At 42.2% G+C, this 144,179-nt stretch overlaps 1 long non-coding RNA gene across 1 annotated transcript; it reads right to left on the reverse strand.

Annotated features, from left to right (window-relative positions):
* Positions 1-8,837: 8,837 nt before the first annotated feature.
* Positions 8,838-70,291, reverse strand: LOC112059323 (uncharacterized). The gene is made up of 4 exons (XR_010590239.1): positions 69,991-70,291; positions 69,057-69,145; positions 14,108-14,203; positions 8,838-14,027 (listed from the first exon to the last, which is right to left on the reverse strand). It is a non-coding gene; the product is annotated as an uncharacterized LOC112059323 (long non-coding RNA).
* Positions 70,292-144,179: the final 73,888 nt, after the last annotated feature.

Here is a 144,179-nt window from a genome sequence, read left to right on the forward strand (position 1 = left end):
TGTGCCTCTGAGTTTTAATTAACCGTACTGGATTGTGGCAGATGCATTGTTCGTCGTTTTGCCTTCTACCTATGTTACACATTTCTTCTCTTAACCAACAACCAAAGTTGAAATAGGCAATCTAGTTACACAACTCTAGAAAATACAGTGGCTTACGTTAGTATATAGGCTTGTTTTTCAGCCTGAGATAGAATTTTGGGTTTGACTTTTTGATACTCTTATATCTTATACTAATATGTGTGAAGAACAATGAACAAAGAGACTGTGTATTGCATTTCCCACAACCAGATGGGGCTTTTAGCACAATGAGAAAAGATAAGGGATAGAGCTAAAGTGTTACAGGGTATGGTGGGAGTGTAATATATGAGCATACACTGGAAGGCTGCCTGGTTCTTCTCACGTCAAGGTCAAGCAACCAGTTAGGAGGGGCAAGGAGGATTGGGGGATGGCGGGGGAAGGTGTAAGACACAGTAAAAGCCAAAGAAAAACCTGGCCTTGGCCCGAACACAATCTCCTGCCTCACCCCTCCCATGGGATACAAAAGAGGTCGGATGAAGACTCTAGACTCACGACCCTCCAAAATGGAACATGAACATAAGTTGTAAGGGGTGTGGACTAGAGGTGTGCACTGCAAGTATATTTGGGCCTGGTAAGGAGGAGGAGGAGGGAATGGGGAGGAGGCAATGGAGAATAGGGAACGAGGACACAGGCAAGGCTCTGTGGCATCAGATCTGGGAAGGGGAACACACAGGGCCGGTGCAACCATTTAGATGACCTAAGTGGTCGCCTAGGGCACTAGGATTTGGGGGGCACCATTTTCTTCGGGAGCGACCGTGGCGGCCGGATCTTCGGCTGCCCCGGTCGCCGCCGGCATTTAGACAGAGGGAGCTGGGGCAGTGGAGCGTGGGCAGGGCTGCCTGCAGCAAGTGGGGAGGCGGGACGGCACGCAGGGGAACTCCCCATCCCAGCTCACCCCTGCCCCACCTCCTCCCCAAGCACGCCGTGGCTGCTTCACTTCTCCCGCCTCCCAGGCTTGCGGCGCCTAAGCTGATTGGCGCCACAAGCCTGGGAGGCGGGAGGAGTGAAGCAGCCACGACGTGCTCTGGGAGGAGGTGGAGCAGGGGTGAGCTGCTTCACTTCTCCCACCTCCCAGGCTTGCGGCGCCAATCAGCTTCGGCACCGCAAGCCTGGGAGGCAGGAGAAGTGAAGCAGCAACGGCATGCTCAGGCAGAGCCACCCAGAGGGGGAGAGAAGTGGGGCAATTTGCCCCAGGCCCCGCAGGGGCCCCCACAACAGTTTTTCGGGGTCCCTGGACCGGGGTACTTCACTCGCTCCAGGGGCCCCAGAGCTTCTTCTGCTTTGGGTCTTCGGCGGCAGTTCGGCGGCGGGGGGTCCTTCTGCCCCAGGACCTGCTGCCAAAGTGCCCTGAAGATCTGCGGCGGGGGGTCCTTCCACCCTGGATCCTGCCGCCGAAGCGCCAGGTCTTCGGTGGCAATTCGGTGGCGGGGGCTCCCCCCCGCTGAAGACCCCAGGCCCCCTGAATCCTCTGGGCAGCCCTGTGTTCGGGTAGGAGGCGGAGCAGGGATGAGCTGGGGTTGGGGGGTGTCTCAGGGTGGGGAGCTGCCGCGGGGGGGCACCTCAGGGCGGAGGGGGGGAGCTGCTGCAGGCGGGGCGTCTCAGGGCGGGGGCTCGGGGATGGGCACAGGGTGGAAGTTTCGCCTAGGGCGCGAAACATCCTTCCACCGGCCCTGGGAACACGAGGTGAACTCTCTGAAGTATCAGAGCTTGGAATGGAACACTGGGAAACAGACTCTGCCGCCATGTACAGCTATGGATATGCTTGCTTGGAACTAATCCCAATACAGATTGCATTGCCTGCACTTTAGATCTCTGGTCTTCTGCTTTCTGTCTGCATAACAAGAACCAGGGGAGGGGTGAAGGGAAAGCCCTCTAACAGCTTAAAGTAAGTGAGAAATTATTCTGTAAATCTCAAGACTCTTTGTAAATCCAATAATTTAAATTGCATAGTCTTCAAGAAATCCCAAAACCACTAGGGACTCAATCTTGCAAACACACACGCGATTTACTTTACCCCCTCGACATTGACTCAAAGTAAAGCACATTAGTTACAGGCTCATTGACTTCAAGCGGTAAAGCTAAGCACCTGCTTAAGTGTTTTCAGGATTGGGACATGGTTCTCCCATCCTAAGTAGGATGAAGGAGGTAGTTTATTTCTCTATGGGAGCACCTTAAGCTTTGGTTGGTTCACAAGTGAAGTCATGGTTTACTACAGTACAGTTCCTGGATAATTAACAATTTGCCACTCCTGATATTTTCTATTGACTAGAAAATCTTATTTGCAATATAATTTGTAATGGAATAAAAGCAGAGAAGGGGAAATAAACTAAAGGATTTTTCCCTTATTTTATTTTTGTCTGCTCTTAGTCTAGACTGTATGTCAGTGAGTGTCTCTCTAAACCAGGGACCAATTTATAAGAGAACTGAAACACTATTAACCCTTGAGTGTAGAATAGTGTGTTCCAAGGTTCATCAAGACTGGATGCAATTGGGCCAGTATATACTTGTGTCAAGCCCATGAATGTTTTGCACTTTTTTATGATTTTCACAAAACTAAAAGGTTTCTACTGAATTTGCTTTTCATCTGGAGTCATTCAAATCAAAATGAAACTTCAGGCTGAAAACTCAAACACATCCATAGCAGAAGGGTACGTTGACATGATCTCCTGACTAAAACAAGCCCTCAGATATTGTACAGCTTCATTTAATACAGCCATGAAATGAATGGGATGGAGGTGGGGAGAAAATATTTAATTCTCCTTCAATTCTTTATTTTCCTTAACTATTACCATTATTTTTATATAGGCAATTTTACATAATTTAAAGATAGGCTGGCTGTATAGCCTACACAGCCCCTAAGACCAGTATGCAATGTCTCCCTTTTTGTGCAGGCAACTTTTTGACTCTGCTCTTCCAATGAAATAATCACAAACTGATGCAGCATTCCCCCCCCTTCCCCCAAATACCACTTTCTCTTTCTCTTTGGAGTTTTAAGGCCAAAGAACAAAATTAGTTATTTCAAAACCTTGCCAGTTTTGGAGGAGCTGAGCTCTTATTAGTATAGTACCTTTCCCTATGCCTTTGTGTGGTTTCCTGTCTCTCCAAGATCTTTCTGGGCTGCTCTCTAGTCAGATTAAAAGGTCCTGAAGAATCATGGGCTAATTCTTTCTTGTACATTGACTATCACGAAGGAAGCCATTCTAAGCATAGGGAACTGAGTAACTGTCTCAGACTTCCCAGTTCTTACATTGTTTATGCCAAGATGCAAGGAAATGGCATGTAAACCATACTGCTGACTTCGACAGAACATACGCCTGTGCTTAAGTACTTTGTCAAATATGGAGAGACTTAAGCATGTGCTTAAATGTATTCCTGAATTGGGCAATAGAGTATTTATGGCAAGAACTGCTATTGAAGTCAGGAGGTTTTGCACTCAGCAGTGGTTAGGGCCCTTATTCTGTAAATAAAATCAATATAGTGATCTCCAGAATCAACAATATATGTTGGATGTCCTATAATAGTTCAAAAATAAATATTCCAAGGAAAATCTTATCTGTGAAAGACAGAGGGCCAGAGTCTTATTTGCAAAGTCCCTAGACATGTGCCAATTTATATAAGCCCTAAATGTAAAGGAAATACAGTAGGTAAACAGTGGATGTTTAGATTTAACACTAATTTATTCACAAAATCCCTACTGTATGGTATAAAACAATAGAGGAAAAATATCATGTATTGGTATATTTAGTGGATACTTTATTCTCATGACAGATTTTCCATTCTATGGTGCACTATTGTTTATCAAAATCCTGTATATGTTGTTATTTCATAAGGTTGCATGAATGCTCATAACTATTACATTTCAGATCCTACTGCACCAAAGATATACAACTCCCCTAGCCAGACTATACAATAGTGACAGTAATTAGCAATAAACTTCAAAATCTTTCATAATAGTAAAAATAATAATAATGATGATAATTTGATTTTAGAAAGCAACTTCTGTGAAAAAGGCATCTCAGAGCACTGCATGGAGATCTCGATTATACCATGCAAGGGAGTTATTCACAGGAGGGAGTATTAGCATATCCATACTCCACTAAAAACACTCTTACTCTTGCCAAGTTTCTGTGCATAAAATGGTGCTCATACTGTGCTGAAGTTATTAGCCTCCATCTTCCAAGCTGCTGCAGTCCCCATTGTAAAAAAAAAAAACTTAAATAGAGATTTATATATGTCAGGGAATACTATCCTTAAACTCCTTGTGTGAAAATGTGAAACATTTAATGGAAAACAAAGCAAAATAACATCCAGTATGTCAAGATGGGGGGAAGTAAAGGGAGTAAATCACCTTGGGACATATTTCTTCACTATTTTCTAGTGAAAATTGAAGTGATTAGTCTAAGTATTAATTATTTTTAGATATTTAAGATGCACTAATTTTTTTGACTTTGTGAACTTTTATTTTAGGTTCTGAGTCTGTAAGATCCATGGATGGTAACCTAAAATTAGGAAGCATGTAATAAAAAGGGGTGCCTAAGGTTGTGCAATCAATATATATACAATTAATCTGACCCTTGATTTGAAAAAATGTCCTTGCCATTTAGCTTCTGTGCATAGCTGTGCATGATTTACAATAGGATCACTAAATATATATAAAGAAAAATCAACAGCAATATGAAATTGAAGACTGAGGTCCCTGTCAGTGTTTGTGTTAGTTGCCTCTGAGATTGCTTAAGCCTGATGAGTCATCCCTGAGCCAGACAGTGTGATGAGTAGTCAGAGGTAATTATCTGCAGTTTTTCTGATAGACCCCATGTCATTTAATCTGGATTCAGACAATCCACAGACAAAGACCCACCGAGATGATTCCCAAAGCAAGTATATAGGTTTCTATATACAAATCAGTGTTCAAAGTGTGTGCATGTATGCATATTTCAGAGTACTACCGTATATAGTCGTTCATAAGCCGAATTTTTTTAGTAAAAAAGGGAAACACCAGAGAAGGGGGTTGGCTTATGAAGGGGTATAGAGAGGGAGAGGTGGGACACAGCCCCTCCCCGCAACAGAGGGAGCAAGGAGAGGCAGCACAGCCAGCAGAGCCAGAAGGAAAGAGGCAGGGCCAGAGTCTCTCTGCTTCTGGCCACACTGCTCTCCCTCCAGCCTCCAAAGCAGCTGCAGCTCCGGGGCTGGCAGGCTGCAGCCGCGCTGCTCTGCCCCGACCCCCAGAGCAGGCTGTGGCCACTCCACCTGGCCCACCAGAGCACGCTATGGCCGTGCCGCTCAGCCCAGCCCGCTGGAACATTCTGCGGCCGCACCTCCTGGTCTGGCCCCCGAAGCAGGCTGCGGCCGCGCTGCCCGGTCTGGCTCCCTCAGCAGGCTATGACCGCGCTGCCCAGCCTGCCGGAGCAGCTTTAGCCAGGCCAGAGACATCCTCCCCTGGCCCTCCCCAGATAAGATGGGAAGGGATGGGATGGGGAGAGTGTGGGAGTCCTGGGCTGGGGTGGGGTCATGTGGGGGGTAGTCACAGCAGTTACTCCCCTGACTCCCAGCTTCTCCCCCCCCACAAAATTTACCCACCAGTTGCTGTCTCGGCCCATCAGGGTAAGCAGCTGGTGCGCTGGGACACTCTGTTTACTTAGGTTTATCTCCGTGCCTGCGGACGCTCAAGGTAAACAAACCATCTCGGCCCACCAGTGGCTTATCCTGATGGCCCGGGAGCCAAAGTTTGCTGACCCTTGAATTATAGGGTCAGCTTATGAACGGGTTATACAAATTTTCCATTTTTACTTATCCATCTTGGGGGGGGGGTCGGCTTATAAACGAACCAGCTTATGATCGAGTATATACGGTACATAATTAGGTATAGCTGATGCATTAACATATTGAATAGGTTTCAAATAAATGTATTTGGTTTCTTTCACTTTGATGTTATAGCAAGCCACCTGAATTGGTATCTACCTTTAGCCAACCATACTCTGAAGGTGAAAATTCTGCTTTCCAGTTTATGCCAATCACATGCAAGACATTTCACATTGAAAAACAGATCTTTATGCAAGTCTAATGGAGGACAAAGTGGCCTGACTGAAATGCAGAGGGGACTAGAGCTTTATTGGGAATGGAGGAATAGATTGGGACATCTTGTGCATATACATTCTGGTATTCTTTAAATACATGATTACATGTTATTTTTTCACAAGATCCCTGCCTCCTTCAGTGCACAGAATGTGTCCCCTTTAGGGATGAATCTGGGTTGTTTATGAAGGAGGCTGTTGTCTACAGGACCCGTGCCTCATTTGCTGAGGAAGTTGGAAGGTGTGTAGTGAATGAGGCAGGGGATTTCAGGAAGAAAAATGATTTCCTGAAGGGTTAAGACATTTGAAAGCTGCATGAGAGAACTGGGGCATGTCTACATGGTGCGGCAATGTGTGCTACAGAGGTATGACTTCTAAATCACCCTAATTGGTCCATATAGACCCTGCTGGTTCATGCTAAAAGTTCCCTAATGAACTTTAACATGGAACTTAAACAGTACTACCTTAAAGAGCACCAGAGAACTTTTAGTACACCCCAGCAGGGCCTACACAGACCAATTAGTGTGAAACACATTAGTGTGCTTTAGAAATCACACCCCCATAGTGCACTTTGTCACAGTGTGTAGATTCTCTCCCTGCCTCTGCTGCTGAGTTCCTATGTGATACTGAGCAAGCTGCTTAAATCAAACTTTTTATAGATGGTTACTAATTATGTGTTCTCATTTCTGGGTGTCCAATGTGAGATCTTGTGGTCTGATTTGCAGAAGTGTTGAGCATTCACATTCACAACTGAAGTCAATGTGAGCTGTGCTTTGAACATATAAAGTGCTATATAATGGTAAGTAATCAGAAAAATCAGGCCCTAGATATCTCAAGTTGGGCACCCAAAATTAGTGGACATTTCTTACCTTAATATCTCTGAGCCTGAGCACCTTACTCGTAAAAATGGGGATAATAATACCATCTCAGGGGAGTGTTGTGATGATAAATTCGTTAATGTTTGTGAAGCATCCGAATACCTTAGTTATGAGCGACGTATTAAAGTTCATGAGGAAGTTCTGGATTCAGAGTAGCTTTTGACTAGTGTTCAGTGAATAAGGCACGAGTCCACACGTTGGTTGAAGAGGATAAAAGGAATGTTGAATAGGTGCTCAGTCAGTGAGCACTGTCAGACCTCAGCACTGAATGAGGCAGAGGTCTTGTGGCAGTGTGTGATTATGTTATTAAAGACTGCATCAGAATGCATAAACACATGAGGGTCTAATTAAGACTGTATGTGCATTCTGGAATTTCCCAACTCTTTGATGTTTGACTTGGCAATATTTTTATTGTTTTAATGTAGGTTTTTGTCTATAATAGATACAGAGACTAATGAAAGATTAGTAGTCACATTCATTACACAGTGGTGCAGGTTTATAAAATAATGTTTTGGGGGGAAGATAAAGTATATCGGTTGCTAGAAATATAAACAAAGTAGATAGTATTCAAACATAAGTATTGCCACCTCAACAATTTGATAGAAAAATGCTTTTAACAGTGACTCAGTTTTAAAATTAAATATCATAACATTGTTTTCTATTTTTTTGTACTAAACATATTAAAATAGGTCATTTTTTACAAAGAAGCCATTTTAAGTAAATACCATATATTGGGGAATAATCTAATTTAGAATTCCTTTTGATTACTTTTTCCAGTAACATATGGTTAAGTAGCTTGATAAGGTTACCAGGGTTTTTTTAAGTACATTTTGTCTTCAGAGCCAATCATCATTTCTTAATTAACCACAGTGATTTTAATTGGATGAGAATAACATATCTAAATGAAATCAAATAGGAATCAAGTTAACAAGATGTGGAATGGTATGTCCCATTATGTTGTAAAGAGCTACTGCAGTAAAGGGATGCAGTAACATGGTCTCCTTCCCGTCAGATAAAGATCAAGCACAGGTTCTTCCTGTTGTTCTGCTAATATGGTTGTTCTGAATGATTACTGAACTGTACAAGCAAGAGTGTGATCAAGAGCTGTGAGGCCAAAGCAATTCTCTACACATCAATTCCCTCCAGCATAGATGTGTCATAGAGCATTTGGCATTAGAAAGGGAAAGTGTGGAATATTATTACTCTAACTCTCCTTTCTTCCCTCTACAGAATTGTCAGATGTTATTGGATGAGTGTCTAGCATCTTAGGAATGATATGAGGAAGCCTACAGCAACTGCAGAATATCACAGGTGCAGGTGGGGTATGCTACTTGATGCTGCAGATAAAAGTGGGTTGCTGAAAGGTTGAGGCTGCAGGCAGAAAATGTATCCAGCTAAACTTGTTAGTGAGGAGAAGGCTGCTTTGTCCCCATTGTTTTCATGTTATTTATGCATCCAGAAACATTAATGGCCAGGGTATGTAGTTGCACAGCAACATTTGACATGTTTCACATGCTTACAACAAATTTCATCTGACTAAACTTTGTTAGATTCTTCCCGAGAATGTCTTCAATGTATGATCCATTTGGATTACTAGATACAAAAGTTTCTCACAATATAACCTCACTCTTCCACTGTCCCAGTTTCTCTTTTATACAAATATCTTGTATCATGAATTTTGTACAGATTCCTGACAAGGTCCCTCATGTCACTAAGCCTGTTAGTCAGCGCTGCTCAAAGCTGTACATCTAAAATCAATTTCATTCACATTTGACCATTGTGCAGATGGAACATTATTCATACATTAGACTTTCTAAGTGGGGTAGAACAGGACCTTACATTTATTTCTTACAATTGTATCTGCATTTTTGTATTATACATGGTTCAGTAACCTTTAGTAGAGGACCAGAAGATGCCTCTGGAGGCAATACATTGTGCATCAGGACTGATTTATACTCTTAACATCTGTCAACTTTTCCCTAGGATCTAGTTGTACCAGGATACAACATGTCATCTTCTAATGACTTATCAAAGGAAAGATGGTGACTGTGGAAAGGGAAGTATCATGGGAGAGAATCTGATGTGGCTTTCTGCCATTTTCCTGAGGAATATAGTTCAAAACACATTTATTGGTATGCTGCACTAAATATACCTACTGTGTTTTAGCATGTATTAGAACTCTGGGGTGAGCTTTTGATGAATTTCTAGAAAGAAGGAAAAGAAATTTTGTTGTAATATGCATGACTATATTAGCAGCAAAGCATCATAAGATATTGGCTCTTCAAAAAGAGATCACTTCTTAAGCATATATAAAAGACTAAACCGTCACCTTTAAAGATTAAATGTTTACATGAAAACGTTTTATCACGCATTTTTGCATTTGTTCGATTTGCAGCCGAGGGGAAACCAGGTGGCTTTTTTCATAACAATAGTTTAATTAGGTTAAGTTTATTAGAACTAATATATTGTTAGGGCAAACATAAAATGAATCTACGCTTCCTTGAACATAATCAAGTTATTGTCCATTTAGTATGCAACAAATATGAATGATACATTTCTTCTGCAGAAAAAAATATCTTCCCAAATCTGAAGTTATCAATGGAGAAATTTAAAATAAGCAAAACATGAATAAATATATCAATGCTGCTCAGACTGATTGTTGAAGTGCCAAGTGCAGCTGCCTTACCCTGCTGCAGAACAACCTGGGGAAAGCTCCAGCTGTTGGAACTCTGCCATTTTCAAACTGGCTCTCACAAGCACTTGTCCCTAAAATTGACATTAGAACACCCACTGATGCCATTCTGTGAAGAAGCCAGCGTAAAGTAGTGTTGTATAGAGTTGTTTAGCACTGACCCACCAGACCCAAACTAAATCCTTTGTTTACTGCAACCACTGAATTCCAGTCTGAAACTATCGCCTCCCATCACTCTTGATCTGAGGATGTCTGATGATGTTTTGTTGTGTGAGAGTCTGATTCTATTTAGCTGAAACCACTGGTGAGATAAGTCTAGGTGATTTCCCCTCCCCCCCCTTCCCTCTTGAGTTGTCTGTTTAAATGTAATTCCTGTTAATGTTTGGTAAAATCTGGAAAAAAAAGGAACTCAAATTCTTTTAGAATCTTCTTCAACATACTTCTGTTACACATATCAGAAAGAGGTTGTCTATGTGGAAAGTTTTTTTCAGTAACTGGGAGTCTAAGTCAGTATCCCAGACTAGGGTATCCCAGACTAGGTTTGCTTTTATAAGATGTCTGTTTATTGGGTAAAGTATATATTTCACCACTTCATGGCAAATAATTTTAAAAAAACAAATTCAGTCCCTTTTGTTGGGACTGAGTAGCATCAGGACTGAAATCAGGAAGAGGGTAAGTAAAGGAGAATTTTTATTTCATTTGCAGGCAGTAAGTCAAAGTCATCTCTGGTTTAACACCATGAAAGCTTTGTTTCAACCTGTTTGCCTTGAGAAGTCTCACTCAATCAGTTCTATCTGTAAGTGCAGCTGCAAATGGTATTTTGCCTTTTTCTTTGTTTCCAGGGTGCCTATCAATAGAATTTTTCTATGAATATGGATGAGATCAAAGAATATATATCTAAATTCACATTAAATATGAATTCAGTAACATTATGAATGGAAAACTTACTACTCTTCAACATTTTTTCAACTCTCATGATTTAGTTGGTTTATTGATCATTTATCATTTCAGTTTGAAATTTATTAACATAGAATTGCAGAAATTATATCTATTTTCATTGGTTTTACTGCTTAAAGCCATCTTTCATATTCCCAAATACACCATATATACTATGTACTACACAGTATATATGTTGTTTAAGTTACTCCCACAAAGTACCATTTTAAAGACTGAACATTACTGTATAATGAAATATTGCAACTGGAGAAAGAGTAAGTTTACATACCTGGCCAATCAGGACTCATTAAAGATCAGCAAAGACTCTTAGCAAAATAAAAAACTTCGCTCTGCTATAGTGTCTGCGATGTGAGCATTTCAAAGTGTTTTTACAAACATTAAAGAAAGTAGCCTCTGAATAAGTCTGAGAGAAGTATAATTATCCCCATTCTCCTATTTTATAGAGGCTCTCATACCATGCTCATCACCATAGAATCTAAGTTTCTTCCAGTAGTACATTAAGCAACATGACTAACATCTGCCGTGTGATGTTTTTTCCTTCACACTCTCTCCTAGGAGAGAAATGAGTGCAGTGGCATGTCTTTGCTATGTGCTTATATTAGAAGAGGCAAGGTTAAAGAAATGCACTTGCAAGAGCAGAAGATGGTGAGGTTTGTGATGGCCTCAGTTCTTGAGGAAGTTCATTCCACAGTGTTGGGTCTGCCCTGAGAAGGCTCTGTCTCCCGCACAGATGAACTTTACCCTGGCTGTAGAAAGCTCCACTGTGCCAAAGGAGTGTAGTTGTCAACCACAGTCCTCATCCCAGAGCCTTAGGCAGTCTTTAAGCTATCTTGGGCCAAGGCCATTGAGTGCCTTGAAGGTAAGGACTGAGACCTTGAACTTGATTTGATTTTCTATGGGCATATAGCAAAGGGAGTGGATGGCATGTTTGATATGCTCACAGTAGCCCATGTTACTGAGGAGACACACTGCAGCATTCTGTACTAGTTGGAGTTTTCTGAGGGCCAAAGGTTTCATGCCCAGTATATTGCATTGCTATAGTCCAACTGAGTGGTGACAAAGGCATGTACAACTGAAGCCAGGTCATCATCTTACAGGCTGTGGTGCAGTCTCCTAGCCAAGCAGAGATAGTAGAAATTATTATTAATGAATGCAGCTATGTGAGAGTGTAACATCAGTGAGGAATCCAAGAGTGCCCCTAGACTATGGACTGAATTGAACAATTGTGGATTTGTGCCTTCACCCAAAGGAGATTGCACCATAGTTGCTAACACTTCAAAATGCCTTCCTGTGCCCACCAGTCTGACCTCTATCTTGCTTTGGTTGAGCTTCAGACAGCAGTTCTTGCTCCATGGGCTAATCTCATCCAAGCTGAGGGCCACTTTGGTGGTAGTAGTGTGGTTGTACAGGCGAGTCTCATCTTACGCTGGGGTTACGTTCCGCTGTCAGCACGTAAAGCGAAAATTGCTTATGGTCAAAATTACATTGAGTGTAATGGCGGGCGGAATTGCCCGCACTACAGATACAGTATTTAAACTGTTATTTTTCTGTTTTGTTTTTCCTGACTGCACAAAGCTGAATTTGCGCATGTTAAATGTGCGTAAGATGAGATGCGCCTGTATGTAGGGAAGGATAATTAGAGCTGTATCCATCTGCATATTGCTGGCACTTTTGTCTGTGTCATCTGATCAGCTCACCTGCTGACTGCATGTAGATAGGACTAGATGAGATGGTTGATGCTTGTGGGACTTCACAAGCAAGGTGTTCAGTGGTGGAGGTGCAGTTTCCCATGGTGTTCAGTGGTGGAGGTGCAGTTTCCCATCATTACTTATTTAGTAGATTCATTTTAGCACATAACCCTGGACACCTGCTACCTCTATCAGGAGAGACAGGAGGATGAGAATGGATGTCTGCTCTCTATCCATTGACAGGAGGAGATCATCCATCAGTGCCACTAAGGTGGTTTTAGTCACATACCCTGGCCTGAATCCAGATCATTCTGGGTCTAGGGCTTTAGATTCAATTACATGAACCTGTAGTTGGCCTTTGGCTGACTTCTCTGAGCTTGCTCATGAGCAGGAGGTTTGAGACTGTGTTAGTTGGCTAAAACTGATTTATCCAGTTTTAGCCAACTAAAACTGGATAAATCCAGTGGTTTTGTTCAGTGATTGGACTACTGGGTGTTTGAAGGAGGAAGAGAAGATTCCTTCCATGAATGAGGCGCTGGCTATTTTGGTCATGAGAGGTAACAGTTGCTCATGACTCTTTCACAAACCAGGAAGGACATGAGTCAAAGTCACAAATCATGGGTTGTGACTCCTTCCTGGTGTCCAGAACTTCTTGATGATTGAATTTACTGAACTCTGGGAATGCCGGTGGGCTATGAGTTGGTGGGTACAGGTGGGCTGGTCCAGGTTGTTGGAGAAACTTTCCCAGATGTGCATTATCTTGAAGTAGGATGATAACTCTTCAGGGTACTTGGTGATCGTTTCTGATATAGGCTGTACGCACTCCGGACTGATAAAGCATTTTAAAACCATACACATCTCTAAGGGGCAGGATTTGGCAACTTCAGCAAAGGCAGATAGGAAGGTTCTCTTGGTCATAATACAGCCTCATAATAGGATTGGGGTGGGATTAAGTGTTTCATCTTGACTGTATCAGATTTCATTTTACGCCATTGGTGCTTGAGTTTCTGCCCCGATCTTATAATCTGGAACAGGGTGTCAGAATACCAAGGGCATCTGGGTGGATGATTGGGAGGAAGGAGCTGTTTGGAAGGAGCTCTGTCGATGATCAAGGCTAGCATACAATTATGATTCCCCAAATTTTTGACTCCTTGTCTTGTGGGTGGATGGCTGCGATCTTTCAGCATGCTTTGCAATTTGGTGGAGTCCATGAGCAGGGTCGCCCAGAGGATTCAGGAGGCCTGGGGCAAAGCAATTTTGGGGGCCCCTTCCATAAAAAAAAGTTGCAAAATTATAGAATACTATATTCTCGTGGGGGCCCCTGTGGAGCCCGGGGCCTGGGGCAAATTGCCCCACTTGTCCCCCAGGCAGCCCTGTCCATGAGCTTTTGTGGTTGAATCAGGATCTTCGATCTTTCTTGTAGCCTGGGAGCTGGAAGAGCACTGACAGCTGCCTTGAGGAGATGCTGGTCAGTCCAAGGCTGGGCTGTGATGTCCTAGCTATTGACATCTAGGCTGAAGATTCAGTTTGTGATGTGACCGGCTGTATGGATTAGACCAAAGTTGACCTGGGAAAGTCCAAGGGACCAGGTGAGGAGATCATTTCTTGCGCTTTTGCATCTGTGGTCTTGTTGACATGCACGTAGAAATCTCCCAGTGGTGGTCTGTAAATGAGTATGAAATCTGTTATCTTTGGTTCAGGTTTCTATTGTTAGATGGATGAATTCAAATGAATTTGTCTTACCTGAGGCACTTCTTTTGGATTTGATGTTTGATGAGAAGTTGAATGTGGTACCATCTGCCGCCTTGTCCCGTCTGGGACTGTGATGTACCAGGCACCCTGGAGGGACACAATAGACTAGTACATAGATTGCACTGTCATCCGGTCAGATCTCAGTCCTTCATCACTGATGAAGTCATATATTGTTTGTTGGCAGCAGATCTTGTTTTAATCAGCATCAATTTTAGTTTGTGTTGCTATGTGCTCTGTTTCCAGCCTATGCTAGTGTCTTGTGCAGTTCTAGATGTCTCAAAACTGGTTTCTTATGTCTGCTTTGCTGTTTACTAGGGCAGTCCCTCCTAATTTGGACTGAGATAGGTGAAGTATTGGATTGTGGTATGGGATGATCTGAGTTATCAGAGTCACCAAATGCTATGGGGAATGCAGGTCTGTTAGGCACCTTTTTGAAGGTGTAACCTGGCTGAGCCTTGGGAATTGGTGGAGCTGGAGCAGTATGTTGCTGGCATGGCAGTGTGTGTGGGAAGCACAGTAGCATAACCAAAGGAATGATAATAGTGACAATAATAATAGGTAGCAATGAGCCCAACAAAAAAGGGAGGGGAAGTGAGAAAACCGAAGCATGTGGTTAACTTTAAGTGTATAGTTAACTAATGATATAGATGAGTTTGGTGTAGGTGCAGAATTTAATTCCACATTTAATGTGTAAAAAGGAAGCTTACAATACTTAAAATTAACCATGTGCTTAAGAGCTTTGTTGAATTGGAGATTAAAGGTAGAATTCTAACTGATTTAGGTACCCAAATCCTATTGAATTTCAGTGGGAATTGGCAGAGAAATTCTTAAGTACCTTTGAAAATAGCCTAAGGACTTGTCTACAGTTAATGGGGCTTTGATGCATGGCAATTGATGCATCGGTGGTTGATTTAGCGTGTCTAATGAAGACCCACTAAATTGACCACCACTCACTCTCCCATCAATTCCTGTACTCCACCTGAACAAGAAGCGCAAGGGGAGTCGACGGGAGAGTGTCTCCAGTCAACATCGCGTAGTGTCGACCCCGCGGTAAGTAGATCTATGTATGTCGACTTCAGCTATGTTATTCACATAGCTGAAGTTGCGTAACTTAGATTGATCTCCCTCATAGTGTAGACAAGGCCTGCCCAAAGGTCACCAAGAAAGAGAACACAGATTTCCAGATCCCTACTTGGTTTAATGAATAGAGGAAGAATACTTCTGGATGCTGTGGAGTCGTGGAGCATGCCTGGTTGGTGTGTAGTTTGAGTTGTAATTTCAGCCCAAAGTGCTTCCTCTTTACACATAAAGTATGGAATTAATGTTCTACCCCTACATCCAATTCATTTGTAGTAGGCCCCTAGAACAGAACACAGTCAGTGGTAAGAAACATTCAACTCTTTTAATTACTGAAAAAGAACTCTCTCAAAATAATGGGTATAGGGACTCTTGTGTCTCATTTGCTGCAGCACCAGACTAAATAGGATTGATGGCCTACTTTTGTGGTGTATTCTTTCTGGGCAGAGTACCCTGAAAGATGTTTATGTGCTAAGTAAATGGTAGATAAAATATACTGAATCAAGATTAATCACATTTCTTCTTGTGTATAAGAAATAATAATATATCAACAGTGGGGGACTATCAGATCTCTCACCTAATTAAAAAGAAACCTTTCAAATCTTAAAAAAAAGTATCCACATTTTAATCTTTCAATATTGCATCAACTTTAAAAGAATACATTATTTTAATCAGTCTCAAATAGTGTAGCAATAGTTAACTTTGAAGGAAATTAATTTGGTGCAGATTTGGTGCAGATCTGATCAATATGAAGCCAGTGTGGACAATGCCTGTGGAGTAATGCCTCTTTGTAGAGTTCTTTAAACCAGATATTGTTTAAAGATATATTTTTCAATACCATTTTTTCAGGCACTCTATTTTTCACCCTGCCTTCTAACTGCTATATGCAAAGAAATATAATTTAAAATATTAAGCACCACAATTTTCTCTCTTGAGATTTCCACAACTTGAATTAACAACTGTTGTCATATCACCCTCAAAAGGTCGAACTGTGAATCACTGGGATTGGAATATCACATGAAGATGGATTAGACAAGATGACTTAATATTCGACTGTCTTCTCCTGCTGTAATATGTTATAATTTTCAGACATCAACTGCAAGTGTAATTCCTTTTATATTTTTGGAAAAGAGTGAGGTTTTTTTCTGTGTAACTAATCCCAAAAAAACAATGTGGTTGTCAAGCGAGTGCTCTGTCTGGCATTTGTGAGCTAATGAAAGAACTGCTTAACTTTATAGGTGGATTTCAAAGTACAGTTTCTGGGAAAAGTGTACTGTAAATGTAATGTTACCCATGCCTCCCTTAATGAGAATTTAAATAAAGAATGACCCAGTGGAATATAAGCAGTGCAGCAATTTAAGAGAATGGAATCATGTCTCAAGGCCTAGAGCCAGTAGAAAGTAGGGAGTTGAAGTTTCCAGTCCCAGGGGAAAGACTAAGTGGTTTTGAGTTTCTCGGGCCAAGCACTGCTGGCTAGAATAGCCTGCCAGAAACGGTCATTATGCACAGAGGGAGACTAACAAGCATCAGAATATGTCTAATATATTAAATGTGTTTTTATCATCCTCTTGCATTTTATTTTCATCATCACCTTCACGGTAAGTGCTCAAGCACCAGAAAAACTCATTTTTAGGGGGAAGCAATCCACGTAAGATGAGCCAAGATAAAGTCAAAATCAAAGTCCCTGCATGCTTGGCCAGAATCTCATCCTCCACTCAGGCAGCCTCCCATTTTGTCTGCTTGGGTATGTCCCTCCATCCTAGATAAACTACATTATTCAGATATGTATAGGCAGTTTGAAAAGAAGAATGACTGGCACTATATAAATGTAAACTACTATTATTATTCATCATATAATGCAAAGAAAACCAATGCTTTAGGAATGAGGTATGTAGGTATGTAGCAAAAGAAAAAAAGTTTAGTCACTGACGACTAATACATGAACAACCAAAAAAATGCAATGGCTTCCATCACCATGAACTCTACTGGTGGAAAATCTACCAAGTGAAGAGATTTCATTGCTGCTAAACTGAGAGGAGGGCTAAGCTAGGGTAGATGGCAACAGCAACTTATTGGCTCAGAAAATTTCCTTGGACACAGGGTGCTCTTTTTGATACTGAAATATTTGATTTCAGCCTTCTTGGATCAGCTCTGTTTTCATCAGGCAGAATAGTTAGATTTTTGGGTCATGTTTCCCGTGCAATGAAATTTTTAGAAAAAGGCAATGATTTTGTGAAAATAGCAAGTTTATTTTGAATACAACATTTAAGGAAATGAGAGATTTGCAACTTCAAAGAGCTTTACAAACATTAGGTAATCTTGAAAATGCTCCTGGAAGATTGTTAGAAAGACCCTGATTTTACAAATGGCAAAACTGACACCGAAATGAAGTTATTTGTCCCAGGCCACAAAGCAATTTATGGAGAGAGTCAAAATTATAACTCACTAATGCCTGGTTCCTAGTTCTGTGCTCAGTCCATAACACTAGTCACAGGGACTCCTGTGCTTTTCAGTCACTCCTAGAACTACTGTTTCTTGGAGATATTTCTCCTGCAAACGATGATGATAGTTTATGGTGTTGGCCTGCGCTAAGGCAGGTTTTGTGAGCAAATTGCCTTTTCCCTTCCTACTTACCCCCAGTACTTCAAGACATAAATTACAACTCAGTGAACTAGTTCAGATCTTTTAAGTGAAAATGTCAGTTCTGTAACTTGTGTTATGAAATGATAACTCCAATTTTCAGAAGTATGGAGAGTTTTTCTAATGAGGGAGATAAATAAAGTATGGCCACTTTCTAGTGAAAGCTACTATTTTGTGCACTTGCTTGCCATGGCACTTTTTATCCAGCTGACTTGTCCAGCTCACAAAGTGAATCAGAGGCTCAATAGGGTCTGCTTCTGTTGAAGTCAATGGCAAACTCTCATTGACTTTACTGGGAATGGGTTCTGGTCCACAGAACCCAGGAGTGAAATTCTGGAACTGTTGAAGGCAGTGGGAGTTTTGCTATCAGCTTCAATAGTGTCAGAATTTCACCCCAGCTTTACTGACTCCGGGGCCTCTGGTCTAATCACTCATTCCCTGAGATGATGGAGAAATGCAAACAACATCTGGTCTTCAACTCTTCCTTCACAGTTTTGCACATGGGACTATTAAAAAGAGATCAAAGTGTTTGAAAACAGAGATACTCTAATGTCTCTTTTCTTTGGGCCATGCTAAGAACGTATCCACTTCTGCACTTTAATTATTACTATTTTTGATGAATATGTATATTAAAAAATCCAACCTGTGAAGATCTCTTCACACAGCTGACGGTTTCACTCACTAGAACTTGCCTCTGGCTGGGGAAGGTTTATGACTGCTGCTCAACATATTTGAGAGAGGATTATTGCTGCTGACACACTGCAATAAGGTAACATTTGTGTGCATCAGTGACTAAATTGCACTCCTATTATACCACATCCCATAAAATGACAAACATCATCAATAAAAGAGGGGTAATAAAAAGGGTAGTTTGGGATTTGTGTAGCTTTGGGGAACTGAAAGTACTTAATATCATTGAAAAGCTGTATCCAATGGCAGGTGAGAGGAAATATTGCTTGCTCATTGGGAATTATCAAAAACTGATGACTTTCTGGAAAGTTTCCATTGTCCTCTAATTTCCCCAATAAAGCAGAAAAATAAATTAGTCATGACTGTCAAGCTTTAAAAAAGAAAAGACTAAGGTGACTGTTTCTTTAACTTTACCAACATTTTTAAAGCAAATTTTACTACCTGAGCATGCAGCACTTCATTCTATTTTTAGGGAGGGTGCAAACAGTAAAACCTGGAAGCTAAGTAATATCCGAAGGAGGTGAGAGGGAGAAACATTAAAAAGGAAACAATCTTTTTAAAATAATTTTTATAGTTAGAGGCAATTTTGAGGAGGAGTAGATGGAGAAGATTACCAAAACTATGCAATGGGTTGACACAAATTCTGGGAGAATCAGATGGCCTCAAGTTGACTACTGGTCCTTGATTTGTCTAACCTGAAGATAAATTTTCATTTTTTATTTCCTTTATTATTAAACATAACATTGTCCTTTATTTTCATCTTGTTTAGTGCTCTCTGACATGAGCAGCACCAGAGGAGGAAGGAGAACCAGCTGCTCACAAGGAGCTGATTGGCTCCTGGCCACTTTAGGCAACAAACGGTGTTCCACCTCCTCACTCAGGTCCCCTGTCCATTGTGGTCAAGAACCAGTATGCTGTACTGGCAATAGGAAGTGAGGAACAAGACCCCAGTGACTGAGGAAGATGAGTCATCTGCCCCCAAGGCTGGGGGGCTCACAGCTGCCGTACCCAAGAGAAGGAAGTACAGGGGTGCTGGTGGTCAGGGACTCCCTTCTGAGGGGAATGGAGGCATCCGCCTGCTGACTTGACATGATGTCCCGGGTGGTGTGCTGCCTGGAACCCACATCTGAGACATTATGGAAGGGTTTCCGAGGTGTATCTGTTCCTCTGATCAATACCCCATGCTGCTCATCCACATGGGCAACAATGATATTGCTAGGCCTGGCCCTTAGCAGGTCTGAAATGACCACAGGGCTCTGGGAGTGAGGGTGAAGGAGTTGGGAATGCATGTTGTGTTCTCATCTGTCCTCTTGGTTAAGTGTAAGGGCCCAGGCAGGGACACATGAATCCTGGAGATGAATGTATGGCTGTGCTGATTGTGTTGACTGAAGGGCTTCAGCTTCCTTTACCAAGGGATGCTGTTCTGGGAAGGAGGAGTACTGGGAAGAGTTGGGGTTCACCTGACCAAGGAGAGGGAGAGTATATTTGCACACTGACTTGCCAACCAGGTAAGTAGGACTTTAGGTTCAAAGGGGGCAGGTTATAAAAGCCCACAGTAAGCATAAAAAAGGGAACCTTAATAAAGGGTTAGATGTGGAGGGGTACATGGAAAATTGCAATAGGGTCATAGGAGCAACAAGAGGAAAATCAGTGGTGGAATATACTCAACATTTTAGATCTCTATACACACATGCAAGGAGTATAGGAAATGAACAGGAAGAACTGTAAATATTAGTACATACATTAAATTATGATGTAATTGGCATCCCAGACTTTGTGGGATAAATCTCATGACTGGAATATTAATATAGAGGGATATGGCTTGTTCAGAAAGGACAGGCAGGGGAAAAAGGGAAATGGTGTTGCATTATACATCAAGAACATATATACTTGTTCTGAGGTCCAGGAAGAGGTGAGAGGCATACTAGTTGAAAGTCTCTTTGTAAAGATAAAATGGGGGAAATAGGGGTGATGTTACAGTAGGGCTTCACTATAGACAACGGACTTAAAAAAACCCAGCTTTTTTAACAAACTCTGAGAACTGGTAGGTAAGGTCCCACAGGGAGAAAATCTTAAGGGATAAAGGAGTTCAGGTGACCTGACAGTTTCTTAGGGGGACTATATTATAGGCACAACAGCCAACAATCCTAATACAAGAGAAAGATGGGAAGAGTAGTATGAGGCCAATATGAACATAAGATCGGCCATACTGGGTCAGACCATAGGTCCATCAAGCCCAGTATCCTGTCCTCTGACAGTGGCCAATGGCAGGTGCCCCAAAGGGAATGAACAGACAGGTTATCATCATGTGATCCATGCCCTGTCACCCAATCCCAGCTTCTGGCAAACAGAGGCTAGGGACACCATTCCTGCCCATCCTGGCTAATAACCATTGATGGACCTATCTTCCATGAATCTATCTAGCTCCCTTTTGAACCCCATTATAGTATTGGCCTTCACAACACCCTCTGGCAAGGCGTTCCAGAGGTTGACAGTGCATTGCGTGAAAAAATACTTTCTTCTGTTTGTTTTAAACCTGCTACCTATTAATTTCATTTGGTGGCCCCTTGTTCTTGAAGGAGTAAATAACACTTCCTTATTTACTTTCTCTATACTTCTCATGATTTTATAGATCTCTATCATATCCCCCCTTAGTCACTCTTTTCCAAGCTGAAAATACCAGTCTTATTAATCTCTCCTCATACAGAAGCCGTTCCATACCGCTAATCATTTTTGTTGACCTTTTCTGAACCTTTTCCAATTCCAATATATCTTTTTTGAGATGGGGCGACCACATCTAAACGCAGTATTCAAGGTGTGGGCATACCATGGATTTATATAGAGGCAATATGATATTTTCTGTCTTGTTACACTAGTCTACAATTTTTGAGAAGTCGTCTGCTTCAGAGATAAAATGTGTTATTTATTATGTATTTTGATGTGCTGAATTCAAATATGACAATTAAAACAACTGTTTGGCTACTGTTTCTATGATATTTAAGTTTTTACATTTTATGTCTATGTATATTGTGTAGATATTAGAGTTTTAATCATAAATTGTAAACCTAGGTCTTTCCATGTGTTTACGGTTGCTTTACATGATAATATTTCACCTGTCCTGTTTATGTAAAACTTTAAAAATCAGTAAAAGGGTTATATAAATAAAATTTATTATGAAACAAAAGGCAAAAAACTATCATGTACATAGTTTAGTCCTATTCAGTGTCTACTCGGCGCTTCTTGGCTTGTCTCTTGTATTCATTAAATGGAGCATCTCTTGTCACTGTCCAGCAATAGTCTGCAAGCATTGATGGGCTCCATTTGCCCTGATAGCGTTTCTCCATTGTTGCAATGCCTGGTGAAATCGCTCGCCGTGCTCGTCGCTCACTGCTCCACAGTTCGGTGGAAAAAAATCTAGATGAGAGTGCAAAAAATGTATCTTTAGTGACATGTTGCAACCAAGGCTTTTTGTATGCCTTGAGGAGGTTTTACACAAACAACCTGTAGTTGTCTGACTTGTTGTTTCCGAGAAAATATATTGCCACTAACTGGAAGGCTTTCCATGCCGTCTTTTCCTTGCCACGCAGTGCATGGTCAAATGCATCATCTCGAAGAAGTTCACGAATCTGAGGACCAACAAAGACACCTTCCTTTATCTGAGCTTCACTTAACCTTGGAAATTTTCCACGAATGTACTTGAAAGCTGCTTGTGTTTTGTCAATGGCCTTGACAAAGTTCTTCATCAGACCCAGCTTGATGTGTAAGGGTGGTAACAAAATCTTCCTTGATTCAACAAGTGGTGGATGCTGAACACTTTTCCTCCCAGGCTCCAATGACTGTCGGAGTGGCCAATCTTTCTTGATGTAGTGGGAATCTCTTGCACGACTATCCCATTCGCAGAGAAAACAGCAGTACTTTGTGTATCCAGTCTGCAGACCAAGCAAGAGAGCAACAACCTTCATATCGCCACAAAGCTGCCACTGATGTTGGTCATAGTTTATGCACCTCAAAAGTTGTTTCATGTTGTCATAGGTTTCCTTCATATGGACTGCATGGCCAACTGGAATTGATGGCAAAACATTGCCATTATGCAGTAAAACAGCTTTAAGACTCGTCTTCGATGAATCAATGAACAGTCTCCACTCATCTGGATCGTGAACGATGTTGAGGGCTGCCATCACACCATCGATGTTGTTGCAGGCTACAAGATCACCTTCCATGAAGAAGAATGGGACAAGGTCCTTTTGACGGTCACGGAACATGGAAACCCTAACATCACCTGCCAGCAGATTCCACTGCTGTAGTCTGGAGCCCAACAGCTCTGCCTTACTCTTGGGTAGTTCCAAATCCCTAACAAGGTTATTCAGTTCACCTTGTGTTATGAGGTGTAGTTCAGAGGAGGAGGATGGGAGAAAATGTGAGTCCTGTGACATTGATGGTTTAGGACCAGAAGTTTCATCCTCTTCCTCGTCTGACTCAAGTGAGAATGATTCTGGTGCATCAGGAACCGGCAGGCCTTCTCTGTGGGGTACTGGGCGTATAGCTGATGGAATGTTTGGATAATGCACAGTCCACTTTTTCTTCTTTGACACACCTTTCCCAACTGGAGGCACCATGCAGAAGTATTGTTTTGCCTAAAAAGCAAGTACTGTCCAAACCCAGTCATAGATTTATTCATAGATCCAGTCAAAGATGTATTTTAGTCATTTCTGGTTTAAATTGAGATCCCTTCCCTTTATAACTCACTTATCCTCCGCCATTCCCAAGTCAAGGGTCGTATATACTGACCCAATAGCATATCTTGAAAACTAGAGCAAATCAACAATTTTAAGCATCATTTTCAGTCTCAGTGACCCAGAATTAGTAAAGTTTGACTACATTTATTTCAGAAGCATTTTGGCTGTAGAGCAGTGTTATCTATCCCTTTCTTGATGATTCCCAACATTCTGTTCACTTTTTTGACTGCCGCTGCACATTGAGTGGATGATTTCAGAGAACTATCCACAATGACTCCAAGATCTCTTTCTTGAGTGGTAACAGCTAATTTAGACCCCATCATTGTATATATATAGTTAGGTGTATATTTTCCAATGTGCATTACTTTGTATTTATCAACATTAAATTTCATCTGCCATTTTGTTGCCCAGTCACCAAGTTTTGTGAGATCCTTTTGTAGCTCTTCACAGTCTGCCTTGAACTTAACTATCTTGAGTAGTTTTGTATCACCTGCAAATTTTTCCACCTCACTGTTTACCCCTTTTCCCGGATCATTTATGAATATGTTAAATATGACTGGGCCCAGTACAGATCCCTGGGGGACACCACTATTTACCTCTCTCCATTCTGAAAACTGACATTTATTCCTGCCCTTTGTTTCCTATCTTTTAACCAGTTACCAATCCATGAGAGAACCTTCCCTCTTATTCCATGACTGCTTATTTTGCTTAAGAGCCTTTGGCAAGGGACCTTGTCAAAGGCTTTCTAAAAATCTAAATACACTATGTCCACTGGATCTCCTTTGTCCACATGCTTGTTGACCCCCTCAAAGAATTCTAGTAGATTGGTGAGGCATGATTTCCCTTTACAATAACCATGTTGTCTATTTCCCAACAAATTATGTTCATGTATCTGTCTGACAATTTTGTTCTTTACGATAGTTTCAACCAATTTGCCCGGTACTGAAGTGAGGCTTACTGGCCTGTAGTTGCCAGGGTCACCTCTGGAGAACTTTTTAAAAATTGGTGTCACATTAGCTATCATCCAGTCATTTGGTACAGAAGCTGATTTAAATTATAGGTTACAGATGACTCCTGCAATTTCACGTTTGAGTTCCTTCAGAACTCTTGGGTGAATACCATCAGGTCCTGGAGACTTATTACTGTTTAGTTTATCAATTTGTTCCAAAACCTCCTCTAATGATACCTCAATTTGGGACAGTTCCTCAGATCTGTCACCCAAAAAGAATGGCTCAGGTTTGGGAATCTCCCTGACATACTCAACAGTGAAGACTGATGCAAAGAATTCATTTAGTTTCTCCGCAATGGCCTTATCATCTTCGAGTGCTCCTTTAGCATCTCGATCGTCCAGTGGCGCCACTGGTTGTTTAGCAGGCTTCTGCTTCTGATATCTTTTTTTTTTAAAATTGCTATTACTTTTGGAGTCTTTGGCTAGCTGTTCTTCAAATTCTTTTTTGGTCTTTCTAATTATATTTTTACACTTCATTTTGCAGAGTTTGTGCTCTTTTCTATTTTCCCCATTAGGATTTATCTTCCACTTTTTAAAAGATGCCTTTTTGCCTCTCACTGCTTCTTTTACCATGGTGGCTCTTTTTTGGTTCTCTTACTATGTTTTTTTTTAAATTGGGTATACATTTAAGTTGAGCCTCTTTTATGGTGTCTTTAAAAAGTTTCCATGCAGCTTGCAGGAATTTTACTTTTGATACTGTACCTTTTAATTTCTGTTTCATTAACCTCCTCATTTTTGTGTAGTTCCCCTTTCTGAAATTAAATGCTACAGTGTTGGGCTGCTGTGAAGTTTTCTCCGCCACTGGGATGTTAAATTTAATTATATTATGATCACTAATTACCAAGCGGTCCAGCTATATTCACCTCTTGGACCTGATCCTGTGCTCCACTTAGGACTAAATCAAGAATTGCCTCTCCTCTTGTGGGTTCCAGGACTAGCTGCTCCAAGAAGCAGTCATTTAAGGTGTCAAGAAACTTTAGCTCAGCATCCCTTCCTGAGTATTTCAGAGTCACTAACGCCATCCTGGTCAGTGGTCTGTAGTATAGCCTTACTGCTATATTCTTATTTTTCATGCATGGAATTACTATCCATAGAGATTCTATAGTACAATTTAGTTCATTTAACATTTTTACTTCATTTGATTCTACGCTTTTTTTCACATATAGTGCCACTCCCACACCAGCATGACCTGTTCTGTCCTTCTGATATATTTTGTACCCTGGTATTACTATGTCCCATTGATTATCCTAATTCCACCAGGTTTCTGTGATGCCTATTACATCAATATCCTCATTTAATACTAGGCACTCTAGATCTGTTTTATTCTCTGTCTAGTTCCAACTGGCTGTACATAAGAACAAGAGCTTCACAACACACACGTCCAGATTCTCTGTCTGGGGGCTCAGCCCTTCGAAGCACAGTCTCCAATACCACATCTCCCTTCCCAAACCAAAACTTAATAACAATATCACTTCCATGGTTAGAGTTTCACCACATGTTTCAGGGTCATTGGAATAACCCTACTTCTGCATATTAACTTTTGATCTACCAGCTTTTCTTTGGAGGTGATTTAAACAGCTTCAAGTCGACCAATCCTTCTCTGCATCTGCAGGAAGGCATTAGTCAATGTTGATGTGCATCCTTGTCAAGTATTTCAAGCTGTGTGTGCCACATTTCCTGTCACATAGCAGTTTCATTGGAGTAGGAAGTTTTTCTGTGATTTCAGGTGGTTACCTGCCATGGTGTAGCCATGTAGTGTTCAGTGATGACTCAGTGCTTAGGTGCTTGAAAGAGATTTGCTTCATTCTGTGTTCAGTTCGAACTGGGTGTTCCTAACAAGAGCTTCACAGTGCCCCAGTAGTTTATTCTGAAAGAGACAGTCCCCAGAATCACAATAGGAGAGCCAGTCAGGCAGGTGGGTGGGCAAAGCAAGTGAAGCCAGGTAGTCTAGTGACTGTGAAGAGAGTCTGGCTCACATGTTTTCTGTTTGGCCTTGGGGAAGACTTGTTCCTACTCTGTAATGAAAAAATAATTAGTGAGCATGCAGAAAAATAGGCTTAGAACGGCAGGTACTATGCTCCCCATTTAGGTCCAATGTGTTATGTCCTGTGCTGTATAAAGGTGGACATAAGCACATGCCTATGTGTTAGTGCTTTGCTGAACTGAGGCTTTTGTTGAGGGAGTGCTGCTTCAGACATAGCTGTATCGTTGCACCAGCTGTGAACTTGCCCAACAGATACCTTACAACATGCTCCTGCATGGTTTAAAACAAGGGTATCACTTTTGTATCCTGGCCATCTTTTTCTCCCTTGCTGAAGGTTAGCTTTGTGTGCGGGTTAGCTTTGATATTGACAAGTTGGCCTATGCAGTCACTAAATCATTCACATGAAGTGTTTTGAGGGGTGAAGTGTGAAAAGTGCTTTTGTTACATGAGAGTACTCTTAAAATAAATTCTGTTTATCTGAGAAGTGCCACTAAAGTTCAAAGGGATCTGGGGTCATCACCTAAACACATCGCAAATACTTGACAGAAAGCGTATGCCCGTTACACAATAGTAAAGGAATGGTTGCTAAAGACTACATTTGTAATAGATCCATTGCTTCCTTTATTAGATCAAATCTTTTTTGCTAATCACAATTCTTATCTTAGCAAACTCATTTACACATTGGAAAGCTTTATTTTAAAAATAATGCCCTCCTCATTGATGCTAATCTTCCCTTATAACATCAAATCCTTTACAATTTCATGGCAAACATTAGTTCTAGGCATTTTCCTGTCTGATAGATAACTTGCAAATGTACATTTCTTTTAGGCACCAGACAGTGCTTTCATGACTGACTCCAGTTCCTGTGTATCAACATCAGGATTGTAAAAAAACAGCCTGAGGAAGGCTGCCCATACATAAAATAATCACTGATGAAGCTGCCACATTCATTAGCTGTTGGACTTCCATTGATTGCTTGGTCAGATCGCCACAGTAGGATTTCAAACTTTGGCCTGGTCCACACTAACCCCCCACTTCGAACTAAGGTACGCAAATTCAGCTACGTTAATAATGTAGCTGAATTCGAAGTACCTTAGTTCGAACTTACCGCGGGTCCAGACGCGGCAGGCACGCCCCCCCGTCGATGCTGCATACTCCTCTCGCTGAGCTGGAGTACTAGCGTCGACGGCGAGCACTTCCGGGATCGATCCCAGAAGATCGATTGCTTACCGCCGGACCCGGAGGTAAGTGTAGACCTACCCTTTATTTTTGTGGTACTATTACCTCATAAAAGGGTATCTTGTTTATCACATATACCACAGGATGATTGTTAGCCAAATATAAATCAGTAGCAGAGGTAAAAACATTTTTTATCTTACATTTGCAAGAACTCTCTTATAGACTTTGCCCCTGCTTTAACTAAAACAAAGACATTGTGTAATTTTATCTGTATAAAATTGTTAAACTTCCCTAGACTTTTAAGGAAAGTGGGAACTAGTGATCTGATTCTTTACTTCGATGTATGTAAATAGCTTTCATTGAATAGTATTTCTCATCTGAGGATCTCAAAGCACTTTATCAATGTTGATAACTTACCACTTCACAAGTGAGGGAATTGAAGCACAGGGAGACTGAGTGGCTTGCTAAAGTCATATTGCATGTATATGACAGTCAGGGATAGATCCTCTAAGGACTTGTCTACATGAACATTTTGTTCACAGCAAGCTGGGTGTGAATCTAGGCCATGCTAGCCTGCTGCGCTTTAATTGTCCATGTGGAGCCTGCTAATGCACATTAACAGTCATTAATGCACTTTCATCTAGCCCTTTTTGAAACAGGAGTATATCAAAGCACATTACTTAATTGTTAATGCACATCAGCAGGGTCCACACGGAGAGTTAGAGCGCAACAGCCTTGCATGGTGCAGATTCACACCCCAGATTACCTCAAACTAATGTTATGCAGACAAACCCTAGTAAGTCTCCAGATCCCCAGTCCCTTAAGGGTTAGAACAGAACATGCTGAATTTAATGCTAGCCCTATGCATGACACTAAATGGGAATGTGGTCCCTAGTCTTGAAGGAAAGATATTAAATGTTTAAAAACTCATGTTAGCTTCTCTTATCTGCAATATCCTCTAAAAAATTTGAAATAAATCTTCCTTACTAATTTTGGCCTGTAGTCAACAAACATAGATTATTTTTTTGAATTAGTAATGAAACAGAAGGGAGGAAATAAACAGACATTTCAGACAAATATTATGCATGGATCTCCTATTAGTTCCTAGAATTTTTCTGCTTCAGGATTTGTGTAGCCTTCTGGCAGCCAATAAAGCACATGAAGTGTTCCTACATAAAGCTGCTATGGTCACCAAGAGGATAATTGTTTCAGAACTGGAAGTCAGCAAACAGAATTAATATTGCTGTATGGTATATTCAGTACTCGGCAGTTTGGTACATTTGGAAAAGAACACACTTTACGTATAAAAAGTTTCAGGAAATTTGTTGATCCTCTCTCCGACCATTACCAGGTTAATGGTACTGCTTTATAGGCTTCTGCACTGAAAACTGAAGGAAACACTTGTAGTTTGGGCTTCAAACATGGAAACAAAGCCAGCAAGTTATTGGGATGCCGTTTGTATTGTGGTAACACACGAAAGCCCAAATCAGAATAAGAGCCCACTCTGCTAGTATGCAATCCTTTTTGGGGGATCATTGAAGATTTTCATTGGTACTAAAAGAAAGCTTTTTCAGTCTCTATATTGAGGATTAAGGTTCCATTTTTGGTTTTATGGTCACATAGTAGGTCTTCTGCATTGAATGAACTTTCACCAACTCTGTATATCAGGGTCAAATGGGAACAGTACCAGAGAACCTGGGCTAGGGTGGACATTGTGGAGTGATGAGATCCCTTTCATGGTGATGAAACCTTTTGTTATTAATTGCATTCTCATCCAAATCTTTTGATTTGGGTTTAGTTCAATATGGTTCCTGCGTATAGATATTCCAGGGAAAGCAGAAGGATGATTCATTTGGACTAAAACAAAATCTAATATTAAGTTCACTTCTGATCCTGCATGCTAAGTACCGTACATATAAGATACAAACATCCAAAAATATACCTACCTCTGACATCTCTTACCCTTATTGTTGTCTTCTCAGGTGATGAGAATCCTGACCTACTTTCCTAGGTAAAGTGGCTCCATTTTCAGGGATTGAGAGTTGACTGCTGGTCCCATATTTTTCAGTTACTTCAGACTTGGCACATTTCCATGGCCTTGATGCAGTAATTAATATAGCCATGCCCATACTAACTGTACAACATTTCATTTGCATAGTCACTACCATTCTAGTAACCTGACACTTTTCCTTATGGATTCTGAAGCAGACTTGCTCAGGATTTTTTTTTTTTCCTGGAAAAAATGTTGACCAAAACCTTGTTCATTTTGTTAACATTTTCTATGTTATTTTTTTATTATTTAGTTGAAAACCTGATTTTTTGTTTCTTAAGAAAACAAATGTTTTTGTGAAAATTTTCATTTTTCCAAAATGCTGTATTTTGTGTTTAAAAAGAAAAGTTTAGATGAAAATTTCTCACCTGTTCTTCCCAAAATTGAGGGCTTGTCTACACAAACAGTGCATGGCAAGACAGTGTGTAAATCTGCAACACACTAGCTTGCTGAATACTAAGTGGCTGTGGGGACCCTGCTACTGCTCACTAAAAGTTCTGTAGTGCACTTGGGTTACCACATGCTAAGAGTCCATGTTCACAAGCCCCTGAGTCAGCCTTCTTGCTGCAGTATTGCATTGCAAACTCATGTGCAATTTGCTGTGTGTGATCACTCTATAGCTTTTCAGGGTTTTCCTTCCTCTAAAGTATACATCATAATCTGTATTTTCCAAGTTGAAATTTATGTTGTTGCTCTCTCAATGTGTTTAATCTCCCAAGGATCCTGTGTTTCATTTCTATACCTTCCCTAGTGTCTGCCACATCTCCCAGTTTAGTATCAGCTGTAAATATTATTAACATGCCCTTTTGTCCTACCACTCACTCATGAATTAAGATATTAAATTAAATCACACTTAACATAGAACCCAATGACACTTCCCCACTTATAAATGGTTCATCAGCCAGTACTTAGTCCATCTGGGGTTCCTTAGCAACTTTGTTATAGTTTCCTAGCAACTGAGTGAAGGATTATTGGCTTTTTTATCCCTTTTCTCAGTGTAGCAGTGCTGGCATTGGAAAAGGGCAGGTGAGTATATTTTTTCCTTGGTTTGGCGTGTTTTCATGCACATTTTGTAAGTATCAAACTGTGAAAGAATGAGGTTATAAATTTGCTGGTTTGTGTTTGTGGAGAACAATGATATTCCAATCCTAGAACCATATTTGTTTCATTCACAGCATACACACAGAGAAGTTAGATAAAAACAATGTAACACTGCTCCATTTTTTTAAAATCCAGAACACTAACACATTAGAACTAAAAGCAGAGAGAAAGCAGGCTTCTCCCTAAGGCAGAAGCACAACTCAATGCAGGCTGGCTCCTTACAAACTTACTACTGAAGACCCAGCTTGCACACTTCTCTACAGAGCTTCTTAGCCTGCAAGTAGGGCCAGGAAACCCCTGGCAATTAAGGCCATACCTGGTAATTTTAACACATAAATCAGTCCCCTTGAGGGTGTCTTACTTTAGCTACCTCAGATCACTAGTCACTTGTGGAAATCTTGACCTGTATGATAAAGAAGCCCTACTCTGGGAAGTACATGAAAGGAGTAAAATGAAGGGACCAATGAGAGCATGAGGACATTATTTGACCTTTCAGCACAACTCGGGGACTCTTATTCTCTATTGGGTAAACTATTGGAAGACCAGAAAAGTGTGATCCAAAAAGGGTCCAGGGCAAATCAAGATGAACCCTGTACACAGAGACCAGCCCAGGGGAACCAGACGTTACTCTGTGACTATCTCTTGCAATCAAGTCTGCTCAGCTTCTCAACAAGTCTTTCTGGGCCTGCATATTTTTCCCAATCCTCAGTTCCAACATCCAACATAAGACTGGGTAAAGTGCATAATTTATTAAAAGAACATAATTTATTATCTGGGACCCTACTGCTGTGCCCTCATGTATACTACCTACTGTTTGGTGTCAAGTTTGTGTCCCCCCTTTCCCATTACTGATTTGGTGGAGGGGAAAAATTGTGCCTGTACTTTTCTCTAAAAAAAATAATCAATGAACTTCCAGTGAGGATTCAGTGCTTTTAATGGAGCCTTTTCCAGCATGCTCTGTTCTGACAGCTGGCCCTTTAAATCTACAGTAGTCAACCAGCTGCAGCCATAAAATAGCCCTTTTGAACAACAGCAGACTATTGCTCTAGACTGCAGCTTCTTCTGTTCTAGTAGTGAGTAATATAGCTCCATTTATGGGAGTTTTTTATTGCTCATTTCTTTCTATTTCACTCACTTTTAAGAAGGTGGTATATTCTCACAGGCTGGATGCAGAATCAAGGAGCATTCAGCTGAGCATCATGTCAGCCTCAATTCTGTTCCAAAGTATCTTCAGGCAATGTGGTGCATTCAGGCATGGTTTTGTAGCTTGATAGTTGGTTTTGATTTGGTTTTTTGTGCAAGACTGTTTTGGTGCCTTGTTTTCTGTGTTCCCATATGACTATCCTTGGTTTTACTTCATAACTGTATTTCGGGCATGAAGGAGTTTTGACTTATGGGTATTTTTGCTTTCCTCACTGCAGGGGTTTTCAGCAAAACAGTGGAAATGGTTGGGACACTTGAGATGTTGTTTAGCGAACTTGAATCTGTGATGTTATGGGACAGCTTTATGAATGCTGTCAGTGCACACCTACTGCTTGTACGGGGTTCAAGTTTGTTGTATTTTTTATTGCCAAGGTCCCTAGGACCTTGCCAATAACTTTAATGTATTAAACTAATTACATTATCCATTACATGGGCTGCTAACACTGCTCTACAGCCAAAATGCTTCTGAAATAAATGTACTCAAACTTTACTAATTCTGGGTCATTGAGAACGAAAATGATGCTTAAAATTGTTGATTGGCTCTAGTATTCAAGATATGCTATTGGGTCAGTATATACGACCCTTGACTTGGGAATGGCGGAGGATAAGTGAGTTATAAAGAGAAGGGATCTCAATTTAAACCAGAAATGACTAAAATACATCTTTGACTGGATCTATGAATAAATCTATGACTAGGTTTGGACAGTACTTGCTTTTTAGGCAAAACAATGAATGATGCAATCTGAAGCTGGTATTGCATCATACATGATATGAATTGCATCATGTTATTCCTAGAAGTCATGGATGATGCAATCATAACGAAGCTTACGTCACTCTGCTGAACAAATTGCCCTAGATCAGCTCTAGAAATCATACAGTGTCGTGCTCTCTTATTTGTCAGTGTTTGATTTTGCAAAGGGACACATTTCTGTTTAGCCAAAGTGAGCAGAGATGCCTCGTACTTGTGTGAACAGTGCAGATAACTTCTGCTATGTTTGTGGTGAAGTGACTTTTGCATCACAAAAGCGCAGTATAACCACTATGGTTAAGAAAGCCTATCACCTTTATTTTGGCTGCAAAATTGGAGATCAGGACAAGAGGTGGGCCCCACACATATGCTGCAACACTTGTGCAACAAATCTTCGCCAATGGTTGAACAGGAAAAGGAAATCTATGCCTTTTGCAGTGCCAATGATTTGGAGAGAGCCAATTGTTACTTCTGCATGGTGCCTCCAGTTGGGAAAGGTGTGTCAAAGAAGAAAAAGTGGACTGTGCATTATCCAAACATTCCATCAGCTATACGCCAAGTACCCCACGGAGAAGGACTGCCGGTTCCTGATGCACCAGAATCATTCTCACTTGAGTCAGACGAGGAAGAGGATGAAACTTCTGGTCCTGAACCATCAATGTCACAGGACCCACATTTTCTCCCATCCCCCTCCTCTGAACCACACCTCATAACACAAGGTGAACTGAATGACCTTGTCAGGGATTTGGAACTACCCAAAAGTAAGGCAGAGCTGTTGGGCTCCAGACTACAGCAGTGGAATCTGCTGGCAGGTGATTTTAGGGTTTCCATGTTCCGTGACCATCAAAAGGACCTTGTCCCATTCTTCTTCATGGAAGGTGATCTTGTAGCCTGCAACAACATCGATGGTGTGATGGCAGCTCTCAACATCGTTCACGATCCAGATGAGTGGAGACTGTTCATTGATTCATCGAAGACGAGTCTTAAAGCTGTTTTACTGCATAATGGCAATGTTTTGCCATCAATTCCAGCTGGCCATGCAGTGCATATGAAGGAAACCTATGACAACATGAAACAACTTTTGAGGTGCATAAACTATGACCAACATCAGTGGCAGCTTTGTGGTGATTTGAAGGTTGTTGCTCTCTTGCTTGGTCTGCAGACTGGATACACAAAGTACTGCTGTTTTCTCTGCGAATGGGATAGTCGTGCAAGAGATTCCCACTACATCAAGAAAGACTGGCCACTCCGACAGTCATTGGAGCCTGGGAGGAAAAGTGTTCAGCATCCACCACTTGTTGAATCAAGGAAGATTTTGTTACCACCCTTACACATCAAGCTGGGTCTGATGAAGAACTTTGTCAAGGCCATTGACAAAACACAAGCAGCTTTCAAGTACCTCCGTGGAAAATTTCCAAGGTTAAGTGAAGCTAAGATAAAGGAAGGTGTCTTTGTTGGTCCTCAGATTCGTGAACTTCTTCGAGATGATGCATTTGACCATGCACTGCGTGGCAAGGAAAAGACGGCATGGAAAGCCTTCCAGTTAGTGGCAATAAATTTTCTTGGAAACAACAAGGCAGACAACTACAGGTTGTTGGTGGAAAACCTCCTCAAGGCATACAAAAGCCTTGGTTGCAACATGTCACTAAAGATACATTTTTTGCACTCTCTTCTAGATTTTTTTCCACTGAACTGCGGAGCAGTGAGCGACGAGCATGGCAAGCGATTTCACCAGGACATTGCAGCAGTGGAGAAACGCTATCAGGGCAAATGGAGCCCATCAATGGTTGCAGACTATTGCTGGACAGTGACAAGAGATGCTCCATTTAATGAATACAAGAGACAAGCCAAGAAGCGCCGAGTAGACACTGAATAAGACTAAACTATGTACATAATAGTTTTTTGCCTTTTGTTTCATAATAAATTTTATTTATATAACCCTTTTGCTGATTTTTAAAGTGTTACATAAACAGGACAGCTGAAATATTATCATGTAAAGCAACCATAAACACATGAAAAGACCTAGGTTTACAATTTATGATTAAAACTCTACTATCTACACAATATACATAGACATAAAATGTAAAAACTTAAATATCTTAGAAACAGTAGCCAATCGGTTGTTCTAATTGTCATATTTGAATTCAGCACATCCAAATACATAATAAATAGCACATTTTATCTCTGAAGCAGACGACTTCTCAAAAATTGTAGACCAGTGTAATTATATTAGCTCAGTGACCATGGTACTCAGCAATGGGTTTGTTAGTATTTAAGATACTCATTGAGTTTTATTGCCTATATTTTAGGCCGATTCTTTCCTAATTTATCAAAGAATTTTATAGTTAATGCTTTTATTAACTAGAGAATTTGCACGTTTACAACTCCCTCAAAAAGCATTGAGGATATTTCTGCACCTAAGGGGAATAAGTATTCAAGGCACTAAACACATACCTGAGTTAGTTAATGGGTATTATTTCAATAATTATATTTGGACCAGTAAAGCTAATGTTGAATGTCAATTTTCATCATAACTTTCTCTGCAAAACTTCAGTACTGTAATTTGTAACTTAGCTATAAAACTTTACTCTGGAATGAAATATTTTTCCTTTGGAACAAAATTATTTCTGTCTGGGAATAACTTTTGAAATCAAATATAAGTGTGTGGGAGGGTGTATGTGTATAAACTTGATGACGTTTTACAAGTTTATTTCTTAATATGAATTAATTGGTTTGGGAGACTGGTAATTTGATTTTTAGTGAATGTTATCAATTTAATTCAGAAGAGCCCAGTTTTATTAAAGGCATTACATTCTGAATCTCCTATACATGCTCAATAACTGTTTTTCTGTGAAGTATTTACCTTTCCGAGCTAAGTTCTGGAATTACAAGAAACAGTTCCCAGATACACCCCTATTTTGTTATTATATACATACATACTATGGAAAGGGCAGGAAAGAGTGAGAGAGAAGCAATACACACAGACATGCACTCATTATTGTGGGAGAGACTTCTAGTGTTCTAGTAGAAACTGAATTGGATTTGATGGAACTAGAAGCTTTTGAAAGTAATACTCGGTACCCTGGCAATATATTTTGCAGGCTTTTTAATTGCTAGACTCATTAAGTGTGGAATTGCCCAGTGAAAAACTTAGGAAAAATGCAAGCTCCTTTGATTTCAATGGGCTTTGGATCAGACATTAAATAATACATGGGAGTCCTTGCTTCATTCATTTCAAAACTTGTATAGTGTATAAAGCAAAGGCTCTGCAGACTAACAACGTGTTGTATTTGAGAGACTGGGTGTGTAATTGCATATTTATGGGGGGAGCAATTTAAGTTAGGAAATGAAACCATTGATATTGTACGCACAACCTTGAGTGCTTAACCATGCAGCATAGTGTATGGAATTATATCCATAGATATGTGAGTATTGCAGTGTGTTTATTATAACCCTCTCCATCTAGATGTGGAGAGGTCTTAAACATGCTACAGTATTCTTAAAACACTGCACTCTGTTTCATAATGCTATCTATTAAAAATTAATGTTAGTATTTCAGAAAAGTGTAGATGTTTAAAGAGGATACTAGCTTTCTTTCATTTTAATAATGAGAATTGTATATTATAGGACTATTTCAGGAAGTAAGAAAGCACTTTGCAAAGGAAGGGGAATGCATGTGGTTTAAAATATTAAAGCATTACACTGACAGCTCTGTTTTTATTTAAATTTTTATTGAATTTTTCCTTTGAAGTAACAACAAGAGACATACACTGTTGGCAGATAAACGATGCTGTACTGAATGAGTGGCTACTTAACCCTAGAACTGTCAGACCCCATCATTTTTAATGTCAAGGAGCTGGCAAGCTGCATGCAATTTATTCCTTTCTTCAAATTAAAGTGGGCAAATTTCTGTCCCTTCATAGGTTCCTATACCACAGCTGCACAAGATTCCCTAGAATAGCTCAGGAGGGAGTGCAAAGTTTGGCTATAGACTTGCTAACAACATAAAGCCAAATTATGCTACAAGATATTTTGAGAACTCAAGCCTGAAAGCACTAATGTTATTCCTTTGCCATGAGATTTAGGCCATTCTAATATCTGAAGTAGAAGTGTGAGTGTCATGTTTTATAGGAATGTGCAAATCTCTCAGGGTTACAGTGTCTGATTCTGCAGAGGCAGGTTAGACACTTTTTTCTGCAACATTGCTTATTCTTCTTCCCCAGCTGATGTTTTCCTTTGTTGTCATCAATTTGAGGACATTTGAATGTTTTCAATTAGAAATGAGTGTGCTGGGTTTGCTACCCCCAAAGACTTGCATTTAGCGGCTGCCTCCTTACAGATAGGAAAGATAATTTGCAATACTGGTAATTCACAACCAACATTTTAAGTCAACTGTTTGGCACCTATATGAAAATTCCCAGTTATCTGGAAAAATTCCCCGAGAAAAGGCTGATATGGAAAGATAACTTAGGGCGACTGTATTACAGACACAGAACTGTCAACACTCTCCTCATAGGTGCACTTTTTCCCACCTACTCATGTAGTGTAAATCAATGCAATGCTAATGCTGTACTTGGTTGTAATGTGGGATGGCTTCAGATTTGCATCTAATGTTCATTAGTAATTACAAAAGCAGTGCATGGGCTTTTAGCTAGGAAACTTCAACTCCCCTTATTATTACACAGTGCCCCAGTTTAATACACTGAAAAATGTACCCTTCATATTTGATTTAAGTATGTGGTTATGAGCTGGTTTCAGCCATACAAGTTTTCTGTGTGCCCTTACTTTTCTCTAGCATTTGCTTTCCTTTTTCATTTCCAACTATATCTCTTGGCCATGACTTCTCGCTTATACCTTCTTCACCATAGCAACCTCAACCAGGGAAAATTTCTCTTTGCTCTTTGCATTCATTGACATTAAAAAGTAATCTATTCATGTATGTACCTTTGATACCATGGGAAAAAACACAAGAATTATTGCAGAAAAAGAGATTTTTTTTATAGTGAGAGGCTCGATGCTTTGAATAGTTAAGCAGAAAGATTATATTTCTGTTTTTAATTGTATATTTATCAGTCTTTTCAGTTGTCTCTCTAATTTGCTCATCTCCATCAATAAAATCTTTGTTGGGGAGGGTAAATATTGTTGTCTACATAAAGGATGGATAGAACATTCAGTCTTTAAGCATTTCTCAAACTCTAAGCAAAACCAAACTGAACCATGGAAAATGTGTGTATAGCCTTCATCTTGAAATATTCCTCAATGTTGTCGTCTTCTGTACTTCCTCACTCTGACCAGATCTGGAGGCGGAAGCGAAGCAGTACCACACAAAAAGCTATTCTTTGCCAGCGTTGTCAGAAGCAGGTAGGACTGAAAATTTCATAAAAGTCTGTTCTCACAAGATTTGATACAATTTGTTCTCATCTATCCCTCAGGAAACAGAAAGGCCTGGGGTGGATTTGAGGAGAGTGGGTTTTTGTTGTTGAGACAGCATGTTTACCTGAAATGAACCCAGATGATGTTCACTATCCTATTGTTGATCCTATTATCTCCTCTGTGTGGGGAAAAAACTCACTAGTTCAACTTCAGTTTCTTTCAAGGGTATTCAGCTGGCTATGAGTGTCAGGTTTTTGGTTTGGGTTGGTTTTTTTTTTTTTTTAGTTTTTTGGCAAACCCACCCACACAGAATATGCAGAGACATTATGTCCCTAACCCTGAACATGCTCCTGAACATCAGTGAGGGAGTCCCATAAAACTGAGTCAACCTGCAAGTGACTGGGTCATTTGAGTGAAGGGCCCATGTCTCTGCATTTCTTCTCAGGCTCCCTGTGACACAACAGTGTGACTCCATGCTGACAATTATGGACCATTTATGACTCTCATATTGCTGTGCTTCTCTGTATCAGTCAACCTTGTAAACTCTAAACAACAGCTATGGTTTCTGTAAGCTCAATTCCACTTATTGATATGGTTCAAGGAACTTACAAGCTCTGTTTGCAAGGCTTGTGGAGTATTCTTTGAGAGAAAGAGAGAGAGAGAGAGAGAGAGTAGAAGAACTGTAAAACATGGCCTGTGGGAGGAGAGTGGAAGAGGTTCCTACATGATGTTCTTACCTAGAATTCCTGCTCAATAGGATTTTGCCCATAGTAAGGATGTGATTATAGGAGACCTGAAAATAGTATACATTAAATGAGTCATGCCTGAATCAAGTTTTAGAAAAAAAATTCTCAGTAAGATAGACTATTATAACTCACCTGAAGTTTCATTGCAAGTAGCTAGTATTATCAGTCTGCATACACATATAAAGGACAGGGACAACATTGTGTAGTAGTGGAGATACAGAATGACCCCTGGCCCACTCCAGCAGTAGACTGTATTTCAGTGTTTCTGGATAAAGCAATATCTGTGCATATGATGCAGTCTGCAGCACATTCTGGGATATAAATTGCTGTAAATATTGTTAATTGTATTAATACTTTTCTACCCCTCCCATTGCCTCTTTTAATATTAGTACTATATCAGGACTAAGACAGATCAGTCTCCTGCTGCCACGGCCATTTCTTTACCATTGTTTCTATTTGACTTGCTTTTGCACAGTGTAACTAAGAGTAAAAATGATTCTGGCCATGGGAACATGGTTTACACTGCATCGTCCACCAGTTTCTCTGAAGAGGTGGAAAATTTGTGGCAAACTTCCACAAATTAGACTCAGCCAGAGTTACTTTGTAAATATCATCTCTATGGTAAACAGTTTATTCCAATATCAGAAAGAGAGGCATAAGCAGATCTTTTGTGATAGTTGTGTGTGTCTGAACAGCGGCGAAGATGTAAACAGGTGCTAAGGAGCAATTATAAGCATATGTTTACCAGCTGATGAGGTGTTAAACAGTATCTCATGCAGAGGTGTCAAAACCCTGACCAAAGAAAATGTTCTAAGCAGATGAAGCTGCACAGATTAAATCAAACAAAATAATACTACAAATGACTTCAGGTACAAATGGCCTGACTGAAACTAGGAAGAAGTCTTTCAAGACGGGTTTGTGTTTACCCATGTACAGAGGCAGAATATAGTGTGTTGATTCTGAAGTTCTTTTAGGAGAAGGTTATTTATAGTCATGACATTTTTCATCATTTTAAGATATCATGCTAAGTAGTATATAATAGGTGTTGTCCACAACCCAGTGGCATATTTTTGCAATGTATATTTGATTTAATCTTTTCCATTCTTTTGTGACTCATTTACATTATTTCTGTTCTTTGTTTAAAGATAGCAATGGGCTGGAGTTGACTGCAGATTTTAGTGATCCTAGTTATCCATTGCCATTTTTCTTCTCCTTGTGCTGTACAGCTCTCGTTCTCCTGCTGCTTTTATTATGCTTAGATTATCAGGGTTCTGTTAACTATTGTGGTTTTCTTTTTCATTGCTTCCACCATTCCATCCAACATTCTTTATGTTCTCTTACTTACTTTACTTAACTGTGGTAATTTCACCCCTCCAGAACATTTCTCCTTTGATTTTTTTTTATTCCCTATTTCCTGCCCCCAAATATGGCTGTTGACATATTCCTTTTCTACTGCCAATGTATCTTTTTTTGTCTCATTCTCCGGTCTATTGTCTTGATTGTAATTCAGGGATTCAATGTGGAACACCAGAACTTGTTACTGCAGTAGTAACCACTGTTACTATGCTATATCATCTGCAGATCCTCTCTATGTCTACGCTAACTCCTAGAGAAAGAAGTCTGGTGATAATAAATATGAGATGATGTCAGAATACCTCTCTTCCATTTGCCGTATCTCTTTCTTAGATTTGTCATTTCTAGTACATCTAGCATATTTTAGTAAGTACAGTAACTCCTCACTTAAAGTAATCCCAGTTAATGTTGTTTCATTGTTACGTTGCTGATCAATTAGAGAACATGCTAGTTTAAAATTGCACAATGCTCCCTTATAACATTGTTTGGCAGCCACCTCTTTGTCCACTGATTGCATGAAGAGCAGCCTGTTGCAGCTAGCTGATGGGGGTTTGGAACCAGGGTGGACCAGCAGCCCCCCATCAGCTCCCCTAGGTTCCCTGTGTGGTAGCTGTCCAGCAGGCTATCAATTGCTGGCAGTTCATCTGTCGCTTCCCACACTGCCATGTGCTGCTCCTGCCCTCTGCCTTGGAGCTGCTCCCAGGAGCCTCATGCTTGCTGTGAAGGGGGGGAACAGAGGGGGACTAATGCAACCCGCTTACCCCTTCTCCATAGAGCAGGGTGGGGACATGACAGGGCTCAGGAGGGAGGGAGCTTGCTGGCCGCAGCTGCTGTCTCAACTTCCAGATCTACTTAAAAAGTCAATGTACTCAGAGTGGTGTCAGCACACTTAAAGGGGTAATGCACATCTCTCTCTCTCTCTCTCTCTCTCTCACACAGGGTATGTGTGTGTCTCTGTCTCTGTCTGCCATGCTGTCTTCCCTCCCTCCATTTGTGCTGCCTTGTAGAGGCTACATTAACAACAATGTATTAACCTTTGAGGGCTCAGCCGAATCCTAGTTTATCATTTAGCAGTAAGGTATTCCCTGGGAAATATCCCACCATCTGGAACCAACGCCACCCCTCCCCTATTTACATTAATTCTTATGGGGAAATTGGATTTGCATAACATCGTTTTGCTTAAAGTCGCATTTTTCAGGAACATAACTACAATGTTAAGAGAGGAGTTACTGTAATTTACCCAATGAAAACTGCTGTTAATACATTTATAACTAATCTGATCCTGTGAGAGTTCTGGATGAATGGACCCCAATTACTAATTTCAGTGAGCTCTGCATAGGCACAAGGGTCAGTAGCATAGCTGGGGGGAGCAGGGGGAGCGGCTGCTCCCCCACTGAACACATTCCCCATAAGTGGCGCCTTTTTAATTTTTACACTCACGCGGGGACGACTTTCTGGGGCGAGACCTTGGAAGTGCCTCTTTGCTCGCGGCTGTCAGCTTGCGATGCAGCAGGCATGCCTGTCCCTTTAAACCGGGCGGGAGGGGGCATTCCCATGGTGCTTAGCGGCGGGCAGCTTGGATTTTAAATCCTAGCAACCAATGGGGAGCATGCTGGGGTCTCGTAACGCTCCGGGTCGAGGTTTGAGTGTCAGAGCGGCCGGCGGCGAGAGTGGGGCCCACAGTCAGTGGGGAGCAGAGCGGGGTGAGGTCAGCGCAGGGCCGAGCAGGAGCCGCGCAGGGAGAAAGGCATGGTTTGGGAGCCGCAGGCAGGGGCAGGATCATGAGCGCGGTGGCCAGAAAGGAGGTGAAGCCGCTGGGTGCGGCAGAGCCCGGGAAGGCGGCCGGGGCCGAGGTGGCGGCCAAGGAGATCCCCAGACAGGCACTGTGGAAGAGGCAGAGGCTGGCAGGGGGCCGGGCGGAGGCCCGCTTTGACTAGCTGGTGGAGCAGTACAAGCGCTCCCGGGGCGAAGAGGAGCAAGTGGTTTGAGAGCTGAGCACCCCAGAGCCGCCGGGGGGGACTGTCACGCCGCAGACCAGCACCAGCCTACACCCCACAAGGGACTCCCTGTGTGCCAGTGGTGCCTGCGCCCTGCACCCTCCCCCACCCAACTCTGCCACCCCGCAGCTGGGGGTGCCCATCCTCTTCTGTTGCTTTGCTCATCTGGGGCACTGTGGTCCGGGGAGGGTTCCTGGACTCTAGGTAACTGGGTGTTTTTCGCGCCGTGTGCACTGGGCGTTGCCCTGGTTCTCCAGCTGGCCCCGTCCCCGTGGAGGGGTCTGTCGCAGGGAGCAGTGACTGGGCGGGGGGCTTGCACTCAGCAGCGGGGTCCGGCGAACACCCCTGCCCATGAGAAGCCAGCGGCTGATGGCTTAACCCTCGTTCCCTGGCCAGGGACTGGCAGCATGTTCTGCTCCTGCTAGGCTGCCAGGCCCTGCAGCAGGGGAGCGAGAACAGGCTGGGTGCGCAGGGGAGTGCCCACAGGGACAGGAGGGGAGAAATGGCCTCGCTGGCCTGTGGCCTCCGTCCCACTCCCTGCTTGCTCCTGGCAGCCCAGGGTCCCTTCGCCCGCTGCCGCCTGCTCTGAGCCTGAGCTGGGGGCCCTGGGGCAGTTCCCCACCTTGGGGGGCCCCCATCACTGTGCCGTGGGGGCTGGCTCCCTCTGGGGAGAAGCTCTGGTCCAGCCACGGCCCCGCCAGGCCTCAAGCATGGCTGTGTTCCCTAGCCGCACAATATCAGCCCCGGCAGTATGTTGCTGGCCCAGCCTGGGCCATCTCTATAGGGCCCACAGGCCCCCCACCCCATGCCCCATCTCTTGCAGATTTATTTCTGCAGCCGGCTCGTTCCCGGGCGCTCAGAGCGAGAGGAGCGGGGCCAGGGGCTGGCAGAGCTGTGGGACCAGGGGTTGGAGCAGAGCGTGGCCCTCCTTCACTGGGGTACCTGGGGAGCAGGGCTGTCAGTTATCATGGGGACCCCTCCCCCCCCTGGCCTAACAGTGAAATCTTTGGTGAACTTAAACACAAAAAGGAAGCTGACAAGAAGTGGAAATTTGGACAGATGACTAGGGAGGAGTATAAAAATATTGCCTGAGTATGCAGGGGTGTAATCAGGAAGGCCAAAACACAATTGGAATTGCAGCTAGCAAGGGATGTGAAGGATAACAAGAAGGGTTTCTACAGGTATGTTAGTAACAAGAAGATGGTCAGGGAAAGTGTGGGACCCTTACTGAATGGAGGAGGAAACCTAGTGACAGAGGATGTGGAAAAAGCTGAAGTACAAAATGCATTTTGTGCCTCGGTCTTCACAGACAAGGTCAGCTCCCAGACTGCTGCACTGGGCAGCACAGTATGAGGAGGAGGTGAGCAGCCCTCAGTGGTGAAAGAACAGGTTAAGGACTATTTAGAAAAGCTGGACATGCACAAGTCCATGGGTCCAGATCTAATGCATCCAAGGGTGCTGAGGGAGTTGGTGGATGTGATTGCAGAGACATTGGCCATTATCTTTGAAAACTCGTGGCGATCAAGGGAAGTCCCGGACGATTGGAAAAAGGCAAATATAGTGCCCATATATTAAAAAGGGAAGAAGGAGAATCCGGGGAACTACAGACCAGTCAGCCTTATCTCTGTCCTTGGAAAAATCATGGAGCAGGTCCTCAAGGAAACCATTTTGAAGCACTTGAAGGAGAGGAAGGTGATCAGGAACAGTCAACATGGATTCACCAAGGGCAAGTCATGTCTGACCAACCTGATTGCCTTCTGTGATGAGATAACTGGCTCTGTGGACATGGGGAAAGCATGGGATGTGATATATCTTGACTTTAGCAAGGCTTTTGATACAAGCAACAGAGGGTCTTGTGGCACCTTTAAGACTAACAGATGTATTGGAGCATAAGCTTTCATGGGTGAATGCCCACTTCGTCAGACGCCTGTAATGGAAATTTCCAGAGGCAGGTATAAATATGCAGGCAAGAATCAGTATGGAGATAACGAGGTTAGTTCAATCAGGGAGGGTGAGGTCCTCTGCTAGCAGTTGAGGTGTGAACACCACGGGAGGAGAAACGGTTTCTGTAGTTGGATAGCCATTCACAGTCTTTGTTTAATCCTGATCTGATGGTGTCAAATTTGCAAATGAACTGAAGCTCAGCAGTTTGTCTTTGGAGTCTGGTCCTGAAGTTTTTTTGCTGTAAGATGGCTACCTTTACATCTGCTATTTTGTGGCCAGGGAAGTTGAAGTGTTCTCCTACAGGTTTTTGTATATTGCCATTTCTGATAGCTGACTTGTGTCCATTTATCCTCTTACGTAGTGACTGTCCAGTTTGGCCAATGTACATAGCAGAGGGGCATTGCTGGCACATGATGGTATATATAACATTGGTGGACCTGCAGGTGAATGAACCGGTGATGTTGTAGCTGATCTGGTTAGGTCCTGTGATGGTGTTGCTGGTGTAGATATGTGGGCAGAGTTGACATCGAGGTTTGTTGCATGGATTGGTTCCTGAGTTAGAGTTGTTATGGTGCGGTGCGTGGTTGCTGGTAAGAATATGCTTAAGGTTGGCGGGTTGTCTGTGGGCGAGGACTGGCCTGCCTCCCAAGCTCTGTGAAAGAGAGGGATCATTGCCCAGGATGGGTTGTAGATCACTGATGATGTGTTGGAGAGGTTTAAGCTGAGGACTGTAGATGATGCTAGTGGAGTTCTGTTGGTTTCTTTCATGGGCTTGTCTTGTAGCAGGAGGCTTCTGGGTACACGTCTGGCTCTGTTGATTTGTTTCCTTATTTCCTTGTGTGGGTATGGTAGTTTTGAGAATGCTTGGTGAAGATCTTGTAGGTGTTGGTCTCTGTCTGAGGGGTTGGAGCAGATGCGGTTGTACCTCAGCGCTTGGCTATAGACAATGGATCGTGTGGTGTGTCTGGGGTGGAAGCTGGAGGCATGAAGGTAGGCGTAGTGGTCGGTGGGTTTTCGGTATAGGGTGGTGTTAACGTGACCATCGCTTATTTGTACTGTGGTGTCTAGGAAGTGGACCTCCTGTGTAGATTGGTCCAGGCTGAGGTTGATGCTGGGGTGGAAGCTGTTGAAATCGTGGTGGAATTCTTCCAGGGTCTCCTTCCCAGGGGTCCAGATCATAGAATCATTGAATGTCAGGGTTGGAAAGGACCTCAGGAGGTCATCTAGTCCAACCCCCTGCTCAAAGCAGGACCAATTCCCAACTAAATCATCCCAGCCAGGGCTTTGTCAAGCCAGGCCTTAAAAACCTCCAAGGAAGGAGATTCCACCTCCTCCCTAGGTAACGCATTCCAGTGCTTCACCACCCTCCTAGTGAAATAGTGTTTCCTAATATCCAACCTAGACCTCCCCCACTGCAACTTGAGACCATTACTCCTTGTTCTGTCATCTGCCACCACTGAGAACAGCCGAGCTCCATCCTCTTTGGAACCCCCCTTCAGGTAGTTGAAAGCAGCTATCAAATCCACCCTCATTCTTCTCTTCTGGAGACTAAACAATCCCAGTTCCCTCAGCCTCTCCTCATAAGTCATGTGCTCCAGACCCCTAATCATTTTTGTTGCCCTCCGCTGGACTCTTTCCAATTTTTCCACATCCTTCTTGTAGTGTGGGGCCCAAAACTGGACACAGTACTCCAGATGAGGCCTCACCAATGTCGAATAAAGGGGAACGATCACGTTCCTCGATCTGCTGGCAATGCCCCTACTTATACAGCCCAAAATGGCGTTAGCTTTCTTGGCAACAAGAGTACACTGTTGACTCTTATCCAGCTTCTTGTCCACTGTGACCCCTAGGTCCTTTTCTGCAGAACTGCTACCTAGCCATTCGGTCCCTAGTCTGTAGCGGTGCATAGGATTCTTCCGTCCTAAGTGCAGGACTCTGCACTTGTCCTTGTTGAACCTCATCAGGTTTCTTTTGGCACAACCCTCTAATTTGGCTAGGTCCCTCTGTATCCGATCCCTACCCTCCAGTGTATCTACCATGCCTCCCAGTTTAGTGTCATCTGCAAACTTGCTGAGAGTGCAGTCCACACCATCCTCCAGATCATTAATAAAGATATTAAACAAAACCGGCCCCAGAACCGACCCTTGGGGCACTCCGCTTGAAACCGGCTGCCAACTAGGCATGGAGCCATTGATCACTACCCATTGAGCCCGACGATCTAGCCAGCTTTCTATCCACCTTACAGTCCATTTATCCAGACCATATTTCTTTAACTTGCTGGCAAGAATACTGTGGGAGACCGTATCAAAAGCTTTGCTAAAGTCAAGGAATAACACATCCCCTGCTTTCCCCTCATCCACAGAGCCAGTTACCTCATCATAGATGGCAATTAAGGTAGTCAGGCATGACTTCCCCTTGGTGAATCCATGCTGACTGTTCCTGATCACTTTCCTCTCCTCTAAGTGTTTCATAATTGATTCCTTGAGGACCTGCTCCATGATTTTTCCAGGGACTGAGGTGAGGCTGACTGGCCTGTAGTTCCCCGGATCCTCCTTCTTCCCTTTTTTAGAGGTGGGCACTACATTAGCCTTTTTCCAGTCATCCGGGACCTCCCCCGATCGCCATGAGTTTTCAAAGATGATGGCCAATGGCTCTGCAATCACATCCGCCAACTCCTTTAGCACCCTCGGATGCAGCTCATCTGGCCCCCTGGATTTGTGCTCATCCAGTTTTTCTAAATAGTCCCGAACCACTTCTTTCTCCACAGAGGGCTGGTCACCTCCTCCCCATACTGTGCTGCCCAGTCCAGCAGTCTGGGAGCTGACCTTGTTTGTGAAGACAGAGGCAAAAAAAGCATTGAGTACATTAGCTTTTTCCACATCCTTTGTCACTAGGTCGCCTCCCTCATTCAGTAAGGGGCCCACACTTTCCTTGACTTTCTTCTTGTTGCTAACATACCTGAAGAAACCCTTTTTGTTACTCTTAATATCTCTTGCTACCTGCAACTCCAAGTGCGATTTGGCCTTCCTGATTTCACTCTTGCATGCCTGAGTAATATTTTTATACTCCTCCCTGGTCATTTGTCCAATCTTCCACTTCTTGTAAGCTTCTTTTTTTGCGTTTAAGGTCAGCAAGGATTTCACTGTTAAGCCAAGCTGGTCGCCTGCCATATTTACTATTCTTTCTGCACATCGGGATGGTTTGTTCCTGCAACCGCAATAAGGATTCTTTAAAATACCACCAGCTCTCCTGGACCCCTTTGCCCTTCATGTTATTCTCCCAGAGGATCCTGCCCATCTGTTCCCTGAGGGAGTCAAAGTCTGCTTTTCTGAAGTCCAGGGTCCGTATTCTGCTGCTCTCCTTTCTTCCTTGTGTCAGGATCCTGAACTTGACCATCTCATGGTCACTGCCTCCCAGGTTCCCATCAACTTTTGCTTCCCCTACTAATTCTTCCCTGTTTGTGAGCAGCAGGCCAAGAAAAGCTCTGCCCCTAGTTGGTTCCTCCAGCACTTGCACCAGGAAATTGTCCCCTACACTTTCCAAAAATTTCCTGGATTGTTTGTGCACCGCTGTATTGCTCTCCCAGCAGATATCAGGGTGATTAAAGTCTCCCATGAGAACCAGGGCCTGCGATCTAGCAACTTCTGTTAGTTGCCGGAAGAAAGCCTCGTCAACCTCATCCCCCTGGTCTGGTGATCTATAGCAGACTCCGACCACGACATCACCCTTATTGCTCACACTTCTCAACTTTATCCAGAGACACTCTGGGTTTTCTGCATTTTCATACTGGAGCTCTGAGCAGTCATACTCCTCTCTTACATACAACACAACTCCCCCACCTTTTCTGCCCTGCCTGTCCTTCCTGAACAGTTTATATCCATCCATGACAATACTCCAGTCATGTCAGTTATCCGACCAAGTCTCTGTTATTCCAATCACATCATAGTTCCCTGACTGTGCCAGGACTTCCAGTTCTCCCTGCTTGTTTCCCAGGCTTCTGTCATAAATGTAGCGTAGGTAGAGAAGGGGCCTGAATGGACGAGAGCTGAGGAAGCGTTGTTCCAGGTCAGTCATAAAGATGTTGGCATATTGTGGGGCCATGCGGGTGCCTATGGTGGTGCCACTAGTCTGGAGGTATATATTGTCACCAAATTTGAAATAATTGTGCGTGAGGATAAAATCACAGATCTCAGCAACAAGTTGTGCTGTGTCATCATCAGGGATACTGTTCCTGACAGCTTGTATTCCATCTGTGTGTGGGATGTTTGTGTAGAGAGCCTCCACATCCATGGTGGCCAGGATGGTGTTTTCTGGGAGATCACCAATGCATTGTAGTTTCTCAGGAAATCAGTGGTGTCACGGAGCTAGCTGGAAGTGCTGGTGGCATAGGGTCTGAGCAGAGAGTCCACACATCCGGATAGTCTTTCAGTGAGAGTGCCAATTCCAGAGATGATGGGGCATCCAGGATTTCCAGGTTTGTGGATCTTGGGTAATAGATAGAATAACCCCGGTTGGGGCCATAAGGGTATGTTGATTTGTCCTGTGTTAGTGTAGGGAGTGTCCTGAGTAGATGGTGCAGTTTCTTAGTATATTCCTCAGTGGGATCTGAGGAAAGTGGCCTGTAGAATTTGGTATTAGAGAGTTGTCTGGCAGCCTCCTTCTGGTAGTCAGACCTGTCCATGATGACAACAGCACCTCCTTTATCAGTCTCTTTGATTATAATGTCAGGGTGGTTTCTGAGGCTGTGGATGGCATTGCGTTCTGCATGACTTAGGTTATGAGGCAAGCAATGTTGTTTTTCAACAATTTCTGCCTGTGCACGTTGGCGGAAGCATTCTATGTATAGGTCCAGACTGTCATTTTGAGGAGTCCATGCGGAGTTCTTCTTCCTGTGTTGTTGGTGGGAGGGTATCTGTGTATCAGTGCACTGTTCAGTGTTATCTTGAAAGTATTCTTTGAATCGGAGGCGGCGAAAGTAGGCTTCCAGATGACCACAGAATTGTATCATGTTCGTGGGGGTGCTGGGGCAAAAAGAGAGTCCCCGAGATAGGACAGACTCTTCCACTGGGTTGGGTGTGTAGCTGGATAAATTGATGATATTGCTTGGTTCGTTAGGGTTACCACTGTTGTGGCCCCATGTGGCAGGTAGGATTTTAGACAGCTTACAGTCCTTTTTCCTTTGTAGAGAGGTGAAGTGTGTAGTGTAGATCTCCTGTCTTATTTTAGTAAAGTCCATTTGTGTGGAGGGTTGGTTATTTATGAAAGCCTCCAGGTTGGAGAGCTCTTTTTTGATGTTTTCCTGTTTGCTGTATAGGATGCTGTGATGGGGCGACTGCCCCACACCCAGAGAGAGTGGGCTGCGGCAGGCCAAGGCGCCTGCGTAGACGCACGGCCTATCAGGAAAGGGCTTACTGGGAGCCAATCAGGAGGCAGAATGGGGCCAGCCAATCAGGGCCCGGCTTAGCCATATAAAAGACTGCCCAGAGCAGCAGCAATCAGTCTGTCCCAGGTCTTCAGAGGGGAAGGTCTATCTCCAGAGCTGGGAGGCCAGCACCACGGACAGCGCAGTGCAGGCCAGCCTGAGAGAGTGGGAGAAGGCCCTACTCCATAGCCGGCCAGGCGGCAGGCCTGGAAGGAGAAGGCCTAGCGTAGAGAAGGGCTGTTGGGGAAGCGGTCCAGAGGGATAGTCAGAGGAGGAAGGAGAAGGAAGACAGTGAGACTGTCGCCCGAGGGCCTCTGGACCGGGACTCAGAGTAGTGGGCGGGCCTGAGTCCCGCCCCCCCTTTTCCCCCCTTTGTTTGCTGTGTTGCCCTACGCACAGCCACCGGCCGCAGGGAGCGGCCAGGGAGAGCCACGACAGGTCCTGGACTGTGAGGATCAGGCTCGAAGGCGTGGGGCTGTTGTTTACCCCCCCCACACACCCCGGAAGGGGGTGAATGGACAAAAGGGACACTGTCGAAGGACAGTGTTCCAGAAGAGGATGCCGACGTCGGGAGCAGCGCAAGTCCATGCACCCCACAAAGGCGAGATGACAGGCGGGACGCCACCCAAAGAGGGCGCTCTACTGGCTCAAACTAATTCCCCGAGACGACCAGGAGGAGGCGCCGCAGTGGTGAGCTACCGAACCTGTCACAGATGCTGATCAGGTGGTTCCTCCGTTTCTTTGATAGTGTATGGCATAATCTCTCACTGTGGTCTATGCAGTATGTAGATAGCAATGGATTTTTCACCTTCAGTCCATTTGGTATGATGTCCATCCATTTGCATTTGGAAAGGAAGATGATATCTGTCTGTATTTGTGCAAGTTTCTTCATGAGGTTGATAGATTTCCATTCCATACGGCTAAATGCAGTGACTTATACATTACATGAGGTGAGCCTTCTCAGTCCCTAACAGAGATGGGTACTGTGACAAAGTTCCTCCTTTATCTTGGTGGGTCCTGCACTTATTGGCGGATTTTCTTGCCTCAGAGATTCACCATGTGGGTTGGGGAACAGCCCAGAGACCTTCCCCTCTGGGAGAACCCACAGTCCAAGTCAATTGGGAGGTTTGGGGGGAACCCAGGCCCGCCCTCTACTCCGGGTTACAGCCCAGGGCCCTGTGGACTCCAGCTGTCTATAGTGCCTCCTGTAACAGCTGCATGACAGCTACAACTCCCTGGGCTACTTCCCCATGGCCTCCTCCAAACACCTTCCTTATTCTCACCACAGGACCTTCCTCCTGGTGTCTGATAATGCCTGTGCTCCTCAGTCCTCCAGCAGCACACCCTCTCACTCTCAGCTCCTTGCGCCTCTTGCTCCCAGCTCCTCACACTCGCACCACAAACTGAAGTGAGCTCCTTTTTAAAACCCAAGTGCCCTGATTAGCCTGCCTTAATTGATTCTAGCAGCTTCTTCTTAATTGGCTCCAGGTGTCCTAATTAGCCTGCCTGCCTTAACTGGTTCTAGCAGGTTCCTGATTACTCTAGTGCAGCCCCTGCTCTGGTCACTCAGGGAATAGAAAACTACTCATCCAGTGACCAGTATATTTGCCCTCTACCAGACTCCTGTACCCCACTGGTCTAGGTCTGTCACATATCCCTCCCCCCTGCTCAACGCTAAGGGATTGGGCAGCTTGGGACGCCATCGGCATTGCCATGACGGCTCCCTGCTCTGTGTTGCACACAGAACTGGAAAGGTTGGAGGGATAAGAACCATCTGGTCACCCTTGTGTTCTTCTCCTTGTTCCGCTGCATCCTTTGAAGAGGGGCATGGTCGGTCATGAGGCCAAATCTGCGCCCAAGCAGGTAGTAGCGCAATGGTTCCATGGCCCATTTTATAGCGAGGCATTCTCTCTCCACCACTGCATATTTTTGTTCCCTTGGAAGGAGTTTCCGACTGAGGTATAGAATTGGGTGTTCCTCCTCCCCGACCATCTGTGATAAAACTGCCCCCAACCCTACTTCCGATGCATCCGTCTGCAGGATAAACTCCTTGGTGAAATCAGGGGCTATGAGTACGGGGTTATTGCAGAGGGAAGTTCCTCTGCTGCGTCAGACCATCTCACCAGATCAGGTCCACGGGCTTTCACTAGGTCTGTCAGGGGGCTTGCCCTTGTGGCAAAGTGGGGGATAAATCGTCAGTAATACCCCACCACACCTAGGAATGCCCGGACTTGTTTCTTGCGACTTGGTCGGGGCCAATTTTGGATGGCCTCTAACTTGTTCACTTGGGGTTTTACCAGACCTTTTCCCACAATGTAGCCAAGATATTTGGCTTCTGTAAACTCTACAGCGCACTTGGCAGGGTTTGCTGTAAGGCCAGCTCACCTGAAGGTATCGAGGACTACCTCCACCTTCTCCAGGTGGGTTTCCCAGTCTGGGGTATGAATGACCACATCGTCCAAGTAGGCAGCAGCATAATTGTTATGCGGGAGTAATAGCTTGTCCATGAGGCGCTGGAAGGTAGCTGGGGCCCCATGTAGTCCAAAAGGGAGGACAGTATATTGAAAAAGACCCTCTGGTGTAGAGAACACAGTCTTTTCCTTTGCGTCTTCTGCAAGGGGAATCTGCCAGTACCCCTTTGTCAAGTCTAGGGTAGTCAAATACCGGGCATTACCCAGACGGTCCACTAGCTCATCTATGCGAGGTATGGGGTACGCGTTGAACTGGGATACTTCGTTTAGTCGCCGGAAGTCGTTGCAAAATCTTGTGGTGCCATCAGGTTTGGGCACCAGCACGATTGGGCTGGACCACTGACTGTGGGATTCTTCGATGATCCTCAACTCCAGCATTTTTTTACTTCTGCTTTTATTTCCTCCCTTTTTGCCTCTGGCACCCGATAGGGCCTCATTCTTACTCTGGCCCCAGGGTTCGTGACGATGTGGTGATACGTCTCGGTTGTTCGACCCGGTTTTGTCGAGAACACATCTTGGTTCCGGAAGATCATCTCAGACACCACATTCTTCTGGTCTGGTGTTAAATCGGGAGACACTCTCACCTCTTTGGAAGGCTTGTTTTCCTGGGTTAGGTCTTTTTGGACTGTTGTGCATGCCTCTTGTGCATGCCAGGGTTTCAGAAAGTTAACGTGATAAATCTGTTCTTGTTTTCTGCGTCCTGGCTGCCGCACCTTGTAGGTTATTTCCCCCACGGGTTCAACCACCTCATAGGGCCCCTGCCATTGGGCCAGAAACTTGCTTTCTGCCATGGGTACCAACACCATAACCCGATCCCCTGGTTGGAACTGTCCCACTTTTGCCTGGCAATTGTAATGGGTTCGCTGGGCCTCCTGTGCCTTCTCCAAATGTTCCCGTACAATAGGGGTAACCTGGGCTATCTGGTCTCGCATCTGCATTAAATGCTCTATTATATTTCTCCCCTCATTGGGTTCCTCTTCCCAGATCTCTTTGGCGATATCTAGTATGCCACGGGGGTGACACCCATATAATAACTTGAAGGGGGAAAACCCAATTGAGGCCTGTGGTACCTCCCGGATAGCGAACATAAGGTAGGGTAGTACGGTGTCCCAATCATTCCCATCCCGACTTACCACCTTCCTTATCATAGCCTTGAGGGTTTGGTTAAACCTTTCTACCAACCCATCAGTCTGTGGATGGTAGACCGAAGTTCTCAGGGTATGTATATGGAGCAGCGTACAGAGGTCCTTCATTAGCTTCGACATAAATGGGGTTCCTTGGTCGGTTAATATCTCCTTCAGTAGCCCTATTCGGGCAAAGATCCCCACCAGCTCTTTGGCTATAGTTTTAGAGGCCGTGTTCTGCAGGGGGACGGCTTCTGGGTAGCGAGTAGCATAGTCCAAAACAACAAGTATATATTGGTGGCCCCAAGCCATCTTCTCCAGGGGTCCCACTAGGTCCATGGCTATTCGTTCGAAGGGGACCTCTATGATGGGAAGGGGTACTAAAGGTGCCCTCAAGTGGGGATGGGGACTGTGCAGCTGACACTCCGGGCAGGAGGCACAGTACCTCCGCACTTCTTCATGTACTCCGGGCCAGAAGAACCGTCGTAGGACTTGTGCCAGGGTCTTCTCTACCCCCAAAGGCCCCCCAAAAAGATGACTATGAGCAAGACATAATACAGCGTTCTGGTGTTTTTGAGGTACTAGGATCTGCTATACCTTCTGCCTGTGTACTGGTGCAACCTGGTATAAGAGATCCTTCTTCGTTATGAAGTAGGGTCCTGGTCCCTGGGTTTTCCCTTCCACGGGGACCCCATCTATTTCAGTCACCTCCTTCCTAATGTTGTCATACCTTGGGTCTTCTGCCTGGCCCTGTCCAAAATTTCCTCTCCCGGGGCTAATCTGCCCAAGATCTAGGGGCCCAGTCTCTGTTGCCTCTACTGGTTCAGAAACATTAGGGTGGGGGTCAGACTCAGGTGCTTCTCCCTCCTGCATGGCCTCCTTTTCAGCTGCGCGGGTCCGCCTACCTACAAGAGCGACCCTCTGGCTTTGGGTCAGTATTCGGGTTCCCAAGGCCGTAGCTGCCCTTCTTTCCCTTTTTGTCTTTCTACCCTGTCTGGGAGTATAGAACAAATCTGGGGATATTAGGGAGCATGGATCTGCCCAGTTCCCCAGATTACACTGCATAGGCTCCTCAGCATTGGGACACAGTAGCATTGGGACACAGTGAAGCTATGTGTCCCCACTCCCCACAGGCATAACATCTGTATGGAGCCCTAGGCGTTCCCCGGTCTCTTGGTTTGGGCAGTCTAACATCATGATCCTCTTCTCCCTCAGTGCTCCGACTCTTTGTGGCCTCTAATGGGCCTTCAGCCTCTCCCTTTTTCCACCTGGGCCCTCCTGGTGGCCCAGTCACCCGAACTTTAGGGCTTGGTGCTGCTAGTTTAACCCGGGGTGCCTCTTCCTTAACTGGTCGGGTCAGCTCCCTTGCTGTCCTTCGCCTCTCTACCAGGGCGACAACCTCATCATAGGTGGAGGGTTCGTTCTGGCTTACCCAGGCATGAAGGTCTGGTGGTAGTCCCCTCATGTATCGGTCGATAACCAGAACCGGACTCCGGGACTCTGTTTGCAACCACTTTCGTGCGAGATGGATGAGGTCATACAATTGGGACCGCGGGGTTTTTTCTTCCTGGTACCTCCAACCGTGATATTGCTGGGCCCGCACTGCTGTCGTTACCCCAGATCTGGCCAGGATCTCTGCTTTCAGCTGGGGGTAGTCTACCTCAGCCTCTTCAGGCAGATCATGGTAGGCCTTCTGGGCCTCCCCACACAGGAATGGGGCAAGGATGCCAGACCACTGATTTCGAGGCCAGGCCTCCCGTAAGGCTGTCCTCTCAAAGGCCAGAAGGTATGCCTCTACATCATCCTCCAGTGTCATTTTCTGCAGCCAATGGCTGGCCCGTATAAGCCGCGTCCCATCATGGCCACGATTCAGCTCTATAAGGGACTTTACCTGGTTTACCAGTTCCCGCAACATAGCTCGGTCTTGAGCAGCCTGGTCCATCAGCAGGCGATTAGTCTCTTGCTGCAGCTGCAATGCCTCCTGTTGGGCGGCTGCCTGGACATGGGTAGCCTCCTGCTGGGACACCATGGCTCGTATCAGTGCCCGCACTACGTCATCCATTGTGGTGGAAAAAAAAGAACCCTCTCCCCCTTTTTTTGTTTGTTTTAAATCACCCTCCTTCTTCCGCCATGCTGTGCATCCCAAGATCCCATCTCTGACACCAGTGTGACAAAGTTCCTCCTCTATCTTGGTGGGTCCTGTGCTTATTGGTGGATTTTCTCGCCTCAGAGATTCACCATGTGGGTTGGGGAACAGCCCAGAGACCTTCCCCTCTGGGAGAACCCACAGTCCAGGTCAATTGGGAGGTTTGGGGGGAACCCGGGCCTGCCCTCTACTCTGGGTTCCGGCCCTGTGGACTGCAGCTGTCTATAGTGCCTCCTGTAACAGCTGCATGACAGCTACAACTCCCTCGGCTACTTCCCCATGGCCTCCTCCAAACACCTTCCTTATTCTCACCACAGGACCTTCCCTCCTGGTGTCTGATAATGCTTGTGCTCCTCAGCCCTCCAGCAGCACACCGTCTCACTCTCAGCTCCTTGCGTCTCTTGCTCCCAGCTCCTCACACTCCCACAACAAACTGAAGTGAGCTCTTTTTTAAGACCCAGGTGTCCTAATTAGCCTGCCTATCTTAACTGGTTCTAGCAGGTTCCTGATTACTCTACTGCAGTCCCTGCTCTGGTCACTCAGGGAACAGAAAACTACTCATGGTCCATGCCTGATGGGAGTCTTACGATGCACTGTGGTGGCTCAGACAGAGAGAGAGACTGTGGTGCATCATGGTAGATACAGTGTAGCTGGGAAGTAAGGCACGTAAAGGAGAAAGGCAGCATGAGGGAACTGGAATTATAACTTCCTTTAGGCACGATGGCTGCTCAGTTGGACACATAGATTAATGTTGACTGAATATGAAATATTTCATTTTGACTACACAAACCAAAATTAAATGTTGCTGTTCAATGAAAAGAGGACCAAGCAAAATATTGGGATGTTTCTGAATAGAGATTTTTGAGGGAATTTATTTTTCTGTGAAGAATTTCACCCAGAGCTGGTGAAAACTCAGAATTTCCAGAAATTCTGACATTTTGAATTTTGTTTTCAAAATGACCTGGCTGCCGTGTGGACAGTTTTTTGTTTTTTTGTTTTAATTAATCACATACGGGGCATTTTTACCCTTCCAAAATGGGTAGCGCCTTTTTTTATGTGTTTGCTCCCCTGATGTTAGAACCTGGCTACGCCACTGACAAGGGTCCATGCTCTTTAAAGGATTGGGGCCTAAATTACTAAGAAAATCACCCTCAGTTTTTGGAGTATGTCAAAACAACTAAGAGTTGCATTTTGGAGCTTCCCTCCTTTTTGTGCGCTCCCTCTATCACCATTGTCTCAGCTCATGCTTATTCATCTTATTTGAAACAATTCAAAGGGTTATTTGTGAGTCTCAATCTCTAGAATGACATTATCCAGTTTAACCCTGTCTAACCTGATTTGTTCTGTAGAAGAACTGTCAGACTAAATTGAGATAGTGATAATAATCAGAATAGTTTCTTGCATCTTGGCAGATTCATTGACACTTTGACCTCCCATGATGAATTTCTTGTTACCTTGGTTGCATCTGCAAATTTGGCCTGCTGTCCAAAGAATTAGAAATAGTGACAGCACACTGATTCACCCAGTCCTCTCTACCCCTCAGCTGTCATTGCAAACTTGTGTTACTCATGATATTTTGGGGCTTTGACCATTCTAACTGTAAGGTCCTGATTCTATGAGGTGCTGAGTACTTTCATTGATTTTTTCCAACATCTGGTGTCAAATGACTAAACAATGGAACTTCCACTACTTTTCCTGAAAAGGATTTCCAGGGAAATCGTCTCCAGTTCAGCAAAACATTTAAGGACATGCTTAATTTAAATCACATGCATAATCACATTCCCATATGGCAAAGTATTTAAGCATATGCATAAATCTAATTGAAGCCAAAGGGCCTGTATTAGATGCTGCAAGTTAAGCACTTGTTTCCCCGCTCTCACCAGTCACTCTTACAAATCATTGCCATGGAGCTTACCCTTTACTTTAATAAAAAAAAATCAGTTGAAATTCTGAATTTTAATTAGTTTTACTTTGAGTTTCTGGGTTCAAAATTTACCTCAAATCTTGAGAGTATGGAGTCAGCTGTGAATACATAAACCGAACACAAAGAAAATAGTTGCATACTCCTGAACTGAAATTGTTATATTTTGCAGAACTGAGGTTCCTAATGAAAAGAAAAAGGTCTGTGTTAATCTATTTAAGGCTGAGCCAAGAAAATTACTGTTTATCAGAATAGTGATTTTGAAATATTAACATTATCATGGAATAATAGAAATGTAGGGCTTGATTGGACCTCAAGAAGACCACTTCAGTCCTCTATGCTGAGGCACGACCAAGTTTACTTACACCATCCCTGACCGGTATTTGTCTACCCCTTTTTTTAAAAACCTCCAAGGATGGGAATTTCCACAACCTCCCTTGAAAGCCAGTTCCAGTGCTTAAATATATGTATAGTTAGAAAGTTTTTCCTGATATCTAATCTAAATCTCCCTTACTGCAGATTAAGCCCATTACTTCTTGTCCTACCTTCAGTGGACATTGGAGAACAATTTTTTTTATCATCATCCTCTTTATGACAGCCCTTATCATATTTGAAGACTGTTGTCGAGCCCCTCTCAGTTGTCTTTTCTCTAGACTAAACTTGACAGTACTTTTAACCTTTCTTCATAGGTCAGGTTTTCTAAACTTTTTTCATTTTTGTTGCTCTCCTCTGTACTCTCTCCAATTTGTCCACCTCTTTTTTGAAGTGTGGCACCCAGAACAGGCCACAGTACTTCAGCTGAGGCCTGACTACTCCAGACAATTCCTGTGTCTGACATGTGACACTCCTGTCAATACACCCCAGAATGATTTTAGCCTTTTCTTGCAACTGCATTGCTTTGTTGACTCATATTCAATTTGTGATCCATTATAATCTTCAGATCCTTTTCAGCAGTACTACCGCCTAGCCAGTTATATCCCATTTTGTAATTGAGCATTTGATTTCTTTCCTAAGTGTAATACTTTGCTCTTGTCTTCATTGAATTTCATCTTGTTCATTTCAGACCAATTCTCAAATTTGTCAAGGTTGTTTTGAATTCTAATTCTGTTCCCCAAAGTGCTTGAAATCCCTCCCAGCTTGGTATCATCTGTAAATTTTTATAAACATACTCTCCATTCCATTAACCAAGTCATGAACAAAAATATTGAAGCCAAGACAGACCTCTGTGGGACCCCTAGTTTGAAAGTAAACTACTGATAACTATTCTTGGAGTATGGTCTTGCAACAATTTTTGCACCCACCTTATGGTAAATTAATCTAAACTACAGTTTATCTAAAAAGTGTGGTGGCAGTTTAAAAGACAATTATTCAAAGATTAGGTGAACTGGCAAGACAGGAGGCCTTGATTCTCAGCTAATATGGTGCTAGGCTTTATTTTCACCTCTGCCACATATCTGCTGTTTAAAGATTGGGCAAGTCACTTATGCCAGTGTTTTCAGATGCAGCCACTGGTTTTTTTGGTGCCGAGTTTGAAGGATCTTGGGCATGATTTTTCAGATGTGCCAATCATGCAAAAATCTGAGTGGAAAAAAAAATGGCTATGAAAATCAGCTCCCTGGTGTCTGAGGTGGCATGAACAAAAATTGGGGCATCCCCAAAATATATTCTTTTGGAAATCTGTCTGTTGACAGATGGTGCCTCTGTCTGTAAAACGAGAAGGATTGTCTACTTCTGTGAAATAAGTGTTTTGAGACTTAAAGGATGAAAAATGTTAAGCAGAAATTTTGTTGCTTGTAACTGTTACTTTTAAATAGAAATTGTGAGTCCGCATCAATTCTTGAAATTAGATTAATTTATTGGGCATATATTGTAACCTACAGGTTTTATTTAAAGAGATGAGATGACAATGAATAATATTGTAAGCAGGATTGGTCCAATCCTCAGCCAGCATACTTTGGAGTAGTTTCATTAACTTCAGTGTAACTATGCCAGTTTATACCAGCTGAGCTTCTAGATCATTATAGATAATTTTTCTTACCTCTGGGACTGATGCATGCAGTATTAGTTCTTATGGGAAATGGATTCTCATGTGTTGCAGAACCTCAATTTCCTGTACAACAAGTTTTCATTACTTTTGCATTATAAAGCAATTGTTCCCTTTTGGATCTCAAAGCTCTTCACAGGCACCCATTAATTAGATTGCACAAAATGCTTGTGAGGTGAGTAAATACTGCTGTATTACAGAGGGGTTGTGTGGTTTGGCTGAATTTGCTCACTTACACTAATAACAGCATGTAGAGTACACATAGTGCATGCCCAGCTATCAAGGATATAAATAGCAATGTAGACGGTGAAGCACAGGTTAGGAGACTACAGCACCCCACATGCTTGAACCCAGGTGTATATTCTACAAAGGCTTTCTATGTGCCCGAGCAGTGCCTCCCCGTCACTGCTATTTTGAGCAATATGGTGTCTTGTTGCCTTGCCACTGCCAGAGCCTTTCCCCACTGCAAGGGATAGCTGCAGCAGCAAGGAGGCAGAGGGGATAGGCTACAGCAGCTTTCACTGTATTGTGTAGCTGTACACACTGTGCTCTGCATAGTTCTACAAGTACAGACATAGCTGACAAACATAAATGTATTTTGACTTCTATATTTGCGGGGAGCAGCTCCTGTCAGGTCAATGGGGCTGTGCCTGGAGGAGGGGGCAAATTACACTGGTCTACAATTTTTGAGAAGTTGTCTGCTTCAGAGATAAAATGTGCTATTTATTATGTATTTTGATGTGCTGAATTCAAATATGACAATTAAAACAACTGATTGGCTACTGTTTCTAAAATATTTAAGTTTTTACATTTTATGTCTATGTATATTGTGTAGATAGTAGAGTTTTAATCATAAATTGTAAACCTAGGTCTTTTCATGTGTTTATGGTTGCTTTACATGGTAATATTTTCACCTGTCCTGTTAATGTAACACTTTAAAAATCAGCAAAAGGGTTATATAAATAAAATGTATTATGAAACAAAAGACAAAAAAACTATTATGTACATAGTTTAGTCCTATTCAGTGTCTACTCGGCGCTTCTTGGCTTGTCTCTTGTATTCATTAAATGGAGCATCTCTTGTCACTGTCCAGCAATAGTCTGCAAGCATTGATGGGATCCATTTGCCCTGATAGCGTTTCTCCATTGTTGCAATGTCCTGGTGAAATCGCTTGCCGTGCTCGTCGCTCACTGCTCCGCAGTTCGGTGGAAAAAAATCTAGATGAGAGTGCAAAAAATGTATCTTTAGTGACATGTTGCAACCAAGGCTTTTTGTATGCCTTGAGGAGGTTTTACACAAACAACCTGTAGTTGTCTGACTTGTTGTTTCCGAGAAAATATATTGCCACTAACTGGAAGGCTTTCCATGCCGTCTTTTCCTTGCCACGCAGTGCATGGTCAAATGCATCATCTCGAAGAAGTTTACAAATCTGAGGACCAACAAAGACACCTTCCTTTATCTTAGCTTCACTTAACCTTGGAAATTTTCCACGGAGGTACTTGAAAGTTGCTTGTGTTTTGTCAATAGCCTTGACAAAGTTCTTCATCAGACCCAGCTTGATATGTAAATCTGGTAACAAAATCTTCCTTGATTCAACAAGTGGTGGATGCTGAACACTTTTCCTCCCAGGCTCCAATGACTGTTGGAGTGGCCAATCTTTCTTGATGTAGTGGGAATCTCTTGCACGACTATCCCATTTGCAGAGAAAACAGCAGTACTTTGTGTATCCAGTCTGCAGACCAAGCAAGAAAGCAACAACCTTCAAATCCCACAAAACTGCCACTGATGTTGGTCATAGTTTATGCACCTCAAAAGTTGTTTCATGTTGTCATAGGTTTCCTTCATATGGACTGCATGACCAACTGGAATTGATGGCAAAACATTGCCATTATGCAGTAAAACAGCTTTAAGACTCGTCTTCGATGAATCAATGAACAGTCTCCACTCATCTGGATCGTGAACGATGTTGAGAGCTGCCATCACACCATCGATGTTGTTGCAGGCTACCAGATCACCTTCCATGAAGAAGAATGGGACAAGATCCTTTTGATGGTCAAGGAACAGGAAACCCTAACATCACCTCCAGGAGATTCCACTGCTGTAGTCTGGAGCCCAACAGCTCTGCCTTACTCTTGGGTAGTTCCAAATCCCTGACAAGGTCATTCAGTTCACCTTGTGTTAGGAGGTGTGATTCAGAGGAGAAGGATGGGAGAAAATGTGGGTCCTGTGACATTGATGGTTCAGGACCAGAAGTTTCATCCTCTTCCTCTTCCTCGTCTGACTCAAGTGAGAATGATTCTGGTGCATCAGGAACCGGCAGTCCTTCTCCGTGGGGTATTGGGCGTATAGCTGATGGAATGTTTGGATAATGCACAGTCCACTTTTTCTTCTTTGACACACCTTTCCCAACTGGAGGCACCATGCAGAAGTAACAATTGCTGGTATGATCTGTTGGCTCTCTCCAAATCATTGGCACTGCAAAAGGCGCAGATTTCGTTTTCCTGTTTAACCACTGGCCAAGATTTGTTGCACAAGTGTTGCAGCATATGTGTGGGGCCCACCTCTTGTCCTGATCTCCAATTTTGCAGCCAAAATAAAGGTGATAGGCTTTCTTAACCATAGTGGTTATACTGCGCTTTTGTGATGCAAAAGCCACTTCACCACAAACATAGCAGAAGTTATCTGCACTGTTCATACAAGTACGAGGCATCTCTGCTCACTTTGGCTAAACAGAAATGTGTCCCTTTGCAAAATCAAACACTGACAAATAAGAGAGCACGACACTGTATGATTTCTAGAGCTGATCTAGGGCAATTTGTTCAGCAGAGTGATGTAAGCTTTGTTATGATTGCATCATCCATGACTTCTAGGAATAACATGATGCAATTCATATCATGTATGACGCAATACCAGCTTCAGATTGCAGCATTCATTGTTTTGCCTAAAAAGCAAGTACTGTCCAAACCCAGTCATAGATTTATTCATAGATCCAGTCAAAGATGTATTTTAGTCATTTCTGGTTTAAATTGAGATCCCTTCCCTTTATAACTCACTTATCCTCCGCCATTCCCAAGTCAAGGGTCGTATATACTGACCCAATAGCATATCTTGAAAACTAGAGCCAATCAACAATTTTAAGCATCATTTTCGTTCTCAGAATTAGTAAAGTTTGACTACATTTATTTCAGAAGCATTTTGGCTGTAGAGCAGTGTTATATGCATGCCTGAGGCTTGCAATTTTTGGAGGGTAGGGAGGCATTGCCTCCCCCCCCCCCCCCAACTACGCCCAGGCTGACAAGTCATGTGGATGATAGTCAGAAAAGGAACCCAGAAGTTTTACTTTAGACCTGTTCTATCTGCAAAATGCTGCTTTTTCTGGGATTAGATTTTACTCTGAAACTTTGCATTTTGGTTGCTTCTAAGAGCAGCTGCAAAGCTATAAAGCCTGGGATTGTTAAAAAGTAACACACTGTTGTCATTTTGTCTAGACTATTAATAAGGGGCATGGATACAGATCAGGGTCAACATAATTTCAACACGTTTTTTCAAAAAATGTTACTGGAGAAACCAATTACAGGGATTATTTGTAAGTAGTGGCTTCAAAGGACACGATGGGGGTGGCTTTTTGAGAAGGAGTGAGAATGTAGCAGATGGCTTCCATTAATGTCCACTCAGCTGAAGCATTATCATTGCTCCATTAGGTAGTGAAACATGAGGAAAGTACAAATCTTCCTTGTTCCAACTTGTTTTAACTATTAGTACAATAAGTGGTGCTTTATTCTGGATCTCAGCTAAAGACTCAAAGGTTGATAAAATGGCTGAAACTGGTCAGTTTCCTACTGGCAGTTCACATTGTTTGCAAATTCAAGCAAGCTGATACTTGAACCAGAGGTTCATTACTAGATAGCTGCAGAAGCAGCAGTTAAGGAAAATGCTTTTTGCACAGAATATTCTGACACGGTATAGAAATTTTTTAGCCCCCAAGTTACAAGAGAAAGTTTACATGTTCCCCTCCCATGTACTCAAAAAGAAAGGGAGGGTGGTCATAACTGGTCTGACACCTTGCTTCGCTAGGGGAGAAACAGTGTAGCAGAACTTCTTGTCGCTGTACTCAAAACTTTTCCTATCATTATATTTCACCAATGGCAGGTCTTTTTATTGCTGCATATATAAACATAAAGAAATTTCATCTTCACAATAAAGTTCATTTTCACCAGTTTGCCAGTTGTCTTTAAGGTGTAAGGCGAACTTCCCAGCACATGTAATTGACTAATTTTTAAAATCTGGTATGAGGCAGTTGAGTTTTCATAGCTTAATTACAGTGTCAGCAGGTTGCCAGTTAATTAAATGAATTTCTTTTGTGCAGTCTCCAGCTGTATTTAATTAGATTGCATGTTTCTGGTTGAGGAAAGATGGGTATTGTCTTCTGAGTGTCTAGATGAAGCTGCTTCTTCATCATCTTCTTCTTTTACTCTTCTCTGTACTTTGCTTCCTGTTGAAGTTTGCTTTTTTAGAAACTCTGAAGTCTCTACATCAGTACTAATAATATACTGTGTGTGTGTGTGTGAGCGTGCGTATATGAGAAGGTCTGTCAGAGGTTAAGTCTGTAAGCACTGAGGTTAGTAGCTTTCTTTCTAATATAACAGATAAACTGGAAACTTCAGTAGATTATTGTCATTTTGGTTGGTAATTCAGTTGCTATGAAAGTTGATCAGGCAAAGAAAAATAATTCTATCAATTGAAAGACAAGTTTGCACAGTCACAAATTGGAAGCTGGTACAAAACTTGTTCTGCAAATGTAAGACATTTTGTATAGGACCATATATAGGACCATATTTAAATTACAGAAGAAAGAGCCAAATCTTAGTCTCATTAGACCAATAAAAAGACTTTAGTTAACTGAATGCATCAAGGATTTGGCCCTAAAAGTAGTCTTTGGAGCATGAATTAGCCTGCTGTAAAGGATATTATAAAATTTGCCTGAAAGGATAAAACCGATTTTTATATCTGAACTGGTGAAACTTTTCGTATTTCTGCATAGATCATAGTTGTTTTTTCAATTACTTGGAGCGTATCTCCTTTTTTTAGTAAATTTAGAATACATACAGATAGATAAGTGGATTTACATAGTGAAAGTTTTAATACTTTATCCTTTCCCAGTAAATAGCACAGCCAAACACTATTCCTTTGTGCTTTAGCATACGATAAACTCAAAACTAATTTTTTGGTCTAGAAATAGCAAAACATTACTGAAGCAGTGTCAAAGCGAGAACCCAAGGCTAAAAATGCGATAACAATATACATATAAGAAGATAGTTTAGGAACCTCAAATTTTACTTATGGTAAGTGAATGTCTCATCTGCGACTTGGAAAGGGTGTTGAGCAGCTAGTCTGCAAATAGTTAAATATATTGAATGATGCCTGTGTGTGTGAGAGTAGGTAATCAGATTTATGTATGTTAATGTTCTATTTAAACGGCATAGGAATAGTTGTAAATATACAGTCTGCAATAGGTCTGGCTGCCAATTTGTAATATTTTGTATTTAAACTACTACCATTTAACTGTAGTACTTGCCTTTACATTTATTTTGCATTAGCTTCAGGCTAAGCCAACAAATGATCCTACAAAAGGTCTTTGGCATCTTATCTAGCCATTAAAGGCAGGAGCAGTTATAAGCTGTAGTATATTAATGTTGCACATTGTAATGAGCTCTATCAGCTCATCTTAGGGTTACTTTGGTGCCTCTAGACAGGTGTGCTAATCAAATTGCAGTTATCACAGATATTAAATTAATACTTGTATTGTCAAATGTAAATTGCCATTCCCTGCTACTTTCTGTACTAGGATATATTGTAATTGGACCAGTTAACTAGAAAATTCACTGAAAAAAGGTTTGTTAAAAACTTCAAACAATGATGGGTAAAACATTATTCTTAATGGCTATTCTAATAACAGCATGTGCATTGATACTCATCCACTGTTCTGCCATATTATTTAACTTCTTTGTTCAAAAAGAGGACTAAATAGTGACTTAAAGGGAAGAGTGTATCTTAAAACCTCTTGTCAACAATGAAATAATAATTTGGCTGGAATGTTATCCTTAATCTTGAACTTTTCCCTTGTTAACCTTGAACTTGAAGGCAATGCTCAAAATATGTATATATGGATGTTTATATTATTCGTAAGAAATTTAGTTAAATATTTTTAGTCCCAAGATGGAGACTAATATAAAAAACACTTCTTATAAAATTATAAAGATTTTTCAATAAACATCTAGAGTGGCGTTTGTTCCTTTTCCTTACACTGTTTTTAATAGTTCAGTACTGCACTCCCTTTGTTGGGTCTATAGCAGAAATCCACTGAATACCATCAGCTGGCTGGCTGCTGTTTCATTCTGGTGCAGCAACCAAAGTTCCATGAAGACTACATGTATTTTGCCTGCATAAAGGCTGTGGTGTTTGGGTTCCTAGTAGTTTGTCATAAGATGATTAGGGCCCTAAGCCCGCAATCATCTTTGTGAGCCAACACCTAAGCCTATACAGAATCTCAGCAGGGCTGATGTTTGAGGTTGCGAAATAAAATTCACCTTTGTAAAATGGAGAAAAAGAGAAAAATCAGTGAAAATAAATAAATATAGTCCGGCTTCTATTGCCAAGTGCAGAATAAAAATGTGAGTCTCTTGAAATTCTTTCCAGATGGTCATGGTTTTCCCCTGCTCATTTGAATGTTGTACTTTGATTGTCCTACATGCAGTAGTAAAATATAAATATGTAGGGGTCCAGGAGTGCATCATTTGTCTGTTGTAAAGAAACCAGCTGGAACAAAGTGGGCCACTGAGCCCATTGAACCTAGGGACATGTTAAGAATGCACTTACAGAGATTATTTATCAAGAAGACACTAGGTGTTTGCTCTAAACAGTGAGCTATTTCACCAGATAGACCTATAGATACAGCAGCTAGAATTCTTCCTATGAAATACTGTTCACAAGCTGGGTCATATAGCAATTTATACAGAAACAGTGTAGAGCTCAGCTACTTTCTGGTAATAACACTTTTGCAATAAAGTGAACCATCGGGTATAATAGGGTTGCTTAGTCAACACCAGTGATTGAGAAGGGAGCATAATTGGACAATTTTTTTTCTTAATTTGATATTATCTACATTTATTTTTAGAATATTTGTGGATCATATGTGATACAACAGTCCAGAACCACGTCAATTCTATTTTTTCTTCCCAATTTGTATTGTCATAATTGATGTATGAGATTAGATTTCTTTATTCTTTCCCATAGTTCCTACATCTGAGGTACCTGATTATCTTCCCTTTTTGTTTTCCTCATTCAAGTTCGAGTCAAATATATTCCGAACATAACTTTGAACTAGTTTTTGACTTTGGTCTTGTGGAGACTATGCAATTTTGTCAGACGAACTAAAAACAAACCAAAAATGAAAACTGACAATAGAATTGAAGTAATGCTGAATGTTTGAGAATACAAAAGAAGAAAGTTGTCTTTTGGAAATGGAATAAAAGTCTTTTTAGGAGCTAGTAAAATCTCAGCAGTTGGATTAAACTGGCTGTGTGTGTGTGTGTGTGTGTGTGTGTGAATGTATTTGTCTATGAACACTCAAAATATTGGTGGTATTTCAGAGTCAGCTAGTAAAGATCTGGTCCCTGCCTCAAAAATATGTATAAGTAGTGGTGATATCCATGTGATAAACCACATTTATCATGGTTTGACCCTTTATCATCTTACCTGTATTTTTCCCCACAAATCCTTCCATGCCGACAACTACTTCTAATATTCCAAATGCTTGAGCACCTTCAAACAGCCCCCCCTTAAATAGGCCCACAAAAAAACTCTGCCAGATAACTGTTTCCTTCCTTTCTTCCTCCCAAAATATGGAATTTCTCCCCCAAAACTACATTAGCGTGAGACTCAAGATGCATCATTTTGTTCCAGAACTGTCAGCAGTTTATTGTCCAATTGGTAAGAGTTGCAATATGTTGGAGCTAGAAAAAGAGATGTATCCTGTTTAAAAAGTCTGGAAGCCCACTCTCCAGTGGAATTCCCTGTTTGCTCAGCAAAGCTTGTTTGGTCACCTTCAGGACATGTTGCATTGATAATATTTTATTCAGGTCTTTATTTGTGAATGGTAGACTGAGTAAATAGAATTTTATCTGTGGACTGGAGTTTTCCTTTTTAGTTGTCTTTTTTTTTTTAAACATAGTTTTTATTTCCTGCTGATTGTTATGGGCACATTTTTAACAAATAAAAACCCTGCAATTAAGTTATTATGCTTTTTCACAGGACAGATTATTACATTGACAATTTTTACTTGGGAATTGGGGGAGGAGGGTGAGAGGTTTGCTTATATGAGAAAATAGACAATGTATGTCTTAATATCGTTTTTTCTTTTCAGTATGGGAGGAAAAGTACACACATTTTAAAACCACGTAAATGCTTTATGGTCTGTGGGGTAAGATAAATCTGACTTGGCATCAAAACAAGGAAATGCTTGGAAAAAACAATGTAGGAGACAAATTCGAAGAAACTTTTATTTTTTTCTTTGTTTTGATAAGAAGTCCTATTGCCAATAAATCAGTCTTTCAGGCAGACAGGATCATTGTGATTATTTAGTCTGACCTCCTGTATATCATAGGCCATAGATCAGGATTTCTCAAGCTGGGGTCCGTGGACACCTGGGGGTACCTGAGAGTACTCTCAGGTACATGCTGGCCCCGCTGATCAACTCCTCCCCCTCCCTCCCTCTCTCCCTCCCTCTCAGTGCCTCCTACTGAAGCCAGAAGTCCAGCAGTGCAGCAGGCTTCCTACCTGCCCTGGCTCCACATCGTTGCCAGAAGCGGGTGGCACATCCCTGCGGCCCCTGGGGGGTGCAGGGAGTCTCCGCGTGCTGTCCCTACCCCAAGCGCCAACTCTGGAGAGGCCATTGGCCAGGAACTGCATCCAATGGGAGCTGTGGGGGCTGTGCCTGCGGGCAGGGGCAGCACGTGGAGACCCTCTGGCTCCCCGGCCTAGGAGCCGTTGTCAGAGGGAGGTGCCAGTCGCTTTCAGGAGCCACCTGAGGTAAGTGCCAGCTGGAGCCCACACATCTCACCCCCTCCCACATCCCAATCCCCTGCCCCAGCCCAGAGCCCACACCCTGCACCAAAACTCTGTCCCTGAGCTCTCACCCCTTCCTACACCCCAACCTCCTGCCCCAGCCCAGAGCCTACACCCCGCACCCAAACTCCCTCCCACAGCCCACACCCCTCCTGCCTCAATCCAGAGCTTGAACCCCACACCCAAACTCCCTCCCTGAGCCTTCATCTCCTCCTGCACCCCAATCTCCTGCCCCCGCCTGCTGAAAGAGAGTGAGGGTGGGGAAGAGCATGCGACAGAGAGAGGGAGAGGGAGTGAGTGGTTGCTAAAGTTTGAGAACTGCTGCCATAGGTAGAGCCCTGAGCAGATACAAAATTTAAAAGACAATTGTATCTGCAGATAAATTTGTATCCACATCCAATCCATGATCCACAAAAATAGTCCATGGATATCAGATAAATTTTAAACTGCCACCACACTTTTTAGATACACTGTAGTCTAGATGAAATGTACTTGTTCTTTTGGTTAACATTACAGGGCATCAGCTTATCCATCTGGCCAAACTCATCTACCAAAGAACTGTTATCCATGTAAGTAGTCTCATTGAATTCAATGGAACTGCTCACATGGGGATAGTTAAGCACACATGTACATATTTGCAGTATTGAGGCCTGAATTATGCTCAGTGCCCTGGATGGAACAGTGGAGCTTGCACTCTCATAATCAGGGCTTCTTGTCTGTAGGGAAGGTAAGTGTGTCATGATCAGCAGCTGCCAGTATGACAGGGTTATCATTTACCTAATTTCCCATGCGTGGAAGTGTACGTCCTCCAGCAGAAATAGAATAAAAGGCTAGGCTCAAAAGAACACAGTTCGCATACCTGTTACCTTCTCTTCTCTCATTCATCTTTTCTGATACTGAATACGCTGTTCAGACAGCTGTTAAATCTCTGATTCTTCTCTGTGATCTCTATCAAGTGTAAAGGGAAATAGAAATACTCAGTTTGACATCTCTCAATGAATCAAGTAGAGTAATGGGTAGCATTTATCTTTTTTGATCCTGAAGTTCAAAAAGAAATTTTCTAATAACTTATTGGCAATGAAATTATTGTACTCCATAATTATCTAATTGTCGTCAAATGCCCAGAGAGCCACAACATAAATACAAAAGGAGATCCTGACGAAGATGCAGGCAGAGGACTCTGATGCATCTTCCAAGGACAATTGTCATCTTTCCAAATGCCCAGGTTTTTTAATACCATCTACTTATTTCTTGTGCACCCCTTTCCACACACTGTGAACATCAAGGGAATCCCCAGGTTGTCATGATGTATATCTTCCATGTGTGAATCATACATGCTCAGTCAAACTCTGTCTAGATTATGGTTTGCAGGTGCATATATCATCTTTGACCAAAATATGTAACTAATCAACATATCTGTTTGGCACTGCATAAGGTACACAAAAATGTGACTATTTTTGATGAGCCAGTCTGAACCCCGTGGCATCCAAGTACAGTAACGCCTCACTTAATGTTGTCCCGATTAATGTTGTTACATTGCTGATGTATTAGGGAACAAGTTCGTTTAAAGTTGTGCAGTGCTTCCTTATAACTTTGTTTGGCAGCTGCCTGCTTTGTCCACTGCTTGCAGGATTCTCTGGAAGAGCAGCCCCTCCTGGGGATTAGAACCAGGGGGCGGCCTGCAGCCCCCTCTCCCCCATCAGCTCCCCTAAATTCCCTGTAAGGTATATGGCTCCGCAGCTGCCCAGCAGCCATTCAGCTGTCCCTCCCCCCCACTGCCCTGCTGCTCCTACCTGCCCTCTGCCTTGGAGCTGCTCCCAGGAGCTTCCTGCTTGCTGGGGGAGGGGGCCACAGGGGTGCTGATATCCGGATGTCCCCCTGCTCCTGTCTCCCTCCCCCCACTCAGTAGCCCCTCTCCTCAAAGCGGAGGAGTGGGACAGGGCTCAGGGACAGAAAGGATGGAGCTTGCTGGAAGCTGTTGCTTCCTGTCTGAACTGGCTGATCTGCTTAAAAGGGCAACGTACTTGAAGTGGGGTCAGCATACTTAAAGGGGCAATGCATGTCTCTCTCACTCATGCATGCACCCCCCAGCACTTTGGAAAGTCAGCACCTGTGCAGCCGTGCATGTGCTGTCAGGTGGAGGGAGTGGTGCACTCCAGCTGGATAGTCTGGGCTCATCATCATGTTCAGTTTTTGCAGAGAAGTGTTTGCAGCTACTGCCCTGCATCTATTGTGTTTCTTCCCTCCTGCCTCAGTCCATGCTGCCTTGTAGAGTGTGAGGCTCTAACAGCATATTAACCTTGAGGGCTCAGCCAAGTGTTAGTTCATCATTTAGCGGCAAGGCGTTTCCTGGGAAACATTCCACCCTCTTACTCCACCACCTCAGCTAAGCTTCACAATCATTCATTGCTGTGTACAATATTAAACTGTTTAAAATTGTTTAAAACTTATACTGTATACATATATAATGTCTTTTTTCTAGCACAAAAAATTTCCCTGAAACCTAACCCCCCACTTACATTAATTGTTATGGGGAAACTGGATTTGCTTAACATCGTTTCGCATAAAATCACATTTTTCAGGAACATAACTACAACATTAAGTGAGGAGTTACTGTAGATGACTGCTGTAGGCCCAGTTTCTGTTAAGTGTTATTGTCTAGTGGTCAGAATTTTTGTCCTTGGGTCATCCAAAGAGTGATTATTTTATGGTGGATAAAGTTTGAAAACCATTTTATTACTTATTGGTCCAAATTGTCCACATCTTTGTGTGGCATCCAAGAGTATCTATGAATTTCGAAGAGGTTGGAACTGTAGTTCACCTGCATTAAAATTTTTACAGCATTGCTTGGTAATCAGAACACTCCTATCTTAATGTATTTTAAAAAGGAACCTAGAGTTAGTTTTCTGAGTAGAACTGGTTGGAACACTTTCAATTAAATGAAATTTTGTCAAAATATATTTTTTGCTTGAAGTCACAATCACTTTTGGAGAGACTAATCTGGTTCAACAAAGTGGTCTTTTGGGTGGTGTGGGTGGAGAGTTGTTTTGTTTGTTTTTAAGGGATGGGAGAGAAAACCAGGGTAGAGCTCATACTCCATAGCCTGATGGTTAGGGCATTGTCTGGGATGTTGACGATCCATTTCAAGTCCCTGCTTTTCTGGATTCAAACTGGTCTGAGATGAAAAATTTTGCTCTGAATCAGGTGGTGTAGGACTTGAACTGAGGTCTTCCATATCCCTGGCTGGTGCCCTCACCACCATATCAAAGAGAGGTACACACACAGCCCCTGTTTTCCAAAGGTTTTATTTTTGTTCCAATGTGGAATGAAAACAAAGGTCAAATTTCCAAAGTTTCTATGAAATGGCCATGCTCTATATGGCACCTACATAAGTGGCTTGATTTTCAAGTGTGCCTAGCTACTCCTAGCAATTCATTTGAGCCACAGAGTTTACAACTTGATCTTGGGAGTGTGAGAGAACATACCATCACTCTGACCTACAGAGTCCATGGAAATCAGGAAAGTAAATGTTACATTCAGCTGTTAATATCCTGCAATAGACTGTTGTTATCTCCAGATAAATGACCCTCATTAGTAATTATTCAATGTAAAGTGAAACAGCTATTTTAAATCTTTTCACAGACTGATTAATTGGATTACTTATATTTATCACAATTTCACTATTCAGTAAACATTCAAATAATGTAAACTGAACTAATCAAAGGATGACATTTCTGTTAAATACAATTGTAGGGTAAAGAGATTGTTGCAATCTGAGGAGCAGAAGTGTCAAATTCCAATGTTGAGTTGTATACTATAATATGTTAGCTTGTTCCAACTCAGGCTCACAATCACTGCATAGTGATGATAGAGTAACTATTCAAGCTTGTTGAAAATTGAAGAACAATTACATTTAAACATCAGAATTTTGGAGTTATTTCCTTATCACAAGGTTTGAAATGAAAGTTTTTTTAACTTTTCTGCAAAATGTTTTAAGAAAAAATTCTGATTCTTGTTTTCTCTCCTATTGACCTTGAAATTGGTGATGTCTAGGATTTTTTTTATTTTCTCCATTCTAACTTTTTTATAACTATTCCAGCAAAAGGAAAAATGAAACTCTGTAACTTTGCCACTCTAACTTCTCAAAACTTTCTGAACATGGAAAAATTAGAGCAGCTAAGTTAGCATTTCCTTCTATTTATGTGAAACCTTTTGAAGTTTTGTGTATGTTTATTTTGTGGAAGTTTTGGCTTTTATTTATTAAGTTACTTAGAACATTTTTCATTATTCAGCCAACTCTAATTGTCAACAAAATCAATATTTTGTGGATAATTCACAAACATAAAAAGGAACTACATGTGCTGCCTAAATTACTAGCAATTAATTAAACCAGTTCTATTTGTGGGTTTCAGTATAAAGCTACAAATTCCTAAAACTGTGTTTAAAAAAAAAAACCACTTAACATTAAGGAGTGTTGAGACAACTTAAAAGAAAACATGGTCATCCTCCTATTGATGAGTGGAGGGACACATTTTCTGCAAAACTGGCACTCCAGAGCTCAGAGATATTGCAGTAGGACAATGCTGCTCTGCAGCATTAGGTAAATCCCTTATTCTTTTTGATTCAGCTTCTCCAACAATAAAGTGCGGATAGTAATCCTCAAAAAGGGTATTGCAATGATCAGTTCTTCAATATACTAAATAGAATATAAAGTCCTGAAATTTCATAGACATATATTATAATGTACATACCCTAATAGCTCTTTCCTGAGTCTATATTCTATGTGCCAAATTCAGCCCTGGCATACAAACTCCAAACTCCCATTGTATCCTTCCAACCTTTCTTAGGCTGTGATCTGATATTTTATGTACATCTTTTAGGATAAGTCTGTACTGCAATCACAGGATTCATTTGCTCCTTGAGTAAGCCAATGCTCTGTTCACAAAATGGTGCTCTGAGATTTTCTTTTTCGTATTTCTCCATTAGCTTCCTGTGCTGATTTGTTAGTGAACTATTTGTAAGAAGGCCAGAATTTTTTAAAAATATTTCATTGTTCAGCTAACAAATAGAACAGCATTTCAAAAGGTCTCCAGAGCAAGTCAGTGGATTTTCTCTCAATGAATACATTAACAAATAACCATTATCCTCTCTCCAACCATATTCTACCTATAAAGGCAAGGGGTTCCACTTAGTTTTGTTCAGGCACTAGTAAGAAAACATTTTGGACTTCAATAGTCTAAATCAGATACATGGCACTTTTCTAAATCACCACAGCCCTATCATACCCATCTGTCCTACAGTCTTGGAGAATTGCATAACTGAAAATTGCTGTGTCCAGGGCATGTGGTTTGTCTAGAGAACTGATTGGCAAAAATATTTTTTTTTCTCACCTAGAGTCAGGATAGAGAGGAAAGGAGCTGGATGTAAGAAGGCACAAACATAGGAGAAATGTAGACAAGACTTGAAAGCATCTGCTTGGTTCAAGAAATCCAAATTTCCTGGGTTTTGGATTAACCCCAAAACATATGACTATTTCACTTTATAGCTGATCTTAATTATTTGTTTTGGAGCAATTGCATGTTAAGTTTGATAATTTTACTTTGCTTATAGCTGACAAAGAACAATGAGCTTGGATTATTCTTGCCAAGAAACTATAATTTTTTTGTGTTTGGAAGTGTTTTGCTATTAATACATCTGGCAAGCTTACCTTGGGAGTGCCTCAAAAACTCATTTTTACACTTTTTTGTTGTTGGAAATGTTTGGCTGTTCGATCACTTATGTCATAAAGGCTCCAGCTCCATTATAACACTATCTAAGGGACAAAATTGAATAGCTGATGCAGTGAAAGATGTGGGGTTTCCTCTATGTGGGAATCACATGGAAATATAAATTTCCATTAAGAGAGAGTTGGATAAACACCTTGAATCAAATTTTGCATCTCATCCAAGCAGCCTTTAGGTGGGGGGAAATATCTGAGAAATTTAGAGCAATGTTCAGATTTCTTTGCAGAAGGAGATAGAGAGGGAGAGCAGTCCAGGCAGTAATTGGCATCATATTAAACTGGATGTTTATCACTTCTTTCAAAGTGCAATGGTAATGAAATACTTTTATGGGAACAAGTGTACCTGTGCTGGCAAGATATATTGTTAACAACCCAGAAGGTCACAGTATTCTTGTTACTGCTGAGTTGTGGCATTATTTTAATTGGGCTTTGCCACTGATCTGAATGCTTAATTTGTAGAAGAGATACCTAAGAGCATGTGACTTTGAAATCAAAACATAAAAACCTCCCTATACCACAGGATTAAAGCTGGGGTTAATACCAATGTATACTGTCCTTTATACCGGCTCACTGTACTAACTCAATGGGTCACTTGACATTGAATATTTCCAGTCAATAATTCTTATTATGTTTAAAGTACGTGGAGTAATTAAAAGTGTGTGAGGTAGGAAAACTGGGTCATTGAGTAAAATGAAATAAAAGGATATAAATCAAGCATTAAGAAGGTGAGTTATTTGTGCTTGGTTTCTGGTTCTATAACACTAATGTCTTAATCTCTACTCCTAAATAAAGCATTTGGGTAGTCTGAAAATAGTCACACTAACACAAAAGGTATTTGCCATGATTTGGGGCATAATTTTTGGAAACAGAATGAGAATGGTTCATTAACATGAATCCTCCTTCATAACCAGCTAATTTTGTGGGTGAGTGAGTCTTTTCTACCTCCTCTCCAACACCCGCAAAACCCTCTGTCTGAAACTGAAGTTTCTACCAGCAACAGTATTTCTGCATGTTTTTACATCTGGTCTAGAGACTGTTTTACCAAGACCAAGACCAGCTGTAATGGCTCGTAAAAAAGGATCAGAGTCTTTAGGCCTGCTGAAATTGATTTACAATTTTACAATATCTGCCATATCTAACCAATTACTCAAGTAGAATTAATAATTATGTGTTTGACAGAATATCTTGTGTATTTCTTTTTTTCAGGTTGGCAACCAGCAATAAAACCATATTTCTTACATGGCTCAGTAACTTTCACCCCTCCACACTGGCCATATTTCAGCGGGTGAAGTGTTATAAATTTCACGGTTCTCTCAATTCAGCTTTACAATGATTTGAGAAAGAAGCTCGAGTGGTTTGGAAATGTTGTACAGATGTCAAAAAGAAAAACCTGACAAGCCCTTGATTGGATACCACTTGGTGGAAGATAGAAAAGAGGAGGACAACAACTGACATAAGAAAATAATTGAGAAAGATGCCACTGGTATGGAAACAGACTATAACTGAGCAAGAAACATGTCATTAGGCATCCTGACGTGGAAAGAATGGATTGCTCACGTCAAAGGCATGAGAGCATCTAATAAAAAAAAATCAACTTTGAGAGTCCCAAGTCCAGTGAGAGAAGGTCACCTAATAATGGTAGTGTCCATTAGCTTTCTTTGTTGAGAAAGTTAAAGATACAGCAGAAGGGCAAAAGGTAAATTCTGCTTGCTGTGAAATATACTTTCAAGCTAAATCTTAACCAAATGATCAGGCTCACAATGGAAGAGCCTGACCTGAGAGAAAGATTAGTCACAGAGTCATCAAGATCAAAAGTTACAAAAATGCTCTAATATGTGCAAAAAAACCTCTTTGTACTCCTTTTACCCTTCTTTTTTACACAAAAATAAGTTTGAAAAGTTTTCTTCACCTGGAGAAAAGGAAAAGGCTGGTTCAACAACAATTATAAGGAAATAATTCATGGTCTAAAGAAAATCCTCAATTGTGAGGAAATAGAGAAGAATTAGAATTTTTGCCTGGGAATAATTGATTTCTACCAGCAATTGCTGAGTCTGAAAGGGATTAGAAAGGGCACTATCATAAGGAAACTCCCCACCTGGAGCAACATCCTGCAGCATGCCATGGCATGACAGGCACACCTACCTCAGTTCCCCTTCATAGTCCCCTGAAATAGTCTTTAAATGCTTGCCAAGTATAAATAGCCCTTATGGAGTTAACTCATTACAAAAGTCCTGTGCACTTAAATCATGGCCAAATCCCTGCACTCAATCAATGATCAGCCCCAGCATCCTTCACCACACTCCAGCATCTCTTTCCACACTTCCTCCCCAGCCATCTCTGACCCTCCAGTTTTAGTTGCTTTCCAGGGAGGGCCTAAAGAGAGATTTCTGCTCTCTGCAGAGACCTCCTCCTGTCTTCTGTCTCCCAGGTAGTTCTCACTTGCCCTATTTCTGACTGATTCTCACAGACTGTCTCTGCTCTGAGTCACTAGGTCACATTCCTAAGGCCTAGCTGCCTTCTTTTAAGCCCAATTGGGAATCAGCTAATGAGGCACAGGTGTGTTGGCCCCGTTTTCTCTAAAAGGGTTACTGTCATCCTGTGACAGGAAATTACAAAGATTATTCTCTATCAAGAGTAAGCAGGGAATGTAAGTTGTAGGACCCGATAACAAGTCTTGGACCAACTATTGGCCATGCTCCATTCAGTTTGTAGCTGCTACCACAGAACTCTGTTTATTCCTCAATGGAAAAAAATGTAGAACAATAACAAAAAAGCAACAGTGCAGTTCGCAGTTGAGATTGTTGGGCCCTCTGGTAGCTGAATGGTCTGCACCTTCCCCAGTTTATGGGGATCCACAGAGCCTGCTTGCCCTCTTATAGCCTTCCGGTGGAGCCAAGGAAGAGTGTGTTCCCAGCCCGCTCCTGGTCACGGGCTCCCTCCTGGAACTGGTATGCTCATTTATATCTCCTAGCTGGGAATCATCATACCCAATCACTTGATGTTGTTGAGCTGGGTTGGCTGATTCAAAGCACCAAGGCTTTTCTGCAGACAGGTCTGATTGCTCCCTGGCCCTTAAAGGGGCAGTCTGCTCTGTTAGGGGGAACTCCATCTTATAATAGACAACAAACATAACATGAGTACCAGCGAAAAGATGATGGCAACTGACTAAGTTTCACACCCTTCCTTTTCTCTTCCTCCTGCCATGACTATTCTGCAAGTGGAGCAGCTGCCAACGTTATGGGGCCATGCCTCAGCTGAGCCAGACTTGGGTTGGATTTGCCCTGTGGGAATATGCCCCAGTTGGAATTGGGCTTAGACTGCGTACACTTCCAAGCATGACCAGCATGACAGATGTTAGTATCCCCCCCCTCAAGGAAGGGTGTTGGTTTTTTACATTTAGTTTCCTTCAGATGCCAGCATATTCATTCTCAACCCCAACAGAACTTGATAGTAAGTTTAATGATTTTGTAGCCAGAGGCACGCTGCCATTTTGGCTCAAATCCAATGGTTTGGGAAGCAGACACTTCATGACTGATGGCCGTGTCCCTGCTAAATCAACTGGTTAAATTATGCTGCATTTGTAAATCATTCTGTGAAATGTTTTTTTTTTCCCAAGCAGTCTTATCATTAGCATTTGTAGCCTGATACTTTACAAGGCATTACAACTCAGAAATTAAGGGGATAGATGAACAAAGGGATAAGAAGCCTGTTATCTTATGATTGCCGGTTCAGACCAAGTTAGCAAAAACAACTTACTATTTTGCAAAACCCAGATGTGACTTTATCCAATAGACTGTTGACTTCTAGTTCACTCTCCTGTAATGTGCCATATTTTTTTGCTTCTGTCTGACTGGGAGGCCTGGTACTTGGCCACATCTGTTGGGTATGTCAGCACGCATTTAAGGATTGTGAATGGAGATGGTTTGGGTACTCTTAATGGCCACTGGGAACAGTGAGTGTGATCCTGCATAGAGATTAAAAGTAATGGTCATGGAATAGTTCATTGCAACTTTGCTTTTTAATTTTATGTTAGTAGTAATTACTGTATTTTGTTTTTAGATTTCTCTTGTCTCCTTCTGCCTTCTCCTGTTATGAAATAAAACTCATCAGAATGTGAGTGGCTGGGTGGATTTCTCAGGTCCTAAGTAAAACTACACTGTTTTCATTTCACTTCCTAAGGGTTGGAGGGCTTGGGACTTAGCTGAAAACTTGAAATTAGAGACCTTTATTTAAATAGTTTGTTCCATTAAACTGTTGTTCCATAAAGGCAGTAAAAGAAGAACAGATGGGCTTACAGAAGATAAACAGAACTTTGTTAAGGAATAACTGTAAATAATAATGAATTCACACCTAGTGTAATATAACAGATTTCCTCTTTTATAATACATCTATGTTCTCTTGAGCTATGATCTTAAGCCTGAAAAGAGCTTCTCTACATGGCACTGGCAAAGTCCACTAGACGGGTGTGATTTTGAGTTAATGCTACATTACATGCACTAGGGACCTTTTAGAACACACCTAGGGGTCACATGGGGTAGTTAGAGTGCAGAATGTTAGTGCCCTTTACAATGACACTTGCCTGTCACGCTTTGCCATGCCAAAAAGCACCTGGGATGGAGCCCTTTAAAGAAATATCAAAGTTTTTTAGAAAGATCCAGTAGGTAGCATTTTGACACACTGGTGAAATCCTGTCTCCATGCAAGTCAATAGCAGAACTCCCATTGACTTCTGTAGGGCCAGGATTTCACCCAATGTCTCTGCATGGTGTTGGTGGGTCACTGTACTGAGCTGGAGATGGTGGGGGTGCTCTCTTTTTTTTATGGGACACAAAACCCAGGACCTGACCATGTGTGAGCATCAACTATCTTATAATGGTGATGATATCATTGTGAAAGGGGAAAAATCCTCTGCAAATTGTTTAAGATAAAAACCCAACTGCTATATACTTAGCTTTTACAATGAGGTGACACAATTGGGTGTTTTCAGCAGTTAGTACTGGCAAAGCTATAGCAACTTTTTCTAAATCCAAATAAGGTACTTTTAAAAATCATTTCAATTCATATAAGACATAGAAATAGCTTTGAGTTGAATTGTCAGTCTCAATTTTATCAGTGCACTGAGTGGAACAGAGAAAAACCAATAGTATTGGATCTCCCAAGTCCAAGGCTACTGCACTAGATACTGGGCCGTCCTTAATCTCTAAATATCTAAAGGTACTGGACTGAGTTACGGAATTTGAATAAAAACACTAAACAATAAAAACCTTCTTAAGCTCTAGTCAAGACAAAGCAATTGTGCTTTTACCATGTATTAAATTGGTCATGTTAAAATTTACAGGGGAGACTAGTTTCTAACTTGACCACTTTAGCACACACTAACATATAATTGCTTTGTCTTGATTCGAACTTTAGAAGATGTTAGACTGAACTAAATAACTCAATGTAATGACATACCTTTTAAATTCTAGTCTAGACAAGGTCGTAGTGAGAACCAGTCCTTGTCTCAAAAAGGCTGATTAAAATAGTCAAGACATATAGAGGATGGAAGGGGAAACTGTGGCCCAGAATGGGAAGTGACTTCCCTGAGGTCTTGCACACCAAGTCACTGGTAGAGCTGGGAATGGAGCCCAGGTCTCTTGAGTTGCAGTTCAGGAACTTCTCTTAATTAATAAGATTAAATGCCATTTTGAGATTTACTATAGAAGCTAGCTCAATTGAAGTTGTTTACAGCCTTTTCAGATCTTTCAGTGATGTGAGTCTACAAACTAGTAGATGGCTACCATAAATATCAGCATATTGGCTTCCTGAAAGGCCCCTTCCCCACACACTGTAAGAGCAACAGTGGCAGCCACCATACCCCTGAGCTGAATCTGCTCCAGTAGATTAAATGGAAATGTTCTTTTAAACAAAACAAACCAACCCTTAATGTGCTAGAAGGCTTATGCAGTAGAGAAATATCAAATATTCTAAATGTTAAAACCTGAAGGGAGTTCACTTTGATCTCCAGATATAGTGTGCTCTTCCTGTGCACTGGAGAATGATTCAGCTAGAGGAAAACCAGAATGGACAGGTTTAGTTTGGAGACTTGGCTTGAAAATAATTGTATCCCAACCAGTCTTTGTGAGAGAATGTGCAGAGTATATTAGCAATGGATCATGACACAGATCTGGCACTTAGGTGCAACTGTTCATGTAAATTACCAACAGCAAGATTTGTGATCCCATACATTTTGTATAGTCATTCACAGCTCATTAAACCTTCAGCAGTGCTGTCATTCACTAAATAAAAAGGTAGCATGAGAACAGCATAATTAAGGAGGTTAAGTCTAACTTTTCTGCAACTGAATCTCTGAACTGTTAAGTGTACTACCTGCAATAAAAAAGTTTTTTGAATAACAAAGGGCCAGTTCAGGTAAAGAATAGAAGCAACATTTATTAAAGCTGATCCCAGCAGCTATGTCTTTTTTTAAGTTTAATTGAGTTAATGGTTTTTTTCCCCTTGAATAAAAAAACATAACATATTCCAGTTACTGAAACAGATTGTTGTCTTCCTCTATTATGGCTTTGTGCAGATTTTCATGGTCTTGATATGTTCCATTACTCTAATTTTTCTAATGTGAATTGTGGAACCTTATGCCCCTATGGAGAGCTATTGAATCATTGAAGCTCACTACAAGTTCAGCAATCTGTCAGCACAGAACTTGCAGAACTGGGACCTGTGTTTGCGAATTGTCAGGTGGAATGTTGAATTAGAGTTCTAATTGAATGGTCAGTTTGGCTGTGAAATATTTTCTAATACAAATAACTCAAATTTGGTTAATTTGCCATTTTTTAAAACTTTAATTGAAAAATGGACTGATTTATTTTTTAAAAATTGCACTGTTGTCATCTACCAGTGTTTCTTCATGCATCAGCAACAAATTCAATCCTTGTAGTAACTGTTGATACATAAAAAACATGGAAGGTCCAATATACTGTAAAACAGCATAGGAAAGGCAGTTCCAACTACATCCTTAATCTATTTTACTCTGTTTATTGCACATGCTGTTTTGCCACAGTTTTTGAACAGTCTGGAATCCAGGCACGGGGGAAATGAATGGATATTGACAGAGAATACTATGTTCCTATTCTATTCTATTGACAAGTATTTAGACTCCTCAAGATTATGATGGCAAAAGCTATACCAAATATTTCACAAAGATAGCTTCATTTTCAGAATTATAGTGTGGGGGTCACATCCATGTTCTGCATCTTCATCCAGAAAAGTAGTTCTTCTGTCAGGACTTCCCTTGGACACACTTTGCTAGTGTCATTCCATCACAAAAGTGTCTAGGAAAAAAGCCATGTCCAAATGGGGTGATCTTGTTTGGGATCCTCCATCCAGACAGTGCACCCATCCACCTTCAAACAATAGCAACTCTTCCTTTAAGTGAATAGCTTTAACTAATAGGTCTGAATATTGAATCACCAAGTGCCTGTTAATCATGCGGTGTTGGCAGCTTCTGAAGTCCTCTCCAGTGATGTCAGCTATCCCATTTCAATAACATTTTAATTTACCATTCTAGATGCAGCAGTAGTATTGCTAGGTAGAATGGAGGAGCAGAAATTCTGCCTCAACTCTGGGTTTCCTAGGATTAGGTTTGCCATGGCTGGATGATAGAGTGAAGACAGTGTGACTGAGGGGTTCATAATGGAATATGGAAACTTGACTGAGCAGGTTTCCACTTCATATCTAATTAACGTTGGTAATTACCAACCTAAATTTGTTACTATGTGCTATCTATCCAGTAGTCTATATGAAATGAGGAGCTGGTTTGAAAAATTCAGATGAAACAGCTTTTATTAGAAATTGCCAATTAATCAAAATGATCCCTGGAGACATTTTGATTTCAACAAAGTTCCTTTGGTAATCCAGCAGGATTCTGATGGAAACCTTCCTGGTTTCCTTCCAGCTTCTCCACCCAGCTCCGTGGCAGCTCACCTGGTGGGCTCCCCAGTTGTCCAGGCATCCATGGTGTATGGCTCTGGTAAGGCCCATCAGATGGAGCCAGGGCTTCATCCCCTTTCACGGAGATTTCAAAATTTTTGGTTTTCATAGAATCATAGAAGTGTAGGCCTGGAAGGGACCTCAAGAAGTCTTCTAGTCCAGTCCCTGGCACTCAAGGCAGGTGTCATAAACAGATAGTTAAGGGTTAATGCCTCTTTTACCTGTAAAGGGTTAAGAAGTTCACCTAGCCTAGCTGACACCTGACCCGAGGAACCAGTGGGAGGACAAGATGGTTCAAAAGGAAGGAGGGAAGTTCCCTTTGTCTGGGTCAGTTTCAGTTTTGACCGGAGGGAAAAGCTCCAGAATTCAGCCTCTTATCAAGTAGTGAGTATTAGTGAAGGAAATAAATAGGTTTATGTTTATTTCTTTGTAACCTATCTTGTGCAGTTAGAGGAATAATTAATTGGGTATTTGGGTATTTGTTGTGTAACTAAGTTTTTGCCCAGGGGAACATCCTCTGTGTTTGGAATCTGTTGTCTGTGAGAGTAACTGGTATATTAAGCTCTCCCAGAGAGTTTTCTTTTACCTTTCTTTTCTTTAATTAAAAGCCTTTTTTAATAACCTCATTGATTTTTCCTTGTTTTTAGATCCAAGGTGGTTGGATCTGGATCCACCAGGAGTTGGTGGGAGAAAGGAGGGGGGGTAGTTAATTTCTCCTTGTTTTAAGATCCAAGGGGTTGGATCTGTGTTCACCAGGGAATTGGTGAAGTCTCTCAAGGCTACCCAGGGAAGGGAATTAGTGCTTGGGAGTGGTGGCAGCCAGACCAGATCTAAGCTGTTAATTGAGCTTAGAGCTTCTCATGAAGGTCCCCCACATCTGTACCCTAAAGTTCAGAGTGGGGAAGGAACCTTGACAGCAGGACTTAATATTATCTAGACCAGTGTTTCCCAACATTTTGATAGCAGGGACTGGCTTGCTACCTTCCTAAACCATGTCAGGGAGGTCTCAGGGACTGGGACAGTGTTGAGAAACACTGATCTAGACCATCCCTGACATGTGTTTATCTAACCTGCTCTTAAAAGCCTCCAATGACTGAGATTTCACAACCTCTGTAGGCAATTTATTCCAGTGGTTGACTACCGTGACAGTTTTTTTCCTAATATCCAACCTAAACCTCCTTTACTGCAATTTAAGCCCATTGTTTCTTGTCCTATCTTTAGAGGTTAAAGAGAACAAATTTTCCTCCTCCTTTCTTGCAACAACCTTTTATTTACTTGAAAACTGTTATTTCCTCCCTCAGTCTTCCCTTCTCCAGAATAAATAAACCCGGTTTCCTCATAGGTCATGTTTTCTAGACCTACTCATGTTTGTTGCTCTTCTCTGGACTTTCTCCAATTTGTCCACATCTTTCCTGAAATGTGTCACCCAGAACTGGACACAATACTCCAGCTGAAGCCTTAACAGCATGGAGTAGAATGGAAGAATTACTTGTGTCTTGCTTGCTCTAATTTTCACTCTTGTTGTAGAATGGTCAGAGAGTGCATGGACATGGAGACTGAACTACTTTTACTAGAACTGTGACTTACGCTACAGGACTAACCCACATTCAGGGGCGAGCGGGGGAAAGGCAGCATAAAGAATCTTGCCTAACTATTCCTAGTGTGTAGCTATGACCCTTACATGCAGGGCAGAAATAATCACTTTAAATAAAATGACACTGAGGGTGAAATTGGGCTTGTGTGTTTTCAGAGGCAAGGGGAGGAGAAGAGTGCAGGACACCTCAGTACCCCAATGCCCTCCTTGCTTTCACACTAGCTTCCTTGTGTGATGATGGTTTTCATTTTAGGAGAAGGGATAAGGTGCACTACCAAATGTGTTGCTTCTGAACCCCTCACCCAAAATATCCATCTCTACTTTAATAATAATAATAATTAATAATTAATTAATAAAGGAGTGAGAGCTCATTTTCCATAAGAGTCAAAGTGACTTGATATTCAGAGCAGCCACCTATTTAAAACACAGAGCTTGGCACTTTGTTGTCAGTCTGTTCCTCATTTTGGACAATTGAAGAGCCATGCACAGACCTACAAAACAAAATAGATGATAACACCTAGGAGCACTTTTAGAGGTGTTTTGGTTCAGGATTAATGGATAAGCATGTACTGTAAACTAAGGGAATAATCCCTGTGGACTTAACTTTAGAAAACTTTGGCAACGCATTGCTAGGTGGTTTTCTTTATTTTTACATTGAACACCGTGAGTAACATTTTCAAAAGTGCTTAGGCTCCTAAGTGTTCTTTTGAGCACTATTGAACATTTTACCCGGTGTACCTAGTAGATTTCATCTCTAGTTATTCTAATGTATTTATTCTGTAGCTCTAAATTTGCATATATTATTTGAAAAAAAAATATATATATATATATTGAATATTGCACAGTACACCACCTTCATAATCAACTTTAAAAGCTTTCAGTACTTGGACAAATGGTGCTGCTTTGTGTTTTGGTACTGCAGCTTTAATGCTAATGCCAAATCCCTTTTTTTCTTTGCTCAAAAGTATAATGTTATTTGTGAAAACCTTCTTATTTTCCAGTGCTTTTTATATGGTCTGTTGTTTGGATAATTCATGTAATTGCATGTGATTATGTAATTACTGTAAATATATGTAATCAGTTATTATAATGCATAATTATATAATTCTGATGTTCACTGCTATAAACATCCCTACAAAACATAGTAGGGCAAAAAAATACACTAATCATGTACTACAGACAATTAAAATGTCAATATTTCAGATATTACACAACTTTTTTCCACATACCAAAAGGAAATTTGTTTCCATTATAGACTAATTGGCTACAAAATTTGATTTTTCTAAATAAGGTTAATAATTTAATTATAGAAACCTAAAAACTCTACTTTCCTACACTCTTGTGTTATAGCTGAAATGGATGAACAAAATGATAAATGAGCAGAACCTTGGATGCCAAATTTTACCCCATAATAAATTACAGTAGCCATTTAAAATGAAAATGCAGGCACATGATAGGTTCTAGCTGAAGAGGAAAAAAGCAAGTGGCTTTATGGGGCCCCCAAAGCAACCAAGTGTAGGCTGGCTATAGCATAGGCCTACATACACTCAGAAGACTGGCTATCCCAATGAGCAAGGACATAAAGAAGGAAATACACTTCTGCATTGGGATTTACAGAAATACCCTTTGCCTGTGTTTGTAATGGCCCTCTCACATCCCCACCCCTTAAATTCTCCTCTCCTCTCCATCCTTGGATGGTAGAGGAGTTCCTACTCTCTTAAATCCCCCATGAACCTCTTTAATGGAAGACACCTGGCTTTGGGACCCAGTCCAATTTTCTATCTCATAATTTTAAAAAATCATATATTTGGCTATTAGGATTGTTATTCTGTTCCTTTTTGTAAGTGCTGCTAGTTAACCCTCAGACCCATTATTGTTGTACTGTTAAGGGCTCCCTAATTGAAGAAATCCTTGATCTTCACTCTACCCTGAGTTGCAATGTACGTGTATGGTGAAATATGTTGGACAGGTGGGCCCTTTGGTTTCTCCTCAGCTTTGGTACAACAATAACTCTGGATACTATTTTGTCATGGTAAAATTAAGCAAAATTAACGAAACAGTCATGGAGGGAAAAAGGAAAAAAATCAGGGTATGTTCACGGCGGGGCTAAAGCTGAAGCTGGAGCCCCGCTACCTGGGGCTGAAGCTGAACCCGAAGAAGTCACAGAGCTCTGTTAAAGTCACTGAATCTGTGACCAAATCGTATACTTAACAATATTTCTTATATTCCCTCTCCCTCCCGTCACTGCCCGCAAAGTACATGATCCAAGCTTCCATCAGTGACACAGAATTCTCTTCTCTTCTTCTGAATTCTCTTTGTTATCTCTAGACTGATTCTTGCCTGCATATTTATACCTGCCTCTGGAAATTTCCACAACATGCATCCGACGAACTGGGTATTCACCCACGAAAGTTTATGCTCCAATATGTCTGTTAGTCTATAAGGTGCCACGGGACTCTTTGTCGCTTCTCTTCTATATAGCTTCTTAAAGCCCACTCATCACCATAGTATTTCAATGCCTTCCAATAGTGTATTAAGCAGTAAGACTACACAACTGTCACATATTTTTTGGCATTATCCTCTTCTCAAGAGGAGAACATTTTGTAGTGGAGCAGTATCTTGTTCGGTAGGATTTTATTTTTTTTAAATATATATATGCTGCTATGTATCTATGTTAGAGAAGGGAAAGCCTTCCCATCATGGCATAGCCATTCTCCAGTGATTTGAGATACTAATCAGTCTGGCATTCAATGTCCAAGCCTAGGCTAGGTAGAATCAATCTTAAGCTTGTATGCTGCCACTAATGTGCGAAGTAGAATGCCTAGAGCTGTTCGAAAAATCTCTCTCTCTCTCTCTCTCTGCCTGCCTGCCTGCCTGAATACTCATGGGCTTTCTGTGTGTATTGGGGCAGAATCCTCTTTGCATAGAAGTAGAAAGGAGAACAGTAATAATCTCTACATAATTATTGGAGCAGGTCAAAAGTATTTTTCAGAGGAAATTTTTGACTTTTAATAAGAAAACCAAATACTTTCTATCAAAAGCAGACACTGTTGGTGTGACAGAGTCCCTAGAGTTGACCCAGCACTCTGGTCACTAAGGTACTAGTTATGTCAACTTGGCATGGACTTAATTGGGAGCTGGGTTCTCAAAGTTGAATTAGGCAGGAGGCTGGGAACCTAATGAGAGCAGTCAACTCATCAGCAGGGAACAATCAAAGAAGAGGAAGGAAGAGTAAGGGGAGGAGTCTAAGCGGGTATGCGGGATATATGATCAGGAGACCTTTCCTCTTCCTCCCTGGAGAGTGGGCTAATGGAGATGCCTAAGTCCACTTTGTATGTTGCTGAGCAAGGCTGTACTGATGAATTGGTGAGGGAACCCAATAAATAACACAATGGGTCTTACAATTGCTGAAGCATCTAGGCTGTTTGTGGTATCCAAAGGGCAGAGAAGATAGCCCTGTCACAACTGGCAAAATGTTTTAACTCAGTATTCTCTTGTAAACTTTTTTCAGGGAAAACTTTCGACCAGCTGTGATGATAGTCTAGTTGGAAAAGTAATCAATTTCTGCCACAAATATAGATATAAAGTTATATTTTGTCTGTGCCCAACACAGTAGAGTTTCTAAAGCTGGATCACTGCTTCCAAACATAATCATCTAGAACAAGACTAGAAGCTACATCAGGAATGGGCAAACTTTTTGGCCTGTGGGCCGCATCGGGTTTCCAAAATTGTATGGAGGGCCGGTTAGCAGAGACTGTGCCTCCCCAAATAGCCAGGCGTGGCCTGGCCCTGCCCCCTATCCGACCCCTCCTGCTTCTCTCCCCCTGACGGCCCCCCCCCGGGACTCCTGCCCCATCCAACCACCCCTTCTCCCTGTCCCCTGACAGTCCCCATTACCCCCACCCCTAACTGCTCCCCGCCACTCCATCCAATCCCTCCTCTCATTCCTGACTGCCCCCCAGGGACCCCTGCCCCCATTCAACCCTCCTGTTACCTGCCCTTTGTCCACCCCGACACCTATCCACACGCCCGCCCCCGACCACCACCCTGAACTCCCCTGCCCTCTATCCAACCCCCCCGCTCCCTGCCCCCTTACCGCACTGCCTGGAGTACCAGTGGCTGGCGGCACTACAGCTGCGCTGCCCAGAGCACCAGGACAGGCAGCCGCACCACCCAGCTGAAGCCAGCCACGCCACCGCGCAGCACAGAGCACCGGGTCAGGCCCTGGCTCTGCAGCTGCACTGCCCCAGGAGCTCACAGCCCCACCACCCAGAGCATTGTGCCAGCAGCGGAATGAAGGGGAACACCAGGGGAAGGGCTGGGGGCTAGCCTACCAGGCTAGGAGCTCAGGGGCCGGGCAGGAGGGTCCCATGGGCTGGATGTGGCCTGTGGGCCGTAGTTTGCCCACCTCTGTTCTAGAGGTTCTCAGTATAAATCCCAATGCAGAAGTGAGAGGAGGTTTGGTTCTGCTATGTATTTTTTGTAACTTAGGTGTTTGATGACTTGTTTAACTGTATCTGCCTCTCAAGCACACATGCTATCATTACTTCATAGGTAATTAATCAAAAGTGCTTCATTTACTCAGCCAATATGTCTAATACTGTAAAATCCTATCTGGTAAGTACTTTACTGGAATATAATATTTGGCTCTTAAATTATTTTCAGATCTGCAGAAGGGAAGTGTCTTTAAGAGAAACTTAATATTACTTAATAGAATGTATCCAGCAGGGCAGGAGGAATTTTAAGGAGCTAGGAACCTATCTCGAAGGTATTTAATTTTTGTCCTTTAGAAGTTGTCTTTTTTAAGTGATCTGAAAAAGCAAATTAACAAAATTACTTTCTCTCTAAATAATAGACAAGCTTTTTTTCTATTGATAGGCCTGTGTGTAAAAATAGCAAAATGCATGGAGTTAAAACGGGGATGAATTTGTCCAAGTGTACAATGCATATTTGAAAGTCTAGCATGTGCTGTCATACTTATATTAATGTAATGCAATACACAAAACTGAAAGGGTGAAATCTTGATCCTATTAAAGTCAATGGCAAAATCCTCACTGATTAGAATGGGACCAGAATGTCATCCATAAACTTCAGAGATTCAGTTCTGAGCATTGCTTTTTCTGATCCTTTCAGGCCTCCACAGTTGGGATGGGAATCTCATGAGAACAGGATTTTGAGATTTCAAAATGGAATCAGAAGTAGCAGAGATGCATACATGTGAAAAACTTCTCTGCATGAATTTTCTCTTTACAAGCTCAAAGTATTTAGTTCAATGTTCTGGAAAAAGGTTTTAGATTTATTTTTATGCAAACAGTTCATCCCTATGAATTATTGCCTGAAACAATCATCATGGTTTTGTTGTTGTAGATCCTCTCCTCTTAGGCTAGTAGCCAGATGATTGATTAAAAATGTAGTGTTTGTATAAGTCTTTACTCTGCTGTAAGCCTCTTTTCCATGCCCTCCATTTTAACCACTAGGTGCTGTCAGTAAACAAACAAGAAATGTGGCTTTTTGGAGGATAAGTCATTATGATAAAAAGAAGAAAAGTTGAGAGCAACACAGTCTCTTGTGGAAGTGGAAAATAGTACCCAGCTGAGTTTTCCAATTCAGGTGAGCCATTCCAATGAAGTTAACAGAAACAGATAAGGCCGTCAAATCCAAGAATCAAGGCAGGGAAAAGAAGCTTACTCTTGAAAGGCAATCTTGGTGCTCTCTTTCCTTGTGGGAGAAAATCTGATTGATCTTTCAGATTAAATTTCGGATCAGACCCAATGTGTTCTGGCTGTCATATTTCAAGCTCTAAAATCCAGCTATATCAATGGCATTTTTTGGTCTTATTTTTTGAAGCGTGAAAGAATCTGCTTATTGGGGTAAGAAACTGCATCAACCACTCCCCAGCCAGCTGTAAGGATTCTTAATGTAAAGCAATAAGTAACTCATTCTAGTGGTCCATCCATTTATAACTGCTAATAATACCATACAAACCTGCTGACGATAAACGGTTGTAAACCTGCAGAGTATGTTCTGCTCCGTGAGTCTTTACTTTTAAAAGATGTTTTGGCTCCAGTGCTTACAGCAGGACTAGAGCTGGGAGAAGTTTTCGGACAAAACTTTTTTACCCATAAAATACAGATTCAGGTCAATGTAGATTCAGGTCAACATCTCATGAATTCATATCAATTTCACCAAATTCTTTCAGCCCATAAACCTAATTTCATTTCATATTTTTCAAGTTGAACAAAATGTTTAATTCAACTGAAATGAAATTGTTTTCATTCTTTCAGTTCAGCCAGGATCAATCCTGAATTGGCTGAAAAGAAGAAGTGGTGCAGTCTAGAATGCTTAGTAGTCTATTTCTGTGATTCCACGAAAAACAGTAGAATATTAATGACTCAAGATCCCATGAAATAAGTAAAATCACATTTTAAAAATACTTTGCTGTGTAGGCGTCACAAGGTGATTGGCCCCTTTCCGAGGGAGCGGGGATCCAGTGCCCGTGTGACTCTTCAGGTGCCTTCTAACTGGGTTTTCAGAGAGAATATTGGGGCTGTAAATATTACCATAGATGTGGTCGGTTAGGAGATTGTCATGTGAGAGCTGCCAGAGGTCAGAAGACTGGCGGACGTATTTGGGGAAAGCTTCAGAGAGCAGAAAGCTCTGCAGGGCCTCCCTGGAAAGAGGGAGGAATTGTAAGGATGCAGTGGAGGTGGCTAGCCTTCTGACCTTCCTGAGCTACAAAGCCAGTGCTGGATGGTTGAAAAGGGTTAAGGGTTAGCAGACCAGTGGAGGGGATAGCCTGCTGACCTTCCTGAGCCAGACAGCCATGGCCAGAGAAGGCGGGGATGGCTGAAGGCTGAGAGCAGCAAAGGGAGATGCCCACTGGCTCTCTGAGCCAGATAGCTGAAGCCAGAAGGCCAGAGAAGGCTGAAGTCTGGGAGGTGAGGGGATGGGGATGAAGTGTGGGAAGAGATGTCAGTGCTGTACCTTGGAGGTGAGCATGGTGGGAGATGTTGGAGCTGCACCGGAGAGTCTGTGCCTTATTTGGTGTGCTGATGGATTGTTGAGACTTGAAGATTGAATGAACGGTTTGGACTATCTTGGAGAATTCTGGGTTATGGGACTTCTGTTATGGTTTATGTACATGGGGCTTCTGCAATAAATTAACCCTGCAAGATCTAGATATACAGTACTTGGAAAGCCCTTGTGGACTATTTCTTGGGCAAACAGAAGGGGAAACTGAGGCAGGCACACTTATTGTGCCACAGTTAGCAACAGGAAGGTATTTCAGGTGGTGGTGGCCCTATAGGTTTGAAGTAATGATAGGCAGAGGCATTTGGTGTGGTGGGGAGATGAAATTAATTTAAAGACATGCTTTGACAATATTGTTATGCAGCGACAGTCTTTGTAATAACTCATTGGTACTGCCGGTGAAAACCATGTGCACTGTACCTGCCAAACTGCCTGGGATCTCTTCCATGGAAGTCTCAGTCAGAAGAGGACAAATTCGGTGTTCATAATGTCATAAGAAAGATAATGAATAAGGTGGGTAGCAGAGAGACTTTATTTAGCAAAAATGATAGCTCAGATGGCACAGGGAACTCTTGCCTGTGTATTTCAGATTATCATGCTTAAGTGGTAGCAGTAACAGGCTGATGATCTGAACTTAATCTAAACTATGCTACCAGGTGGTAATACTCTAAAGAGTTCGTCCAAGCACAATCAGTTTAGAAACCAAAATGGTTAAAATTGTAGAACTCTATAAAGTGGTTGCAGTTAAACAAGTAAAAAGGTTCTTATATGGGAATAAGTCATACCTATATAATCATCTTTATAGAAGTATAATTTGCATCCCCACTAGGGAATTATACCGCATTAAGTGTATCAGTTGCTAAATTAAATATAGCAGTACAAAAACACTGTGTAGATGAGCCCTAAATAATGCTTTGGGGAAATGAATGAGTGACCACATTTGTGCCCATATAATTTTGAATGTTCCTATAAATTCAGTAACAGTACTTGAAATTCTGACAGTGAACAGCCCATTGACTGAATCAATATGTTCTATATGTTATTCACAAGAAATATTAAAACTGGTATCAAATTTTACATTCATTCATTTTTTTAATGTAAAGCATACCTAGTGTTTATAAAAGTTTACAGATAGATAGTCCTGGTGACTGGACTTTGTTGGAAAGACAGAAGAGTTGTTATTGGTCAATATGACTCACCCCTATCCTGGGAAGTAAAGACCGCCTCTCAATATGTGCCAGAGGTTAAATTTTGATGCCTATTCTGCAAGTGGCATAGCTTTCATATCCTTTTTGAAACGTGAGACAAAACATGGAAATTGTAACTGTCGTCTTGTCATTGTGTCCTGTAAGAACCAATCTGAAACCACAGACTTTATTTTGCATAAGTCAGTGATAGTAACTATTTTCAGTCACTAAGAAGCCGAGCTGAATTTGAGTTGGTGGCCTAGACATGAGACTCATGCTTTACCGGCTTCATAAGCTACTTCCCCAGACCTTCAACTGGCCAAAAATCAGTGAATAAACCTGTAGTTTTAGTGTCTTCATTTATACTTTCTTCTTGAATAGAATCTGTTTCTTAGTTATCTGGAGAGTGATGACCTTTGTGCTGAGTAAAGTTAATAGGACGAGAAGAGCTAGGGGCCTGCTTCTGCTCTCATTAGTTTAAATAGAGTAGGTGAGGCCCCATCTTATTTAAAATAAAATAAAACTTTTTTAAGATTGGCCTGAGAGTTTTTTTGTTTTCTTTCATTTTTCATTTCAGGTGTATTTCCCAGATTATATTTTGCCATAAAATGATGCAGAAGAAGCTGATCTCCCTTGCCTAAAGCAGCTGCTTTCTAAATATGATGCTGCTATTAATCCAGTTGAGCCAGTGAAACATTCCGCTCTCTGTCTTAAATACTGGATTATCGGAAATTGAGTTGCCACTATGGGAAAAAATAAATTATTTCATTTTTCACAGGAAGATTATCAAAATTTCCTGAGAGAAGAGATGTGGTGTTCTATGTAATGAACCTGACACCGCAGTAACTCTGAAAGAGGGAGACAAGGGGCTCAAGGTCCGAGTCTACTTTAACTGGCCTTAGCTGAGTGTGTACTCACTAATAGTCTGATCCTGCAAGGTTCAGAGCAGCTGCAATTGCCACTGGAGACCATTTTCAGTGAAATTGCTCAGCACCTCTCAAGAACCGGCCTCTGTTAAGGAGAATTTTGAAAATGTCTCGGTGTTCTGATCTGACTGCAAGCTTGTCCAGTGAGGTCATGCTGCTGCTGCTGCTTTGGAGCCTGATTCATGTGCACTGTCTAGGGCTCTGGAACAGAGCCACCATATACAGCCTACACCTGGACGAGATCTAGTCTCTTAGCTGTGACTTGTGCACAGAATTGGAATGATTTCATTATTAACAATAATTGTATATTATACCAGACATTTACATAGCACTTTACAAACACTGATAGGCATCCTGAAGGGATGAAAATAAGTTTATTTATTCTGATTTTTAAGTGGTTCAGTGCCTGAGATGCCCTAATTACTGAACTAATTTTGGGAAGAGATTTGGTGTCTTCTTCTGTAGGAATTTTGGTGTTTCATATTTATCTACCTTTAATATATTAGCATTTGTATCAGGGTGAATGGGAAGTCAAAAACATTTTTCTTGAACATTGTTTTTTGGCTGTCATTCAGCTTGCTTCCCATCACTATCACATCTCTGACAGACACAATTTCCTTGATTATTGTTGGGACTGTACATTCATAGATACTACATTTTGTAGTGCTATATCTCTTTTTGTTTGGAAATGAGAAAATTTGTAAAATCTCAAAACACACACATCAGTTTTTCTATTTGTACATTTTGGACATGAATGTGTTTGATAGGATTTAGAATAAAAATACATTAGAGACAGGCATATTCCAATTCTGGCCCATGATTAAGCCCAAAGGGCCAAATTTTACTATCAGTTACATTTGGAGTGATTCCTCTGCAATCAGTAGAATCACACTGTTCGTAAATTTGGAGGAGGATTTGTCTTATCCAGACATTACTGGCAGCATCAAATGCACAAAGCTTTATTTTGCCAGCTGCTTCCACTTGGTTTTCACAGATTCTGTGTGACATCCAAGATGTTAAAAATTCTTAATTCAGACAGTGCAGGAAGTTTGCTGCTATTTTAGCAGGTTTGTAAAAGCTGGGAAAACCTCACCTGAGTAGAATGAAATCAAACACGGTAACTAGGGCAGCTGCTCTCTATCCCATATCTCTGTGGAACCTGATTACCCATGGAAATGTATTTCATGAACTGTAGGGGCATAGACACAGACTTCTGAATGGCAAAGCACACACCTGAAATATATATCTGGTGGTAAATGACATTCAGGAACAGGTGCTGACAGAAATTCTAGCTGCGCAGAGCATTGATTGATCCTGTCAGAGACCCTGCCTCCAACAGTGGCCTATTATTACTTCTTGCTCCAATGGGAGATGAAGGATATGATTGATATAAGGTAGTCCCAGAGTCTCAGCCAAATGGCTTTTGTAATGGTCTGTTTATTAAGTTCCAGCCCTTCCATCCACCAAACTGAGGCCTTGGCTACACTTACCCGGTAGTTCGGCGGCGAGCGATCGAACTTCTGGGTTCGACTTATCGCGTCTAGTCTGGACGCGATAAGTCGAACCCGGAAGTGCTCGCCGTCGACTGCGGTACTCCAGCTCGGCGAGAGGAGTACCGCGGAGTCGACGGGGGAGCCTGCCTGCCGAGTGTGGACCAAGGTAAGTTCGAACTAAGGTACTTCGAACTTCAGCTACATTATTCACGTAGCTGAAGTTGCGTACCTTAGTTCGAATTAGGGGGGTAGTGTAGACCTGGCCTAAGCCTCTGGTGGAGAGAAGGTGAGGGAGGAAATGGGAAGGCCATTTTTCTAGTCCCCAAAGCACTACTGTTTGCAGCCATAGGCTCCACTCTTCCCCTCTCCTTCTCCCTGGCAGCTGGTGAGCAGAGATTGCGCTGGCCAGCTGACAGGCAGATGAAGTGTCAGATTTGGTCAGCAGGTTAAGCCACAGGGGCAGAATCCAGCTTCCCTCCTGCTGACTATATTGGGAGGAAGAATCTTCTTGCCGCAGGCCTGGAGCAAAGGGCACCCACCATCTGGAAGAAGGTGCAGTTAGAAGGTTGAAAGGAGAGCATGGGGAGGCACTGAGTGGTGACATATAACAGTGGAGAATGGAGGTCCAGAGGTAACATAGAATTTTATATGTGCCTGGGGGCTGCCATATACTAGAGAGAAAATTTGGAACTCTTAGCTCTTTGTAAATTATAATACACTATTTTGCATATTTGTTTATTTGCATATGCCTATACATTTGTGTTGGGGAAATTTTTCCATCTGCCAAACTCCTGAAAAATGTGCGGGAAAGTTCCCCCTGCATGTGGGGAGGAGGAACAGTCCCCTGTTATATGGAGTGCCCACAGAACTTCTGACAGAACCCGGCCATGCATAGAAGCGTGCTTGGGGCAAATGGCCCCATAAACGCAGATACACAATAGAATGGAATAAATGTAGGACTTGCTCCTACTGATTTGAGGCAGGGGCTTCTGGAAGGAGGGAAACAAATTTTTTTTATGGAGGCAGCTGCAGTTGCCAACTCTGAGACAGGGCAAAACCAGCCACTGGACAACCTCCCACCAACAAAAAGGGGTCTTAGTGCCGACTATAGCTAATTATTACTAAAATGTTTGAGAACCATTTTACGGACACACAAATGTGTATTTTTGTTGTTGTTTTATTATTTTTCATATCTTAGTCTAACACGGTGTCACAGTCCAGACTATCATGGTGTGAAGTACACTCTAACGTATCCCGAGTGGAAGAAAAAAAAAACCCTAGCACATTAAATCTTTTAACAATCAAGACAGTACAAAAATGGAGCAGTCTGGTTAAAAACTGGCCAGGTCCTTGTTCCTCCAACTTTCAGGTCCATATAACTCTTCTTGTAGCCCCCAAATTTTTGGGTAGTAGTTACCTCTATGCCTTTTGGGTATTTTTGATGTAAGAGATTATTTCAACTCCATTAACTGTTGTTGTTAGTTTACTTCTATATCACCCATAAAAGTATGCTAGGTACTTTATAACACAAATAAGAGACTAGCTCTGGATAGCTGACAATCCACTAAGGGTGTATCTATGGTGCAGGATTATTTTGGCTGCATATAGTATACATACTGGGTATAAATAGCTGTGTTGATAGTGAGGCACGGATTAAGCCAGTAGAGTAAAGACACACCTGAAGGGTGTGGGTATGTACTTGGAGTACATAGTCTACCCGGCCCCTACTGGCCCAAGGCATTCCTCCTGTCAGTGTAGTGTCCCACTGCCTCCCGCTGCTTGAGCCTCTTCCCTCAACAGGAAGAAACTCAGGCAGTGGGGAAAGACTCCAGCAGCTCTCCATTGCCAGATCCCTTCTCCTCATCATGAAAGGTTCCAGCCGTGAGGCGGCAGCAGGGAAAGCCTGCCAGTTTCCCACTATTGGAGTCCCTCTCCTCTGCAGGGAAATACATAGGTAACAGGAAGAGCCTCTGGCAGCTGTCCACGGCTTGAGCCCTTCTCCTCCGCAGGGAAAGGCTCCGGGAGCAGGGGAAAGGCTCAGGCTTTCTGGCCACTGCCAGAGCCTTTTCTTATGGCAGTGAAAGATTGAAGTCTTTCTCTGCTGCCTCCCCTCTTCTGACACATGTAACTACACACTGCAGTGTGGGCATGGTGCGCTTTACACTGCCGCATGTAGTTACACCTACACTACATGCCACTGAAAGCTTTGTGTAGTGTAAACATAGCCTTTAGATAAGATGCTGTGAACGAGCACAACCCACAGTCAAGAGGGAATAGAGGAAAGGGTGAAAAGCTTTACAAAAATAAGGTGGTGCAGTTAGCCCATGTCTTGAAATTTTCAATTGATGTACAAATTAATATATATTTATAGACACACACATGAATGGAGGGGTGTAATTACAGAATGTGTGTACCCATTGTTCACAGCTCTTGTTCACTGTGGCTTTTAAAAGTATTGTGTATATATGTATAATGTATAATCATAGCTTTTTTTTCAAATTACTTTTAAATTACTGTCTTTTTAAAGAAAAAACATTCTGTGTTGGTGGGTGTTATCATTTTTGAATATTGTCACTCAGCACTTGTTTCTTTTTAAAAAAGCATGGAATCTTGCATAGCATTCTCCAAATATCATAGTACCTAAAAGTCTGATAGTTAAAAGCAGAGAGGTAGGTGGTAGGTATTTCAATCCTTGGTCATTTTCAGTGGAGTTTATCGAGGAATCCATTGTAGGGTACAGAATACAAAAGCATATAGCTGTACACTGAATCCTTGAAGATGTCTTTTGTCTAATATTTAAGAATGTTAAACTATATCATACTGAGACTGCAACTTAAGAACTTGTACAAGTCAATAGCTGTGACCTCAGTGAAGCAGGCAACAGAGTTTGCAGATAGCAAGCTGTGCCTCATTCTTCTTTGGCTGGAGCTATGTATATTTAATTAGTGTCCTCTCACCTTCACACTATGTGTTTTTCCACTTGACAGTTCCTGGCATCAAAAGAATGTCCTTGAGGAAAAAGTCAGGCCTATTGACTCCTAAGCATATTATTTGACTTGGTGTTCAAGTATTCTGAAGAAAGAGCTGGAAATAATGAAAGACTCTGCAGTGTGAAGCTGCCTTAACTGACAGTGTCAGGTGGGTCGAAGCTATTGAACAGTTCCTATTAAATTAGCCTACCTTCATCTCAGCTAGTTAAAGCTGGCATGCTGACAAATTAGTTGCTTTCTGTATATAAAAGAGGAGAGGCAAGATGAGATTCCCATTTTGGAGCTTAGTGACAGTAGATATGTCACATCACAAGGTCAATAAGAATCTGTCCATGGAAGAAATGTAAATGTTTGGCTGATGTCAATACATTCGGCATCAAACTGTGGAATATTCATTCCTAAAGCAGAGGAGCTCATACCTACTAGTAAAGACTACAGCGGACCAACCAGTTAATTACAGTGCTTTATATTCTGTTTTAAATATGATTTCGACTTTTGTTTAGCTTTTCCAATATTAGATCTTTTGGATAGTATCTGCTTTTTCTAACCAAGGAATCTTAATGGAGAACATTATCAGACATGCTTTGTATGTGAAAAAAGGTTGGTTTGGATTTTTTTCTGTTCATGAGAACAGATGATATTACAATTTTCTTTAAAGGTAGCTTCTGAAGTCAGCCTGGACCTAATTTGAAATTCAAACAGAGGAAATGTTATTTAAGTTTGGTTGATTGTGGTAAAAAAGGAGAGAATCTGTGTTTATTTCCTAAACTCTGAGCTTAGTTAAACATGTTAAAGAAACTCAAACATAGACCAAATGGGGCTTACGCTATTGCAAAGGTACATTGATTTTTCCCTATTTTGTCACACTGTTCTGCTCCTATCCTGTCTTTTCAACCTCAGTACATTCACTGCAGTACCATAATTGTCAGAGAGACTCTGTTGCCATCGCTTGCATATTCAATTCAAACTGCTCGGCTTTGATCCTAAATTGTGTGCTGGCTAAAAGGCTCCACTTTTCCATCTGCTGGGAGTAATCTCTGGTAAGGACATCATGCCCTTTACTTTAAGCACTTTGTCTGAAATGCACTGCTAATTATTATGGAGCTAACTTGTGCTGCTTTGACTGAAGTCACACTCACCTAGATACAGAAATGCATTTTTTTTAAATAAAGGTTTTACTGAGATTTTCTTTAGTTATACTTCACTAATTCAACCAAGTACATATTAATAAATCATAACAATATACTGCAAACAAGGTAGTGATGATTCTTTCGTTGTTAATATTATCAACTTAATAAACCCTTGTATCTGGAAATGTGGAATACCAAGTTGCCTCTGAAGTGGAAGAAGAGTCCTTAACCAACTACAGCAGATTTTTTTCTCTCTTTTTTTTTCAAGATTGAAACTAGCAGGAGTGTTGTCTGAATAGAAATGAAAGCATTGGGTCTTTATTTTTTTTATCAGTGGAATCTGCATTTTCCATCGGTATTTAACTGAGTTCTTAAGACGAAATAGAACCATGATTCAGTATCAGGTAGTTTGCTTAATGGTGAAACTTCCTACTAAATTTCTGATGATTTACCACTTGGTACCTGGTAAAAATTTCAATCTAGATGATCTCTGATCTAATTTAGCACTCCCTGCCACCTCACTTCAAGAATCTACTTTCAATCTTTGAGCTAAAGCACTAGGAGAGTCTGTGAAGTAGTTTATTTTTTCAAGATCTTCTAAAACTTAGAAATCAACCTTGAGATACTTCCAGAATACATGCATCCAAGAACCTACATCTCCATCTGTTCGAGGCTTTGTGTGAAGAGCTTGTGATGCCATATCGGTTGACTCACCTCTTTCCTCCCACTCTCTCACATACACTTTATGAAAGATAGCAGCAGCCATATCATCAATCAAGAGAGCTTACTTATGGCTGGGAGTAGGTACTGTTATATACGTGTACTCTTCTTGGACATGGAGAAGAGAGCATATTCTGATATCATATGTGCCTCTCAAAATACTATATGATATCTGTAGGTAAAAAGTGAGTTTTTTATGGTTTATATAATTCATACTAAAACCAGGCCAGAAGATGAATTATTGTATGTCAAAAGCTGGAGGGATTAAATCCTCTAGTTCAAATTTCTTCAATCATATCATCAGCCTGTAGCCTGACTTGTCAGCTACTCTGTGGGTATCCTTCACTTATACCTTAAAAGAGAAAATTCTCCCTTTTGTCTCATAACTGGGCGGGCCAATGGTTGTGTCATTGATGGGGAGAAAAACATAGTAGTACAACCCTTCCTTGTATCCCTGCCTAATTTAAAGGACTACAAGGATCTGTTCTTAGCCCAAGACCAATCAATATTTTTAATCACTCATTTGGAAGAAAATATGAAATCTTTGCTGGTAAAGTTTGCAGATAACACACAAATTGATGGTGTAATCAATACTCTACAGAGAGCTCTGGATTGCTCAGTTTTAACATGTATTTTAATACACCCACATGCAAAAACATCTGTCTAGGAACAAAGCACAGCATGTAGAAGGTGAGGAAAGGCTGTCTATGTTTTGGAAAGCAGTGATTCTGAGAGGATCTTGGGGTCATGGTGAATAACTAATTGAACATGAGGACCCAGGGTAATACAGTGATAAGGGGAGCTAATGCATTCCTTAGATATCTATGCTGGAGAATATAGCATAAAAGTAAGGAAGGAGTATTACCACTGTATGTCATTAGTGAGAAAGCAGGTTTCTGACAGGAGGGAGGGGGAAGTCACAGATGCCATGGTTATTCCATTTCTCAGAGATGTTTTTTCCTGCCGATTTTTTCCCAGAAGATGGGTCGCCAATCCTGTTTGGCGGGAAGACCTTGCCGGAATGGGAGAGAATTGGGTAGTGAGCCAGACCCATTGAGGATGGGAGGCACTGGGGTGGGGGAAGGCTGAAGAGTGAGCCTCAGGGTTGCGGCATCAGGTTTGCCCCCCCCCCCCCCGCCCCTTTCCCCAATCATGAAAGGGAGCAGGGGGGGAAAACTTCAGTGAGTATCCTTGCAACCTAGCACATGGTATTACAGCACCATTCGGGTTTGACCCACCCACCCCTTCATCATGATGGGGAATTGTGGTGTGTGTCAAAAATGAGCATGCTCTGCATGCTCAGCCACAATGCCCAGAGTGCGGCATTAGCCCCAGCCCCATAGTCAGGAGCCACAGCTGTCTGGGGTGAGTGTGGGGTGGGCTTGTTCTCCAGTCCCATTGAGGGGCGATTAGGGTTCCAGTGCCACCGTGGTAGATGCTGCTGTGGGTGGTCAGCCAGCGCCCCCTGGAATGGGTGAGGAGGAGGAGATTTTTATCAAAAAATCAGGGAGCAGTCATGGAAAATGTAGTAACCTGTGACTTCTACTAAACTTACTGCGACTGCACCATGATTTTTGTTTAAAAAAAAAAAATGCTGTGACACATCAGCAGCCCTACTCACTAGGAAGACTATTCCTGGAATATTGTGTCTAGTTCTGACATTCACATTTTAAATAATACATTGATAGGATGGAAAGGGGTTCCAAAAAGAACTACAAGAACCATTTATTAACAGTTAATCCCTAGTTCTTAGATAATGTTTTCCATCAGTAGGTCTCCTCGTGTTTCACAGAGGAGGTAAGTATCACTATATGTTACCTATCAGCTCTGTGTTTTGGGGGAACCAGGGTGCAGTACCTAGACTGTCTGACTCACGACTCACTCACCCCCCTCTCCCCCGCATCCTCTGCTTGAACCAAAACCGATCAGAAGAAGGACTTACAAAAAGCAATGAAAAAGCAGTGGGAGACACCCCGAAAGCCCTCTGGACAAAGGTGACAGGATCCCTTAGCCTCATTCGCATCGAAGATGGGACAAGTAGGCATCTCAAGTAGGGAGGTGGTGGAGTCTCCTTCCTTGGAGGTTTTTAAGGCCCGGCTTGACAAAGCCCTGGCTGGGATGATTTAGCTGGGAATTGGTCCTGCTTTGAGCAGGGGGTTGGACTAGATGACCTCTTGAGGTCCCTTCCAACTCTGATATTCTATGATTCTATGATTCTATGATCTCTATTAGCATACAGAATGGAGAACAGAGATTCCAAGGAAAACTGCATGGAACTCTGGGACCATCTGTTCCAGGTGTTAATGAACCCATGCCTGCACACACCCAGCTCAGTAGTTATCAGGCCAATTCTAGTAATAAATCCTTTATTGGTATCCAAAATACTGAAGCTGCCTAATTGAATTGTGAGCTCCCTCGAAGGAACAGTGCCCATAGCCAGAAATAATCAGTTCCTATTGTCTAGCCCAGGGGCGGGCAAACTTTTTGGCCTGAAGGCCACATCGGGTTTCCAAAATCATATGGAGGGTCGGTTAGCGGAGGCTGTGCCTCCTCAAACAGCCAGGTGTGGCCTGGATCCGCCCCCATCCGACCCCTCCTGCATCTCATCCCCTGATGGCCTCCCCTGGGACTCCTGCCCCATCCAAATCCCCTGCAAGGCTGGCACTTCCACTAGGCGACCCTAGGCAAAAAGCTGCCCCCCAAATCCTGCTGCCCTAGGCGACCCTAGGCAGTCGCCTAGGGCAGCAGGATTTGGGGTGCAGCTTTTTGCCGTCCTCTGCAGAAATTTAGCAGTGGGGGATCCTTCCACTCCGGGTCTTCAGCGGCAATTCAGCGGCGGGTCCTTCACTTGCTCTGGGACCCGCTGCCGAAGTGCCCTGAAGACGCGAAGAGGAAGGACCCCCGCCGCGGAATGCTCGGAGGAGGAGCGCTGCCGCCTAGGGTGGCAAAAACCCTGGCGCCGCTCCGGCCCCCCCTGTTCCCTGTCCCCTCAGAACTCCCGGAACCCCTGCCCCTGACTGCCCCCTGCCACCGCATCCAACCCCTCCTCTCATTCCTGACTGCCCCCGGGACCCTTGCCCCATCCAATCACCCCTTCTCCCTGTCCCCTGAGTGTCTCCCGCTGCCCCATTCAACCCCCCCCCCCTTCCTGACTGTCCCCTGGAGACCACTGCTCCCATTCAACCCCCTGTTCCCTGCCCTCTGACAGCCCCGACCTGTATCCACACCCCTGCCCCCTGACCACCACCCCAAACTCCCCTGCCCTCTATCCAAACCCCTCCCCCCTCCCGTTTCCTGCCCACTTACCATGCCGCCCAGAGCACCGGGTCAGGCCCTGGCTCAGAGCCCTGTGGGATTTGCTCATCAAGTGGGTTACTACCAGAACAATGTGATGTGAAAGTGGGGATAGGGATGTGCTTAACCTGGGGCATATAAGGGTGACAGCATGGAAATACTGCTTGACCCAGTCTGCTGAGTCCCAGGGCATATGAGGGTGACAGCTTGGAAGTACTGCTCGACCCCAGCCTACTGCATCCAGGGTCATATAAGGAGTCATCTTGCGAGTGCTGATTAACCTCGTCCTCTCAGATGGACTTGGTTAATATGTGTGTCTGTGGTGTGTGTGTTCATCTGATTCTGGGACTGGAAGAACCCAGCCTTGGGGAACCTAGGTCCTGCAGGATACTCCAGGAACTTGCAGAGGGAGAAGTAGAGCTCCGTATGAGAACACAAATGACACAAGCATAGAATTACAGACCCCCACCCCACCCCCGACCCCAGAAAAGTAACCCTAATGAATGAACATACCTCAAAGTAACGGTCAAATCTGGTAACATATTACCATTTACAGATGGGGAAATAGAGGCACAGAAAGGTCTAGTGACTTGCCCGATGTCACCAAGCTGGAGTGAGGTCTGGAAAACCTTCCTTACAGTGAGATATTAAAAAAGCTCAATAGATTGAGCATATCCAAGAAAAGCATAAGAGGGGACTTGATGGGTACATAAGTACCTAACTGGGGAGAAGATTTCTGATAGAGGGATCTTTTAATCAAGCAAACAAAGGTTCAACAGATCCAATGGCTGGAGGCTGAAGGAGAACAAACTCATGCTAGAAATAAGATAATTAGCCACTGGAACAATTTATCTAGAGGTGTGGCTGGAAGATTTAAAAACCTTTCTTTCAGGATTGGATGCCTTTTTAAAAGAGATGCTCTAGCTGAACCAGAAGTTATGAGCTTGATTCAGGAATTACTGGGTAAAATTCTATGGACTGTGTAATGCCACATGATCAGACAAGATGACCAGAATGGTTGCCAGCGGACTTAAAATCTATATAAGCACCATTTTTCCACAGTCATGCAGAATGGTAGCATTTAACACACACTCTGCACAGTTATAAACAACTATAGATGATGCAGAGCTATGAAGGGTGTGGGATCCTCCTTTGTGAGGATCTTGGCTGACATCTCTGCTTTCAGTTCTTTTCTTCAGGGAAAAAAATATGTATTTTCTTGCCATTGCGAGACATATTCTACAGGGATCTGGGATTTAGTCAGTCCATGCCTGGCTGGGCCTCCAGGACCAACGTGCCTCTCCTGGTACCTGGCGCTGCATCTTCCCGAGTGGGGTGGGGTCACACAGGGTCACAGGTCCCCCCCCAGATTTGTACTAAGGTTCACATCAGAATGTGGCCAACAGCAGCCTTTCGGCATTGTGCAGGAAGGAAGGTATGGGAGCTGCTTCCAGCATCGGGGAGGAGGAGGGGGCGAAGGGATGACCTGGCCAATGCCCCAGGCCAGAGGGTCTTGGGCATTCCCAGAGTGCCAGCCCAACCAGAGGCAGTGGGGGAAGGAAGGAGCCTGCTGGCCAGGCTGTTGTTGAGCTGAGCACTCTGACCAAGGGCTGGTTCTCCGCAGAGCGCTGAGAGTGGGATGCACCCTGCAAGGAGGTATATGGAGGAGCAGCGGGTCTTGGGGGGGTCAAAGGGGCAAAGCAAAGAGAGGTCAGCAAGGGGGGAGCACATAAAAGGCTGATGGGTGGGCGCCAGAGGTGACATGAACCGGCCACCACCTAGCGCTTGCCCACACTCACTAACCACCGCAGTGCAAAGCCACTGCCGGCCGGAAACGGAACAGGGAGCAGGGCCCTGCTGGCCAAGAGCCAGCATGCGGGGGGGGGCTGCACTGATGAACAAGCAGGGGGAGTGGCCAGTCCTGTGCACTGAAGCTTTGCCCCGCCACCGCCTTGCACACCCATCCCCATTGTCGGTTACTATCCCCCTCCCCCACTCACTGCTGGTGGGAGGGCGGCTGGCAAGTAGGGATCCAGCCAGCAACAGGACCCGCCAGTACTAATAAGGATGGTGACAGAAAATACAGGACAATTTGCCCATTTTTAAGATAAAGTCGGACACCTGCAGGAGGTCTTAAATATGGGACTGTCCCTTTAAAAACAGGACGTCTGGTCACTATAGTTAAAAAGCACTTCTGGGCCCAAATGACCCTTCACAGCTGCACCTGTGGAACATGCTCCAGATGAAGGAGGGAGCAGAAAAGGAAGTTGGACAGCTCAGAAAGGGGCTGACAAGGCAGGGAGAAGGACCTGCCCTGGCAGCTCCTAAGAAAGGGTGCTGCAGGAGCCCACCTTTGGAGAAGAGGAACCTATCTGCTGGATCCTGAATGGATTGAAGGTGCAGTTAGTATTTTTTTCTATTACCTGTTCACAACAGACTGCAAAACTTGGACTATTGAGTAGGTGGTAGGAAATGCCACAGGGAGGGAAGCCTTAAGGTGCTCCTGGATGTCAGACCTTTGCTAACTTTTACATGCCTAGGTCCAGAGCCCGGTGGAGTGAGAGGGCCTGAGCTCCCTTCTCAAACCCCCACTCTCCATTACAGAGGGTCCAACTCCCTAACCACTAGATGATGCTTCCAGTGAGCAGCAACCATTGAATGGCGCTATCAACTTCAATTCTATCTTCTCAGTGAAATTCAGGAACTGTACTAACTCAAAAGGCTCAGTCCAGCAAGATGATTGGTTCCCCCAACTCCCTTGAAATCCAGCGTGAGGTGAGGGTGCTCTGCAGCTTGCAGCATCAACAGAAACAAAGTTTGATATTTTTAAATATCCTATTTAAAAAGTTGTTATAAACAACATTTGGATTAATTTCTCCTTAACAATTTGGGTCTCAGAATTTCAAGCCCTATATAATTCCAGGGAGGATGATGTAATACAAAGTATGTGCGTGGTACATACATGTACATCTGTTTTACTCGATTGGCATCATTAGACAGAAAAATATGTATTTCCAATTGTTGCTTCAGCAATTCTTGTTTTTGCAATACTGGTGAGTCTACTTTATTCAGGGACTCAACCACCCTCTCTAAAGAAGTTGTAAAGCTGGCAAGGTAGATGATATGATGATTGTCTACACCAACTGCACCACAATGACATGCAGAGCCTTTCATGTTTCCAATGCGTTTACATTTTATCTCTAAGGCCCTGATCCTGCAAGCAATTACATATGAGCTTAACTTGAAGTTGATGGGACTACTAACACAAAGCACATTCAGGTTTGTAAGTTTAGGGCTGAAGTGTAGTCCCCTGTTTCCAGTGTTCAAAAAGTTCAGAAAGTAAGCCAAGTACATAGTATTCCCAAGGAAATATTCTGAACAACTTCCAGATATTCCAGTTACTTAAACATAGATCCTATTGGCTGGCACTAAAGTACACTTTATATAGGCATAGAAAATGGCCAAGCCCCCTGTTATGACTATGGGTTTGTCTTGATTGGGGGAAAAGCTTGGTTTTGGTTTTGATGATTATTTATTTGTTGTTTTAGAATACGTTAGCTAGAACATGCTAAACTAACATGATCATACTCTAGGGAAGATATGGCAAGTTGATTGGCTGGGCACACCCTAAAGCACAACTTGCTTTGCTATGCTGGAGTTTTAGAACAAGTTATTTAGAACATACTGGCTAACAAAAATAAATCTTTTTATCCTGGTCAAGACAAACTCAGATTAAAGCATTATTCTGTATGGAAATTAGCATAACTTAGTACCAAATTTCATAGGTCTTTTGGATTCTGAACAGCCATTTGAAAGCAGAACATATAGACTCTCAATTACAGTTGGAGAAATATTGGGCCTGATTCTCCACTGCTCTACTCCGGTCATTTATACCACTGCAAAGTAAGTGTCTACTACTGTTTGGTAATGTTCTATTCCCACCATGCATTTTGTAAATTACTACATAGGGTTCAAGAACTTCATTTCCTCTCTTAGCTTTTTGGTTGGGTCCATTATTTTATCTCTTCCTCAGAGTTCTGATTGCTTTTCCACATCACTCAGCCAAACTGCCCCGAAGAACTTTTTCTTCCTCAGTTGCAAAATTTCATAATAAAGCAGCTTAGCACATCAAACATCGAAAACTGGAGGAAAAAATGTCACGGGGGTGAAAATCAGAGAACCTGCTGCTTAATCTTTATGATTCATCACTACAGACACCCTCCTGTGGCAAATTTGCTGTCATGTAAGGAGCAGAGCTTTATCAATACTTGGGTCCATTTAGCAATTATACCTTTTTACAAACTGGAAAGGCAGTCATGCTACATCAACATCTTGCTGGGAAAAACATGATCTATATAAATAAATAATCTGGAATGATAAGAGTACCTGGTGGGATAAGAACTGACATATCAACTTAATGTGTTGCTGTATACCTGCAGGCAGGAGGGAAGTAAAGTAACTGCTATTTTGTTCCTCAGCTTCTGATGAACATATAACAGACTGTGGAAATACAGAGGTATTAAAATATAAATCTTTCAAATGGCATGTTCAGCAAGCTTGTTCTCTTTGCCTTGTCTATCCTTCAAGCATAACAGTCTCTACTGAGGCTAGAGAGATGTCTGAATGTTTTAAATCGACACTGGTTAGGATGAGCAAATATAAATTACCGTACCTTCTCGTAATTGGAACCTGGTGCACCAGATCTCAGCAGACATTAAGAGTGAGTGTTTGTTACACTAAAATTTACTCTGTTGAGTTTTGCAGTAGGGCAAAAAGGAAACGTCATTACATACTTTGCCTCTTGATATTGACAGATCTTGATTTCTTATTAAATAGAGCAGGGGTCAGCAACCTACGGCACGCGTGCCAAATACGGCACACGAGCCGATTTTGAATGGCACGCGGCTGCCTGCTGCGGTTCCGACCCCCAGCTGCACTCAGCCCCACCGCTCTCCCTGCTGGGGCAGGAGGCAGAAGCTCCGTCCTGCAGCAGCCAAGCTCCCCGTCTCCCCCGCTTCTTCCCCCAGCTGTGGTGCAGCCTGATCTCCTGCCCCTCCTCCTCTCCTTCCCTGTGCCAGCCCTTGCAAAGGGAGCGGGGAGGAGTAGCAGCGTGCTCGCTGCTTCGCAAAAGCCCCGTGGCCCCGCTCTCCCGGCCACAGCTCCAGCCAGCATGCGGCAGCCCCTTGCTAAAGCCAGCCCTGGGTAAAGGAGGCAGAGAAGAGGTAGGGCTGGGCCTTGGGGCAGGGGGTGGAACAGGACATATCCCTTCCAGCCTCCTGACATGAGCCGCTCAGGGCAGAGGGCAGGAGGCTGGGAGCACCCCCACAAGCTGAGCACCCCAGCTCTCTGCCCTGCACCTCCACACACCTCCAGTCTGCTGCCCTGCACCCTCCCACACCTCCAGCCCTCTGCCCTGACCTCTGAAGCCCCCCACACCCTCAGCCTTCTGCCCTGCACCTTCACACACCCCCAGCCCTCTGCCCTGACCTCTGAAGCCCCCCACACCCCCAGCCTTCTGGGGGCATGGGGGGCTTCAGAGATCAAGCCCCACTCAGCCCGCTGCCAGTCTAGGTGAACAGAACGCGAGGCTGGCAGCGAGCTGAGCAGGCTGGTGGCATAAGATCAGCATTTTAATTTAATTTTAAATTAAGCTTTTTAAATATTTTTAAAACCTTGTTTACTTTACATACAACAATAGTTTAGTTATATAATATATAGACTTATAGAGAGAGACCTTCTAAAAAATGTTAAAATGTATTACCGGCACGCAAAACCTTAAATTAAAGTAAATAAATGAAGACTCAGCGCACTGCTTCTGAAAGGTTGCCTACCCCTGAAACAGAGCATGGTACGGCAAGTTTTAATATACGATTGCGAGTGTGTGTGTGTCAATATTTAGTTCTCACTGCCACATTTCCATACACATGCCCAGTCAGGGACAAGGGAAGAAATTTTGGCAAGTGGAGTGACACATTTATTCTTGTGGATTTAGCTTTAGTAGCTGATTTAACTCATAGGTACTGGAACTAGAGATGTTGGGGGTGCTGCTGCACCCCTTGGCTTGAAGTGGTTTCCATCATATATAGTGTTTAGGATTTGGTTCAATGGCTGTCAGCACCCGTACTATAAAAATTGTTCTAGCACCCCTGGCTCTGCCTGAGAGAAATCAATAATTGGCAAGCTATTTTATTCAGATTTGATACATCATTTCTGGAAGTGCATCTTCTATTGAGGTGTAACCTACACAAATATTGTTGTAATATAAGCAGAGTAATAAACATGCCTAGAATATGCATTATGCACTTCTTCTGAAACATCACTTGGTAATACTTCTAACTTACAGCACCAATCTGTAAAGACAGAACATCACTGTGAAGTGTGGAGCTCTCTCCGCTCCAAATGATTGCAGGATCAAGCCCAAAAGTACCCCAAATGGTACTAAAGTAACTAGGAACCCTATTTGGTTTCCAACAGCAACCTACAAAAATGAACAGAAGTTTGTCTGTCCTTCTGAATTAGTATCCATTCTATTAATGTATAGTGAGCAAGGAGTTTACTGAAGGCTTTTGTTTTAAAAATATTACTATACACTGAATCTAAATTGTGTGATGAGCACTCTGGACTTCACACATTCTCTTCTAGGCACAGATAGGGGGAAGAAAACTTATGAGGATATGGGAAGAAGTTTAGAGAAAGGTGGTAGGACAAATGGGTACTTTTCAATAGCGAAAAACCTACTGAGTGATAGTTTTTTCATTCTGAGTGTTTTTTGGAAGAAAGGCAAAGGGGAGTTTAGTAAGTATTCTTTAATTATTTTTCACAGCTTACTAAGTCGCTTAGGACCATACGTCCAATTGAAGTGAATGGATTTGTGTGCCTAAATTACTTAAGATAGCTTGAAAATCCCACCATGTGTGAATTTTGTGTCTAATTATGTATGATTGGGGGTTTCCTCATGTTTTGGGATTATCCCCACCCTTCCAGAAAAGGATCACGTAAAAGCTTATGCTCTAATAAATTTGTTAGTCTCTAAGGTGCCACAAGTACTCCTGTTCTTCTTTTTGTGGAAAAGGGAGAGAAATGAAGGAGAGGAGTCAGCATGCGGTCAAAAAGAATAGTGATTGTTCTCAATTCAAAGAATGACTCCTCTCTGTGGCTATAGGGAAACACAAGTGTAATGAGTGATCAGGTAAGTGATACACAGTGTCTTCTTTATGGCTTTCCAACAGCTTGACACCATTGTGCATAGTGGAGTGACTAGGGGGGAGGGGCAGTACTCACACCTTAGTTCTGTGTAGAAGTAGGTACTGAGTGAGGATGTTACAGTGAAATGACTGGTTTAAGTAGGAAAATATTGATGGGGTATGGAAAGAGTTCTTTCTAGCTCTGATCAGCCAGATGATGTCTGTGATATGGGGCAATAGCTGATAAAATAGATTTTAGCATCAGGACCTGTTTGCGTTGACAGAAGGTATATTGGAGTCATATTGCACTGACAGAGGGAATGCTGGCCAGGAAGCATTGGTTATCCCTATCTGTTTTCCCAATATTTCATGAGATCTTCTGCTTCCACTCAGGGCCGGCGCTTCCATTTAGGCAACCTAGGCGGTGGCCTAGGGCACCAGGATTTGGGGGGGCGGCAATTCGGCGGCGGGTCCTTCACTCATTCCGGGACCCGCCGCCGAAGTGCCCCGAAGACTGGGAGCGCAGAAGGACCCCCCCGCCGCAGAATTGCCAACGACGTCCAGGAGCACGGAAGGACTCCCGGCTAGGGCGCCAAAAACCCTGGCGCTGCTTCTGCTTCCACTGCAGCAATGAACCTGAGTTTAACCTGTCTCATCCAAAGAACAACTCACAGTGGATTGTAGTGTTAGCTTTGGATAGGCCCCAAAGGTCTGTGGCGGGATATGAAATGACAACTTTCTGACCCAGAAATGAGTGCTGCCAAAGGAGACTTATTCATGCATCCCCCCTTGTAATGTCTTTATTACAGTGGGTCTGATTCATATTTGCTAAAGTTATTTGCAAGAGTAAATGGTTACCCACACTGAACTGCAGACACAAAATCAGGAAACCACCGTTTGAAAATGTTGTCCCTGTCTGCTACCAATGAATGCTGCAGAAGCAGATCTGACTGCAGAATTGGAGCATTAAAGTCTGATCCTCTTCCCAAACTGCCACTGACTACAATGAGAGCATGACCAGGTTCTTAACAAGCCCAGTAAGCTTTGTACAAATCTACCCTCAACCCACTTCTACTTCTAGTTAATCTATTAATGGAAATAAATGGAGAAGACAGAGGTCTTTGTTCCCTTGGCCAAAAAGTGAGAGACTCAAATGCTGGTAAAGCAAGTAGGGCCATGGGAAGACTGCTTAGGAAATATCCTGGGGTGAGAGTGGGAGGTAACAAGATGTCCTCATGTTAGGTGGGCTTTAAATTTGCATTGTTGCCTTAGAAGGAAATCTCAAAATGTTGGGCATGGGCTACATCCACCATAATTGAACTGGCCTCATTAGCACTGATCCCCGACTTGGTAAGGCAATTCCCATCTTTTCATGTGCTGTATATTTATACCTGCTTACTGTATTTTCCACTCCATGCATTTGATGAAGTGGGTTATATCCCACAAAAGCTTATGCGCAAATAAATGTGTTAGTCTCTAAGGTGCCACAAGGACTTCTCGTTGTTTTTACTGATACAGACTAACATGGCTACCCCTTTGAAACCTTTTAGAATCATCCATTGTAAGTGTTTACACTTTTCCTTCACTTATCTCCTATGCTCAATTCCATACAGATTTTTCTGGTCACGAGTTTGACTAGCATTCTTATATCTATTCAGCTAGTGCTACTGAAATACTGCTGCGGAGCCTATACGTTTCTCAGAAAAGCTGTGTAGCAGGGGCAACATACTAATGTGATGTTTTGACACTGTTCCATCGAATATTTAACCTCTATCACTTCTGTTGTACACACTGCTTACTCCAACAGCTCTGCTTTAATTGTTCAGGGCTCAATTCTCACAAAGTAAAGTGATATCCTTCTAACCTACATTCTGTGCCATCTTATCGATACTACTAACAGGAGACATGGGAACTGGGACAACTGTAAGCTGGTTCCAGGTGCTTCGCTTTGCTTGAAGAAACTGCTGCTGTAGAGTACATTTGATTCGGTCGCATAACTCTGAAATATACACTGCCAAATTTTGAAATGGTGGCTTTAATTTTGTGCCTGCAATTCTATTATGTGCCAGGTTGCAAAGACAACATTTTTACAGGGGTGTGTGTGGCCAGCCAAGCGAGGGACTCTGTTGGCAGCACTTCTATTTGTGATGGAAGGCCAGTTTATGTCTTAAATGGGGTTCTGCAAGTGTGCATGAGTTGACCTCCATGATCCAGTAGCAGGACTAGAGCCCAAGCCATGGGAGGGAGATTAAAATCGTATTGCCCCTTTGTTCAATAATTTCCATCCCACCATCAACCTCAGCCTGGACCAGTCCACACAAGAGATCCTCTTCCTGGACAGTACAGTGGGGGGAGGGATAGCTCAGTGGTTTGAGCATTGGCCTGCTAAACCCAGGGTTGTGAGTTCAATCCTTGAGGGGGCCACTTGGGGATCTGGGGCAAAATCAGTACTTGGTCCTGCTTGTGAAGGCAGGGGGCTGGACTTGATGACCTTTCAGGGTCCCTTCCAGTTCTAGGAGATGGGATATCTCCATTAATTTATTTAATAAGCGATGATCACATAGAAAACACCCTATACCAGAAACCTACTGACCGCTATACTTACCTACATGCCTCCAGCTTTCATCGAGACCACATCACACAATCTATTGTCTACAGCCAAGTTCTAAGATACAACCGCATTTGCTCTAACCCCTAAGACAGAGACAAACACCTACACGATCTCTATCAAGCATTCTTACAACAACAGTACCCACCCGCTGAAGTGAAGAAACAGATTGACAGAGCCAGAAGAGTACCCAGAAGTCACCTACTACAGGACAGGCCCAACAAAGAAAGTAACAGAACGACACTAGCCATCACCTTCAGCCCCCAACTAAAACCTCTCCAGCGCATCATCAAGGATCTACAACCTATCCTGAAGGACGCTCCCTCACTCTCACAGAACTTGGGAGACAGGCCAGTCCTTGCTTACAGACTGCCCCACAACCTGAAGCAAATACTAGCAACCACACAACAAAAACACTAACCCAGGAACCTATCACTGCAACAAAGCCCTTTACCAACTCTGTCCACATATCTATTCAGAAGACACCATCATAGGACCTAATCCCATCAGCCACACTATCAGAAGCTCGTTCACCTGCACATCTACCAATGTGATATATGCCATCATGTGCCAGCAATGCCCTCTGCCATGTACATTGGCCAGAGAGTCCCTATGCAAAAGAATAAATGGACACAAATCAGATGTCAAGAATTATAACATTCAAAAACCAGTTGGAAAACACTTCAAACTCCCTGGTCTTTTTAATAATAAATGGAGATATCCCATCTCCTAGAACTGGAAGGGACCTTGAAAGGTCATTGAGTCCAGCCCCCTGCCTTCACTAGCAGGACCAAGTACTGATTTTGCCCCAGATTCCCCCTCAAGGATTGAACTCACAACCCTGGGTTTAGCAGGCCAATGCTCAAACCACTGAGCTATCCCCCCCACCCCAATTACAGTTGCTCAATTACAGACCTCAAAGTCACAATACTCCAACAAAAAAACTTCAAAAACAGACTCCAATGAGAAACTGCAAAATTGGAATTAATTTGCAAACTGGACACCATTAAATTAGACTTGAATAAAGACTGGGAGCGGATGAGTCATTACAGAAAGTAAAACCTATTTCCCCATGCTAATTTTTCCCCCTATTGTTACCCACACCTTCTTGTCAACTGTTGGAAATGGGCCATCCTGATTATCACTACAAAAGCTTTTTTTTCTCCTGCTGATAGTAGCCCACCTTAACTGATTACTCTCGTTATAGTTAGTATTGCAACACCCATTTTTTCATGTCCTCTGTGTATATACATCTTCCCACTGTATTTTCCACTGCATGCATCCAATGAAGTGGGTTTTAGCCAACAAAAGCTTATGCTCAAATACATTTTAGTCTCTAAGGTGCCACAAGTACTCCTCATTCTTAAAGTTGGAAGTGGCATCTTGCATGACTATGGTTCCAGCTGTAGTGCTGCTTCCTCTCCAATCCATTCCCTGGATCCATCCCAGAGCAGGTCTGACTCTGGCCTGAGGATCTCCCCCAGTTGCTTTGCTGTGTGCTCTGGCCTGAGGTCTTTTTAGCCCCTCTGTCACTGTGTTCTCCTCTGGCTCTGCAGGTCCCTCTGCCTCTGATCTAAAACTCATCTCAGAAGCCCATGAAGCATGACTAAAGCTATGTTTTAGTCACGGTATTTTTAGTAAAAGTCATGGACAGGTCACGGCAGTAAACAAAAATTAATGGCCCCTGACCTGTCCATGATTTTTACTATATACCCCTAAATAAAAATTGGGTGGGGGGCTGCAGGTGCTTGTGGGGGTGCAGTCTGGGGGCACTGTGGGTGCTGGGGAAGGTTGGCAGGGCTGGCAGGGGCTCCTACCATCTCCATGTGTCCCTGCAGCTCCCAGGCAGCTGAGGGGTCCACGTGCTGCCCCCACCACAAGCGCAGGCTGCACAGCTTCCATTGGCCAGGAATCACAGCCAATAGGAACTGTGGGGGCGGAGTCTGTGGGCGCGGACAGCTCATGGAGCCCCCTGGCCCCTCCACTGGCATGGCCCTCCCAGCACGGGTGCACTGTCTACACTGGCGCTTTACAGTTCTGAGACTTCCTGTGCTCAGTGGGTTGTTTTTTCACATCCCTGAGCAAGAAAGTTGCTTGTACAGTGCAAGTGTAGACAAGTCCTCAGTTTCCTAGTCTCTAAAATAGGGGAAGTGTTATGTTTGGATTTTCCTTATGGGAAACACAGCATTTAAATTATGTGGACATTGGATCTGTGACGGGTTCGGTCACAGAGATCCCCTTGGGACTGTCACCTGACGTGCTGAGATTACTTCTGAGCCCATTTTCCCTTCCAGCTTGGGATTTCAGAACCCTGCCTTGTTGATCCAGACACGCTAGTCTGCTGCAACACAGACCCAGGTTTGGTCCAAGCCCCCAAAGCTGCAGCCTTTAACCAAAAACTGCTCAGCAAGTCACCTATCTCCATCACCCAGACACCCAGTTCCCAATGGGATCCAAACTCCAAATACATCAATTTTACTGGTGTATAAAGCTTATACAGGGTAAACTCATAATTTGTCTGCTTTGTATATCACTGATAGAGAGATATGCACAACTGTTTGCTCCCCCAGGTATTAATCACTTACTCTGGGTTTACCAATAAACAAAAGTGATTTTATTAAGTATAAAAAGTAGGATTTAAGTGGTTTCAAGTAATAACAAACAGAACAAAGTAAGTCACCAAGCAAAATAAAGCAAAAACACACAAGTCTAAGCCTAATACATTAAGAAACTGATTACAGGTAACATCTCACCCTCAGAGATGTTCCAATAAGCTTCTTTGCCAGACTAGATCCTTCCTAGTCAGGGCCCAATCCTTTCCCCTGGTATAGTCCTTGGTAGTTCCAGCAGACATCTTAGATGAAATCTAGGGGTGTTCTCATGATTGGCAGCCCCCTTTGTTCTATTCCACCCCTTTTTATAGCTTTGGCACAAGGTGGGAATCTTTTGTCTCTCTGGATCCCCACCGCTCCTTCTAAATGGAAAAGCACCAGGTTTAAGATGGATTCCAGTATCAGGTGACATGTTCACATATCCTGTGAGACCCAGCCTCCATTCTTCCAGTGCTGGCCCACAGGTACCCAGGAAGGTTTGCAAGTAAACATAGCCATTTACAGGTCATTGATTCTGAAGCACCCTTAATAGCTTCCACTTAATGGGTTTACATCAGTAATACATGTTTATATCTTATTTCCCTAACTTCAGACATAGGCCTTGGCTACACTGGTACTGTACAGCGCTGCAACTTGCTGCGCTCAGGGGTGTGAAAACGCCCCCCCCGAGCGCAGCGAGTGCAGCGCTGTAAAGCGCCAGTGTAATCAGCGCCTGCAGCACTGCACGCTCGCTCGCAGCGCTGCAAGCTATTCCCTTTGGAGAGGTGGAGTACTTGCAGCGCTGCGAGAGCTCTCGCAGCCCTGGCGGTGTGACTACACTCGTGCTTCACAGTGCTGCCGCGGCAGCGCTGTGAATTCTCAAGTGGAGCCAAGGCCATAGAAATGCAAACAAATAGGATGAACACACTCAGAGCATAAACTTTGTAAAGATACCTTACAAAAGACCTTTTGCATGAAGCATATTCCAGTTACATTATATTCACACTCATAAGCATATTTTCATAAAACATTATGTGGTGCAACGTCACAGGGTCCTTAGGTATGTTTTATAGATGGGGAAAGTAAAAAACAGAAGTTGTGACTTGTCTTAGGGGCCTGCAGTCTAGTGGATTAGAATAAGACAAGAGCTCAGTCAAAGAGCTGATATAGGCAAACATTTCAAACTTGAAGTAGCTACATCTAAGCACATAAAAGAGCATTCACAACTCCCATTGATTTTAGTGGGACTTGCAAGTACTGAAAAATAGACACCTTTTCATTTAGGTGCCTAGCCTTAGACCATAAGTGCAAAGTTTTCAAAACCTGAGTGCTTATCAATAGTTCTGGCCCAGACTAATTATGTGAGCTTTGGCAAGTTACATCTCATTTTTATCTGTGTAAAATATGGCTAATGATATTTACCAGCTAAATAATAAAAATGCTAGGTAGCTGCATAGAAAATGACTGAGGTGGGTATAGAATCCACATATCTTCTAGCTCCCAATTCTGGTTTAAATCTAATAGGCCATGTGACCTTGGGAGTAGAAGGGATTCTTCTGTTGCCATCTCATTCGAATTGTGAATGGAAATTGCTTGCAGCAACCCTACTTTATGGAAAAAGCAGGTGCTAGCAAATTGCTTCGTCACCCACATTTCAAAAATGGTTCTAACAAATGGCAGAAAATGCTTCATGCGAAAGTATAGTACCAGTATGTGCCACTCTGGCTTAGAACTGAAGATTATAATGAAATCTTGTCCTCTCTTTTCTATTATGTGCTCTTGTGAGAGAAAGAAATGCTTGTATATGGAGTTTTATTTGCGTCTGGTGGTGATATTAATATTCCTGGAAGTCTGATGGAATTTCAATTTGCTTTTCTCAGTTTTTTCCTCCACTTTTGTGTGTGTTGTCAGTAGTGCTCTTATTAAACCTTAGCTAGAAAGGTTTTGATCCAATTTTTTACATAATTATTCTGAAGACAAAATATGGGTGTAACAAGGTATTTCTTTTTTAAAGTAAATATTAAAATTGGCACTGTGTTTTCATAGAACCACAGTTATCCAGTCCTGTCTTGAATTGTAAATTGATTCTAATATAAACCATGGCCTAATTTATGAGAGTTTCTGAACAGCTACTACTCCTCTAATGGGAGTTGCAAGTCTGCATCTCCCACGGTTAGATTAATGGTTATGTAGAAGAAAATCTGTTCAAAAATTGAATTATTTTTGTCTTGTTTTGTATTGTAAGGTATCATCACAACTCAACTAAAGAAAACCTGTGGAAAAAGCAACCAGGTAGGACAAGTGAATGGGTGCGTTTATGTGTGTGTCCAGCATACATCTAGAGAAGAGAAAATGAAATGTGAAACGTATAGTGCCAAAAAAGCAGGAAGTAAAGATAAACAAAAAGGGGAAAACGAGTGTGTCCAATTGAACTGGGATCAATATAACTAGAACATTGTGAATTCATAGACAAATGCATAGAATTTAATACAGCTGTAATTTACAATGAGTAATCACATTTCTAAAATTGTATATGCCTGCTTAAAATTTTCCAGCATTAGTCAGAGTAAGTATTTGCATACCAACTCGAATGAGGAAAATCCGCAAGGAAACACTTTATCTATAGAACATTTGCGGCTATAACTATAAAAGCAATACCTATATATCTCTTTCCACTACTTTTTGGAATGTGGTGTAAAGAAAAGTGCAACAGTGCACTCATTAATTAGTGAAGGCAGGGTGTCATAGATACATAGCAATTCAAATTTTTCATTACCTCTAATTAATGTTGACTCTTCATGTTTCATTAACGTTACATCTGCTGACTTGGGACTTTATAAAAAGCACCAGAATGATCCTCAGATTAAATACTTTGTTCACCTAGAAATAACTAGGAACAAAACTGAGAGGGATTGGGAAGAATTTGGCACAATTACCAATCATTGTTCCAGAAATATTCCCACCCTGCCACCCATCCTTTGATTAACACGTGCATTTTAAGTTCACTTTCACTTGATATTTGTACATTGATACACAGCTACTGAAATCACTGGGCAGGAATTCCATCTTGTCTGGAGAGTTAGATATGCAAGGTCACTGAAATAGAGCATATCTTGGAAAAGTGATCATGCAAGGAGTACAGCAAAGGGTCACAATTTAATTGTGCAAGGATGCATCAATGGTGGCTTTGATACACGTCTCAAAGAGACTTGCCAGAGTTTGGTTTAACTACATGCAATGGTCATCTATATTGGAAATCGGTATGTCACTTAATGCAAGAAATGGGCTTCAGAGATACTTCAATCCAAGACATTCATATGCCATTATAATAAGCATGGCATAAATATCTAGGTAGATAGTGATTGGAAATGTAATTGAGCAGAATTCTCAGCAATTCCCATTGCCATTTATTTAAAGTATATAATCAATGGGTTGAACTGAAATTAAATGCATCTGGGAAAATGCAGACACCAAAAGCAATTATTTAATCTGCTTTGCAAAAGAAGGGGGACTGTGAAATTAAATCTTTTAGCTTCCTGTTTGAATTGGAAGACAGTCAGTCCATTCAGTAGGTAAAAGAATGGTGTGTCCATCTATGGTTTATGTAGACCTGGCCTTCAGGTTAGTATAATTTTTTATTCATGACCATTAATCAAGGAGGAGAGGAGGAAAGATTCCTATACTGTCACAGAGTTTGTTTTCAAGATATATTTTTTGCTGAATTAAGGACTAATTGATGTATGCTTATGTGCAAACTTGGATCCACTCCACTATGGTCAGTTGTCCATCTAAGGGCTCAATCTTGCTGTCATTGAATCCAGTGAAAAAACTTCTTTTCACATCAGTGGTAGGATCAGGACCTAAATGCTCAATATCATCCACATCATCATAGCTTTGGAGACTGAAATACTGAATAGAAAAGCCTATTATTCAGAAAATCAATGCCCTTCTGATATTCAGTAAGTAGTGGTCAGTACGTGAGGGCTAAGCCAAATGAATAACGTTCTTATTTTGGAAGTTATCTAAAGACAAATGATAAGAAATACAATTTCCACATACAGTATTCATAACTTCTTGAAAGATACCTTTAATGAAGGTTTGTGGACAGATACATGTAGCAGCTTGGAGAGAGAGTTTAACTATATATAGAGCCAGGGCTGAACATTAAAACAAATTTCCAGGCAATCCATCCTTTGATGCTAAAGGGCAGAAGAATCATTCCTCCACAGAAACTTAATGCACTCTTTATGATCCTTACTGGAAGTACTATCAGGCATCATTATTTCATTTGACCAGTTGCACTGCTTTTCAGATTGTCATTTCTTCTATGAGAAGAACAACTGACTCCACCTATTATATTAAAGGCAGATTCTCTAATTCAAGTCACTAAAGACAAAGAATGGAGAACTGAGGTCTACTTGTAAGGTCAGATTTTCAAATGAACTTGAAATCAGCAACCTTTAATGTGTGCTTGGTTTTGTATGCACTAATACCTGTGTGCACATTTCTCATGTCCCATGGCTTGGGTGCACAAGTAAAATATTCAATCATAATGGCCACGCCCTTGAGCTGGCTGAGATGAAACTGGTACATGATTTTCAGTTTGAAAACATCCTTTGTCAGGAGAATGTACACAACATATAGTGGCCTGGTATAGAGGAACTCATTAAACCAAATGTTAGAAGCATGGAGATCTTTTTTCCAAAGTGTACTCCAAACTTGACATAAGAATGTTTTGAGAGAATAAATAAAGAACAGCACCGTGTCATGATTACAACATCAGTCTTCTGACTGCACACGGTCTTTAATCCATTGCCAGTATTGTATGCCATATCCTCTGGAATTAGGACCTCTGACTTTCAAGGTCCACTTTCTCAGTTGTGTCTCTTTTTTTATTTATTTATTTAAAGCTTTGAAAATTTGTATCTGCTTCCTTAGCACTTTTGAGAAGTCCCAGCTTGCAGAGATTAAACAAAATGAGAAACTTTCTTCTCAGAGCTCAAGTCTGGCATTGGCTAACAACCCAAAATATATATTAGAACTATCCAGATGGAGGACATTTCCCACCACCTTATTCACATTCAGTAAAACAGAATTATTTTTCGTGGTCAAAGTATTTTTATGCTCTCTAAATTTATAACATGTTATGCCATTTTGTGTTCATTTGTATCATGCCAGATTGTAGCATGATGCAAGGTAACCCAATTTAATATGACAAAGCACACAGGAAATTAAAAACAAGTTCAGGTCTAATCTATTTATACGAGTGTCCAATTAAAAATAGAATAAGCAAATAGAAGCAGAGGGAATAGCAAAGTATATGCAGCCTTTTTTAAAAGAGGCAAATATCAGAGTTTGAAAAATATGCATTCACTAAAGGACACCTGCATAAAAGAATTCCTTGTATCTTGAATTTCTCTCCAAAAAATTCTAAGTCTATAATGCAGCTGAGTGGTGAATAAAACATTTCTCACCGAACCTGACTCCGGTTATAATACAAAATTGCCAAAGAGAATAGATTTTAATGGAATACAATAATACTAAAAATGAAGCCTGAAACATCTGTTCAACACTCATATTCTTGAGGAACATATTTCACAATTATATCAATAAAATTAAGATAAAAGTAATTTATATGAATGTATGTGCAGTGCCACATGCATAGTCAATGTTTTCCTAGCATTTCAGTCCTCAGCAAAGGAGAAGTTTTTCTTCTGATGTAGTACATTTCCTACCATACAATTAATGGCAAAGAGGCCTTTTCATAAGTCCTTTTTTATCACTGAATGAATCATCTAAGTGGGTTAAATAGAATTCTCTTTCAAAGTAGTGGGTTTTATTATGACAAAAAGTTAGACTTCCCAGTGTTTTTTTTTTATCTCATATTATCATGTTTCCTACTCTCTGCTTCTGATTGAGTATTTGTATAATGCTGCTGACTATATTTACTTTCTGCACAACAAATTCATTATTCTCTGACCCATACCTTGCTTCTGGATGTCTCCAGTTTATCATGCATTTGTTGAGAATTCATTACTTGGTCAGGGCACAGTTATGATCTTCCTTGGGAAAAAGCTGACAATTCTGGCTTCAGTAGTTATCCTTGCAGAAATAGCTCTGCTGGTCCTTTGTTGGGCTTTGTCTGTGGTGCCTCACAAGCAGAAGTGAGACTAAAAAGAACACACTAGCTAAAGCATTAATCAACTCATTTTAAAGTGGTCACAATACATTTCTATTCAGGACTGACTTAACCCATCTCCAAGTCTGTCTCATGAGTACAGTGTTTTTAGTGAATCGGTTAAGATATTTGTAAAAGATTAATGTATATAAGAATTAACATCCATACATAGCCTGACTGAGCAATGTTAGGAATACTTCTTAGTTCTTTAAAATGTAACCACCAATATTGAACAAAAGAGAATTATGAGCAAGCTATTTCTTATGTTATCAAGCATGAGCACAAACAAATCCTCCCCTCCCCCGATTTAATAACATATTTTCCCACTGTAATTACCTTTGTAGGAGGTCTATTTCCTATAGTTGGGACCGTGAGCTTTGAAAGAGTAATTCATTTTTGACCACTGGCTCCGGGGACTATGTTTGACTAATGATTTCAAGATATGGCATAAACTTTCTATGATGTGCCTCTTGTTTACAAGGAACTCCTTAGTATTAGACTAAAAAACATGGCTACAAGACACTACACGAAAGCAGACATATAAGAAGGTGTTGAAGCAAAGAGAAATTTCTGTTTGAGAAAACAGAATCTGAAATCAAAAATGAAGTCTCTCAATTTGAGACATTCCCAGAAGATCTGAAGCTGGTTCAATATACTACCATACTCCTCCAATTATCTGTCTCTTAATTTTGTGTTCTCTTAGCTTTGCAAAGCTCTAATGTCTTCAACTTTCCATTGGTATTCACTTCATGAACTGGAGCTTGTATTATCCATAGTACTTGGTATTATATCCTTTGGAGAGATTTGTTGTTTTGCTTCTTTTTCCTAACACAGGCACCAGCTGTGAATATTGCCCTGCATCTGTGTAGAAAAAGCTATGCAATATTATACACAAATAAACTCCATAAAAAGAATATTAGTAAGGTTTCAAAGTCAAGCCGCCAAAAGCTTGGAAATGCCAGAATTAAGGTTGCTCATGCAATCTTAATTTGGCCCCTTTGTGCATATGCATTATGATGCACTCTTTAATAACATGATCACATACTCTTTTTTCCGGTGGACCCGCCTTATTCAGTGCACAGAATGGACCATGCTCACTTAAGGAGCAGCTATTCAATATTTTGTTTTTTCATCAGTGTTCACTGTATGGCCCTGGGCCTTATTTACTGCACACTGTTCAAACCCTGTTCTCAAAACAGAATTATTAATGTCCTCAGAGGCTTTTTGAGGGTGTTGCTCACTGTAGAATTTGTGGGATTCAAAGATATTATTGAATGTATTTTCATGACACCCCTGTTAGATGATAAGATATAATGCCAATTTTACTGATCGGGAACTGAGCCACAGAGAGAATAAGATCAGAAGTGTTCACTAACTTTGTGTGCCCAATTTGAGATGTCAAGGACCTGATTTTTCAGAGTACTTAGCATTATATAACACATTATATGTTCAAAGTATGGCTCCCATTGACTTCAGTTAAGGCTGTGAGAGTTCAACGCTTCTGTAAATCAGACCCCAGGGTCTCAAGTCAGACACCCAGCCCTCCTGATCTTTCAAGAAGGGAGTGTGTTGTTTTGTTAGTCCAGTTTGGTTGAAATATTATAATTGCTCTTTAATATTTTCTGGGTTCTTATGTTGTGTGTATGCCTAGAGTATAAAATAGATACATCCTATCAACTGAAAACAGATATTTAAATGTATTTAGGCACTTTAACAATGCAGACAAACCTGTAGAGGGATTTTCAAAGCACCAAGGACCCTATCTCATCTACTACGTGCTGGGCAGTGACATGAGGGGATTCCATCTTTCTAAAACAATACTGGCTTCTTGGTTAAGAGAACTGTTTACACTGGTGCTGTAATTACAGCCAGCATTACAGCCATGTGCACACAGACTAACTTCCTGGTGCCTCTTCGCTTCAGCAAGTTCAGCCTTTTCTCCCTTTAAGTTTCATGCAGGTTACTAGAGCTCCTAACACATTTGAGTCAAGTGTGAGTTAACCCTAGAAACTTTCGAAAATCCCTTTAAGCATCTGCCCGCATTTTTCAGATGGTTAAATACCTTTAAAATTTGTTTCTAAATATAAATAAAAATCTGGAGCTCTCTCTCTCTCTCTCTCTCTCTCTCTCTGTCTCTCTCTCTCTATATATATATATAAATATTGTTGTGGCTCTTAAACTTTATTCTATATATATAATATATAATATGCAGTTTTCCATTAGTAACTGTAAAGCATTGGAAGATCTGTTTTCCTGGATTGTTCTTCCCTTCCCATTTGCAAATAAAATTATTTTCCAGTGTGCTCAGGCACATTTCATTCCAGGCCCATTGACCAGTCCCACACATTATTCTTTTCAGTCATGAGGAATGGAATTTCTTTGTTTAAATTACCTATCAGTAGTGTTTGTTGTAATGAAGATGAACATATCTTCAGCCATAGTTTCATAATTTTGAGTAAGCATAAGCCAGATAGGGCATAAAATGTCCCCCTAATATTTCTAAAAACCCTATTAATTTGGGGGACAGTCTGGAGGTAGGATAAATAAATAAATGGGCCTTATAAAAGCTAATTCAATATTGTTTAGCACATAGTTTCTAAAATATATTTACACAGTACAGTTGAGCAGAGAGCTCTGCAGCACACTGAAGCCCAAACAGCTCTTTAGAACATTTGCCTTGGCTTTAGGTTGTTACAACAATTTATTTCTTAGTTTTTCATACAAATTAAGCAGACTCTTGGCATTTTCCCCCCTGCAGGGAATGTTGGTTTTCCTCCAACTAGTAAGTGTCTCTCCTCATCTTTTCTATGGAATCATTCACTTGAATGCTTGTCTCAGAGGCTCCTATTTCTTTCCACACCATGAGTCCTAACAGGTTTTAAGGCTTGGGGTACTAATGCCTATGTGGCATCCTCCATGACTCACTTTTCTCTTAACTGCTTATACTTTTCGTTCACAACTTTGAGTATAGAATTCTCTAGGACTGAGCAATCCCTGGCCATATGGTCATTCTCTTCCCATATACAACAGAACCAAGACATAGGTTAAAATTCATTTATTTTAGGGCAGTGTTTTCATTTGTATGCAGCTACTTTTGCCTGAAGCTTGCCCTTAGTGTCAGGAAGCATGGGGGTGGATGTCCCTTTACCTTTGCATCAGAGAGCCTTTGCTAAAAATCCACAATCTGTTTAGAAAGCTTTTCTGTTTTCTGGTAATAACTTGCTATAATAATTCTCTCCACTGAAAAGAGAATCCCCACAATGCCATGGGAGTGAGGATCTAAGGTATCACTGCTATGCTTTGTAATTATATATTCATCCAGCATAGCTTACAATATCAAAAGTTCGAGATGAAGAACATCTGTTAGGTCTAGAAGAAGGCAAACGCTGCAAAATCTTTCTTTTAATATTTCTTTTTATATTGTTGAAAATGTGGATGATATCTTAAATTGTAATCTCCATGATTTATATGTCTATGAGCCTGATCCAAAGCCACTTGAAGTCAATGGAAGTCTCTCCATTAACTTCTGTGGCCTTTGCATCAGGCCCTGAGTTATGATGAGATGTGGTAAACATAAGGCAAGGCAGGGAGAAGTGGGGAAAGACAGCTCCTCAGGAGTCAAGTGTCAACCCATTTAGAGCTTTGAAAATGAGGACCAGGAAGCTGAGCTGGACCTGCTACTAAATGGGGAACCAGTGAACTGCAGGGATTGCTTGTGTATGCTATTGTTCTCTCCTTCCTCTGCTTAGAAAGGCTAATAGACTGGTTTTTGAAAGATGTCAAGCACCCATAGTTCCCAGTGACATCAAGTGGCTTGCTTTGGATGCGCTGTGGTCAAGTGGATTAGGTTTAGGACAAAGAGCAGAATTACTGGATTTCATTAATGATTTATTGTGTGATCTTTGATAAGTCACCTAACCTCTCAGTCTCAGTTTCCCCTTTTGTTTGTAAAGTGCAAAGTATTATTTAGGCCAGGCATTGGAAGAGAAATAGAACTCAGGATGTTATGGCTGCCCCTGTCCTATATGTAGTCTGTTATGTTATGAAGCTTTTGTAGGGCTCCACTACAGCACCTTGTCTCTGGTCCTGGCTGGATTTCTGCATTCCTACTTGTAAATTCACAATTCCTCTCCTGGTCAAAAGTATGCATGAAAAGTGTCTGTCTAATTTCCACATGCCTCACTGTAAAAATAACCTTCTTTCTATTAACACCCCTCCCCCCAAAAATGGACAAAACTCGCACAAAACAAACAAACCAAAAAAGAGGGAAATTAGGGGGAACATATCCAATTTGCCCAGCCCTACCAATTTCATAGTCATTACCTCTTCTATCTGGGAATTTTCTGTACTTTGGTCACATGTGTCACTGGTCAGCACTTCATTGTGGAGTCACTGAGCAGGATTGCTTTTCTCTGCATTTTTGCTGCTGGATCTCTTTTACTCCTTTCTACTTGGCAATTGGGTGGGTAGGTATAAGTCCTTACCCTATTTTTTGTTTTTCCACTTCCTGAAGGACTCAATACTTATTGTTTGGTGACAAGGATAAAAGGCTCCAGAGATTGGTTTGTCTCCTTATTAATCTTCCATGTTACTATAGTCTTCTATCTATTGTCTTGCTCCTCCATACCCAGCCCAGTCTTTCCTGTGTACTTCATATGATTTGTGCCACCTGTGTTTCTCCCAGTCAATGCTGTTCAAGGTCCTGTAACTTTTTATCCAGAAAAGGAGTCAACTGATACTTGATGTAAATATAGCATTCATTGATCAGCTTCCATGGTTCATTACTCTCATTCCTTTGGCATCTGTTGTGCATCCCAATTGTATCTCCAAGGGCTCTGTGGTGGGATGGCCAGATAGGCCAATTAACTCCACAGGCTGCACTTGGAGGAGAAGCCAGGGAGCAGGGAACTAATCAGAAGCAGGTGCAGCTGTGCAGGAACAGGAGGGGACCGTATAAAGCCAGGCAGCTTGCAATAGACAGGGGGTTGTGGGGAAAGGCTGCAGGGAGGCAGCCAGCCAGCTAGCCAGCGAGCGAGCGCTCCCCAGGCAGAGGGAGGTGAGTGATAATGAAGATGTGCTAGGAAGCAGTTCAGGGAAGGAGCAGTAAGGGCTGAGAGAGGACTGCCCAGAACTGCTGAGCTGAAGGTCACTGGACTGGAACCTGGAATAAAGGGCAGACCTGGGTTCCCTTACCAGCCATTGAGGGAGTGGTATCATGGGGCAGTTAGAGGGAAGATTGCCTAGGACTGCTAAGGAAAAGGGACTTCCCTATGCAGGAAAGGGGAACACTGAATGACCCGGCTGGAGGGCTGAGTCACGAAGAGGATGCTGTGGTTCCTGGAATGAGAGAGCTGTTGCAGACCTCAGGGAGAGACAGAGCAATGGTGCACAAACTGCAGAAGGGGGGTGTAAACCTCAAGAGCTAGTGGCCAGCGGAAGGACCCCGGCACAGGCCCTTCTTGACTTACTGTGACTTTTCAATGCCTGAACACTTCAGTCACTTACAATGTCCTGGAAACCCCATTATTGGTCGCTTATTATTCAGTGAGCGATAGAGGTTTTTACCTTCATCAGCTCCACCCACCTCATTTTAAGCCTATATAGAATTTTCAAACAAAGAAACCTAGGAGACCTTACTCCTTTGTTACTCTGTACTGTAACGTACATCTAGAACGATTTAATGCTGGATACCCATTCAGATGCTTGTACCTGCTGAGGAGATACCATTTCCTGTACTGACAAAATGTTCTGCAAAATGACTCCCCTAACTGTCTGATCTCCCAACTTATACACCCTTCTAGCAAATAAAATTCTTGAGGCAAAGGCTATTATCCTAATAGGTGTGTTTGAGGCTCCTTACCTCACGGTCTATAATGTCCTACAGCTCCCTTGTGCATGGGAAAGGAAACAATTTGGTATTCCTCCTGAGTGGACAATTCATAATTCTTATGTTCACGTCTCTCTGGTCACTGGAGGTGCATAAACAGATCAGTGTTCCTACCTTCATTATTTGCCTAGCACTTACTATTAAGTTATCCTGTATGCAGCAAGTGTCATTCTCCACCTTCTTGTGTTTCAGCTGTCTACCAGAAAACACTTTCCATTTATTATGGCCACATTATTGAGCAGATGGAAAATCATTTTTCTAACATGGTAGAACAAATTATTGCACAGGAGGGGGTTAATGAAATTGTCTGCCAGAGGAGTAATAATTGAGGGGACAGAGTTCTGGTTATTAGATTGAATAGAGGCTTGATGTCCTAAATTATACCTTGTTAGAGGTAGGGAGCGTCTGCATTGTTTCAGTAGAAACAGATGATGCTGACTTAAGGAAGCAATATTGTAAACCTGATATTTTCAAGTGTGGCTAATAATTTACTCTGGAGTGTTCAACATCAGTGAAGCTGTAGCAATTCTAAAATGTGTACTTTGGGTAATATGAAGTCTTTAATTTACAGCTCTGGATATTTCATAGACACATTAGCAGCATCCAAAAATTCTGTGTTCTGAGTGTAAAGAATTGTCATTAGAACCAAACTTATAGCTGCTTTTCTGTAGTTTTAGTCAACACTGCTAATGTTGTCAGTACTCTAAATACTGAATTCAAATTACTTTCTAGGCTTCTTGTCATTATGGCTTCCTTAATTTCTATGGTTTGTTGGGAAAACTTTTAAATGAAGCAACAAATGCTGCCACTGTCTCCACATTTACAAAACTACATCTTGCCTCAGATCACAGTATGAATTTGTAGTATCTCAATTTCCCATCTCTCACCAGTTATAGAATGTAAAGGGCCACAAGCAATTTAAAAATGTCAGTTCTGCTTGATTTATTTTTTCCTACTAATGGTACAAGTAACACCAACAATTGAATGATTAGGAAAAGGATTTCCCTATTATTTTTTTCAGTTTGTTTGCCTTCAGCATTTTAACACAACTCTGTATGTATTCAGTTCCCCCTGTTTCACACAGCAATAGAGGAGAGTATTTAAAAAACATAAGAAAATGTGAGTGTGTGATTTTGCAATCTGGGAGAAGGACTCTGGAGCTGCTGTACATATTGAAGCTTCTAAGCATTTTTTTAAGACCAGTCGCATAAATACCTTTTGAGTATCTTGGCCTATGTTGCAAGTTGACAGCAGGTGAAAACTTGAAAAGTGCCAAAGGGCTGCATTTTTAGAGGTACTTTGATGCCTACATACACTTTTAGGTACCTATGTGCTTTTGAAAATGTCCTTAGGTGCCTATGTGCATCTTTAGGCACCTAAATAGCTTTAAAAATATGTCTCTAAGGGTACATCTACACTGCATACTTCTTTCAGAGGCATGTTGTCATATACATGTTGCATCCCCCCTCCTCCCACTCAAGCAGAGGTATAAATAGCCATGGCTTAAGTGAGTAAAGACCAGGGCTGGCTCTAGGTTTTTTGCCACCCCAACCAAAAAAAAAAAAAAATTGGCTGTCTCCCGCGCCACCTTCCCCCCCCTTTTTTTGGCTTTTACACGTTTGCACTTTGCAATGGTTTTTTTGTTTGTTTTTGACTGTTTAAAATTACAAATTCTCTATTTTCATTTTTTTTGTTAGTGAAATAAAACAATTTCCTACTAGTGTACTCATTTACTCACTGACCCAACCATGGAGTGACCTGCGCTGTGTCTGCCTGGGCAGAGCTAGGACTACCTCTGCACTGGAGGCTTTGGCGTAGGCAGGATGTCAGCGCCGACCCCAGGGCTTATGTGTTCTGTGCGGGTCGGACCAAGTCATGCTGCTGGCGGCTATCCAGCCTGGCTATTGCTGCTGAGTAGCCAGAGGGGACTGGAGCTGCGTGGGAGACACCGAACAGCTCTGCCTCCTGTCTCTCCTTCCCTGCGAGCATGCCCAGGGGCTTGGCACTGCCCTCCGAAGCTGGGCGTTGCAGTCCCGTGCCAGCAGGAGGAAGCAGCGGGCATTGTGGGGGCTGCTTGGTCTCTCCAGCCAGGGCACAATCACCTGCACTCCCCTGGCGCCAATCCCAGTCTGAAATGGCTGTAGCAGCCCTGCCCATGGTCCCATGTCTTGTTATGCAGCGCGAGGAGGGGAGGAGGCTCTGAGAGCAGAGCTGCATCCCGGCTCCCACACTGGCCTAGGGCCCCTGTGGATGGAGGGGCAGCGGATCCCGGGGAGCCTGGCTTGGGGCAACCTCAACAACACCCCAGAGTCCCAGGCGGTCACCCTGCGGCGTGGCCGGGGACAGAGCCAGCAGGCTGGGGTAGCTGCGGGGTTCTCGTGTAGCGAGCTGGGACGGCTGCGGGGTTCGGCTGCCGGGGTCCGGGGCAGAGCAGCCAGTGGCTGGTGATTGCAGGGCAGTGTGCCCAGGCCTCCCGCTCCCCAGGACCCCCGCGAGCCGGCCGTGGGCTCGGCCTGCGCAGCGGCACAAGTTCATCTCAGCCCGGGCTGCTGCTGCTCCCCTCCCCAGGCAGGAGGTGGTGCAGGGGGGAGGAGGAGGAGGTGGAGGCGGGGACAAGCCTAGGAGGAGCCTGCAGCTGCCGCTGGAGGAGCGGCCCGCCCGGCCGCCATGTTCCGCCGCCACCCCCTGCGCTCCGTGACCGGGGCAGGGCCACGCTACCAGCTCCTGCCTGAGGGGGGCTGGCCATTGCCTGTGGGAGAGTGGCAGGGACACACTCCCCCCTGAGCTGGCTCCCCCTGCCCCGCCGCACAGCCCCGGCGGCACCCAGTCAGAGAACAACAGGGCGGTTAGGATCCAGCCCAGGACACTGCCTCAGGTCGGAGCTGGGGCTCCAGCATTATGCCGCCCCTGATAATTTGCCGCCCCAAGCACCTGCTTGTTTTGCTGATGCCTAGAGCCGCCCCTGGTAAAGACACAGCTGATAAATACACACACTCTATTTGCCTAAGCCATGACTCTCTGTCTATCCTGCTATTTTTAGTATCCCACTGCCTCCCTGCTGCTGGAGCCTTTCCTCCCTGTAGGGAAAGACACTGGTGGCAGGGAAAGGCTCTGTCAGGGGAGGCAGTGTGGAAAGGCTCTGCCTCCTCCCGCCAGAGCCTTTCACTGACACATGTAGCCACACACCACAATGTGCACGCAACCTGCCTTTCACTTTGGTATGTAGCTACCCTTATCTTGTGTATCACTGCCAGTGATGTGTAGTGTAGATGTAGCCTTTGTGACTTATAAAATATGGGTTATGGCTTCCAAAATGTCAGAGCACATAAAAAAATAATTCCACTTCACCATCCAACCAGCTCAGAGCTCCAGCCTAAAATTAACCCTGGCTTTCTGATGCAGAACTTTTCAATTGCAGAATTACTCATAACTCCTTCAGTTCCTGCTGACTGATTATTTTTGCTGCCCAGCCTCAAATTTGGCACAGCTGGGGGTCATTGGATCTTGGGCAATAACAGGAAGATGATGCTGTCAGAAAGTAGCTTAACAGTCAGTCTCTTTGGATCAAACTGGATAGAGGAATGACTATTTTCCCCAGTCAGGTAGGAGTCTCTGCCTTCAGAAGCTGAAGAACAAAAACTTAACCAAGGTTTTGTCTGTAAGAAATGTTGGTGTCCCTTCACCCACTTTATCTATTAATGCCACACTCATAATATTGAGTTGCTTTAGTTGAGCTGTAACCACATACTTAGCCTAGTCTGCAAAAGTTTGAAGGGTATTAGCAGCAACTAAGGAGAGGGGAACATTCCATACTGCACATAGGGATATAACTAGGATTAACAACAAGGAGTCTGGTGGCACCTTAAAGACTAACAGATTTATTTGGGCATAAGCTTTCGTGAGTAAAAACCTCACTTCTTCGGATGTTCAGGGCTTCAGTGGATTTCTCCTGTGCAGAAGCTAGGCATAGTTTTTGCCAAAGTTGGTTCTAACATTGTATGAAAGCATTTTACAAAAGCTTGGCAGTTCAGAAAGCCAGATATGGATAACTGTCACTGCTCTATTAAAATCTGTACTACCGTAACATTAACCTGTAACACACATTTTGCTGCTCCTTTTACTTAGAGGTTTACTTGAAGGTATTTGAGATGTTTCATATACTTGGAGTAGGGTAATAGGATAATATGGTCTTTGTGATTAATGCAATCAGTAAAAATCTAGGGTGATTCATGGGTCCATTGAATTCAATGATAACTCCCTTTGACATCAGTGAAGGCAGGACTTCATGTCAAGATTTTAATAGCACACTCTTCATATTTGAGCCTTCCATGACAACTCTGAACTTGATGAAAGCGTATAACTGTTGAAAGAATTTGTTATTGTGAGTATAATTTAGGCTTAGTGAGATAAACTGAGGAGCAAACATTGTCTATGATACAGTTCAAGGCAACTGCACTTCCATTTCTCTTCCATAGTCCAGCAAGGGCATCCACCCTTTGCTCAAAGCAAGAACCCCCTTGAATCTGTGAGTGAGTCCTTTATCCAGTTTTAAGCCTCTGAAGAAATCATGGATAGGTAATCAGCCAGATAATGGTCCCCTCACCAGGAAGAAGCTTCAAACTGCTGAGTTCTTACCTAATTAGAGGCATTGGCATGCTCCCTCCTTCTAGAGATTTCTTTGGAAACCCACTTAATTTTACAAGTTCACATTGTCTCAAAAAGTCCTTTGACATTCCCCTCATTTCCCAAAGATTACATCAGCCATGACTCTTAGGTTACATTTAATTTCACAACAACACACACACAATTGCATTGTTAATATGATCGATCCGAAAGGTATTAAATTTAATTCAATGAGGTTTAACTTAATTCAGTAAGGTTTATCCAGGAGATTTCCCTATTTGCCACATTTTGCTCCTGCCACAGTTTCACCAACTGTTTTGGCTTCCATCATTGTATTGAGCTTGGGGCCCAACTGAATTTTATTCTTTTTGAAGAATCCCCTCTCAGCTAGCTGACCCCTGAATTGAACAAGGCCACAGAGGGAAAATGAAGTGCCAATTAAAGCAAGATGAAGTGGAGGAGCTATGGAAAGAGGTGCTGAATTCATGCAAGTTCTTAACCAGGCTTTGAAGCTTGTAGTATTTTAAGGTCAAAAAGCAACAAGTACTTGCAGATGGGGAAGATTTTGTTTGCATTATTTGCTACCAGAATATTTAATATATATGATACTTACTTCAGTTCTTCATTATTCCTTGAGACCTTTAAAAATCACAACTGCCAGTAATAAAGACACTGTATCAAGACATCCCCAAGGGTAAGTTGAATAAAAATTCTCCGGAGCCTGTTTCAAGGTGTTAACCTAATCACTATTATGCCTGTCAAACCTCAAGGAAAGTGATAAGTAAATCAGTAATTCCATGAAATATGGACTTTTACTTATCTGACTTGACCTTTCTCCCTGCTCTTTAACCTTTCTGCCCTTCAAGTCTCAAAAAATGGTTGTGTACTAAGATTAATGTAAAGCTGATTGCTACTTGGTAAGCTGGTGCTGAAGTGTATTATTTCACCTCTGGAAGGTCTGCTTGGAAGCGGGACAGTAGAAAAACTAACATAATGCAGCTGCATTCTTTTATAAATTGAGAATTTGATTGTCCCGTTGTGAAAGAAATAGCTTATATGGGTATACAGACCTTATGTAAGAGTTAAAAAAATTGTTGTATCCAGGTTTCACCTTGATGGGTTTTACAGTAACTTTTCTCTATCGAGATGGATATTCCCGAAGATGAGCTGTTTTGCTTATAGTCTAGTTCCAAAATAAACATGTTCACTGCAAATTGTCTCCTACGCAAGAAGAATGATGATATTGATCATAAATTGTTAAACTTATTTTTAATGTTCTGATGGGTGAATGTTGAGTGACTGGTGGTTAAAAACGAATCCTAGCAATTAGCTATTTTTATAATTTTTTTCTGTAGAACTTTCTGTAAACTGATGACATAATGTCATATCAAGACCTTTTCACACAGATAAGACCCATGGCAGCACAGTACAATCTTTTTAGGGATCATAGACTTAATCTCTATGGTATATAAAACACAGAATATTTTAAATATTGCTGATTTAAATGGAACTTTTACAAAACTGATGCTAACTAAGAATGACCTAATTTGAACCTGATTGGACCAAGCTGAATGGCTTTAAACTAGGCATCACACCTGATTTGTCCCAAGGTGTTAGAGAAAGAGGCACTGGAAGGAAGAGTAAGTGAAATTTCAAACCATAAACTCTGGTAAACAAGAGTTGTCAAAAGCCTGCTTATCAAATGTGTTAAAGTCAATTATATTATCTGTGGTTGTGGGAGGCAAAGGAAAGTATTAGCCACCATCCAGGAATAGCATCCTACAAAGGAAGTTTTATAATTGTCTCTAAGGTTATGGTTCAAACCCTGGGTAGCTTGGTTTCAGTATTACCCAGCTCCAAGTTATAGACTGGATTGAATTAGCCACCATCCAGGAATAGCATCCTACAAAGGAAGTTTTATAATTGTCTCTAAGGTTATGGTTCAAACACTGGGTAGCTTGGTTTCAGTATTACCCAGCTCCAAGTTATAGACTGGATTGAATTTGATTAAAATACTTGAGTTGGGATTTCCAATCAGACACCTTAGTTTATTTTTAGTATTAATTTGATTTAACTCATTTCATTACTTAATTCCAATTTAGTACCAAGTGTAACGTGTAGATTTAACCTTGATTTCATAGTTGTACTTCTTTATTCTTAGTTTAGTTTAATGCTAGTGACCTTTTAAAAAAATTATTTGTTGGTTGTGTGACTACTATAAAAAGATACCAAGTCACATTTCTTTCAATAAGGACTGTGAACCCAGACCTGGATACCAGTTAGTCAACTTAAAAGAATCACCAACTCCCCCTAATAAGCCTTTGTTTCTCATGCTAAGCTTAATAGTTATTTTTATCATCCATAGATTCTTAAATCCATGAACAATTTACTTCTCACTGTTAAATTAGTTACTGATAAGTGATCAAAAGGATGATTAAATTTAAGAAGTGTTTTGGGGATTAAAAAAACTGCAACCCTTAGGGATGTGGCAGCTGAATTTGTGCGAAAATCAATACATTTATTACACTATGGTCAGTGATAGTAAAAATTCAGAAAAATGTGCACTAAATAGTTGCATATAGTTAAATCAGAGAAATATAAACTAATTTCTGAATGAGAATATTCTAGCATGTAAAATTTAAAATGCAAAAATTCTATTTGGTCAGTAAACTGATTTTTGTGATGTAATCATTTAAAGATTACTGGATAACATATATGTGTGGAGGAATGGTCATGGATCTTTGTATGAAAAGATCTGGGATCAAAGCCCTGGTTTAATCAACAATCCTTTATATGACCTACAGTGGCTATGATTCTGCAAGCACACGTGTTTAACATTATGCTTGGGAATAATTCCTTTCACTTCAATATGTGTGTAAAGTTAACTATGTGCACATGTGTTTGGAGAACTGGGGCCTATATGTGCAATAAATGACCAATTTATAGCTTGGACAGTAAATATGTTGTTGTTCAGTACACACGCTAGGTTCTGATTGGTTGGGGACATGGCACAGCAAATTGTGTCTGGATATAGACATATGATGTATTTCTTTAATGTTAATTAGTTCAGAAGTTGATTCAGAAGTTAGGATGCTTATCCAGTCTTTAGTGGGGAAGGGGGGTCTATAATTCTCATAGAAGCAGGACTTCTCCCATGATTTCTCACATTTCCAGCAGAACCAGAGATACTGTGAGAATCTTTCCATTGATACTGCCACTCCCACACACAGCCTGCAAGCACAGAAGCAAAAATGAAGAAAATAATTTGGGGCTGTGGGCTGGTTGTGGATTTTTCAAGTAGTTTTGAAACTTGTAGTTTACATTTTGATTGACAGTTGAAGTTGGTTCCTTTATTCCAGATAAGTTGCCAATGCCTGCTCTTGGGCATGTGTTGTGGGGGGCTGAGACCATAGAAGCAATTTGTCTTTTTCAAGTTTTCTTTTTTTTCTCTGCCTTTCTCTTTTTCTTCCTCTCACTATTGCTCTCCAACATATGGAGAATCCTCACCTGAAGTCAAGCAAACTATTTGGGGGTCCATTCCATCTTGAATAGACTCTTGTCTTACTGGAGCCCTTTGATTGTTTTTCCCTCTTATTGAAACCATTATATCTTATTTATGAGTGCTTCCTTTGCATAGTCTGTGGATGAAGCATCCATGTGGTTGTAGATATCTGTGCCAAGTGCTTCTCTGTCCTCACTCCTGTCCTCTTTTGGAACCCGTGTCTCTACATCTTTCAGTCAGACTGTCCTGCCTCTTCTGGGCAAATGATCGAATGCTTGCATCACAGAATTTAGCTGTTCAGTTAAGACGGTAGTTCATAAAGTACAGAATCTCTGATATCATCCCCAAAAGCCATATGGAAAGGACAAGGCCACTTTTCCCCTTATATAACTCAATTCTTGGAGTGTGGTTTTGTACGGGGGGTGGGGGGTGCTTTGACCTAGTCCTTTTTGAAATGGGACTAGATCAAAGCATATTCATGAATTGTTAATGCGCATCCGCAGGGTCCATATGGACAGTTAGTCTGTGGCAGGATAGTGCAGGGTATATTCATACCCTAGTTTGCTGCAAACTAAATGTTTGTGTAGACAAGCCTTAAGAGTGTGTGTGTGTGATTTTTTTTTTTAATTTATAAATAATTTGTGTGTGTGTGTGTGTGTGTGTAGAAAGATGTAATCATTCTATGAAAGCAATGTCATGAAGTTCCATTAATTAGAGAAGTGGAAAGTCTGGTTTTCTCCCAGCCAATGAAGAGAGATCACAGGTGAAGTTTGAAAAATAGCCATTTTTCAAACCTTCTATATTAGATGTATTTTCCCTGTACGCACAACTGTTCTTTTTGTTCCCTGAAAGTGCCGCAAGGCCCAGAGACAGATTTAGATGTTTAATTCATTTTCATTATTGGTAGATTTCATTCTGCAAGCAATAAAAATAAACTCTGCTATTTGTGGTACAGTTCATTACCATTTATCAGTAGCTTTCAATATATGCAGTGCACTTTGAAGTTTGTAGTGGCACATTTTGAAACATTCAGTAGAGTTGAGGTGTTGGTCCCTAGCAGTTCTTCTTTCATCCTGTGATTTTAAAATGTATTTCCATGTTCTGTACATACTCAGAGAATTTAAGGACAAAAGGGACCACTGTGATCATCTAGTCTGACTTTCTGCATAACATAGGCCATAGAATCACATAAAGCGATGCCCATAGCTTCTGGTTGAACTACAACATATCTTTTACAAAGATAACATGGTTTAAGCTTTCAAGTAATGGTGACTCAAGCACACTCTTAAGTAAATTGTTCCAATAATTAACTACCTTCAGTATTAAAAATCTGTGACTATCTATTTCTAGTCTGAATTTGTCTAGTTTTACTTCCAGCCATGCCTCTGTTTCCCAGGTTAAAGAGCTGGCCACTATCAGAAATCTTTCCTCATATAAGTACTAGTAGACCATGATCAAATCACCTCTCAAACTTCTTTTAGGATAAACTCAATAGATTGACCTTCATTAGCCTCTCACTGTAGGGAAGGTTTTCTAGACTTTGAATTATTCTTCTAGCTCTTTTCTGAACCCATTCTGGTTTGTCAATGTTCTTCTTAAAGTGTGGACACCAGAATTGGACACAGTATTCCAGTAACAATCTTAGTAAAGGTAAAACCACCTTCCTATTTCTACATGCTATTTTCCTGTTTATACATTCAAGGATGGAAGCGTACCTCTTAGCCAACATATCGCACTGGGTGGTAATGCTCAATTGGTTACCCACCATGATGCCAAAGTCCTTTTGAGTCACTGCTTTCAAAAATCCATCCCCCATCTTGTAAGAGTGGCCTACATTCTTTGTTCCTCTCTGTATGAATTTGCATGTAGCTGTACTGTATCGAAAAGTACATTGTTCAAATGAGTCCAGCTTACTGTGTGATCCAGATAGGTCTGGATAATCTCATCTGTCCTCAACATTATTTGCTATTATACCAATTTTTGTCACCAGCAAACTTTACCAGAAATTATTTCATAATTTATTCCGGTTCATATGGACTTTTTTATTAAAAACTACCCAGGAGCCCAGATTACAAAACCCATATTGAGGCAATGAGGGGAGAGAAGAGGACTAGTTTCTATGGAGAGCCATTGTAGGGTGCAGAGAGCTCATTTAAATGAACTATTTGCCCTTTCCTTGCCAAGACTTGGGCACAGAGCAGGCACAAAGATTCCATTCTTTTATGATGCCTATTTTGATCTCCTCTGGGGATTGATCAGGTTGATGCTGAATGAACAATAGCCCCAATAAGGAGTTTCTGCACACCATGATGCTGTAGAAAAGTTGGTGCAGATTTGGCCACTAAATCCGATACCAAACCCTTACACATAGGAATGAATGTATTAATTATGTGGCACTCTTGTGGCATCCTCCCTAACCCCATTTTTCCTCTTTTGGTTTGTGGTATGCACACACTGCCTGTTGAGAGTGCACTTCTTTGCAGTGTGACAGATTTCTAGATTCAGTTGCTTTTTGGCAGGTACATGGTGATACTAGAGATTTTTGAGTTGCTTTATTGTGTTGCCTAAGCACAGCACTGAAAGCATTGCTTTTCCACCATTAACTGAAAATAGGGGAAGATTTAAAATAAGATTAACTAAATTGGTAAGAAATAGGGTGACAACAGCAGAGTATAACATTAAAATGACAATTGTGTGTTTATGGTAAGGATGAGATCATTATTTATAGTTTGGTAATTTGATATATGAAATTTTGGCACACAGCTAAGAAGGGTATGTAGCAGTTTTCAGTTCAGCACGTAGCTGGTTTGCTGGCAGGCAGACAAATGTAATCTAGGGTGATGTAAAGGTCAGTCCAACACTGCGGGAAGGGGTCAATCAGGCATGCTCAGTCTTAAATTAGGTGAGGGTCATCAGACCATAATACGAAGACTTGTGATGTAACCACTTTGATAGACAGCTGGATTGAGCAGTTGTGATTGGACTACTAGACTGGACCAGGGGTTCCCAAACTTGGTTCACAGCTTTTTCAGGGTAAGCCCCTGGCAAGCCGTGAGATGCTTTGTTTACCTGAGCATCCGCAGGTACGGTCGCTCGCAGCTCCCATTGGCGGGGAACGGCGAACCGCGGCCACTGGGAGCTGAGAGCGGCCGTACCTGTGGACGCTCAGGTAAACAAAGCATCTCACGGCCCACCAGGGGCTTACCCTGAAAAAGCTGTGAACCAAGTTTGGGAACCCCTGGATTAGACTAATCAGAAAGGGTCTAAATTTGATTGGAGCATAAGGAAAGATTGAAAGAATAGTTGATCGGAACTGGTCAAAAACCGTATAAAAGACAGAGAGGCAGCAGGCAGGAGTTAAGAATCTAGGAGCAGGAGATAAGTTAAGAGCAGGATGAGTCAGGAGAAGTGAGAAGAATCAACCACAGGGTAGCAGCAGTCCTGCTGGGACAGAGCAGAAAAGGACCCTGACAGAACAGAGGTAGGGAAGACTATGGAGACTAAGCATGCTAGCTATACTGTAAAATATAGATATAAATAGGATTAATGAATGTGTGTCTGTATGTTTGGGTTAATAAAAATGTGTGTGTTGGTGGTGGTAATGTTACATTATTTCATATGTATGAAGTTTAAGAATGTTGTCAGTGACAGCAGGCGACTGATCACCGAAAGCAGAAGGTTTAGTAGTTCAGATACTTTTAGCCTGTATCCAAGGATTGTGCTAAGGGATTTATGTTTAGACTTCTTGAATCAGTGAATATTGGTTACATTAAATAAAGAAAATACTTTTGTTTAGGAAGAACACTGCCTGGTTTCCCATCAATTATATTGGGAAGTTGTATCTGTGTCTACTGAAACGTTTTTCCTGAGAATGTTTTCTGCAAAACCCTGGCAATTTCTTTAGGGTGGGACGCCTTTCACCTTGCAAAAATGCATACATGAGTCTACTGAAGAGAGCCTCTGGTAAACCCAGGAAGCGGAAATAGGTGAACTATTCTGAAAGTACCCTGGATCTGCTTTTGGAGGTAACACTGGCTGGCTTTAGTTATTGCAAGATCAGGTCCCGTACGAGCAAAATGCTGAACATGTGCTTAACTTTAACCACTCCAGAGAGACTATTCACCAGCTTAAAGTTAAGCACCAACTTAAGTACTTTGCTGGTCGCATTGGTATACTCACACCCCAATCACATTTATGCAGTGCCATCTCCCCTTGCTCTTGAGCCCAATACTTTCTAATCTGAATCTGTTTATTTTAGACAGGGCAGGAACCTCATTCTCTGTTTTTCTAAAGCACCAGTCAGAACTCTAATGATACATATTGTAAATAACAGTAACAGGCCTAGCAAGTTTGTTGCAAACAAAAGTGTTTTGGGGGCCCATGGAGAGATGAAGCATTTCTGCATTCCAACTACCTTAAAATCATTCAATATCTGGGCAGCTCTGACATTTTATTGCAGTCTTTCAGTAAGAGATCTTTTTCTAAATGTATATTGTAATGATATAGTTTAACCAACCTGTTTCTAAGGCAACTGTCCTTGATTTTATTAAGTTACAGAAGGGAACAATTGGCACAGATTTTATTATTATGCTACTTGGGATGTACAGAGGGGAAAAATGCATTTATCAAGTACACATGGCAATCCAAGTCACCCATCCAATCAGAAATCTGATATTTTGTGTTGCCAGAAATGTATTTTTGCAATGGGTTATTCCTGGAGTCCTGAGACTTGTTTTCTAAAGTAAATGTGTATTTTCCTAATTGTAATCTGGATGTTGTTCAGCCCTGGAGAGATGCCTTCATAATTATCTGCTTCTTTTTCTGCATTCATTTGTATGAAGAGAAATCTAGGAAGGATCAAGTTTCATGAATGATAGATGCTTTGCAATTTCTGGTGGCTGTCTTAACTCAAGGATAATGGGAGCAGTTGCTTTGTTTTAATCATCTTTGATAGGATAAACTGTTGAACATTTATATTGCAGTAACACCTAAAAGCATGTTGCACTAGACACTGTACAGATGTAGAAAATGACTGTCCCTGCCCCAAGGAGTTTACTAACTCCTGAAGCAAGAGTGGTGTAATGATTTAGGACCTCCCCTCACGATTCCTGAGCAGAACTGCAGACCAACTGAAGAAGACTCTGGTCAATACCAGAGAATCTATCTAGTTTATATGGTGAACACAGTGCATGCTGGAGATAAGGCCTTTGGTTGTTGAGTCAATACAGTGTCAGCACCCATGCAGTGCAGACATGATCAATAGATCTCCTATTTGTTACCTTGATATAAGTTGCTCCCGATAAGTGAATGCAATTAATTCTTCATAGAAGGAATCAGACTGTTTCGGGGAGGGGGGGGGGAAGGGACATCTCCATATCACAAGACATGAGAAAATATTCACAGCAAATCCAGAAAACAGTTAGAATTTCTTAGTTCAGGATTTGCTGCACTATCTAAACTTACCCTGAAAGGCTCACAGACCTTTTGACCAAACATACCCCGAGTTTTTTATGACTTTAGTGGATTTACTGTAGCATCTGCAAGCTCCAGTCATGGCCCATTGTGCTAGGTGCTGTACAAACGGGGATGGGGGCGAGAGGGGAAGACAGCCCCAGCACAAACCCAGGTGAAATGTAAAGGTTTTGTTTAAGACTTTCTTCAAACCTGATGCCAAAGCAAAGCTCAAAATTCTGAACCACACAAAATAACTGTTTTTACTAGAGCTGTTCAAAATTCTGAATTTCTATTCATGAGAAATTTCACCATTTTTTACATTTGTTTTTCATCCAAATCAGAACATAAAATTCAATATAATTGAAAGGCCATTTTCAAAAGAAAACAGTTTAGATTGGGGGGGAAGGGCAAAAGGGGAAAACTGCTTGGAAAATTTTCAAGCCACTAAGAACCTGGCTTTTCCTGGCTCTTGAGTACTTACTTATTACACTGGTCTACAATTTTTGAGAAGTCGTCTGCTTCAGAGGTAAAATGTGCTATTTATTATGTATTTTGATGTGCTGAATTCAAATATGACAATTAAAACAACTGATTGGCTACTGTTTCTAAGATATTTAAGTTTTTACATTTTATGTCTATGTATATTGTGTAGATAGTAGAGTTTTAATCATAAATTGTAAACCTAGGTCTTTTCATGTGTTTATGGTTGCTTTACATGATAATAGTTCACCTGTCCTGTTTATGTAACACTTTAAAAATCAGCAAAAGGGTTATATAAATAAAATGTATTATGAAACAAAAGGCAAAAAACTATTCTGTACGTAGTTTAGTCCTATTCAGTGTCTACTCGGCGCTTCTTGGCTTGTGTCTTGTATTCATTAAATGGAGCATCTCTTGTCGCTGTCCAGCAAGAGTCTGCAAGCAATAATGGGCTCCATTTGCCCTGATAGCGTTTCTCCATTGTTGCAATGTCCTGGTGAAATTGCTCGCCGTGCTCGTCGCTCACCGCTCGGCAGTTCGGTGGAAAAAAATCTAGATGAGAGTGCAAAAAATGTATCTTTAGTGACATGTTGCAACCAAGGCTTTTGTATGCCTTGAGGAGGTTTTCCACCAACAACCTATAGTTGTCTGCCTTGTTGTTTCCGAGAAAATTTATTGCCACTAACTGGAAGGCTTTCCATGCCGTCTTTTCCTTACCACGAAGTGCATGGTCAAATGCATCCTCTCGAAGAAGTTCACGAATCTGAGGACCAACAAAGACACCTTCCTTTATCTTAGCTTCACTTAACCTTGGAAATTTTCCATGGAGGTACTTGAAAGCTGCTTGTGTTTTGTCAATGGCCTTGACAAAGTTCTTCATCAGACCCAGCTTGATGTGTAAGGCTGGTAACAAAATCTTCCTTGATTCAACAAGTGGTGGATGCTGAACACTTTTCCTCCCAGGCTCCAATGACTGTCGGAGTGGCCAATCTTTCTTGATGTCGTGGGAATCTCTTGCACGACTATCCCATTCGCAGAGAAAACAGCAGTACTTTGTGTATCCAGTCTGCAGACCAAGCAAGAGAGCAACAACTTTCAAATCGCCACAAAGCTGCCACTGATGTCGGTCATAGTTTATGCACCTTAAAAGTTGTTTCACGTTGTCATAGGTTTCTTTCATACGGACTGCATGACCAACTGGAATTGATGGCAAAATATTGCCATTATGCAGTAAAACGGCTTTAAGACTCGTCTTCGATGAATCAATGAACAGTCTCCACTCATCTGGATCGTGAACGATGTTGAGGGCTGCCATCACACCATCGATGTTGTTGCAGGCTACAAGATCACCATCCATGAAGAAGAATGGGACAAGATCCTTTTGACGGTCACGGAACATGGAAACCCTAACATCACCTGCCAGCAGATTCCACTGCTGTAGTCTGGAGCCCAACAGCTCTGCCTTACTCTTGGGTAGTTCCAAATCCCTGACAAGGTCATTCAGTTCACCTTGTGTTATGAGGTGTGGTTCAGAGGAGGAGGATGGGAGAAAATGTGGGTCCTGTGACATTGATGGTTCAGGACCAGAAGTTTCATCCTCTTCCTCTTCCTCGTCTGACTCAAGTGAGAATGATTCTGGTGCATCAGGAACCGGCAGTCCTTCTCCGTGGGGTACTGCGCGTATAGCTGATGGAATGTTTGGATAATGCACAGTCCACTTTTTCTTCTTTGACACACCTTTCCCAACTGGAGGCACCATGCAGAAGTAACAATTGCTGGTATGATTTGTTGGCTCTCTCCAAATCATTGGCACTGCAAAAGGCATAGATTTCCTTTTCCTGTTCAACCACTGGCAAAGATTTGTTGCACAAGTGTTGCAGCATATGTGTGGGGCCTACCTCTTGTCCTGATCTCCAATTTTGCAGCCAAAATAAAGGTGATAGGCTTTCTTAACCATAGTGCTTATACTGCGGTTTTGTGATGCAAAATTCACTTCACCACAAACATAGCAGAAGTTATCTGCACTGTTCACACAAGTACGAGGCATCTCTGCTCACTTTGGCTAAACGGAAATGTGTCCCTTTGCAAAATCAAACACTGACAAATAAGAGAGCATGACACTGTATGATTTCTAGAGCTGATCTAGGGCAATTTGTTCAGCAGAGTGATGTAAGCTTCGTTCAGCAGAGTGATGTAAGCTTCGTTATGATTGCATCATCCATGACTTCTAGGAATAACATTATGCAATTCATATCATGTATGACGCAATACCAGCTTCAGATTGCAGCATTCATTGTTTTGCCTAAAAAGCAAGTACTGTCCAAACCCAGTCATAGATTTATTCATAGATCCAGTCAAAGATGTATTTTAGTCATTTCTGGTTTAAATTGAGATCCCTTCCCTTTATAACTCACTTATCCTCCGCCATTCCCAAGTCAAGGGTCGTATATACTGACCCAATAGCATATCTTGAAAACTAGAGCCAATCAACAATTTTAAGCATCATTTTCGTTCTCAGTGACCCAGAATTAGTAAAGTTTGACTACATTTATTTCAGAAGCATTTTGGCTGTAGAGCAGTGTTATCCCTTAATCTTGGTAAATGCAGAACATTATTAAAACTATTTTCTTTAAAGTAAAACTTCTTCCCAGGAGCGCCGCCAGCTTTTTTGCCACCCTAGGCAGTGGAAGGTCCCGCCCCGAAATGCCACCCCCAACAGAGGTGGCGGAAGGTCCTGCCGCCGAAATCCCGCCACTGTCGCCGCCCCCCAAATTGTAGCGCCCTAGGTGACCTCCTAGGTTTCCTAATGAGTTGTGCCGGCCCTGCTTCTTCCCCACTGCCTATTTCATTGCATTTCTGCTTTAAACCCCAACTGTATGCACATGGTTTTTATTTTTTAACTGAAAATAAAATTGAGGGATTTAATCAGCAAAGCATTTCCACAAAACTGGCATTTTGAACCGCTTTAGTTTATTTGCAAGATTTTTTTCATGGCCTGCAGTTATGCTTATGTTTTCACTGAGCAGATTACAAACTATAAAAGGGCAACATTCAATAGATTGAATGGTATATTTAATCAGTTAGGGCCTGTTCCTGTGAGGTGCTAAGTGCCCTCAACTCAAGCATCTACCAGTTGGTGGGATTTAAGCGTACACAGTTTGTTCTTGCTCAGCACTATGTGAGATCAGATCCTTAATTATCATTAATGTTCTCTCTGTTGAAAGGAAACTGGATTCAATAGATTGCACTAGTGCTGCTAGAATTTACATTCCCCTTCAATGTAAAAGAAGATTTGCTGAAAGAACGTTAAGCAGTGAGTTAAATTTGATGGTCTTTAGCACATCT

Source organism: Chrysemys picta, chromosome 9 (assembly GCF_011386835.1).
Source record: "Chrysemys picta bellii isolate R12L10 chromosome 9, ASM1138683v2, whole genome shotgun sequence".
Taxonomy (NCBI): domain Eukaryota; kingdom Metazoa; phylum Chordata; order Testudines; family Emydidae; genus Chrysemys; species Chrysemys picta.